This window comes from Cervus canadensis, chromosome 30 (genome assembly GCF_019320065.1).
Source record: "Cervus canadensis isolate Bull #8, Minnesota chromosome 30, ASM1932006v1, whole genome shotgun sequence".
In the NCBI taxonomy this organism is placed as follows: Eukaryota; Metazoa; Chordata; class Mammalia; order Artiodactyla; family Cervidae; genus Cervus; species Cervus canadensis.
In genome coordinates this window covers 31182298-31325537 of record NC_057415.1, presented here as the reverse complement: position 1 = coordinate 31325537, position 143240 = coordinate 31182298, and the positions used below count along the sequence as shown (strand labels likewise).

Genomic DNA, 143240 nt, shown 5'->3' with positions numbered 1-143240 from the left:
AGCAGGGGGAGAATTATTGTTTTGCAAATGTTTATTTATAAACTTTTTTTTAAGATTTTATTGCTGTGAAAGTTGGATATTTGCAGCATCAGGCTTGCTGGTCACCTGGGCTTCTGGGATTTTCCTTAAATGCAAGGCTCCTTCCTTCACCTCCCCTGAAGTTGAACCATTACCCCCACCCTCCCGCCCCCTCCCCACTGCAGGCCAGGTCCTCGACTCCCAAACTATCTGGATCTCTGGGAGGTGAGTGGCCCATATGTCTGGCCTTTTGCCTACAGCACGCATAGAATGTCGCCACATTTTGGCTGGGTTTTCTCTCCCTCTGTACCAGCTGGCTTTCCTGTATGAATTGGAACAGCCTTTAAGACAGGCTAGCTGTCCTCCTGGTTATAGAAACCAGTGTTTCTCAGACCTAATCGTATCTACAAAGCACCTGAAGATCTTGTTAAAATGATTCTGATTCAGTAGGTCTAAGGCAGGGATTGATTCAGCCAACTCCCAGGTGATGCTAATCTTGCAGGTGCTAAGAACCTAAATTAAATTATTTAAATTCCTCAGACCAGACAACAAATAAAGCCCAGGCAGTCCCATCAGAACCTTCTAATTCCAGCTCTGTCTCTGACAGCCTCTGGGGCCTTGGTCTTGTCAAGCTCTCTGAGCCTCAGTTTCCCCAACAGTACGATGAAAGGATGAAACCAGACATTCTCTGAGTCCCTTCTATGGTTTTTGTTTCCATATTGGACTTCTTTAGCCCGTTCATATTATTTTCCCATAGTATTTATTTAACAAATGATTTTTGAACTTGGAGAATGAACATAAGCTACCTTTTTAAACACTAGGAATATAAAGGAATGAACAATTTAGACATAGTCCCTGCTTCGTGACAGCTCAAGTCGAGTGGGAAAGACAAGCAAATTAGAGTGAGAAAACAGCTTGATATGTGTTTGGGTAGAAAAAGCTCAGGGTGCAGGGGGAGCAAATAGAAATTGGATTTCACCCAGACCGACCAATGGGAATCAGGAGAGATTTCCCAAAGAAAACCATTCCTAAGATGACCCTTGAAGGATGAGAGGTGGGATTCATATGCAGTTGGGCAAGGAAAGTGGACTCTGGTTGATGCAGTGGGGAAGGCCTGGCCAAGGCCCAGGGCAAGAAAGAGCATGGGGCTCTCCTGAAGCTGAAGAGATGCATGTAGACAGAGGGTGGAGGAGAAGGGGCGAGAGAGGAGCGGGGGAGATGGCAGGGTCCAGAGGATCGAGGTTAGGGTTAAGGATACCATGGATGTGGACATTTTCTAGGTGATGGCAAGCCCTTAGAACACCTGAAGAAGGGATGAAACTGACCTGGATTTTAGCAAGATCACTTTGCCAGCAGTGGGGTGATTGAACTAAAGGGGATGTGACCAAATGTGAGGAAAGCAATAAAAAGACCTGCAAGAGATAAGAAAAGGCTGGACTAGAGCACAGCGGTGGGGAATGGTAGCATCTAGACAGAGGCAGGAGGCAGAACTGACAGGTCTTGGTTGAATGTGGGGAGCGTGGGGTTGGAAAAATACAGACATCTTACTGGCTTACAATAACAAACATTTATTTCTTTGCACATGGGCCTGTGGGTCAGCTGGGCTCAACCTAACTCAGCTGGGCTCAGCTCCAGGCTCTAGGTCAAGCTCAGGTTTATCTCATGTGTCTGCTATTCGGGCACCCAGGCTCTCCTCGTGACAGATGGCAGGAGCCCCAGGGGAAGCAGAAACACAGGTGACTCCCAGCACAGTGTCACGAGAGCCTCTGTTGGAACGGCCATGCAGTCATCCGTTTGTTCAAAGCAAGACCCATGGACAAGCCCAAAGTCAATGAAGTGCACAAGTACACTCTGCTTCAAAATAGAAAGGAAGGGAGAATGAGGATTTGCTGAACAATAATAGAGTCTACCATGGGGATTAAACCCAGCCCCCAAATAGACAACGGAACCATTCACGGAAATAAGGAACACGTAAGGAGGACCATCTGAGCTATAGGGCTTCCCTGGCAGCTCACACGGTTTTCCTTATGTGTTCCTTATTTCCATGAATGGCTCCACTCTCGTGGGGGCCTCCCTGGTGTCTCAGATGGTAAAGAATCTGCCTGCAATGCAAGAGACCTCGGTTCAATCCCTGGGTCAGGAAGATCCCCTGGAGAAGGGAATGGCAACCCACTCCAGTATTCTTGGACTTCCCTGCTGGCTGATGGTAAAGAATCCACCTGCAATGTGGGAGACCTGGCTTCGATCCTTGGATTGGGAAGATCCCCTGGAGAAGGGCATGGCAACCCATTCCAGTAGTTTCACCTGGAGAAGCCCCATGGACAGAGGAGCCTGGTGGGCTACAGCCCACGAGGTGTCAGAGTCAGACAGAGCTGGGCGACTTTCACTTTCAAGGAGGACTATGGTTTTGGATAGAGGTGCAGAGAGAAATGGACTCCATTCACTTAGCGTGGAGTTCCTGGTGGGATGTTCTAGCAGAGATGTCAGAGAAGCAGTTGGATAAGTTGCCCACAGCTCAGCAGAGGGAGATGGGCTGGAGATATGAATTTGTGAGTCATCAGCACAGGGTTGGCCAGGAGAGGGGATGAGATCATCCAGGGAGAATTTGCAGAGTTAAAAACAGGGCAGGCCTAGCACAGAACCCTTGGGAACATCAAGGAATGTTCTTGGAAGAGAGGCCAGCAAAGGGGATGGAGCTGTAGCCAACACAGAGCAAAAAAGATGGAGTCCTGGAAGCCCAGGGACAGACGTGTTTCAAGGAAGAGGGAGTGGGCCAGAGTGTCCAACACTGATAAAGTCCAACGGGTCTGACCACAGGGCATCAGTTTCCCCAAAACACGGTGCTCTGAAGCTAGACGTTCAAACACACGGAGAGAGCTCTTTGAAAGAAATTCAGTGGCCTGTCTCTACATTTGGAACGAGGCACAAGCAGACACATCCACTCCTCCCTGAAATTATTTACAAAAGTTTTTTTTTTTTTTTTATCAAAGTGCAACATACATACTGAAAGATGCACAAACTTTGAGTGTATGTAAGTGCATGTAAGCTCAATGCATTTTCCCAAGACGAGCACACCTTGCATCCAGCACCCCAGCGGCACCCTGAAAGCCGTCCATTGGTCCTCTTCACGAAACCGCTTCCACACTGATTTTCACAAGATGCCAGTGCACTGTGAGATCAGCGGGGAACCCTGATGAACCTCAGGCTCACTAGTTCCTATCTCAGAGCTTCCTGTTTTCCCTGCTCCTCCCACCCCAACCTCTTCCCACAGGGCTCCCTCTCTCTCTTTCTCCTGATTCATTCCTTCTCTCTGTTCATCATCCATGCAGTAAACTTGATTAGAGGGCCCGTGTGTTATATACTCTCCCAGGGGGCAGAGAGAGACTATAAAGGTGAGGAACCCCAGGTCTTGTGCTTTAAAAGACAAACGTGTCAATAGGCAATGTGGAAACATCTCGATGTGATGCTGTGGAAACAGAGTTGGTACTGTGTGTGGGTATAGAGTGAACGTGCACTTGGGAAAAGGTGTATCAGAAATGGTTGAACTTGTGCGGGAAGGATGAAGAGGACTTCTAAGCCTTTGATGGAGTGGAGCAGGACCAGCTTTTGCTTTATGCCGTGGGCTTCTCCTGTGGCTGCCCTTCACTGCTCACCACTGTTTCAAGCACAGACTGATTTTTCTTCCCATTGAACAACCCACACCACTGACAGTGCTGTACCTGGACAGTGGAGGTGGTGTTCAGTTGCTCATTTGTTTCCGACTCTTTGTGACCCCATGGACTGCAGCATGCCAGGCTTCCCTGTCCTTCACCGTCTCCCGGAGTTTACTCAAATTCATGATCTTTGAGTCGGTAATGCTATCTAACCATCTCATCCTCTGTAGTCCCCTTCCCCTCTTGCCCTCAATCTTTCCCAGCATTAGAGTCTTTTCCAGTGAGTTGGCTCCTCACATTAGGTGGCCAAAGTATCGTAGCTTCAGCTTCAGCATCAGTTCTTCCAATGAATATTCAGGGTTGATTTCCTTTAGGATTGACTGGTTTGATCTCCTTTCTGTCCAAGGGACTCTCAGAGTCATCTCCATAACCACAGTTAGAAAGCATCAGTTCTTCAGCACTCACTCTTCTTTATGGTCCAACTGTCACATCCATACATGACTACTGGAAAAACCGAAGATGCGACCATACCGCCTTTGGTCAGCCAAGCGATGCCTCTGCTTTTTAATATGCTGGACAGTAGAGGGCGCTAAAAGACTGTGCTTGATTCAAACTGCCACGGACTTTGCGATCCAAGAGGAAACACTTCCAGCAAGGCTCTGGAAGACGTGCAAACAGAGAAGACGAGAGAGAGGAAGAGATGTGCCCAGGATCACATGGCTGCTCAATAGCAGAACAAGCCCATTCCACCAGACCCATGCAATTTACTCGGTGATCCAAAACTCACAATTAGTATAATTTAAGGATGCTTCTAGAAGCATTACCAGGGCTTCCCAGGTGGCTCAGTGGTAAAGAATACGCCTGCCAATGCAGGAGAAGCAAGAGGTTCGATCCCTGGGTTGGGAAGATCCCCTGGAGAAGCAAATGGCTACCCACTCCAGTACTCTTGCTTGGATAATCCCATGGACAGAGGAGCCTGGTGGGCTACAGTCCTTGGGGCCACAAATGGTTGGACATGACTGAGTGACTGAGCCCTAGAAACATTATCCTTGTTCTTTTTTGCCATGCTATAGAGGCATATCTCAGCTTACAAACCTATTACAAATATATCTAGACGTTTTCTCTTTCTTCCTAAAGCTGAAGCTAGTGTCATGTTCCCTGGAAAAGTACAATGGTTCAGAGCAAACACAGGCTCTGGAATAAGTCTGGGTTTGACTGTAAGATCTGCCTTCTTCTTAGTATGACTCTGGATGCATTTCTTAACCACCTCCAGTCTCTGGATCCTAATCTATCAAAGCGGGCCATGATCACACACATACCATACGAAGGTGTTGTCGGGGTTAAGTGAGTTGATGCAAACGAAGTTCCTGGCAAGGAATGATTGCTCCGTCAACACAAGCTCTTATTCTCAGTCTCCTGGCTGGGCAGCACTGGACAACCACTCCTGCCGTGTCCATGTGTGTGAGGAGCCCAGCCGTGTATTCTCAAGCCCTTGGAATCAACAGGCTTGTTTGGTTTTGAGTCCCTGTCCTGCCCTGTTTATGGGCTGTGTGATCATGAGCAAGTCCCTCCTCTGCCCTGAGCTAGTTTCCTCATTCCTTAAAGGGCTGATAATATCATTATTAATATTACTCCTCCTGGTGCAGCAAGAATTCCTTTTAGGTCAATTCAGAAAGTATTTTCTGATACCCTACTATGCCCTAGGCCCAGTGTGTGTGTGTGTGTGTGTGTGTGGAAGTGGGGGAGGGGGGCGTCCTAGAAAGAAAGACAAATCAGTCTAAGCCATGTACTTGAGGATCTAGTAGTCAAGTGGGCTAAATATGCTGGTGATCCTACAAATTACCAAAGACTATGATGAATACAAGAGAAGGAGAACTAGTTAGAGGGTTCCAGGAAGTCTTCCTGGAGGAGGTGAAATCTCAGTTGGCTTTTGAAGAATGAATAGGCGTTTGCCAGATTCATTTTCCTTTAAAGTCAATGGAGATAGTTTGTGGAATCAGGAAGGTCTTGTACATGTGTGTACATGTGTGTGTGTTAGTCACTCATTCGTGTCCAACTCTCTGTGACCCCATGGACGGTAGTCTGCCAGGCTCCTCTGGAGTCCATAGACTTCTCCAGGCAAGAATACTGGAGTGGGTAGCCATTCTCTTCTCCAGGGGATCTTCCCAACCCGGGGATTGAACCCAGATCTCCTGCCAGAATCTCAGGCAGATTCTTTACTGTCTGAGCCACCAGGGAAGCTCTTGCAGTACATCCCAGTTAGAGCTTTTCTTTTGTCCAAACCTCATGGACCCCAGGCCCAATACACCATCTCATTTCTCTCCTTTTTCCTAGATACCCCTCCGAAGGAGGCAGGTGAGCCTTGGTTCAGTTCAGTTCAGTTCAGTCACTCAGTCGTGTCCGACTCTTTGTGACCCCATGAATTGCAGCACGCCAGGCCTCCCTGTTCATCACCAACTCCCGGAGTTTACTCAAACTCATGTCCATCGAGTCGGTGATGCCATCCTCTGTCGTCCCCTTCTCCTCCTGCCCCCAATCCCTCCCAGCATCAGGGTCTTTTCAAATGAGTCAACTCCTCGCATGAGGTAGTCAAAGTACTGGAGTTTCAGCTTCAGCATCAGTCCTTCCAATGAACACCCAGAACTGATCTCCTTTAGGATGGACTGGTTGGATCTCCTTGCAGTCCAAGGGACTCTCAAGAGTCTTCTCCAGCACCACAGTCCAAAAGCATCAATTTTTCGGCGCTCAGCTTTCTTCACGGTCCAACTCTCACATCCATACATGACCACTGGAAAAACCATAGCCTTGACCAGGCGGACCTTTGTTGGCAAAGTAATGTCTCTGCTTTTTAATATGCTATCTAGGTTGGTCATAACTTTCCTTCCAAGGAGTAAGCGTCTTTTAGATACCCCTCTGAAGGAGGCAGGTGAGCCTTGGTACGCTGGTGAATTAAACCTGCTTTAAGAGGAAACAGGGCTTCCCCCTAGTGGCTCAGAGGCTAAAGACTCTGCCTGCAATGCAGGAGACCCATGTTCAATCCCTGGGGTGGGAAGATCCCCTGGAGAAGGGAATGGCAATCCACTCCACTATTCAGGCCTGGAGAATCCCATGGAGAGAGGAACCTGGCAGGCTACAGTCCATGGGGTTGCAAAGAGTCAGACACAATTGAGCAAGTAACACTAAGAGGAAACGAGTCCAGGGATATCTCCCTGGTGGTCCACTGGTTAAGACTCCATGCTTCCAATGCAGGGGGGCATGAGTCTGATCCCTGGTTGGGGAACTAAGAACCACTTGCTGCATGGCAAGACCAAAATAAATAAATAATAGAGTCCAGCATGATATGATTTAAAAAATAAAAAAGGAAAGGAGCCCGAATCATGGCAGTTGGGAAGGGAGCCTTCCCCCGCGCCCCCCAGCCCACACAGATCACCTGGAGGTGGGGCATCCCGCCTGGCACCTGTCCCAGGGGAGCAGTCCCCATCTCAAGACTGAGGCATTCCTCTGCCTTCCAGCGGAGTGGGCACAAAGACCCCACCTCTATTCCTCTTGCAGGCAGCCGTCCCAGACATTGCCACTCACGTCTTCACGACTCTGTCTCTGCCTGAATCATTCTTCCTCATCCCTTTCCTGCCCTCCCAAAGTCCTCATGTCACCTCCTCCGGGAAGCTGCTGTTGCCTACCACTCCTGGCACAGCGGTCCCCCCTGCACTTCCGGTGTTACCCCAAGTTCCATCATCATCACCCTGCATTCCGAGGTTCTGCCTCCCCTTAAGCAGGGAGCTCTCAGCAGGCAGGAACCGTGTCTGAGTGAGCTGTGTGTCCTCAGTCCCTGGCACAGAGCCCACTTCAGAGGACCTCGCTTGGTAAATGTTTGCTGAATTGAACTGAACTGAGCTGAACTGGGCCCAGAATTCCCCCCTCTTTCCAGCCAATGTTTTTGTTTTCCTATCTTGGCAGGAAGCACAGGGCACACTCAAAGAGGTGACTGAAGAGTATGTAATGAACAAATTATTTAGAGGTCTGGTTAGGTGAAAAGAAACCAACATGGTGCGCTCTGGGTGCTGGGGAAGTACCACCCGCGAGGCCAGAAGGGGTAACGAAAGGCAGCTGGAGTGAGATTTGGCAAGAGCTGCAGCCAGCAGAGAGGGGCTGCCCAGCAGGAACGGAAGAGGCAGCCACTGCCAAACCACAGCCTGGAGTGGAGGGCGAGTCAGCGCCCACCATGGCTCCTCCCACCCGCCTCCTGCTCTTGCTCCCCATTGGTCGAACCCAAATAGTAGTCAGAGACCAAACAAGCCCAGGTACAGGCCCCAGAAGGCAGCTTCCCTGGGCACAGAACAGAGCGAATGAAGCAGAGAGCAGACCTGGATGGGGAAGTGGCGAAGACCCAGCACAAGTGCTTTTTCCCAAAATATCATCCATATTGCATCAGCCTCAGACGACTTCAGGATCTTGTTTCGCAGGTTCCTAGGCTCCAGCCTCTGATGGTGCGCTTCCCTGGTAGCTCAGAGGGTAAAGAATTCACCTGCAATGCGGGAGACCTGGGTTCGATCCCTGGGTCGGGAAGATCCCCTGGGGGAGGGCATGGCAACCCACTCCACTATTCTTGCCTGGAGAATCCCCACGGACAGAGGATATTGTAGCCCCTGGTGGGCTACAGTCCATGGGCTCACAAAGCGTCGGACACCACTGACCGCAGGCTCCAGCCCAGACCTTCTAAATCAAAATAGCTGTCTATGGGGCCTGGGAATCTGCATTCTCAGGAATTTCCCCCAAGTGATTCTAGAAATCACCTGAGGACCGCTGGAAAGTATGGAATTGTGGGAAATCTGAACTTGGTTAATTCAGAATTTAAACCCACAGAATCATCCCAGGGGTGGGGCCTAATGACGTTGATTCTTCATCTGTGACTTCCAAGGGTCAGGGGAACCTCATTCATCCATTCGTTTACCCAGCACTCCTGACACGTGCTAACCTCTGGGGCCTGGGGAGGCTTCTCCCAGCACAAAGGTGTTCCCCACCTGAACATCCTAGGATAACGTCTTACATGCCACCTGGGGATCCTTCTGGGGCTTCAGAAACCTGCCTACCATGTGGGGATACTCCTCAGTGCTTCCAGCACCAGCTGAAGCACCAGGCCCACGAGCAAGCAAACTCATAATTTCAACCACCCTCACACACAAGAAACCCAAATACATCTCTCTCCCGAGTTCAGATGTATAACTGCCTGTGAACCTTGGAGGTCCCACAGTCCCCCCGATCCACATGGTGAGTCCATCTTCTATCCCCAGCCCCCACCCCAAGGCTCCCAGCAGAAATCTGGGAGTCACCTATGACACCTCCCTCCCCCTACTCCTGCCCCCAGACACCAGGTCCATCCATCAGCCTCCTAACCCTACCGCCCCTCCCCTTCTCTAGGTTTCTGCCTACCCTTCAGGGCATCTACATCTCCCTGCCTTATCACTGCAATGACCTAACAAGCTCCCTTGTCCCTTCCCAAGGCACTGTTGCCCGAGGGATCTTTTAAATATGCAAAATCCAAACATGTCACACCCCTGCTCAACTTTTTCACTGCTCCCCTGTGCCCTCAGGACCTAGTCCAGACTCCTTAGGTAGAATACAAGGCTCTTGCATCTGGCCAGGCCTGATTTTCTACCTCATTCCCACCACTTTGCCCCCCCTCCTCACCCCACACACACCCTCACACTCTCATCATAGATTTTAAGCTCATTCACTTTCATATCTTCTCCCCAGAATCTCCCTGATCTATACCTGTTAATTTCCCCCTTGCCTATCAAAGTCATCTCAAATGTTGTCTTATCCTTGAAGTCTTCTCTGAGCCACGAGACTATACTACCACATAATCTTGCTCTCCTTTCTGAAAGATTTTTATCTCACCCCTGGGAATAGTCCTTTTGTTTCTTCTATGCGTCTGTGATCTCTGTAAGGACAAGGATCAGTCATGCCTAATTTGCCTTTATTTCCCAAAGCTGACAGAATGCCTTCCAGCCCCCACGGGTGGGTGGATGGCAAGGCAGACTGAGAAACTGAATGGATCATAGTCTCTTGCACAAAGATCTTCCAAGAGGAGATCTAGGGAGGACTGCTTCATTAAATCCACTAATTTTAACAGGAGTTCTATCTGATTCTACAACTAGTGGAATGTACCACACACTACACCAGGTTCTGTGCCAGCAGCAGGGCCATCAAGAACAATCTCTCCTCTCCAGGACCTCATGATAGTAGAGGAGACATTGTCTTGGGCATTTTCAGACTGCAAGGAAAGGACATACTCAGGCTTCTTAAATACTGATGAAAGGGCTAGATGAAGACACTTCCTGCATAGAAGCTTTTCTTGTGTGGAAGTAAGGAAGTTTGAGAACCCCTCTAGCAGCCGCCCAGTCCCTCCAAGGCAAGGATGTCAAGTAGATCTCATGGAGGTTAGAATTAAAGTTCCTTGGGTCAGCCAGCTTTTGTCCCAGTAACGCTGTATAATAAGTCATCTCCCCAAAACTCAGTGTCTTAAAACAACAGTTTATTTGCAGTTTGGTTATAGTGTGTGTATGTGTGTGTGTGTGTGTGTGTGTGAGCGCTAAGTCACTTCAGTTGTGTCCACCAGTCATGATGGGATTCTATCCATAGGATTCTCCAGGTGAGAATACTGGAGTGGGTTGCCATGCCCTCCTCTAGGGGATCTGCCCGACCCAGGGATGAAATCCAGATCTCTTAGTCTCCTGCATTGGCAGGCAGGTTCTTTACCACTAGCGCCACCTGGAAAGACCTTGGTTGTAGTACTTCGCATTTTTCTCATTCTTCTGGGACCGGCAGTCTACTTGGGGCAGTCTTTTTACGGCAGGAGCAGAAGTTCAAGAGGGACCAGCTTGACCACACAAACTGCTGCAAGCCTCTGATTGCATCCCATTGGTCAAAGCAAGTCACATGGCTCAGCCCAAAGTTCAGTAGGGACAAGTCCAGCTACTTCTAGTGGAAGGAACTTCCTGGTCATGTGGCAAAAAGCTTGGATGCAGGGAAAAGGGAAGAATTGGGGGCCAAGGCAATCTATACAACCTATCAAACTCCTCATTTTTCAAGATAGAGGTCATCTTAAAAACAGATATTAATGACTTTGTTTTTTGTCTTTACAAATATAAGCTCCATAAACTCAAGGACTTCACTCTTTCCCCAGAACCTAAAACAGACATGGCAGATGGTTGGTGCTAATCTATATTTGTTGAATGAACAATGCCTCTTGCTTACCCTACTCACATTGTCCCTTCCCAAGAGATGGCATCTGATTAGACAGGTTTGTTACCATCCACGATGGTGCAGGTGCCAACTAACGAGTTTGAACTTCATTCAGTGAATAGGCCACGGGAAACCATTGGAAGTTTACCAGCAGAGGAATGACTTGTTCAAACACGTGCTTTAGCAAAATTAACCTGTTACCAGATTTCAAGAAAAAAAATAACTGAGAGAAAGTTGGAGACCAATTAGACAGCTATTTAAAGGAGCTCTGGTGAGAGATAAGGAGGTCCTGGGGTAGAAGGTGGAGTCTGGAGAGGAAGTGAGAACTATTGTGGGGGTAGAATGGAGAGAGAGCATGTCATTTTCTGAGCTGACAAGACAGGGAGGTGTTGAGGCTGGGAGGCCAGGCAGTGGGCAGGCAGTTAATGTATAAGGAGAAGAACTTATGGGATGGAGTTGATCCTACTACTTTGGGAATTGTTGAGTTTGAAGTGCTTTAAATGGCAACCCACTCCAGTATTCTTGTCTGGAGAACCCTATGGACAGAGGAGCATGGTGGGCTACAGTCCATAGCGTCACAAAGAGTTGGATACGACTGAAGCGACTTAGCATGGGACATGGGGATATCCAGCTGGAAGTATCTAGTGGACACCAAAAATTCAGAACTGGTCTTCAGCAGAGATTTCCCATGAGTACCTTAATCTATTCATGTGGCTTTCCTGGTGGCTCAGACAGTAAAGAATCTGCCTGTAATGCAGGAGATCTGCGTTCGATCCCTGAGTCAGGAAGATCCTCTAGAGAAGGGAATGGCAATCCATTTCAGGATTTTTGCCTGGAGAATCCCAAGGACAGAGGAGCCTGACAGGCTACAGTCCATGGGGTCAGGAAGAGTTGGAAATGACTGAGCGACTAACACTTTCACTTTCATATTGAGTATTATATTTATATTTATATATGATACCCAGAACCCAAACTCTTCCAAACCTGCTGGATACCTTCACCAGTTAAAGATCAGGCCAAGCAGCTTGTGGTGAGTTGTCTGGTTTTCATAAGCCTCCACATGAAGGAGAAAAGGACAAAGGACAACAGCAGGAGATGAGAGTCAGAGAGAGACACGTGACCAGTACAGGGCACAAACGCCTTTCTTTCTCTTGAACTTTAAACCCCGCCAAAGACAGCCCTTGACTTTCAAACAATCAACAGATATTTGTATTAATCCTGTCTCTGTGCCAGGGACTGTGCTCAGGGGATTCCCAGAGGCAAGGGGATGAATATGGAAAAGTCACTGCTCTCGGGATGGGGGAAGGGCAGAGACTTCCGGGCTTAGGTAAACCCTACCAAGTAATTTAGGAGTTTGGATAAATATACGGTGGGCATTAAAAACAGGGGCTGGTGGATTCCGTCTATCTAGAGGGTGGAAGATAGTAATAGACACCAAAGGTTCAGCAAAGGTCCAGATGGATGGGGATCGATAATGATAAAGAACATTTCAAATAAGGAGCATAAACTTGAGTTGGGGCTAGTGATAGAGGTGAACAGCAGACTGCATTCATATTTTGGAAGGGCTGACACTTGAGGTCGGGAAGTTGGGAAGGAGAGAGGGGTGGGGAAAGGAGAGTGCAAGGAGATGCTGACTGGCTTTGACCCCTAGGTGAAGGAATTAGAAATGCAGCCAGGGTTTCCAGTCCCTAAAACATTTTACATAGGGGTTCCAAACTTTGGCTTTCCTTTTCCCGTGGAACAAACTGCATGCGTGCTAAGTCGCTTCAGTCGTCTCTGACTCTTTTCAACCCCATGGACTGTAGCCCACCAGGCTCCTCTGTCCATTGGATTCTCCAGGCAAGATACTAAAGTGGATTGCCATGCCCTCCTCCAGGGAATCTTCCTGAACCCAGGGATTGAACCCAAGGCTCTTACATCTCCTGCATTGGCAGGTGGGTTCCTTCCTACTAGCGCCATCTGGGAAGCCCTACAGAATCATAATAAATTCTGATTGATTGATTATCTAAAAATAGGCAAAATATTTGAATCCCCTACAAGACATGTTTACGGTCAAAAGCTTACTAATCACATACATGGTGTTTTCAAAAATGTTATCAAGCTTCTTACCTCATCCAGCCCTCCTGGTATTTGAGACACAGGTGTTTCCAACATCTGATTGACATGTGAGACCATTAGACTTAGCAGGAGTCCCAAACAAATACTTCTCACAGTGCTCATGAACACCTTTCTTCAAAAAGCCTTAAAGATGAGCATGAGAATGTCTATCTAAGAAAGTGGGTCTTCTTTGCTCTGGGGAATGAGAATTGTGTTCAGGCTGCCAAATGACTTTCCCAGAACTGTGTTGGTTGTGGTTTCCAATTCCTCTTCAGACTGCGGACCAAGTTGCATCAGATTCACCCAGAAGTTTTCACTCCCCAGGTGATTCTGATTTAGAGTCAGCTAGACGAGTGGTCATTTGGCCTCTTTCAGTTGCAAGAATAACTTGAGGGCTTGATGGTAAAGTGTGCTTCATTGGCCTCCAGCCTTGGCATCACTACTCAGGTGCTTAATAACCATGCACTTTCCTGGATCCCAGATCCACGAAGTCAGAATCTCCGGAGGTGGGGCCCTGCAATTTATATTTTGAACATGCTCCCTAGATCTGCATGTTCATTTACTTGTGGATATCTCTTACTATGGACTTCCCTGGTGGCCCAATGGTAAAGAATCCACCTGCAATGCAGGAGATGAAAGTTTGATCCCTAGGTCAGGAAGATCCCCTGGGAAAGGAAATGGCAACACATTCCAGTATTTCTTGCCTGGGAAATCCCATGGACAGAGAAGCCTGGCCGGCTACAGAGCATGGGATCACAAAAGAGTCACACATGACTTAGCGACTGAACAATAACACAACAGATCTCTTACTATGTGATGACAGCCTTCCAGGATGGAGGTGTCATGGCAGGCAAGACCCACCACATCCCTCGCTTAAAGATACATTTTGACTCAGCTCTTTGAAGGCTGGGGTTTGACAACTCCTGCCTTATAATGTACGGCAGATAGGGAAGATGGAAATCTCAGAATATCCCAGAACAGACACCCAGCTGGGCCCGGGTGAGCCAGAGAGAGAAGCAGTTTGGGAAAGAAAGGACTCAAGGTGGGGGCCCCAGCAGCAGGAGGTCCCACTTTGGCTGCCTCAGATAGCTCTTGCTGATAACAAACCACTCTCAAGATTTAGTGGCTGAAAATTACGATTTTTTTTTTTTTTAACTTTCTCATGATTCAGTGTGTTGAGAGGGTATTTCTTCTACTGGTCTTCTCTGGGCTCAACTGAGACAAACCCAGCTTAACTGGGTCTCTCTCGATGGAGCCCTTTATCCTGGGTTTCTTAATGGCATGGTGGTCCAGGGTTCCATGAGGGCCAACCCTAGGGGCAAGTGCCTATTAAATATCTACCTGTGACCTGTTCATGATGTCCCATTAGCCAAATCAAGTCACTGTGGATCAGCCTCAGTGTGGGAGGGCACTATAGGATACCAGGAAGTCACTTCTTTGGAGGTCATTAGTATAACGTTTGACCACAACTCCCCTGGCTGTCTCTTGATCCTGGGATCTCTTTGTGTGCCTTCTCACTTCTTTCCTTGCGTTCTCCAGTTTAAACATCTACATGAAGGAATTCAACTGATCTTTCTAAGCACTTACATGGCTCATGGGCTTCCCAACACATGGGGATTCAGGAAGCCAGCTGGGTTGGGGTAAAAGAGATGAGAAAGAAATGATGGGTATCTTGGGTTTCAGAGTTAAACCTCCCGTAGAGGACTCACGAAATTCCTGCGGTCAGCGCTGTAGGTACCCTGATGAAAAAAATATCCTCCTATACAATTACCTAGGAGCAAAGTCGAAGCTTTGTGTTTCCTATTGGTTACCTAGATTTAAAAACAAATTTCCTTCATATTTCAGAGTGCTGTATATGTATGTTATAGAAGCTTTGAAAAATATGAAGAAGAAAATGAAAGTCACCATTGCGCTAGACTGAATATTTGTATCCTCCCCACCCTAAAATGTATATATTGAAACCTAATCCCCCATTGTGAAGGTATTTGGAGGTGAGCCTTGGGGAAGTGATTAGGTCATGAGGGTAAAGCCTCATGAGTGGAATTAATGCCCTTAATTAGAGATTCCAGAGAGCTCCCTCACCCCTTCCTCCATGTGAGGCTGTCTATAACCTGAAAACACATCTTTACCTGACATCCAGTCTGCCAGCACACCTTGACCTTGGACTTCCCAGCCTCCAGAACTGCAAGAAATAAACGTTTGTTGTTTACAGACACCTGTTGCTATTGCTGGTTAGTTACTTAGTCTTGTCCAACTCTTTGTGACCTCGTGGACCTGCAGCCCAACAGGCTCCTCTGTCCGTGAGATTTCCCAGGCAAGAATACTGGAATGGGTTGCCATCTCTTTCTCCAGGGGATCTTCCCAACCCAGGGATCGAACCCATGTCTCTGGAGTCCCCTTCACTGGCAGGTGGATTCCTTACCACTGGGCTACCTGGGAAGCGGGTATGAACAACTAAACCCATTGTTGTTGTTGTTTAGTTACTCAGTTATGTCTGACACTTTTGTGACCCAGTGACTGTAATCGTGCCAGGCTCCTCTGTCCATGGGATTCTCCAGTCAAGAATACTGGAGTGGGTTGCCATTTCCTTCTCCAGGGGATCTTCCCAAACCAGGGGTCAAACCCACATCTCCTGCATTGCAGGGGGATTCCTTACCACTGAGCCACCTGGGAAGCCCTTATAGCCACCTAGTCTATTTCTATTAAAATTTTAAAATCTATTTCTAGATAATTTCTTTACTTTTCAGTGAACTCTCGGGCTTTTTTATGTGCATATATGTTTTTATTTATGATGTTATGCTATGAATAAACCTTTATGCTTTCACCTAAACTGTATCACTCCCATTTTCTCATGTGAAATAATTTTGAGTTCTATAATAATCAATGGGCCACACTATTATATATTCATTCAGTCCCTTATTTCATGTTTTTAGCAGCAGTGCTAAAATAACCTATTTCTATTAATCAGTCTTTATCTGCATTTTGGATTTTTTTTCTCTGAATAGATTAGGTTCATTTTTTTTTTCCTTATAAAGGAACAGCTTTCAAGATTACTTCAGTTTGCTTAATAAGTAGCTAAAGAGATGTTTTTTCTCCTGAATGGAAAGGATACTCTCCTTTGCTCCATACAGCAAGGCTGGCTTTGCAGAATGGGTCCATTTCCTCCCTCTGGACGATCCTTGTCTATTCCCATTTCCGGGTAGGCACAGGACAGCCAGGCTGGGTTGGGTTTTCAGTGACTCCGCCAAAGCTGGAGACAGAGCAGGACATGTTCCCACGGTCACCTCTTTATCCAAAGCGTGGAAAACTGATTTCATAACTGGCACAGGCTGTGTTTGGGTCAGGAACCCAATATTAACTACAAAGACTGACCTCAACCCAGGGAACTCAAGAAGAAGCTAGATAACACTGTTGGGAAATTGTTCCCTCCTGTGAGCTGGCATTTGAAACATGTACTAGCATTAGGCACATTTTTTTATGCCATTGAACGAAATGTAATGGAAAATAATACACTGGCCTTAGGAAGTCAAGGGACTTGGGTTGACTTGAGTATATCAATAAGACACTCCAATCTCCACTGGTTTTTCTCTCACATCACACTCTTGGTAGGTTCCTGCTTCTCTCTAGGCTCAAGGAATAAGGAGAAACGATGTGAGAGTTCCCAGCTAGGGTGGTAGACTTGCTCAATTATCTATAATGTGTTCAGTGTGAATCTAGAGGAATCTCAGTGCAGAAAGGGGCCTCCTTGAGTCTGCCTATGTAGTCAGAGAAAGCCAGTTATCCAGACTGAACAAGACTGAGAGATGAAAGCTGCCCTCAATGCATCCACCCTACACTGGGAGGATGAAATATCGTCACAAGTTGCTGGCAAAATTGGCCAGCTTCCCATACTGGAGACTGCTCATGATTCTAGATCACAATGAAATTGAAACCAGGAGACACTAAGTGGGGTTTAGCTCCCTCTATTCCCTGGTCATTTCTGTGTTGCATTTTATTCACTCGTTTATTCCTGGTCCTGATGTCTCAAGATGGAGCTCATGGAATTAACTGCTTAGCAACCCAGGTAGAAAACAAAGGGGTGGGGCTTGACCTGCAGACCTTCTGCTAGCATGACTAGGTGACTTGCAGGTATGAAGAGGCAGGATGATGTCCTCACTCTGTGAATTGTTCCACACAGAAATTGACAGTCATAGTGATAGCTAAGTGGAGCTTAGTTATACCTTCCCTGGGACACCACTGATTCCATTGGCTCCCTTATCTACCTATCTACATCTATCTGTGTCTCTCTTCTATCTCTCTGTTAGTCAATTAATTATCAAATTCACAAGCAAAGTCCTGGAAGGAACTCTGGAAAGACTTTAGATACAATATAACTTGTCTCACTCACTGCAGAAAGGCAAGTGATTTTTTAGAAGGGACTCATAGCCCTTTGCATCTTGCTCAGAAATTAGAGTCACAGACACATCAGGAATGCCTCTGGCCCCATTCAGGGGATTTTCCAAGAGCCTTCCAAAGGGACATGCACATTTATAACTAAACACAAGTCAAAATGAGCTGACTCCTGGGGTACAGGAGTTAGGGAGCTCATAACCAGTTGGGCTCATCCAGGAAGCGGTAGCTGGTGTGATGGACCATAGAGGATGAGTAGGATTTCAAAACAGGTAGAGGTGGGGGAACGAGTCATTTCAGGAGGTTGAAATGGGTGGCCTTCATTCTTCAAGGGGAACCAAGAAAAAGGTTTGCACTTGGGCTTGAGCGAAGATGATCCAGGCTAGACAACGTGGTGACATCAAAGACAAAACTGAGAGAAGCCTACAGAAGTGATGAAACGGAGACAGAGTGATGTTTTCTCGTCCAGAAGCTGGAGAACTTCACCCTGGTCCAGACGTTTAGGATCGAGAAGAGCAGTATCTGTGTCGGCTCTTGTGGTTGCCACAGGAAGTCAATCCCCGAGAGCTACTCAGGCACCTTGGCAGGAAATCATAGGACTCTCATCCACGCGTACCTCGTACGTGAAGATGATATGCCTCAGGAGCTCTGCTGTCGCTGAACCGAACACAGATCTCCTTAACTTCACATGTGACTCATGTTTACAGAGGCATCTCTGGACAGTCTGTTTGGACTGTGATGCAGTGGCTGTGTGCACCATGGAAAAAATGAGAAAGACTCCCCAGCAGGACGCCAGGGCGCAGTTGAGGAAATCCTGTGATGTGTCATCCATGCAACGCTAGAAGGTCACCAGAGCACGGGGCAGGCTGAACAGCATCCTCCATTCTTGAAATGTCACCAGGGGGTGGGAGCACAGTTCTCTCTCGAGCCTAGATCAAGTTTCCAGCGTCTCAGGGATGAAATGGTCAGCCAAGTTAGGACAGGTTTCAGATGACCGTCTTCCCGTGAATGCCGTTCTCAGTCGAGGCCTGGGTCATTGAAGTGCCCCATCTTCTTTCTCTAGCCATTTTGTTAACCAGTTTTGGCAGGAAAGCATCACTCTTGATCTTGAAAAAGTTACTGAAATGACTTTTTCCTGCATGTTTCTCATCCAAAGCTCTTCTTTTCTGTTGCATTCCCCCAGCCACAAGCATATCCAATGGGATTGAGAGTTCTTGACCCATGGTTGTTTCTTTTGAGCACACTATATACTGTCATGCCCTGGGCATAGTTGCAGCCTTGATTGTCAAGCAACCCAGGCTCTGTGCTTCATTAACAAAATTTAAAGGGAGTCAAGTGTGTAAACCAAGTTTTTCAAAAGTAAAAATGTGCACACATCACTATTTTTGTCCAGAAAGAAATGGTTTATTTTGAAATAGGTTATATGTCCCACAGCAGATAATTCTGAAGATACACAAATGTTTATAGAAAAAAAGTAAACACCCATCGCTCCCCTGCCCCACTTGTCCAATTCCTCTTCAGGAGGTACTGACCTTCCTTGTTTCACTTTTATGTGTACCCTACATACTTCAATGTGTTTATTTTAAGGTCTGCTCCTCCTAGCAAACATGACCACCACCATGACTGCCACCATTACCACCTCCTCTCCAATCACGTGGGTTTCACCAATGGCTCAGAGGTAAAGACTCTGCCTGCAAAGCAGGAGGCGTGAGTTTGATCCCTTGAGTTGGAAAGATCCCCTGGAGGAGGAAATGGCAACCCACTCCAGTATTCTCGTCTGGAAAATCCCATGGACAGAGGCGCCTGGCAGGCTACCATCCACAGGGTAGCAAAGAGCTGGACACAGCTGAGCACATCACAGCAGCAGCTCTGATCATGTGGTTAGCTTGTTAGCATAGCATAGCAGCAGCTCTGACCATGTTTCTGACCCCAGGAGAGCATGGTCAGATGGATGGAGTCAGAGATCCAAGGTCAAGAGCAGGGGCTGAGAGCTCTCTATTCAGTTCAGTTCAGGTCAGTCGCTCAGTCGTGTCTGACTCTTTACGACCCCATGCAACGCAGCACGCCAGGCTTCCCTGTCCATCACCAACTCCCGGAGTTTACTCAAACTCATGTCCATCGAGTCAGTGATGCCATCCAGCCATCTCATCCTCTGTCGTCCCCTTCTCCTCCTGCCCCCAATCCCTGAGCTCTCTATTAGAGGTCCCTATTTACCTGTAGGCACCTCTCTCTACATCTTCACTTTCCCTCCCCTTCTGCACCTTCTTTAAGAGACTGACACTTTGGTCCTTGGTCCCATTCATCAAAGCATTGGTGATACAAAATCTCTCTTGGTAAAATTTCCCATCCTCTTCATTTATTACTCAGACTGCTTCTTGGTGTGCACACAATGGAGACTATAGGATAGAAGTTATAGAGCTTCAGTGTACATAAGCTTCTTACAGTGAATTATAAAATGCAGGTCCCTGGCTCCCACAATCAGAGATTCAGAAAGTCTGACCTGAGACCAGGAGTCTGCTTTTTCACAATGATTCCTTCTCCCAATGTGAACTTGCTATGTGGTTCCTGATCAAACTTTTAAAATGCTGCCTTCAGTATTGTTCCTCAGTCTTTACCCTAGAATCTTTTATTAAGGAAATCCTCAGTGTTTCCTTTATCACTGCTGATTTTTTTAAAGCCATGACCTGTGTGTGGACTGCACTGCCTCGTGCTTTTCTCCCTCTCCTTATGTTCTCAGGCGTATGAATCTTCAAGGTGTGGTTGGGAGACTTGACAAACCCATTCTCCCTGGGTTTTGTTAGAGAACACCACTCCTTTCAAGGAAGGCCATTGCTTGAATACCATCAGCCACAGTTCAGAATGCCAGCTTTCGTTCTCTGCATTTCTCTTCACTTCAGAGTCAGATCTCAAAGTCCCTAGACTAACATTTCCATTTTACAAGTAGCAGCAAATCTATGTGGTGGCTCATGGGGCCATTATGGTCCCTTTGGTCTTCCGGCATATCTATAGCCCATGCACCAGAGGAGTGTTTTTAAAACCCAGGTCTGTGTATCCCTGAGGGTTCACTTGTATGTTCTTGAAGGTCTGAAAACCCTCTGGGATAACTGGTAAATATTATCTTTCCATTTATACTAATGGAATGCTGATACTATTAAAAATGGATGCATAATCTGGATCCTATGGCTGATTCCCTTACAATGGAGGGCTGCTACCTGAACTCAGTTTCCATATTCAAAGGGCCAATTTAAAGGGACCGCATTGAACATCTGACGTGTTGGCAAGCACATCTGACTTCCATCTGGCTACGACTGAAAGGCTGAGTCCTTCCTGCGAGTGACAAGTGGAGGACCGTCAGCTTCCGGCCCCTGGAACCTCTCTGACTTCATCTCCTGCAGCTTTCCATTGGCCCCACTGGCCTCCTTACTCTAGATATGCTCTCTTTAGGGCCTTTCCACTGTCTATTCCCTCTGCCCAGAAGGTTCTCCCCCCAGATATCTGCATGAATCATCCCCTCATCTCCTTCAGGTCTTTGCTTAAGTGGATTAAATTTCTCAGTCTTGTTTCAAATTACAACTTGCCACTCTCTTCCCCTCCATCCATCTCCCTATCACCCTTACCCCTGGTCTCTCCACACACAACAAAACTCACTCACTCAGAGTGTGTCCTGGTCACTCTCTGGCTGGCCCCGTTAGCCTGCACACCCACAAGAACAGAAATTGTTGTTTGTTTAGCTCACTAATGTCTCCCAAGCACTTAGAGCAGTGCCCGACACACAGTAGGTGTTGAATAAATATTTGATGAAGGAATGAATGAATCATCAACAACTTCCTCATCTCTGCTCTTATACTCATGCTCAAGTTGTTCATCAGCTTTTCAGACCAAACTCCTCTCTTGGCAGTAAGGATTTGCAAATGGAAAGGCTTTTTGCAACGGCTGAAATTCTATACTTAAAAACGTGTGTTTCCCCCAGCTCTGGTCACCTGAGAGCCCCAAAGCATATCCTAACACTAAAAGTGTACTAATTCTTCTCCCCTTTCCATTTCCCTGGTAGTTCAGTTGGTAAAGAATCCGCCTGCAATGCAGGAGACCCCAGTTCCATCCCTGAGTCAGGAAGATTGGCTGGAGAAGGGATAGGCTACCCACTCCAGTATTCTTGGGCTTCTCTTGTGGTTCAGCTAATAAAGAATCTGCCTGCAATGCAGGAGACCTGGGTCAGTCCCTGGGTTGAAGAGGTCCCCTGGAGAAGGGAAAGGCTACCCACTCCAGTGTTCTGGCCTGGAGAATTCCGTGGACTGTATAGTTCATGGGATCGCAAAGAGTCGGACGCGACTAAGTGACTTTCACCTCCCTTCACTTCCTTCGCCTTTTCATTAGGCTTCTTTTTTATTATTATTAATACAAGTTGTTCTAAATTTGTTACTTTTTCTTTCTTTAGACTGAGTATTCTCTATAGCTTTCTTCTCTCACACATTTATTTTAACCCCTTTAACTTTAAAAATGATTGTGTGGGTGTGTGTGTTAGTCGCTCAGTCGTGTCTGACTCTTTGGGACCCCATGGACTATAGCCCGCCAGGCTCCTCTGTCTACAGAATTCTCCAGGCAAGAATACTAGAGTGGGTTGCCATTTTCTTCTCCAGGGGATCTTCCCAACCCAGCGATCGAACCCGGGTCTCCCACATTGCAGACAACTTTTTTTACTGTCTGAGCTACTAGGGAAGCCCCTTAAAAATGATTAGGTACGATTAATATTGTTTTAAAATAGAAAATATGTATCTTTTGTATGATAATCAATTGCAGTTATAGTTTTTTGCTTTTAAAAATGAAAATAAACATTTGTGTTTCTTAAAGTGAGATCCACATGGTTCAAGAATTCCAAAAACACAAGCTGAGGGGGTGAGGGGTCCCAAATCAGGCTAACGCATCTCTACAGGCTCCTGACTTGACCACTGACCACTTCCCCTCCCTCCCTCCTGGGCCAAGGGCAGTCATCCTATCACCATCTGCCACCACCGGACAAGCACAGACAGGCCTCTCTGAAAGGAACCTCTCGCTTTTCCATACACTTGCATTTTCCCTCTTTGTCTCACTCTCTTTGGCTTGCCAGCTTTCAAGTTTGTTTCATTTTTCCTAATAATAAATGAAACACACTTACCATAAAGCAAGATTTAGGGAGCTCTAAACACATTCAAAGAAATTAGAGGCCCAAGACTTGAAACTCCCCAATTTAAAAGATACCTTCTGTATCTTGTTTCTTTGCTTATAAATGCAATACTCAGACACAACCACAATTAATCTTTTGGTGCATTTGTCTGTATTAAGTCAAACTACAGAAGTTACCGATGCTCAACCATTGTTTACCTACAAGATGGCGATTTTATATGGGATACCCTAGTCACTCACACAGTTGAAGCCACACTACCCATATAATTTTACATCCTATCCTTTTCACATGTCATTACAACAGCACCACTTGCCCATGTATTTGTGAGCTTACATTAACAGCACAAATAATTGATGAGCGATAGCATCACAGCTGGGAGTCCTCCCTTGTAAATCACTGAAAACGGTCCATGTGGTACCCGGGCTTCCTGAATCTTCATATGAATGACAATCCTCAGTGACTCTTCCCAGAAACCCTTTCTGTAAATGCCCCCACCCAATTGCCTGTGTGCAGTCCTTGGCACCAGATTTCCGGCCCAAATGGCAGCTTCTGGGAATGCTGCTAATGACTGTGTCCAGTTGTTCATCTGGTTCCTCTTAACTTGTATGAATTTGGTCCTTACCTTGGGTTTGCGGTACATCTTCCTCTCCAATGAAATGACTCTCTTTGGCTTTTTGTGTTTACTGCTGTTTGTCTAGTGATTTCTGGGCCAGGTTCAGTCTATCAGCATTATTTAAAGAGAGAGCTGTCTTTTTTTTTTTTCTTTTTTCTTTTTTAGCTCATCAGCAGTAGGAAGGCTGTTTTTAGGGCCCTGGCTTTCTCTCTGCAAGCATCAGCAGACTATCAGGTCTGTACTTTTTCAACACAGAGGAGTCCTGAGGAGTCCATGGACCATGTGGTTTCTTTATGTTGTGATTCTGCCTACAAAATGGTTGCCTAGGGACAGTAATTTATGTGGGCCCTTATTATGCAAGACTTAGGATAGCCCTATTCTTCACTGGGCCACTATGTGTTCCAGATCTGGCTGGGTTCAACCACACAGGCTAAGATTGTGTGTCCACCCCAAAGCCCCATTCGCATAAAGTTTGGGAGTTTATGATATAAAATCAACTGTTATCACTGATAATAACATCATGTTACTCCAGGTGCAATAACTTAAAGGATGGACTTTAACATTTTGGGCCCAAGAATAAAACAGTAACGGGAGACCAGAACATTTAAAGGTAATCTACAGCCTGTAACACATCAAAGGGGTATAGAAAATACGGCAAGAAGACACAAACGAAACACGCCCTCTGTCTTATGGGCAATACCCACCGAGTAGAAAGGCAGTATTATAAGACCTTAAACCCTAGTTTTGAGGTCAGTTCAATTTGCATTCAAATTCTGACCCTGGGGACTTGACTGGTGGTCCAGTGGCTAAGACTCCACATTCCCAGTGCAGGAGGTCTGGGTTTGATCCCTGGTCAGGGAACTAGAGCCCACATGCCAAAACCAAGAGTTCACATGCCTCAAGAAGACAGAAGATCCTGCATGCTGCAACGAAGACCCAACACAGCCAAAAAACACCAAATCCTGACCCTGTCTCTTCCTAGTTGTGAAAGGCTCCTAGATTGCTTCCTTTTCTGTAAAACTGACCTAAATACACCCACTGTGCAGAGTGACTGTACAGAGTAAAGACAGAGCACATGTAAAATGTTGACCACATGTGAGCATGACAACAGTAGTTATTACTGATGTGATTATTAGACACAAAACTTCAAGAATTTTTGATTTGATATTTTTAATGTTTATCATTGCAAACACGACATTGTGACAGTAACAAACTTAAAAAGAAGAACCAACCTCCCTATCAACCCAAATCAAACTATTTACATTTTCCCATATTTTCATTATACAGGATATTTGTATATTCAGATTTTCTTCACTTAAGAAAGTGAAGAAAATTATTGTATTGTAAGTTTCTTCCTGTCATAACGTGGTCTAGTTTAGTGTAAAATAGTTATTTCAACAACTATACCAAAATCTAATTAATCACTCCTCTATTTGTGAACATTTACTTGTTTGGGGAATATTCTTTCCTTTGTTTTTGCTATGGTGAATTTAAATGAACGATTTAAAAAATATTTATGTCTTTTTCCTTAGATGTATATATATATATTTTTAGCTCAAGTTTAAGAACATTGTATAAGTTAACGGCTGCTGACTGTGGACAAAGAAAAGTAGCTTCAGACTGGTTTCTAGTGGAAGGCAAACTGGGAAAACCCCAAGAATTCTCAGGTTTGTTAACCTCGGTTTCCTCATCTCCACACTTGACAAACTGGTATAAGGATGACCGAAAATTGAGGTAGGCAGTCCAGAGATAGATCTTTAACGTGGACTAAACACGGTCACGTTCTTGATTTCATTCATTCCCTACACATCGTTCAAATCGAAGCGATAGGTATTCGTATTATTTGAGGCACAGAGAGGTTAAGCTGTTTATCCCAGGTCACACAGCAGCTGAGAAAGGACAGAGAATATTTCTCGCAGTTTCTCAATTCCCAGCTCTCCCACTGAGCTTTGAAAAAAAACAAACAAAAAGAATGCCCCCAGACCCCACCCTAATTGGGGGCGGGAACCGAGTGGGCTGAAGGTCTGGCTGAACTCTGCATGAGGCCTCGCCCACCCCGCCAGGAGGCTCCTCCTCCCGGGCGCTGGGGCCCTGCCGGGCTCCGAGCATGCCCAGTGCGCTCCCGGCCGTCCCAGTGGTGCCGCAGCTCCAGGTTTTGCTGGAGACCGGGGCGCGGGGCGGGGCGCGGGGCGCGGGGCGGGGCACGGGGCGGGGCGTTGGGCGGGTGCTGTTCCTGGGACTCCCTACCTCTGCTGAAATTCACTGGACGCGCTGCTCCGGGGGCGCCCTCTGCAGGGGCGCTACCCGGGGCTTGCGACTCGGGGATAAGGACCGAAGTGAAGCACCCAGGTTTTGCCAGCTGCCGCGAAAGGCCCTAGGCCGACAGGGCCCCTGGACCTTGGGCATTGGTCGGGACAGGATGATTCCAGCCTTCACTCCCTCTATTCACATATTCATTCAACAAATCGTTTTTGAGCATCTCCTGTGTGCCACGTGCTGTTGTAGGGGCTGGGACAATGTGGTGAAGACAGGCAGGACTACAGTCCCAGAGCTGAAATTCCAGAGGTGAATACACAATAGTGTTAGTCGCTCAGTCGTGTCCGACTCTTTGCGCCCCAATGGACTATAGCCCGCCAGGCTCCTCTGTCCATGGGATTCTCCAGGCAAGAATACTGGAGTGGGTTCCCATTTCCTTCTCCAGGGGAATACACAATAAGAAGCAAATCGGGAAAAGACAGTGACCGACCTCATCTCCTGCTACTTTCCCCGGCTTGCTATTTCCTAAGCAGTCCTGCGTCTTAATGTCTGCACTGGCTGATCCCTCTGTCAGGAATGCTTTTCCCAATTTATCTGCGTGGCTGAAGGGTCTTACCACCTCATCGAAATTGCACTCCCTCCACCCCTTCTCTTTACCCTGTTTTTTTCCCCTCGTAAAACGTTATTACCTTCCACTCTGAGTTCGCTTATTTGCATGTTTATTGCCTGCCGAACTCCAGCAGGGAACAGGATTTTTGTCTCTTCATCACACGTAAACAATCAAAGTAAGTGATCAAAAATTATCTGTTGAATGTACTAATGGATAATGATAAATGTGAGGAAAATAGAGTGAGGACACGGAAAGTCCTATGATCAGGGGACTAATTTAATAAAGTGATCAGGGAAGGCCTTTCGGAGAAGGAGGAAGTAAGGACACTGAGAAGGTTCCAGTCAAGGGTCAAGGTGGGCAGAGACGTCCCACACAGAGGCGAAAAGGTATATGCAAATATTCTGAGGTTGGACAAGTTCTGAGTGTTTGATGGACAGAAAGGTGCTCCTGGAGGTGAAGGAATGCAGGAGCCAGGTCAGGTAAACGGCCCATAAGTCTTCGGAAGAAAGTTTAAGCTGGGAAGTTTTCAGTGGACTGGGATGGGCACTGCACGGGAGTCAGCAGGACCCTGGCTGGGCAAGATTTTTCCTCATTTCAAATATTTGTTTAGCGCTGGGTGCTTGACATTCCTAGGCATAAAATCACTGAGGGCTGGGCACACAGTAGGTGCCCAATAAATGGTTACGGCACGGACGCCTGCGTGCATGCGCGAGGGGACACCGGGCTGCACGGACCTCGGCGGGAGAGCCTGGGTAACCCTGGGAGACGAGTCCGAGCGCACCGGCCCCGGGCGGGGGCGGGGGCGTCCCGCAGGGCGTTCCGGGCGCCCGCCCCTAGCCCGGCGCGCGGGCCCGTCGCGGCCAGCCGGGCCGGCGGGAGCCGCCCGCGGGCGGCACTGGGCATGCTCAGACGGCGGCCAGGTCGCGCCGCGAGCGAGCTTCCGCGCCGCCCGCACGCGCGACCTACCTGGGCGCCCCGCGCCCCCGGATGCTGCAGGTACGGATCGGCGCGACCCCAGCGGGCTCGGGGCGGGGCGCGGAGCCGCCGGTGGCCGGGGTCGCGCTGGGCGCCGCCCCACCCCCACCCGTCCCCGGGCGCGCGGCGAACGCGCGGGCGGACTGGCGGACGCGGCGGCCCCGGAGTCCCGGCGTCTCGTCGGGGCGGGGAGGGGGCGCCCTGGCCGCGCTCACCTGGTGGGGCGCGGGCGGGAGGGAGCAGGCCGGGCCGGGTGGGGCTGGGTCCCGGGCGGGACGCGGCGGCGGCGGCGAGGCGTGGGCGTGCGCTCCGACCCGGGCATGGGCGGACGCGACCGGTAGAGCCGGAGCGGCTGGCAATCCGGGAGGCCCCAGCGCCGCCGCGACCCCCCGCCCCCGACGCCGAGGGGGCGCACAGCCCGCGCGGGGAGCCAGCCAAGCGCGGCGGCCAGACCTTCTCGGCTCCCGGGGCGAATCCGCCTCTCGGCTTTCAAAGATGGCATTTCCTGGGCCTGGCACGAACTCCAGCCCCAATAAATCCTCCCCGTTCCGCGGGTGATATGGAATGATTTATCAGGTACCTGCGGTGAGACAGCTGCAGTGGGGGACTGTATGTGAGAGCGCCCGGTGCCCCGGAAATTCCCATTTTCAGCAACCTGAACTTACTGAGAAGTTGCGGTTGCCTTAAAAAATTCATGGGAAGTTGAGACGACTTGACACCTGGGTTTTCCGAGGTGGTGGAGAGAGCTTGTGACTGGGAAACTGGAGACCTCGGTTCAGGTTAGGCCCCCACCTTAAGCCAGATGATGACCTTGGACGAGTTGGCTAACCTCGCTGATCGTCAGTTTCCTCCCTTGCAAACAGCCGGTAATAATGCCCACCTCACTGGGTTGTTGGGTGGATTAAGTGGGATAAATGATGTGGAGGTGTTTGGCACGGTGCCCAGCACAAAGCAAGCGAGCAGTTGGCGTGATGTGAATTTAATTCGTTTAGAGACCCTCGTGGCTCCCATTTCACCAGGAAATTAGAATTACGAAGGCATCTTCAGGGCCTAGTGGCAGAGTGACAGACCCTGCCTTGTGCCCAGGAGAACTTCTCCTGAAATCTTTGGAAAAACAGTTTAGCTGAATTGTAATCGGAGAGCATCTTCTTTAAAAGCAGTTTTATACATTTAGAAACTCCAAGAGTTGGCAGTTCAGCTTTACTTACAAAAGAGCTGTCTGGCAATCCATCTTGCCAGTGTTTAGGCAGCTCATGCTTGAAAGTAAAGCCTGGTTAGGAAGATTTCTGCTCTAAAAAGCTCCCAAACTCAGTGATTATTTAGATTAGGGTTTTTTCACTCTGGCACTGTTAACATTTGGGGTTCAATAATTCTTTGTGGCTCTTTTTCTCTGCATTGTGGGATGTTAAGCAGTGTCTTTGATCTCTGCCCAGTAGATCCCAATAGCAGTCCCTCTCCCTCAATTGTCTTCCCAACCTCCTTCCCTCTGGGCGAGGGGCACATTTTCCTTTCTCCCCTTTTAGAACCACTGATTTAGATCCACCCTGCTTTTTATCATTAGCCTATCTGAGTTGTTTGAGAAATTCATCTTCTGTTTTCACTATAATAACCAACTTTTTATAGCCTTGTAGAACTGCACGGAGTGCATCCACATGCATCAGCTCATTTAATTTTTACAGCTCCCACCAGTAAGGCTGGTGTTATTCCCATTTTACAGATGAGGAAATTGAGGCTTTGAGCAGCCAATTACACAGTATGTGCTGTAGCCCGGATACAACTCATGTCATCTGGTTCCACAGGCAGGACTTTTTTCTTCTGCATCAGGCTCCCCTTTATTGTTTTCTCAAATAGATGGCTTTCCTGATTAAATCAAGATGGAAAGTAGATTGTAAGCTGGAAACCTTTCTGGCTAGTTGAAAATTAACAGCAGTAAGCTATTATCTGACAGAGAGTAGGTCATTCTAGTTAAATATTCTAGTTCATAGTGAGCTCCCGTAAATTCTACGTACAGTTAATGGAATACCAATTTGCAGAGAATTAGAGTAGGATACAACGTGCCTAATACCCTGTATTGATCCTGCCTTGTCTCTGGTGATTTGCTGGCTCCTCAAAACAACTCCTCTATGCAAATTAGACATTAGAGGAATGTAAAAGGTCAGGTTCCTGAAGGCATCTCAGAGTGGCTGGAGGGTCCTAGACATTCCATTCAGCATTTATTGAGCTGCTGCTGCATGGCAGGTGCAGTGCTGGGTGGGGATGCAGTGTGGGCCAGACTCCAGTAAAGAACTCCAGGAGTCCCTGGGGAACTCCTCAAGGAGAGGGCAGGTCCTGGCCAGGCCAGACACATGGGAGGCCAAAGTCAGGGACAGCTTGGGGCAGAGGAAAGAACCTCAGTTAGCACAGAGTCAAATTCAGGATCCCACACTGCTTCACCATCCTTTCTCTGAGCCCTCCTTTCCACATTTTATCATAGAGAGGGTATTCTTATAGCTTTTAAACATTCCCATTCAAGTGTCAGGAACCTAGTCAGAGACAATCTTATCCCTGAAAGAAGTTGAGGTTCCCAAATGGTCATTGGTCTCAGATGAGTGGGACCAACTCCTCGATTGTTGAGTGTGAACTTAGAAGGTCCCACGTGTGGTGTTTAATTTCAGTGTGGTCCCTCTGCCCTCTTACAGATGCGGTAACTCAGCTAGCAAAGGTGGTGTGGGACCAGGAGCTAGAGGGATGAACTGGGACTGTCTGACCCTCAGGTCCAGGCACACGAGGGATTCCATTTTCTAGGATGGCTATAACCTACCAGAGGGGCTTAGGGAATGGTAGGAAACAGGAAGACATAGCACCTCGCCTTCCCCGCAATCCTCAGGGTTTGTGGCCCGTTGGTGGAGGGGGAACCTGCGATTTGTGGTCCTTCCTTCTCTCCTCAGAGAAGTGCCCATTAACCCTAATTCCCCGTGCTCACCTTCCTTCCACCAGACAATGGGCCTGGAAAGCGGGGCCACCCTCTTCATTTCTCAGCAGGGTCTGGAATGCTGAGGGCAATCCCCTGGCGTTGACAGGCTGGGTGGGCGGGGCAGCGTGGCTAGGGTAGCTTTCCAAGCCCGAGCTCTTCTTCCCGACTCTGAGAGACAAGACCAGAGCAGGTCAGTGTCCACTCTGCCCAAGTCTGGGTCCTGGCCACTGCAGACCCCGCTCTCCTAAGTGTGTCCTTTCCTCTGCCTGAGGGAGAATTAAAAGGGAGTGTTAGGTAGGTCCCTGTCTGAAATCTGATCAGATCGTGCATTCCAAGACTCAGAGATCCTGCATCTCTGTAGCTTCTCCTGATGCGTACACGTGTAAGGGACTTCCGCCTCCAGAGGAAGACTGGCTGTGAGCACAGACATGACAACAAATTCAGACCTTTATTGAGCCACTTCTGTGTGTCACAGAGATGGAAGGTGAGCCTGTCTTGGAAGGATTCATGGGGGAGTTAGCAAGGCTGTGACATCGTGACATTTCTGTGTGTGTATGTGTGTACTCGCATGTGGGCATGTGTGTGCTGTGTCTCATCTGTCTGATTACTGCTTTAAAAGAGGATAAAGCTAGATAGATGCAAGAGATCCCCGTGGAGACAGCCTTTTGTTCTGACGGGCATCAGGGACCCCTCATCGGGAGTCGCTGGCATTCGAATTCAGCCTTGGAGGTAGGAAAAGATGGTTTTCAATAGGCAGAGAGAACAGCAGATGGGACAACTTAGAGGCATGAAGAAACCTCTCATATTTCAGAAGTGGTGACTCTTCCCAGATCCAGCCTTCTGATCTTGGCTAATGCAGGACCCACGTTCTGTAGTTAGGGTAACCCCCCAACCCCCTGTCTCTGTATAGTGGCCTGGCCTCACTCAGTCCGGGGGTAAAGCCTTGTTTTCCCTGCATAGGAGCGATGCCTCTGGGCCGTGTCTAAGGCATGAGCACCTTCTGCCAGAGATACCTCTGGTTTTAGTTATTGAACACTGATATGGCACTTACTGGCTGCCAGACAGTGTTCTGAGTACTTTCCAAATATTAATCAGTCCTTTTAATCTTTGTAGCAACTCTCTGGCTGTGTTGCTTTCCTGAGTACAGGCCACTGGGTCGGTAGATAGGGGCAGAGCTCATGTCCCTAGTCTGTCTCCCTCTGTGGGTGATGCTCTCTTCACGTTACAGCTTCTCCTGGCCTCCAGTTCACATCCATGTGCCAGGAAGCAGCAGAGTCTGAGAGTCCTGATGGAGTGCTGACTGCCCCAGATTTCTCTCCCTGACCCTGTTTCCTTCAGGGGGCCAGCAGGGCTCCACTGACTGCATTTTCGGAACCAAAGATTGGGATCTGTAGTCTGAAAAAGAATGTTTGTGCTGCGTCTTTGTGCAAGAGGAGGTCTGGGAGGTGTTGTTTGGATACTGAGAGAGTGGAATTTTTGAGACATTTCAATGGTTTATGTGGAAAGTTAGGACAGAGGATTTGAAATTGGGATAGTCCTGGAAAATTCAGGTCCCATGATTTACTGTCAGGATACACAAGCTCTTTGTAAATATTTAAGCAATGTGTAGTTTGAATTTTCTGTCCTCAGCCTCTTGGCGCCTCAGAAGGGAATAAATAGTACCTTCTAGCCCCAGAACGTTGCTAATACTTAGCAGCCCCAGTTTACAGAATGGGATGAGAAAACTGAGGCTCAGAGCAGTGAAGTGACTCTTGGAAGGGCACACTGCTCTACAAGGACAGCCAGGATTGGAACTCAAGTCTGTCCCTAGACACATCTTGACTGTAAAACGAGGATAATGATAGAACCTGTTGCCGTTAAATCGACCATTTTAAAGGAGCCAATGAACTGAAAACCCACTCGGGCAGAACTTGGCACAGAAAAGGGTCTCCTCCCTTTGTGGTTGGGCCCCTGACTCACAGACAAGCGTCCTGTTTAGCGTTTGATGCTGAGAGAGGCTGTGGTGAGTGATGGCCGGCTCCCAGGGCTGTGCTGAGGGCCCAATTCCCAGGGCTAGAGGCTTGTTCCAAGGGGCAGGATCCAGGACCAGAAAAGGGTGGTGGCCAGCTGCATGCTGTGTTGACGAAAGGCACTGGTCTGACTTAGAGAGGAGGATGTGAAGACCTGGTCCCTGCCCCTCGCTTCCCTCAGGTGAGTCAGCCTCAGTGTAGACCCCAGGGTCCTGGTGGGAGAAGCAGCAACCGGCTTTGTCAATCACCCCTTGACCCAACCCACTGGTGGGCCTGGAAGAGGTGTGACGACAGCCTGAGCTCAGGTCTTGCCCACTTTGCCTCCCTCTCTACCCTCAACACCCTCCCCCCTCCCAGCTCCTCCCTTGGTCTGGTTACCAAATTCATACATGGTGGTTGTAGAAAATGAAGGTGTCAGGGAGCAGAGGAAAAATCATGCGTGGGGGTCTTCCTGGAGGTGGCTCATCACCACCACCATGGTGGACTCCACATGCCTGCCACGTGCCAGCCCGTTCTCTGCCACCCGCCAGAGGGTCTTTTAAAACCACTTCCTTTTGCTCCTAAAGTAAAAGACAAAACTAACGCTGGCATCTCTTGCAGGCTCCAGTGCACTTGCTTTGGTCCCCATGCTTTCTCTTCTCATGGGGCCAGCCAGAGCTTGGAACCTTCGTCCCCCTGCCACCCCCCATTAACTCATGCTTCGGACCTTGTCTCCATGATTGCTGATGTCTTCCCCTGCCTTCCTGCTGTGGGTAAAACCGCCCGCTGTAAACACTCCCATCACACCACCAGGTCTCTCTCCTTTTACAGCACTTTTCACAGTTGCAATTTTGTGCTTAATTAGTGCCATTATTTGTATTAGTACCTGTCTCCCCAGCTACACTGTGAGTTCTGTGAAATCGGAGTCTGTCTTCCTTTAAACACACACACACACCCCCACACACATACACGATGTCCCTGAGATTTATTTTTTCCTTTAACTTTTCATTTTGACCTAATTCAGACTTAGAGAAAAGTTCTAAGAATAGAACAGAGAACTCCCATATACCCTTCACCCAGATTCCTCAAATATTACCATCTTATTCTTCTATATATACATTTTTTTTTTGCTGAGCCATTTGAGGATCATTTATAGACTCTTCCTACCCCTCCAGATACTTGAGTTTATTTCCTAAAACCAGTGACATCCTCCTATATAACTATGGTACACTTTTTAAAAGCAGGAAGTCAGTCCTGATACAATACTGTTCTCTCATCTACAGGACCTGTGGGCTTTGCCAGTAGTCTCGAGAGTGGCCTTTGTAGCAAAGAAAACCCCAGATCAGGTGTTGCATGTGGTTGTCGTGTCTCTTTAGTCTTCTTTAGATTAAAGCAGTTCCTCAGGCTTTCTTTGTCCCTTATGATCTTGACATTTTTGGAGAACACAGGCCAGTTCTTTGATAGGACGCGCCTCCGTTTGAGTCTGCTTTGGCCCGCCCTTGTATCTTTACTGCCACTGAAACATCACATGCACTCAGTTAACATTTGGTGAATGAAGATGGAAGGAGGTGGGAGGAAAGAAGTCAGCAGGTTGTCTAGTTTGCCCCACTCCCACGCCTTTCCTTGCTGAAGGATGTTATTTAGTTGCGGTCATGCTGTGTACAGATTTGAATCTCGCTACTCTTATTTTCATGCATTTATTTTTTAATTGAAGTGTAGCTGACATACAATATTATGTCAGTTTCAGGTGAGCAACACAGTGATTTGACATGTGCCTGCGTTATAAAATGATCACCAGGATAAGTCTAGAAACCATCTGTCCTCCTGCAGAGTCATTACAGTAGGATGGTCTTTATGCCTTAAAGTGTATCTTACATTCCCCATGGCTTATTTATTTTATAGCTAGAAGTTTGTACTTCTTAATCTCCTTCACCTGCTTCGCACGACGCCCTCACCCTCGCCCCTCCTGCCACCACCTCTTCGTCCTCTCCATCTAGGAATCTGTTTTGCTCTTTTGTGTTTTTAGGTTTCACACGTAAGTGAAGTCATATGGTGTTTGTCTCTCTCTGTTTTGCCTACCTCACTTAGCATAATAGCCTCTAGATCCATCCATGTTGCACACACAGCAAGATTTTATTTCTTATGGCTGAATAATATTCCATTGTGTATACATGCCACATCATCTTTGTTCATTCATCTATCCTGTTTTTGTTTTAATAACACAACTTTCTCCCAAAATGAGAGAGGCTTCCTCTGGGGATTATGAGCCTGCCGTCTCTGCAGGAATACAAGCAGATGCCAGGTGATGGCTTGGCGGGGATGCTAGAGAGGAGATCAGACTATTTGATGAGGGGCAGGACTCAGTCTGACCATCCCTCCAGACACTTACGTGCCTTCGCCAGCTGCAGCTCTGACTTCATAGGCCTAGGGGCTCAAGAATAAGGCAACTAGAATTTCGATCCAAACCAGAACATTTTGAGAATAAACGGGGGGCTGTTAATTGCATCTAACCAAGTAGCCCCAGCTAGGGCTGTCCTGCACAAATCAGGCTGTGTGGTCACTCTGCCCACGTACGACTTTGGATGGGAGATCAGTGCCGGGGGCCAGCCTAGGAAACTCTCTAGCACTAAGAATTTTCTGCCCGGACAAAGCAAAGCTCATTGCCCTGGCATCACCTGCCGAGCCCCATGATCATGGCTTTGGTCGCCTCTGTGGTCTCACCTCCCTTGGCATGCACCTGCCAGCCTGCCTCCTGCTACATGAACCTTGTGGGAACCCTCCCCTCGCCTGCCGCTTCCTGCCATGGGGACTGTGAGAGAGTGGGAGCATCACTTCCAAAGCCAGGAAGAGGGGGACAGGGTCCGTGGTGGGGGCACAGGGGGAAGGGCAAGCCAGCTGCGCTTCCTCCTGACCTGGTCCTCATGGGTTTGAAGAGCCAAGGGGTGTAAGTGAAGTGGGGCTGGAGACCAGAGTTGCCCCGGACCTTTGCTCCGCGCCCCCAGCACCCACAGGGCTCACACTTTGCCTGTCTTTCCTGCGCAGACACCCAGCTTCCTCTCCCAGCCCTAGTTCTGAGATTAGAACCGAGCTGCTGGTCTTTGGCAGAGGCACAGAAGCAGCTGGCGTTGGGGACCCAGGCACAAGAGGATGGGCGTTGAATGACAAGAAGGTGCAGACAAGGACTTGGATGCAGAGAGACCAGGCAGGAAACCAGCATCGAGGGATTCTGGTAACAAGGCCATTACGGGGCCGTTTATCAGGAAGCCTAGACCTGCAGTATTGAGTGCCCAGACACTCATCACAGGGGGCAGGCTCTGGGGTCTGATGAGTCCAGTTCCTTAACTCCTTTTCTGCCTGGCGACAAACACAAACCCTGTCTGCCTGAATTAAAAAGTGTAGGCATGCCTCGTTGTATTGTGCTTTGCAGACATTGCATTTTTTTTTTTTTTTTTGATTACAGGTTGAAGGTTTATGGCAACCTTGCATCACACAAGTCTTTTGGTCCTGTTTTTCCAATAACATTTGCTCACTTTGGGTCTCTCTGTCACTTTTGGTAGCTCTGGCAATATTTCAGACCCTCCACCAGCAAAAGATTGTGAGTCACATGAAGGCCCAAATGATGGTTAGCATATTTTAGCAAAGTATTTTTTAATCAAGGTACATACATTGTTTTCAGATATAATGCTCTTATACATAATAGACTACAGTGTAGTGTAAACATAACTTTTATATGCACTGGGAAACCAAAAAATGTGTGTGATTTGCTTAATTGCGGTATTCACTTTTTTTATGGTGTTCTAGAATGGAACCCACAGTATCTCTGAAGTATACCTGTATTATAGGGTGAAAATGTGAAGGTGTAGGGAGATTTCCTGGGGCATCCTGGTCTTGTGGACTTCAAGAACATGGTGCGGTATGGTATTGTGATTTTACAACTGAAAGTGTTGGTGGCTTTAATGGAAAAGCCAGTTAGTGAAAGAGTTTCTAATTATTGGAATGCAAGATACTAGCACCAGTATCTTGGAAAATTTTCTAGTTAACTGTGATACTATGTTTACTGGTTAAAAATGTCTCCCTCACCCCCTGCGAGGCTGTGTAAAAGTGCTGAGTTTGAGGTCACCTTTTATAAGACAAAGGGTCACACAGTGTCTGAACTGGAAGGGACCTCAGAACCTTTTTCAGCTCCCTCTCTTTACAGATGGGGAGACTGAGGCATGTCCAAGGCACACAGTCAAAGAAGCAGGGACCGGTACCCACATCATACAGGGTCCAGCCCCCAGACTCTGGGTCTGTTTTCTAGGTCTTATCTAAGGAAGTCTGTGAAGTAGATGGTGTATTTCTATCATTTTATTAAACTCCTGTGGCATTTCTCTAACTGTAGAAATAAGCTGTGTTGGCATCAAAACAGTTACTCATTTCTTGCTCTTTATATGTAGAAGTTGCTAGGCTGATCTTTTTTTTGTTTTGTTTTTATGTAAAGATGCTATAAACCCTTCACTGAATTCCTGTATTCTGCACTACTGTTCCTCAGACTTGACATCACAATCATCTTTTAAAACCCAGGCTTCTGGACCCCACCCTCAGAGATTCTGAATCAGTGGGTCTGAATCAGACTCACAGGAGGCCTCAGAATTTGCATCTCTTAACAAGCTCCTCTGTGATGCTACTGGTGGGTCCAGAGACCAGGGACTGTCCTTTGAGGACCGCTGGCCCAGGCTTAGTGATGGTTGCAGATGGTGTGCTCTGGGCTTGACAGCCAGCGGGGCCCTCCCTGCTGCCCAGCCAGGCCTCCGTCCTCCCCTGTTGCTCCAAGGGCAGCCAATCTGACCTTTCCACTCTCTCCAGCTCTCCTCCCAGTTGCCCTTCCCTCTCCAGGGACCCCACCACCTGTGGCGCTGGGATGGTCAAGGCCATCTGGAGGGAGCCTCCTCACGTTCCCCGCTCCCTCTTTCTTTCTTTTTCTCTCTCTCTCTTAGAAAATGAGTGTCTCTGGCTCAGGCTCCCCTCTCCACTTGCAGATGAAGACTGTCATCCTTTTACCTGAGGGGAAAAAAAGCCTTCTCCCAGCCCGGCCTCACCGTTCGATCTCCACCCCGTCACTCATTTCCTTTCACCGGGAAGCCTCCTGGAGGAATAGTCTACAGTCACTGAAAAAGATTCGCTCTCACCTCTCTTGACACAGACACACTATTCAGTTCCAGGAATTCAGGTTTTCTATACCTCTGCTGAAAGGAAGACACATTTTTTTAAGGGTTCCTACAGCTCAGCGGCATCAAGTACAATTCTGTGTTACCTTCACACCATGTAGCCAAGGAACTCTCGTCATCTTGCACAACTGAAACTCTGATCCGTTAAGTACTAACTCCCCATTCTCCCCACCCCCAGCCCTGGCAGCCAGCCTTCTACTTTCTATCTCTATGATTTTGTCTACTCTAGGTACCTCATATAATTGGAATCATGTTATCATGCCAGTACTTGCCCTTTTGTTATTGGCTTATTTCACTTAGCAAAATGTCCTCCAGGTTTATTCATGTCACGTGTCAAAATTTGCTTCCTTTTTAAGGCTGACTAATACTTCAGTGAATGTCCGTACCACATTTTGTTATTCATCTGTCAATGGCCACCTGGGGTTGCTTCCATCGTTTTTGGCTATTGCAAATAATGCTGCTATGAACACGGGTGCACCAGAGGACACAGTCTTGATGAAAGGGGGCTTGCAACCCCAGGTGAGATGTTTAGACATTTATTTATCTAGCAGTCTCAGCTGTATCTGCTGCCTGCAACTGCCAGACCAGTGTCCGCAAGCCTCCCCACCTGACCCTTGAGTAAGACTACGCTTGCCGTGGTGGCCCAGGATCACTCACTTGTCAAGATCAGCGGCATTTGGTCATTCAGTCCATTTGGTCTCTGTGCTGACACCCTCATGCTGGGGCTTCTGTGATGCAGCCCCCGCTCCTGCCTCCCCGCCCATCCTGGCTCATCCTCAGCTTATCTGTTTTCCCTCTGCTCCTAACCATCCTGCATGCCTTCCTGGGTTGCATCATCAGGGTCTGCTCCAGCCTGGTCATCTCTGTGTGTATCACATCTGAGCATTCCCCCCACTCACCCCCCGAGCCCCGAGTGTCCCCAAATCCTGCCTGTCAGCCCACCTCAGCCCCTCCTCCAGCCTGCCCCTCCCCGCTGCAAGGCCTCCCCACCTCCCCACCCCCCGCCCAGCAAAACTGGGTGGGTTCACACGCTTCTCCCATTTGCCCTCCACTTTGCCTCTCTCCCCAGTGGCCTCTTACATCTATACCTGCTTCACATTGCTTCCAGACAGTGTTCCCTGCAGAAACACCAAGATCACTTCTTCTCGGGGGATACCCTATCACCTGGCTCCATAGGCCTTGCTTTCCCTAAGCCCTGCAGACCATGTGCTCTCAGCCAGGGCATTCCAAGCTTGAGTGCTGACGTGCTGGTTCTGATTCGAGGGGTCAGGGGTGGGCCCTGCCTGCTGCATTGCTAACAGGCCCCCCAGGTGGTGTTGAGACTGTGGTCTGGAGACCACACGGGGAGCAGCTGGACTCCAGAGGAGATCTGTGTTTCACAATTTCCAGCCTATAAATGGTGGCGGAATTTAAAAACTCTTGTGTTGTAATTTTAAGGTTTTCTGTTTTATACAAAGTTAATCTTAAATTGTTTCGGTTGTAAGGCAGTTTCCTTGTTGCAGTGATTACCTGCTGCTAAAAGACATTTGCAAAGACTTAAGATTTCAGTCTCTTGAGAGTTCACAGTGGATCCAGGTGCCTGAGTGTATGGGCAAATGAGATTGTTCCCCCACTGAAGGGGCTGCACACTCAGGGTCAGGCTCCCCCTTGTCAGCCTCCCCAGGGCAGAGAGGGTCTCTTTTTTTCAGTTCCATTCCCAGGGCCGAGCTGGTGTCCTCAGGCTGTGGGCCGCAGGAGAAGGAGGCAAGTCTCCGGCCGCCCTCTTGGAGACGATGGTGGAAACTGGTGATTCGATGTGGGAAGACTGGGTTTGGAAGGGAGCCCCATCCTAGGAGGGGAGGGAAAGGGTTCCTGGCAGCTGGGCCTTGTTGAGGGGCACGTAGGCCTCCTGGAGAGGGGAGGGCAGGGCGGGCAATGGAGCAGAGCAAACCCAGGGGAGTTGACTGCATTGGTCACTTCTGGAGGGTTGGAGAAGCCTGAGAGGGGAGGGATCAGCTTCGTGAAGGAGGGAACGGAGTGAATGTCAGGGAAGGTGCAGCCGTTTAGGTCCAGCCAGCTCCAGAAGCATCACTGCTCCTGAGCCCCGAAAGCTGCAGCAGTTGAGTCTGTCGTTGAAGGCTCCGTGGTCTGGCCCCTGCCTGTCTCTCCCGCTTGTTCGGTGACTCTGCCCCTGGTTTCTAGGTCCAGCCAAGTAACTGTTCCCAGTTAAAATGCAGGTGTACCTCCTCCTCCCCGGTCTTCTGCGAGGCTGTGGCGCGCACTCGTATCTCTTAGCGCAGAGCGTGAACTGGGGCTGTCTCTGGGACCCCGTCTCACTAACTCCAGGACCCCAGCAAGCCTCCCAAAGTCTCAATTTCCTGATTGCCATGGTGGGAGTGACAGGCGTCCCGGGGAATGACAGGGCTGAGTGAAGATTCCACGATGACCAGGCTCCTCCCAGTGGGAAGTACTGCTGCTGAGTCCCTCCCTGCCATCCGTCCCTCTCAGCGAGCTCGTCAGGAGGACCGCAGGGTGACAGTTGACCCTGGGTGGGGCCGGGTGTGGGATGGAGGGGGCTGTGGTCCCTGCGTGCTCCCCGGGCAGGATGGGGCTGGGGCGGTGCCGCTGGGGGGTGGACGCACTGCAGCTGGGGTGTCAGCTCTCCGTGTGGATCCCGGAGGCACCAACAGGTGGCAGCTGGCCACGGAGTGGAGAGGAGGAAGCCGGAGACCCGGGGGTGTAGGCCTGGGGCGGAGAGCGGGGCTTCTCAGGCTCTAATGTGCATGTGATCTCGGCCCGTGGTCGGCTGTGAGATTGTGTCTTCCTAATGGCACGTGGTCATGTATGGATGTGAGAGTTGGACTGTAAAGAAAGCTGAGCGCCGAAGAATTGATGCTTTTGAACTGTGGTGTTGGAGAAGACTCTTGAGAGTCCCTTAGATTGCAAGGAGATCTAACCAGTCCATCCTAAAGGAGATCAGTCCTGAGTGTTCATTGGAAGGACTGATGCTGAAGCTGAAACTCCAATACTTTGGCCGCCTGATGGGAAGAGCTGACTCATTTGAAAAGACCCTGATGCTGGGAGGGATTGGGGGCAGGAGGAGAAGGGGATGACAGAGGGTGAGATGGCTGGATGGCATCACCGACTCAATGGACATGGGTTTGGGTGGACTCCAGGAGTTGGTGATGGACAGGGAGGCCTGGCGTGCTGCCGTCCATGGGGCCGCAAAGAGTCAGACATGCCTGAGCGACTGAACAGAACTGAACGGCACGTGGGTAACACTGATGCCGCCAGTCCAGACATCATGCTGTGAGTGGCCCTGCTTAGGAGTGTGGTGCGAGGTGGCCTGGTGAGGACAGGAAGATGTGGAAGACGCAGGACAAGCGCAGTTGTGTGGCTTTCTATCCAACCTCGTGGAGCAAGTGCGCCCAGGTGTCTGGGGTCTGGAGGATGAGATGGGAATCAGGTTGTGAGTGCTGGACAGCAGGCAGCGGGGGTCCCTGCAGACTTTGAGGGAAGTGTTGAGTGATTTGATTTTGCTATTTGATGCTCCATCCTTCAAGGTCTAGTTTTGCCATTAGAACCCCCCTAAAAGCTCTTTGCTTCGGTCCCAAGCTGAACCGTGGTCATGCCCTAGACAAGGCTCACCGGCCCCCACCCCCGCAGCCAGTGGTTCACAGCTGTCTTCACAGACGTACTTCCCACCCTGGAAGGAGATTATTGGATTATTCACGCATCTCTCTCTCTGACTAGCCTATGAGTTCCCGGAGAGCAGGGCCCTGAGACAGCCTCTTCCTCGTCTCTGAGCCCCGGCACCTGCCGTGGAGCCAGGCTGCAGGCGGGCCTCATTAAATGCCTGCGAGGTCATCAGGGGCCGAACGCAGAGTGGTCAGGCGGGAAGAACAAAGCCCCGTGACCCAAAGAACAGGAGAGCCAAGCCCTGTGCTGGGGGGCCCGGGAGATCAAGCGTTGGTGTGGATGGGAGAAGGTGGCATCAGGAGCCAGCAGGACCTCAACTGAAAATGCGGGGACCGCTTCGGCAGCTAAGACAGGGACACCGGAAGGATGAGCGCGGGGGGCGTCGGTTTGGCATCAGCTGTGAGAGTTGGGCTCTTGAGTTTTCTGGAGCGATGGGAATTTCAGCCAAGAAACAGCTGTTTGGTCCGGGATCCCAGAGCAGACCTGCTTTTCTGCTTCCTGCAGGGAAGGGCAAGATTTCTGCAGATTAAGAATTGAGAAATTTCTCCCCGACCACCGGTGTGCCATAAGCAGTGCTTCTCTAGGCTGAGTGAAGCCGGCAGGTGGAAGCCCATCCCGTGGTAGGGGGCTAGAGATGCACCGCCGTTAGCCTGTTGAACCTCTAGCCAGGGAAGAAAGGGCCCCCTGAGGGGGGGGGACGTCTAACGCCCTGAACCTCAGATGCCCTATGAGTTGGGGTTCACCTCATTTTCCTGCGGAGGAATTGGAGTCTCAGAGAGGTTCAGCAACTTGCCCACAGTCACACAGCTGGGAGGCCGAGGAGTTAGGCTCTGACCTGGGTCCGGGGGCCGGGGGAGTGTCGGGCAGGGGCAGCCCCGCCTGGGGGAGGAGAGGAGGGGGTGAAGGAGGGTCAGAGCTGTGGTGGGCTAGGGAGGGCTGCCGGTGCCAGGGGCTGGGGGCCGGCAGGAACACCAGGGAGAAGCAGGGCCAGGTGAAGGCAGGAAGAGGCGAGGAGGTGGCCAAGTGTCACAGGCTGGAGGGGTAAGCAGTTACACACCCTGCGCACCAATGAGGCCTTGGTGATAGCGTTTAAGTGAACTTAAAACGTGTCCGACTCTTTGCGACCCCATGGACTGCAGCACGCCAGGCCTCCCTGTTCATCACCAACTCCTGGAGTTTACCCAAACTCGTGTCCATTGAGTTGGTGATGCCATCCAACCATCTCATCCTCTGCCGTCCCCTTCTCCTCCTGCCTTCAATCTTTCCCAGCATCAGGGTCTTTTCAAATGAGTCAGCTCGATAGCGTTTTAAGTGCTATCAATTTGATTTTTGAACTCATTATTACTCATAGAAGCCTTAGGCAATACAGAAAGGTTGAAAGAATGGACAGGCTAACAATTTTCATGTCCTATGAGTTCCTGTATGCTTTATACAATGGCTGTTAACAGTTGTGCTCACACGGTAGGTACAGTTTTATAACCAGCGTTATTTTTTTTTTTTTTTACTTCTCATATTTTCCATGTCATTATGACGCCTTCATGGACATCCCGTGGCTGTTTTGATTTACTTAACTGGCCCTCTGAGCTTGGAAACCGGCTTTTTGTTTGTCATTTTCAATGTTATGTCTCTGCGAGGAAGATCTTTGCAAATAAAACTTGCATGTCTTGACATATCCTGACAGTAGGGCCCTCGAAATGGACCTACCGGGTCCAAGCACCTCCCAGCGTTGTTGGAACGATGTGCTGCCAGGAGTGCTGACACGAGCCTGCTAGGAGGGCAGGTGTCAGCCTTGTGCACACTCGCCATTCACTGGTGTGTGTGTGTGTGTGTGTTTCACAAGCATTTGTTAAGTGCCTGTGGGAAGAGACTCCATTCTCCGTGGCCAGGTGAGCGCGGCAGCAGCTGCTGGCGCCCTGGGCTTGGCTGGGACAGGTGGGAATTCTGATGGTACATGGTGTCCCCGCCCTGCCTGTGCCATCACAGGCCCAGGAGCGCGGCACGGCCCGAGGGCCCCTGGCCGCAGGGTCCAGGCAGTGCCCACCCATGAGTCTGGAGCCGCCCGCCTTCCCCGCCGTAACACTCAGGACCCGGAAGTAGCTCCGGGGGCGTGTGATGGGGAGTGTGAAGCTCCCAATCTGTCCTTTTGTCCATGTCATCCGCAGGTGCATTACAGGGCACCTCAGGCTTGCTAGGAACGGCTCCGGGTGCTAAGGGCACAGCCGGTAACAGTAAAGCCCCTGCCTCTAAGGAACTTCCATTCTAGTGGGAGGCATGGACGCTGGTATTGGGAGGAAGCAAGCCGTGAACGTATTTAATATGTCTAGGGCTGAGCAAGGAAGAAGGGAGATTGGGAAGGCCTCACTGATCAGACACTTCAAGTGAGGGACGGAGCCAGGTGGAGGATGTCGGCGGGAGAAGAGTTCCGAGCAGGTGGAACAGCAACTGCAAACACCTGCGGTGGGAACAGGCTTGGAACACTGGGGTACAGGGGAGGGGGCAGTGCAGCTGGAGCAGCGAGCGGGGGAGGCGGACAGGGAGCACCCCCCTCCCGCTGCGTGCAGCAGAATGAGGTCCAGGACCCAGGGCTCACTCTTCCATTGGCAGGTTTTGGAGTCAGAGGACCACTCCCACCATCTGAAGCAGTGGAGGCTCGCCTGGTGCCTCGCTGTTTCCCTGGTGGGTGATTGATCACTCAGGCCTGTGTTTGGTGGGGAAGCCGTGGGAGTGAAAGCCCAGACTCTGGGAAGTCACTGGCTCCATCGGCCCTTCAGTCTCCTCCTCTGTGCGATGAAGCACCTGAACTAGAAGGCTGCTAAGAACATGCTGAGCTTTCCAGGGCTGGGACCCTCTGCCCTGTCCTTAGTTAAATGTGCTGGTTAGATCTCGGAGTGTTTTAGTTGAACTAATATTGCTGTTGTTTAGTTGCTAAGTCCTGTCCGACTCTTTAGCAACCCCGTGGACTGCGGCCTGGCAGGCTCCTCTGTCCATGGGATTTCCCAGGCAAGAATAATGGAGTGGGTTGGCGTTTCCTTCTCCAGGGGATCTTCCTGATCCAGGGATCAAACCTGCATCTCTTGCATTGCAGGCGGATTCTTTACCACTGAGCACCCGGGAAGCCGGTTGAAGTAATAGGAGTGTATAAAGTGCAGTGGTCGACACATATTTAGTTCTTAATATGGTTAGCCTGTCAGGTTTACTTTGTTACAGACCAGAGGCTTTCAGCCAGCTGTGGGTGAATTATAGTAGTGATGAGAAGCAGGTGGGAGATAGGGGACACCCCGCGCCATGGTTTATCCACTCAACTCTCCGTTTATCCTACAGTTAAATCTTGAGCACCTGCTGGGTACCAGGTGCTGGAGCATGTTTTTAAAAGACCCTGCTTTCATGAAGTTCACAGTCTAGTGTAGCAGTCTTCTGCCAGAGGATTGTGGTAGGGAGAGATCCTGGTTAGAAAGATCATGGTGCCTCCTACCTCGTGCCATATACGAAAATTGACTCAAAATGGATTAATGCCCTAAGTATAAGAGCTAAAGACTTGGAACTCTAAGGGGAAAAATAGGGATAAATCTTCATTACCTTGGAGTTAAACTTGAATATGACACCAAAAACACAAGCAACAGAAGAAAAGTAAATTGGACTTCATTGAAATTACTTTTGTGCTCAAAAGACATAATCAAAAAAGTGAAAAGACATCCTACAGAATGGGAGAAAATATTTGCAAATCATATCTGATAAAGGCTTAATGTAAGAATATATAAAGAACTCCTATATCTAATCCAAATTAAGATAATCCAATTTAAAAATAGGCAGAGGACTCAAATAGACATTTCTCTGAAGATCGGCAAATAGCCAGTAAGCACAATGAAAAGATGCTTACCATCATTAGTCATTAGGGAAATGTAAATTAAAACCACAGTGAAATATCACTTGACATCTACTAGGATGGCTATTATCAAAAGTATTGGTAAGGATGTGAAGAAATTGGAACCCTCTTATATTGACAGTAGGAATGTTAAATGGTGTGACCTCTGTAGAAAACACTTCAGTGGCCCTTCAAAAGGCCAAGCATGGAATTCCTGCATGACCCAGCAAGTCATGACCTGCTCCTATGTGTACACCCCAAAGCAGATACTGCTATAGAGATGTCATTGCAGCACTATTTCCAATATGATAGCCACATGGTGGAACCAGCCCAAGTGTCAACAAATGAATGGATAAACAAAATGTGGTCTCTCCATACCATGGAATATTATTCAGCCTTGAACAGGAATGGACCTCTTATACATGCCACAGCATGGATGAACTTTACACATTAGGCTAAGTGAAATAAGCCAGTCACAAAGGGACCAATATTATATAATTCCACTTTTATGAAATATCTAGAATAGGCAAATTCATAGAAATTAGCTGGTTGCCAGAGGTGGTGGGAGGGAGCAGGGAGTTATTGCTTCATGGGTACAGAGTTTCTGTTTGGAGGGATGGAAAAGTTTGGGAAATAGATCATGGAGTTGGTTGCACAATGTTGTGAATGTAAGTAATGTCTCTGAATTGTGCATTTAAAAAATGGTTGACATGGCACATGTTCTGTTTAAACACACCCCAGAGCAGGTGGTGTGATGTCTGGGGGGAGTGTGACTTCATCAGGAGCCACTGGGTCTGGGTTCCACTCTCTGCCAGGTGACCTCAGGCATGGTCCTCGCTGTCTTTAACCTGGGTCCTGCTTCTGATATGGGAGCTGGATGAGATGAGAGGTGTATTCTCTGGTGGGTCATGGGAGGTGGTCAGGAGATGCCTTCCCATCCCCCTTCAATTCCGTTCTACCTGGTGAACAACAGAACATTTGGTGGTTTTGTTCCAATTAGCATTAATTACCTGCTCATCTGTTTTTTGCCCTTTTTTCTTGGTCAGGTGGTGGCCTAGCCCTTTCCCGTCACCCTGTGGCCATGAGTCTTTGTGGTTGGATTGTTTCTTCCCCCCTAAAGCAGGGCTCACCTGGGCGCCAATTCATGATGTTTGGTCATCTGCTGCTGCTTCTCCACCTGGTTTATTGTGGTTTCCTTTGGAAGTCTGCTCTTTCGTGCTGGGTTTAGTCACCGTTGTGTCCAACTCTTTGCGACCCCGTGGACTGCAGCCCGCCAGGCTCCTCTGTCCATGGGGACTCTCCAGGCAAGAACACTGGAGTGGGTTGCCATGCCCTGCTCCAGGGGATCTTCCCAACCCAGGGATCTAGCCCAGGTCTCCCGCATTGCAGGTGGATTCTTCACTGTCTGAGCCACCCAGGAAGCCCTGGGAAGTCTGAGCCCTCCTAGTTAGAAGTCATCTGAGCAGCCATGGTTATGGTTCCACTCGGTGGGATACTATAAAACCATAACAAAACTGCCAGTAAAGTGTTTGAAATACCCGGACAAATGTTTCATCCTGCGATGATGGGAAAGAGTAGGCTGTGTGGTTATATAGACGTGAAAGTACAACTTTAAAAAAAACCCTCCGCGAACTGACAGCGCTGTTGGTGGTGTTTGACAGGAGTGCGTGGGAGCCGCAGTTTCCTCCTTCCGGTGGTCAGAGTCAATTTGGTTTTTTTTTCATAGGCGTGGAGGTAGGTAGGTTCTGTGCTGCCCAAGTACCTCCAGTAGGTAGCCAGATGAAAAAACTTCAAGGTTTGGGTGCTGCGAGGCTGTCCTGGATCCTCCTGGAGACCCAGGCCCCTGCCACACTCAGGCTCCACTCTCCCACCCCCACCCCCACACCTGGTGGCTGACCTCGTGAGATCCCGTGGCTTGGAGCCAGCACGTGTGCCCCAGAGGTGAGCTGGCAGGGATCTGGTTGAGCCCAAGGTCACTGAGAAACCCAGGATAATAGGGGCTGCAGCGTACCCAGGCCTGAGTCTTCCCAGTTCCGAGGTCCTTGGAGGCAGGTGCGGTGGGAAGGGACTGGCCAGACGCACTCTCCGGATCTCCCTGGAAGGAGAGCTGTTAGTCACGGGGTAGGAGAGGCCCAGGCCAAACCTAGGGCCTGGCCTCAGGAAATGAGGTGGCCCACCCTGCCCTCCTGCTGTTAATAATTAGCTCAGGGTGGCTGCCTGTGGAGCTGGAAGGGCCTTTAGACGTTCTGGGCACTCGCTCCAGCCCACGCCTTTTGTAAAAGTGAGGCTAAGTCCCTTGCTACATCTCCACAATTCTGAAAGATTCCTGTTCCACACTTTTCTCTAAAATCACGATCCTCACAATCAGAGGGTACTTTGGATGTACTGTCCCTTTAAAAGAACTCTTCTGAAACACCTGTTGTCACTTTAGAACAGAGGGACGATGGTAATAAATACCCAGGCGTTACTCAGGTTTCCGATGTTGCAGAATTAATTAGAGGGAAAAGGGGTTTTTCTGGATCATTTCCTCCCTAAGAGGAAGTTTACCAACCTGCAAGCTGGGGGAGTGCCGATAAAGACGATCTCAAAGGGTGAGAACATACCTGTAGTCGGTCAGTTGCCGAAACAGTCATGATGGGGTGGGGCCTTTTCCCTGCAGCAAAGCACCTGTAATTCACCTTCGTCTGAGGCACACGCCAGGGAACTCAGAGGGGGGGTGTGCGGTGCCCTGCATCCAGCTGGGGCCCTCACGCCGTTTGGCGGCTGACTGTGACTTGGGCAGAGTTCTCCCAGTGTCTCATCTACCGTCTGTAAAATGCGGACAACTGGGCCCCATCAGATAGAGGGGAGTCAGGAGGAACGTGCACGTATTTGGAGAACCCCGAAGCCCTGTAGAGCCCTTGGTTGCTCCTCAGGGAGGAATCCTGGCAGTGGGAACGGCCCGGTGACGAAGAAGGAGGAGGCAGAGAGGGCCGTCGTGAAGGCTCAGTCCTCAGGGTAGCTGGGGCTGACTGTGTGCACAGGGTTAGACGTGAGATCGCTGCTCCTCCGCATTACTTAGAGGTGCGGAAACAGACTTTTGACAGTGAATTCGTCCAAGGTTCCATCAGCCTGGGCGTGGCAGAACAGAGATTGGAACTCCAGTCTGGTGCATTCCGTCAAACCTCCAGTTGGCCCTGGCCACCGGGGGGGCCCCAGACAGCGGTGTCCCTGGTCAAGTGGCTTGAGGACTCCTGGAAATCAGATCATATGTCTGTATTCCCAGCTCCCAGCGCGTGGAAGGTCTCAGTACAAATACATAAATGCAGCTTCAGCAGTAACAAGATGTGTTATTTTCATTTCATTATTCCTGAATACTATTCTGATGAGCATTTTGGCACTCCTTTATAAGTCTTTTTTTTTTTTTCCAAGAGTTTCATTTGTGGTTTGTTTTAATTAGTTTTCTGCTGGCCCCCTCATCTCACCAAGTCAAAGCCCTGAAAATCGAAATAGGCTATGTGAAGACAGATTTTTATCTTGGTTTCTAGACCTGCTGGCAGCCGGCAGAGTTACTGTAGCTAATATAACCAGAGATGGCTCCTCCGATGAAAACGTTACAGGCAGAGGATTTTAAAGCTGAGAGGGGCCTTAGAAGGCTTGGAATTGGAAAACCGAGCTGAAAAGAAATGAAGCAGTAACTTTCCAGGTCACTTGGCTGATAAGTGACAAAGAGGGTGGTGCTTTGGTTAAGAATCTGCCTGCGATGCAGGAGACCTGGGTTCAATCCCTGTGTCGGGAAGGTCCCCTGGAGAAGCAAACGGCAACCCACTCCAGTGTTCTTGCCTGGAGAATTCCATGGACAGAGGAGCCTGGCGGGCTATGGTCCATGGGGTCGCAAAGAGTCGGACACGACTGAACGACTAACACTTTGGTGGCGGGAGGGGAGCCGGTATTTTTTCTGTGTTTCCTTGAGATAAAAGGATGGCGCGGGCTGCTTGTGGCAAGGGCTGCGTTTCTCTGGGCAGGCTGCTGCTGGCCTCAGACTCCTTGGCAAGAACAGAGCTGGCGGGATGGTCCAGTTGTGAGATTCCAGCTTCTTGGCTGGGATGCGCCGCGATTAGCACATCTCAAACCTTGCAAAGTGACTTGAGCTGTTTTCTTTTCTGAAGGCTTCTGCTGCTTCTGGCTGAAAAGGGGTGGGGGCTGGAGCCTAAGATAGAAATATCATGGACTGACACCCAAATGGGCGTGTCTGTGCCCCAAGGGCAAATATTAGCACAGTATTTTTGTAAAGTTTATGCAACTTGATTCATGTCCCTGTAGAGTAAATTTATTCCATCCTGTTTTCCAGCCTGTTTGGGGCCCAGTGGAACTATTCAGAGGGAGAATGAAGAGAGATGGGTAGCTTTATTTTAGGTAGAAACTGCTCAGTATAAGGTCGATTTCATCATCTATATTTCTAGCTTTACATACTGCTTTTTGTCTGTTCATACTATTTTGTCCTCTGTTTCATAGTTTGACGGGCCATTTAGTTTTTTTCCACCCAAGACTGAGGTATCCATTTAGAATGATTTCCCATGAGAAATCCAGCTTTGACCAGTGCTACTTTGAGTGGGTTTTGGCACTGTTGAAACGGAAGTCATAGAATATTGGTCCTGGAAGCTGGAGGAGGTTCACTTCTCCTACCCCTTCCAGTGCTGGCCTGCTCTCTGCAGCTTACCAAGGGCCTTGTCCACCTTCTCTGCTTGATCACCTCTAGCACTGGGGAACTCACTCCCTTACGAGGCTGTCCCTGCCATATTTGTGCAGCCCTGAGTGTTCAAAAGCGCTTCCATTTTTTTTGTTTTCATCTTCTAACTGTTGAACCCTTGGGGTCTGAAACAATCAGTCTCATGATGGTAGTAGTAATAAGTACCATTCATCAGGCCCTGGTCGTGGCAGTTAGTTTGCATCCATATACCTTCAGTGCTTAAAACAACCTAGGAAAACAGAATTTTCCCCTTTCTGAAGATAAGGAATCTGAATCTTGGGCAGGGTGATCTCTTTATGTTCACATAGCTGGTAAGTGGTTAAATAGGGTTTCCAGTCCATATCTCTGCCTGATTCCACTGATGCTGACCTCCTCACAACCTTTAATTGTGTCCTAATTCCTCTTCTATGTGGCACCCTGGATTTTTGAAGAACCTACTCTCCTCTCTCAGATTTCTCTAGGATTTCAGCTATTCCTCAGACACTCCTACTAATAAATCTGTTTTTGTGGGGTTAAAATGCGCATGTGCTTCCCCTCCTGGCCTTTGCACACATGGTGTGCAGTTTCCAGACTGCCGCTGCTTCCACCTGGCCAATTCCCCTGTATCCTGCAGACTTTCCCTTGGAGCCTCTGTGAGCCGGTCATGCCACCTACCCCAGCTTCCCTGGCTCGGATCGGGAGCCTCCCTGCTGTTCCTCTAGCACCCGGAGCTTTCATGCCTCTTAGAACGTGAAACTCCAGGCATCTCTGCCTTCACCCACCCCACTCCCTTGGCCTGGCACCAAGCAGGTGCCCAGCTAGTGAATACTGAGTAAGTAAAAGGTCCAGAACTGCTGCCAAAGTAATAACAAAGGCTGGAAGCAATCATAATCGAGATGGATTGGCCTGGGAAACTCCAATCCCGGTCCTGTGCAGGGGTTTGGCTTGGAGGCTGTGTTGACAGCTTGTCTGGTAGCAGGTCCCATGGGTCATCTCCCCCAGCCTGGTTTGCTTCCGTCCCTCCACGGCTGGCAAGTGTCTCTTTTTTTTTTCCCTGCCAGAAGGCGGGCTTGCTGGCCTCTGAAGTTTCTGGGTTCACTGCGGTGGCACCCTCAAAGCCTCCACATGCAGAGAGAAATGGTTCTAGGACATCTGGATCCCATGAAATGTGTGGCTTAGTACCACACCGTGATAACCTGTCCCTAAACATTGTTTTTAAACTTCAAGATCTCTCATTTTAAACAATCTGTGAAAGTGATGTTAAAATTTGGGAGAACGTTTGCTGTGCTGGGGGGTGGGGGGCATCATGTTTGGAAGGAGCAGGAGGAGACTCACCCCAGCCTCCTTGACAGCGGAACACGTGCACTTGAGATTTGTGTTTTTTTTTCCTCGGTGGTCCTTCAAGATAGAGAAGAAAAAGAAGGTGATGGGTTCACCGAACGTCCTTGCAGGTTGAACGTGTTTTCTGGTCACTGAGGAGCAAGCTGTGTGTTTCAGGTGCTAGCTGGCTTCTCATCACAGCCCTGGACGCCCGGCTCGCGGGACGTCAGAAGTTGGTTTCTCTTTATAGCAACATTACCTCTGTCCCTGAAACTGCCTGCAGCTCCCACGGCATTCTTTGTCTTGCCCTTCAGGCAGCTTAAAACTACTTCTTGTTTCCCTCCCAGTATCAAGTATAACTTTTATTTGGTTAGTTTTGTGAGTGTCATGGTGTCGGGCCTATAAATAAACCGGCCTCCATAATAAGAAAACTATTTGACATTTTGAAGTTGTAGGAGAACAAGGCTGCTAATTACAGGTCTCCATTGGAATACCACTGATCCTACATATGACCCCCACCCTGCTTCCCAGGGGCGCCTGGTTGGAGCTCCACTCCCTGAACAAGTTACAGATCCTGTGGAGTAAAGGAGTTGATTGCAAGATGGTACCTCTGGAGTATTGGGATTAATAATTGCAGAGATGGGGAGGGCTAAATTAGGTTGGGATTAACATATACACACTGCTGTATAAAAAAAAATAGAAAATCAGCAAAGACATATTTTGTAATAGGTCTTTGTATATTTTGTAATAACCTATACAAGAAAAGAACCTGAAAAAGAATATATGCGTGTGTGTAATTGAATCATTGTTCTATACACCTGAAATGAGCACAACATTGTAAATCAACTGCACTCCAATTAAAACATAAAATTTAAAAAAAATTTTAAAAAGGACTAATAATTGCAAGATAATTTGGGTATTCAGCGTGGTATTAAGGCAGCTTGTGTGAGCATTTTCTCCATATGGTGAATAATGTGAAGTCAGAGTTAAAAATTCATAAATGCATTCATGGAAGCATTTTTCTAAATAAAATTTATTAAGTACTTTGATATATGCATACCCAAATTAAAAATAAGTCTTGTGCACCAATACTTCCATTGTCAGCTGTGATTATTGTACTCATTAGCAGACTTAAAGCTTTAAAGATGTTATTTAAAATTTTTTTGGTATGTAGGCCCAGTACAAAATAGTTTATTGGCCTTATCATTGAATTAGCATCATGAAAATGCCTCTCTTAGTGAATGGATTTTTGTAATTTAGTAAGTTTTCAGTAGTAATTATGTTTAAATTCTAAGCTATTTTTTAAAATAAGTATATTTCTCTTTCTGTTGTTATGCAGTGTTGTGCTTTGGAAATTAAAGCCAAGTAAGTGTGGGGGGGGATGGCAGAAGGTAGTGTTGATAAATTTATGAAAATTATAGTCATGAGAATATTAAACTGCATTGTACCAGTTGTATGGTAATGTGGTTATCAGCTTCACATAATCTAAAATAAAGTGAAACAGTTGTTCTAAGATATGGGCATGTCACAAATGAACTAAAATCACTGGTTTTTAATTAGTTGGAGTGAGTTCATTAACATTTGTGAAGCCTAATGAATCATATCATGACAGTCAACCTCTCATTGTCTTAAGAAAAGAGATGCATGTAGGATCATTATATGACAGTGGTAGGTGAGTGTCCCCCATTTCTGAGAGAGTGAATAATACAAGGCACTGTGGTCTGTTTTATCTATATAACTTGGATATTATGAATTGCTAAGAATTGCTGTCTGTGAAAGATGTGAGCTAATTTGACTAAGTCAAGAGGACAGACCATCACGTGACAGAAGCCCTCTGGACTGAGTTGATTGGCATGTTGCTCTCTCGCTCTGCTATGACCACAGCACTGGACCAGGACCAACGTGAGGACTGGAGAGTCGGTTACTTCAGCACCGCCTTAGGAAGTGCCTCCCCAGACTGAGTGGGGGGGGGGGGGCAGCTGAGCTGTAGAAACCCCTTCTGGTTCTGGGAAGCGACTGGCAATACAGACAGGAAAACGGAGACGGAGGGAGTGCTGACCTAACCAAGCCCCTGCCTGTAGGCACAGTCGGTCAGAACCGAAAGGTGATACCTGGTTGAGAGTTTTGCGTGGCCTTGGCGCTCAGGCCCCCTGCATCCGTGTCCTCTTGGGACGCTTATTACAAATGCGACTTCTGCCTGACAGCTACAGCAAGGCAAAGTCCTGGTTAGGAGCTTCCCTGGATAAGGAGGAAAGAAAGAAAGGGGTATCACCACAACAATTTGCAAAATTTTAGTATGGACTATAAATACTTTATTGATGTTAAATATCCTCGATATGATTACTGTGGTTATGAAGTACCCTTGTCCTTGGAAGATACTTACTAAACTATAGAGGTAAAGAGGCATGATATCTATAGCTCCTAAGCATTCAGTATTAATAAGGAGGATGAGGGGCATGTGTATGTGCAGGGGAGAGTGTGAAAGAGTACCTGGTAAAATGTTGCTTTTATAATTCAAGCAGGCGGGGTTTATTAAGCAGGCAGCAGATAGTTCACCTTTCAGATGTGAGAGCTGGCCATCTCCCATAGAAGTGGCTTATATAATGTTTTTTTTTTTCTTTTAATTGAAGGATATTTTCTTTACAGAATGTTGTTGTTTTCTGTCCAACTAATGTTAAGTTTTTGAAAGACACTAATTTGGCTGCGTCAGGGGCACTCAGCATCTTTGTTGCATCACGCGGGGTCTTTCGCTGCGGGGCCCAAACTCTCTAGCTGTGCACGGACTTAGCTGCTCTGTGGCGTAGTGGCATCTTAGTTCCCCAGTCAGGGATTGAACCCCCAGCCCTTGCATTGCAAGGCAAACTCTTAACCATTGGACCACCAGGGAAGTCCTGCAAAATGTTAAGTTGAATCCAGGCCAGTGGGGAATACAGGAGTTCTGTTTTTCTTACAACTTTTCTATTGTTGTTATTTAGTCACTAAGTCATCTGACTCTTTTGTGACCCCATGGACTCTAACCCACCAGGCTCCTCTGTCCATGGGATTTCCCAGGCAAGAATACTGGAGTGGATTGCCATTTCCTTCTCCAGGGGCTCTTCCCCACCCAGGGATCGAACCCAGGTCTCCTGCATTGGCAGGTGGATTCTTTACCACTGAGCCACCAGGGAAGGCCCAACTTTTCTGAAAGTTAAAAAAAAAAAAAAAGTTGCAAGTTTTAAAAAGCAGTTTCCGAAGTCCTTGCAAAACCAGAATTTCTATGGATGGTACCTAGGGGTCTGTTTTTAGCAAGCTCCCCAGATGACTCTTAAGTATACTTAAGTTTTATTTAAGTCTCTGCTTAAAGAGTCTCCTTTTAATCAGTTTTTTTTTTTTTTTTTTTTTAGCAACTTAAGTATACACTCTTGCAGTTTGATCTGAACCTAGTGCTTGATAAATGATAAATCCCCATCCAGATTTTCTAAGTTTTTTCTTTAGGATACCCCACTTACTGCAGAGGAGCGTAAGGGATGCTGAGGCCCAGGCTAAGAACAGATGGAAATTAGAAGCTCCATTACGGGGTGAACTGGTAATGCAACCCAGCTTGTGTGCTTACAGTGGAAAGGAAGAAGCAATGTTGGTATTAGCAGCTAAACAAAACATTTATCTTAAATACATTAAATACTGATATTCGAGAAGCACACAATTTGAGTCATTCGTCGAGCATGGCTGATTGTGTATGAATGTTTATTACTTTTCCTTCTAGAGAGGTCCCTCTTCTGCCTATCAGACATCTGTTGAGACTTGTAAATAATCTGAAAGAAAAAAAAAAAGAGCTCCCCTCAGTTCAGGAGGAAAAGGGAGAGACTTGGGTGACAGAGAAGGCCTTGTATATTCTAGGAGACTTTTACAATGAGCTGAGCCATGGGTGGTAAACCAGAAAGGAGCCTAGCTGTCCATGTTTCCCTTGAGGAAGAGGGAGGCGAGTCATGCTCAGAGGTGAAGTGTATTCCTCTGATGGCCACTAGGGGGTGGCATTGGCCTAGGTCAAGCTTGGGGCTGTCCGGCCAATTCTGTAGGGAGCCAGCCTGGTTAGTCTGTGTGGTTTACTCACAAATTAGGTGTTTACAGATCAGCACTGCTTCCTTTTTTTTCTTAACTGAAACTTTTGCACTCTTTGAGTTAGGGATGTAGTTCTTAAAAACAAGGGTATGAGATAACTTTAACACTCCTTTTAAAATGATCAAAATGGAGTTGAGTTGCTTTCTAACTTAGTGGGAGAAGACTCCTCTCCCTTCTTCCTGTCCGTGATTCCTTGGCTTGTGAAAAGAACAAATCTTCCCCAGATCAGCATGTAGACCCACAGGAAACAAAGCAGACAGCATCACTTCCGTCTCAGGCTCCAGGGCAGGTGATAGAAGCTCTGTTCCCCAGCTCTGACCACCATGCTCGGGGCAATGGACTCCTGCTTCCAGGCCCATTGAGTTGGTAGAGCAGCTGAAAGGTGTATCACATCTACAATCTACAAATAGGATATCTGTATTTGAAATAATGCGTTTGTGTTTGTCCTACAGTCAGCATCTGATGGCATTAGAAGCTTAACATTGCTTTTGTTTGTTTGGGGCCAGTTATCCTCAGAGACTGAGATTTAACCCGGGTTTGCTGTGGGAATTTTGATTTATGATATTTCACAAGCCAATAACATGCAGGATGTCAACTGAAAAAAAAAAAAGCACAACCTAAAAGTTGAGAAATGCGTTTTATTTGGCAGACTTTCTGAGGACTTCATGCCTGAGAGGCAACCTCTCGGATAGCTCTGAGGGTCTGAAGAGGTAAGGGAAGGAGCCAGGATATATAGGGTTTTGTTTTGTTTTGTTTTAGCAGTGACTTTGTTTTAGTAGTTGGGACATCAAAAGATTACTGTTCATTAGAGAAAACCAGATGTCTCAAATTAAGGAATTTTGCTCATTTCTCTGTGGGAGAGGCTGCTAGAGTCTGAGCTTATTGAAATCATTCCTTTGATATGCACCTTAGCTCTCTAGGGCCGGCATCCTGGGCTTTTCCGTCCCCAGCGATGAGGGTGGCTGCAGGGGCCGAGGGCCTGGCAGTGGGCAGGCTGTGTGTTTCCGTCCCGAGTGCCCTCAGGGCTCACCTTCGGAGGAGGCTGTAGCAGCAACGTCCTCTGTTTACTGATGTGGCAGGCAGCATTGTTCATTCACCAGGATCATGTCTCTTAATAAGCCAAGAAAGAAATTACATACACCACACCAATGACAGATTGATTGCATTACTGTTCCAGGCAATGGGGAGATGAAAGAAGTCCAAATTTAGTTGAGATGGACTTTTCTAGGAGGTGGTTCTCATAGAGATCATCTTTTGAACCAAAAGCTGCCAGTTTGGCTCCCTCGCTGCTGGGGCACGTAGCTTATGGGCAGTTGCACCGGCATCACCGGGCTGGGTGAACTGCTCCAAAGGTTATTATTCCAGGAACCATTACTTGCCTGGCACCGCTGCCTACGTACGAGGAGTAGCCTTGCCAAGGCAGGAACAGATGTCCCTTCTTTTCCTGAGACTAGTGCGTGTTTTAACACCTCTGCAACCAAGTGTAGCCTGGGCGTGGCAGGAGCAAGTGTCTCAAGCTCTTTGGAGAGCTGTTTAGATGAGCAAAGAGTAGCCTTGCTCAGGTCGAACACTCTTGAGTTGCTGGTCAACCTCCTGGTATTTGGTCCATCAGGTGATGGCCACCAAGCCGTTACTATGGTGTCAGTGACATGATGGTCCCCGGCACTTCAGGTTTTACGAGTTGGATTTAAAAAGTCCTAATAACCAACTTCCAAGCCATTTCATCAAAACAGGCTCTTCAAACAAGTTTCAACCACAAACAACTTTTGTCTGACGCCGGCTTTCACAGCATAGATTTGAAATGATAAGTCAGAACAAAACAGATTGTTATTAAAATGCCTGCTATTGAGTGTCTGGTATGTGTTACATTGTGTACGCATGGTGATCCCATGGCTCATGGTAGGTATGGAGCCCCCACCATCTCATTGTACTGAGATGTTGCCTCATTCTATAATGTTTTGCAAGTATAATCTTTGTTAAAAACTATAGTCAACAGTTAACCCTGTAGTGTTATTGTGCATGACATTCTTTTTTTTTTTCTTAATGCAAAGAACCAGCTGGGCTTCCATGTTGTAAAATTTATCAGCTGCAGATGTAATCATCTGAGGCCAGTGTGTTCCTGGTTGGGTTGTCGCTTTGTTTAGAATTAAGAGGCTTATAAAGGAAGCCATAGAAACCCTGAGTTCCCCAATTGCCGCGGTTCAGGAAACAGGGCTGTTAGTCAGCGTCCATTGTCCTGACCGGATTGTTTAAGATATAATTTCAAGACAATCGGAAAACACCACGTGGCTCATTTATGTGGTTATCCAACACCAGTCTCGCACTTGTTAAGGTTTGCTTTGGGGATAATTATGGGGAGAGCATTTCTGCAACTTTCATGAAATTTCACCAAATTATGATGACGTTGGGCCCCAAGCTGATTGTAACAGAGATCATGTGAGGAGGAACAAGTTGATCCCTTCTGGGCAGCTGGTCTGCTTGAGTTTGTCCGCAGCTGGCTGCGGGATCTTGCTGGGAGCGCCGCTAACCCTGGTTAAGTTAGTAGGTCCCCGGCATACATACACACGCTGGCCCTGGACACAGAGCCGCCCAGCTGCAGGCGGTGTGAAGATCAGCCCTGCCGTCGCCACCTCAGCCCGTGGGCCTTTCATTGGGAGGCTCCTGTGGGAAATCACGTTCGGTTTTTTCCTGTCCAGGGTGGTAGCAAGCTTTGCTGTCAGCTGTAGCTGAGCTGAGCATGTCCCCGAGTGTTGCACGTGGACCCTCTGAATGGCCCAGATTTTGTGGAACCTGTACACTTGTCCCTTGGTATCCGCAGGGAATTGGTTTCAGACTGGGATATGAAAACCTGAGGACGCTTAAGTCCCTCATATATAGTGGCGTGGTATTTGCATATAGCCTGTGACATGATTTAGTGTACTTTAAATCATCTCTCGATTACTTAGAACAGGGGTCCCCAAGCCCCAGGCGTTGGGAAAGCTGTCTTCCACGAAACTGGTTCCTGGCGCCAGAAAGGTCGGGGACCACTGACTTGCAATACCTAATGCAGTGTAAATGCGTTAATAGTCACAAATATGACATAAATGCTGTGTAAGTAGGTGTGATCTCATGCATGACAAATTCAAGCTTTGCTTTTCCCAACTTTCTGGAATTTTTTGTTTTCCTGAAGATTTTTAATCAGTGGTTGGTTGGATCTGAAGCCAAGGAACCTCGGGTCTGGAGGGTTGACTATATTCTAAATCTGACCGTCTGAAACACACTCTGAGGTTCCCCCCAAAACTCGCTCTTCTAGCCCAGGCGGGCCTGACCCTCTGAGGGCTTCCCGGGAGGAATGTCATTCCGTGCCACACCCCGGGATGCTGAGTCACCATCTGTGGGGCAGGGATGGCATATTTTCTGAAAGCTCCCCAGGTAGTTCTGATGTGCACCTCCCACTAAGAGCAATACTGGAAATGGTTCTATTGTATCTTTAAAAAAAAAAAAAATTTTTTTTAAAACCCACCTGAAATTCTTCGACAAGGACTAAATAATAAATTTGACATTTGAAATTCAAGGCAGTTAAGGCATTATGGAACACGTTTGTTGTCTTTTGATAACTTTTGGTATTACTCAGAAAACGCACCCCTTCTTCTGATGACATTTTCCGTGGAAAGGGCACAGTGGAGGTGGTGGGGTGGGTGGAATTTCGTAAGTGACAACAAGTTCCCATCTATTGTCAGTCCCAGGAATCGTTTTTGATGAATTTTTGAGACTTCCTGTCCCCATCTACAAAAGAATGGAGGTTTTCCTGGAGCTTCTGAAGTAGGATTAGCTTCTGAAATACCCAAGGACACCCTTCTGTCCTGGGTGTTATCTTCTGCAAAGCTTTCATCTCTCCTGTGTCTTTGCTGCCTGCAGCTAAGCTGTGCTTCTGTGACTCCCGAAGCTGGATTCCCCTCAGGTCCCTCGTCAGCTTTGTCCTCATTCCTTCCTTGCTTCCGACTGCCAAATCTTTGCTCTCTGGCCCTGCCCTGATACATGTGTGCGGTATTCTGAGTGTGTGACTGCCCTTCACAGTGTGGGCCCTGAACCAGTAGCTCCGGCATCACCCAGCAGTCTGGCCCCGCCCAGACCTGCTTAAATCCTTGTCTGCATCGTAATAAGATCCCCAGGCGATGTGTGTGCACGTGGCAGTGTGAGGACCCCGGTCAACAGAACCCCAGTTCAGAGTGGACCTGGGGGTCCACCCTGCGTTCTAATCGAAGCCTCCACTCTCACCCCATCCTCTTCTCCTGCCTGTTCCCACCATCCCGTGTTTGTCTATTAGGTTGTACTATTTTTTTTTTTCCCCAGGCTATAATCTTGGCTTCAGTTTTCATTTTGTTCATTGATTCACTCAGATATTTATCAACTGCTCCCAGAGCTAGGTGTTGGGAGATGCAGTGAGCGAAACCAGACTTGGTTCCTGCCCTCATGAAGCTCAGCTTCTAGTGGCAGACGCAGATATTAAATTCATCATCATTTATAAATGCGAAGTTATGATGAGCAGTGTAGAGAGCCTATAACAAATATATGAGTCACTAGGAACGCCAGCGAAGGCTTCCCTGAGGAGGTGATCCTCATGCCGAGCACTGAGGCTCAAGCAGGAGTTAATAAGGTGAAGAGGAGCAGAAAGCGCTTCCCAGGCAGAAGCAGTAGCACATGCGGAGGCCTGGCTCATCAGAGAAAGTCTGCAGAAAAATAATTTTTTTTTTTTTTTTGAGAAAAATAATTTTTAAACGGACGTTAAATTGCTTTTAAGTCCTTCATCTTTATCTGCTTTTCCACCCAGTCTTGTCAGATTTACCCCTGTGTTCCTAAGCCGAGGAGCTGGCCTGGGTGCACGTGCCGCCCGCCTGCACAAAGGGACCGTGTCCTAGGTTGCATACGGCTTTAGCCTTGTTAGACTAACAACATTCACGACGGCGTTCACTGGGAAAGCCACTTTCTTACTGTTCCCTGAGTGCACCGTGCTCAGCTTGCAAACTGCTCTCTAATTCCCTCCATTCATGTTTTTAAAAGGTAAACTCTGTTGAAATATACATAAAAAAAAGCACAAATCATAATGATGTTTGATGCATTTTCACAGAGTACATCAGTGTTACTAGCACCCCAGTCAGGAAGTAGACTATACACACCCCAGAAGACCCCTGTCCACCCCCTCAGTCACTGCACCCAGAGGTAACTGCTGTCCTGTCTTCTATTGATTAGTTTTGCCTGGAGCTGAACTTTGGGTAAATCGAATCATGCTAGGTCATCTATTGAGTCTGGCTGCTTTTGCTCAACACAACACTGGAAGAAATCCTATCGTGTATCACAGTGGTTCATTTATTTTCTTTGCTGTGTAGTCTGTGCATGGTGTGACTCTACTACAGTTTATTCGTTCTAGTAGGTCTTTTCCAGTTTGCAGCTATTATGAAGTCTTATGTGTGCCTTTTAGCAGATAAATGTATCCTTCTCTTTTGGAAATATGCCTAGGAGTGGAATTATTTCACAGAATATGGGTATGTTCAGCTCCAGTAGATACTGCCAGTTTTCAAGATTAGCTGCACTAATTTCCATCCTCACTCGTAGGGCCCAAGAGTTCCAGGTGCTCCTCACTGTGGCCAACCCTTGGTTTTGTCAGATTTCCTGGTAGCCGTTTTGGTGGGTGTGTGGTACTGTTGCTTTGAGGTTTCACTTTGCATTTCTTTGACAACTGATGTTCCCATTTTTTACCTACTTGTTTTTTCTCTTTTTGATTTATAGGAGCTCTTTGTATATCCTTTGTAGTTATTTATTACAGTTATCTTTGTGGGTTGCCTTTTCTTTTGAATAGCCTCTTAATGAATAGACGTTCTTAATGTGGTCTAATTGATCAATAAATGTCTTCATATTTTAAATAATTTCTGTACCACATTTAGTTCTGTGGTGCAAAAAAAATCTTAGGGGTAGAATACACAAATATATAAAGTAGTAAAACATAAAAATTTACATGCATGGAAAATATGAATTAGAAGATTTAGACTAGAGAAATAATAAGACACAAATAAGCCATGTACTTCTCTGAATGTGTTATAGTTGATCGATAAATATTGTCTAAAGCAGCTTAGAAGTCAAAACTCAAAGGGAACGTCGTTTGTCATCCAAGTCACATTTATCTGAGGTCTTCAGACGATTTTGTGAGGATCCAGGCCGACAGGTGAGGGATGGATAGACCGAGAGATACATTCAGATGGAAATGGTAATTTGCATATTAGAGCTAACAGACGTGTCTTCTGTTACAGGTTATTCAGCGATAGTTATGACCTCCCGGTTACGTGCGTTGGGTGGAAGAATTAATAACATACGCACCTCAGAATTACCCAAAGAGAAAACGCGATCAGAAGTCATCTGTAGCGTCCGCTTTTTAGATGGCTTGGTACAGACCTTTAAAGTTAACGTAAGTTCTCCAGATTTAATTTTTTCCTGAATAAATGCCCCAGAGAAATATTTTTCCATCTCTTGGATTATAAAATGAAGAGAATTATTTTAAAATAAAAGCTTGATGTCTCCGATCTTTCATGTTGAGCTTGACCTAGAAATACCCATAAAAACTTTGCCCACATTCTTGTCTCTACCTGACATGTCTTTCCCTCTCTTATTTGTAAACTGTGAGAGTCTTAGATGTTACTGCTTCTGTGACATCTTTGACTTCCTGAGCTGACTGCAGTAATGGTGCCCGTGTCACATCTCATGGATAGTAGTTACAACTATCAGGTTATACGTCACGCTTCAAGCTTTCGAGCTCTGTAGAATAGTAATAGCGTCATTTTCACTGTGCCTGCCACACAGCAGGTGCTCATTAGATGTGCAGACGGTAAATAGAGGGTCTTCTCTGGAGGGTCGTGAGGTGGTTAGCTACCCAGATGGCAGGGCTTGGGGATGGCCTGGCTTCTCCCACCTCAAGCCTGTGGCAGAAGCAGGGCTAGAAATGAGGTCTCCAGTCCTACATCAGCGGTGTGATGCCTAACCAGTAGCCGCCCCTGCCGCCTCACCCCACCCCACTCACCACCTGGGTTTTTGTGACCTTTGCCTGTCTCTCTCATCCTCTGGCCAGTCCTAAAGGGGTCATCTCCAATTCCAGACTGGCTGCCGGCAACTGCCCCAGCCTGGAAAATTCAGTGTACAAGGGAAGGCATCAGAAAGAAAAAAGAGGGTATGGGAGAACCACTGGGGGATGATAGGAGGCCACAAGAATTTAAAGGGTAACAAAAACTGGTCCCGGAATGTCCCCCACCCCACGAGTCTGCTTCCTGCTGACCCCGGGTCACTGTGGACCTGAGCAGGCAAGAGAAGAGGGTGGTGTATATGAAGTCACCACATGGTGGGTGCTCTCTAAAGGCCCCACAGGTCTCTTCCGGTTGCTATAAACTGACAGGTCAGTTTCAACCTGGCCCTTCTGTTAAAATTTACATTGCCCTGGAGCTGTTCCTTAGCTCTTCATTCTTTCATTCTTCATGAATGTTTATTCAGCACATGTTTGCTGAGCACCTGCTATGTGCCAGGCCCTGTTCCGGGTACAGAGAATACAGCAGTGAACAGAACACCTGGGTCCCTTTAAAGCTTACCTCCCAGAGGGAGGAAACGGACCGTGAGCAAATGTGTGTTATGTCAGGTGATACTATGTACTTGGAAGAAAAATCTGGAAAACAAGGGTGGAGAGTTCAGGGCAGGGCAAAGGGTGGAGTGGTCATTTAGGGATTAGGGAAGACCTCACTTGTAAGATGGCATTTCAGAGAGGACCCAAAGGAAGTAAAGGGAAGCACCGAGTGCTTCTCTGGAGGAAGCACATCCCAGGTGGGAGCAGCAGCAGAGCAAAGACCCTGGGGCGGGGTTCCCTTAGTGTGCTTACAGAACGGGCTGGACGCCAGTGAGCGAGGGGGAGGGGAGCCAGAGGTGAGGCCAGAAATAACAGGTGACAGGCTGTTTAGTTTTTCTTCCAATGCATGCGTGCTCAGTTGTGTCTGGCTCTTTGCGACCCCATGGACTGTAGCTTGCCAGGCTCCTCTGTCCGTGGGATTCTCCAGGCAAGAATACTGGAGTAGGTTGCTATTCCCTTCTCCAGGAGATCTTCCCAACCCAGGGATCGAACCCATATCTCCTGCATCTCCTGCATTGGCAGGCGGGCGATTCTGTGCCACTGCGCCACTTTGGAAGCCCTAACAGCCATTTCAAAAGATTTTTTTTTTTAATATCATAAAATGTTTTATGAACAAATGAGCTGGCAAACACACATACACCAGTGTGCCTTTTGACAAAATGTCCCCTACTCCCACATCAAGGTGGACACAGGATCGGAGGAATGAACACAGCAGATGGTACAGATAGAAGAAGAAAAAAATCAGTAAGGATGGAATATGGAATATAATATTGTGCTTGATTATTTTCCTATGTCGCAACAAAACATTTGGGTGCAGATAGTTAATTTTTCCTCTTTCCCACTTAAGTCTGGAGAAGAAAAAACCAACTTTTTCTGTAATAAAATAGATAGGGTTTTGGTGTTTTGTTTTGTTTTTCATTTTTAACATAACTTTTTTCCTCTTGAGGGGACGGGGGGATAGTGAAGAGCCTAGTAGGTCATGCTGAGCACTGGCTGTGTTCTGAATAAGGCAAAGAGTGTTGAAGGGTTAGGGCAGAGACCTGATGTGATCTGACTCAGGTCTTAGGATGCTCTATTGACTGGAGGTGGGGGTGGGACAAGGGCTGAGACTCTCAGCCTGTGGCAGAGACCATGATCATTAGACGAGGTGGTCATTCAGCCAAGAGTAAACCAAGCCTGGAAGTAACTTAGAACATGGAACCAGTGGGATCTGGGATGTGAAAGAAGCCTCAAGGTGATCCCCAAGGTTTTTGGCCTGAGCAGTAGGCAAGATGGAGTTGCAATTTATAGAAATGGGAAAGGTTGAGAGAGAAACAGGTTTGGGGGGCAGAAATAACTGGTTCTGTTTTAGACGTGGTCAGTTTGAGATACTCGTTACTTGTCTTTGTAGACATGGCATTATGTCCACAAATGAGTTGAAGGAAGAGTCTAGGCTCGGATACACGTGTGGATGTAGAGATGTTATTTGAGGATCACTCGAGAATAGACAGAGGAGATGACTGATGTTCGGTGTTTAAAGGCTGGGGAGATGAGGAGCAAGCAGGAAACTGTCCGGGGAGATGAGGGGAGGCTGAGAGGGAATGAGAATCCCAAGTGAGAACGTGTTTTAAGGAGGAAGAGTGATGAGGACGGCATCCACCGAGAGGTTACGTGGAGCCTCAGAGCAGAGCCTGGTGTTCAGCGGGCACCCGGTCATCATCAGTGACGGACGTCATCGTGACTCACTGCTGCCTGGGCTGCTCCCCTGGCTTCCAGCAGCCTGGTCAAGTCTGACCCGTGAATACGAGGGCTGGGTCCCAGCTTAGAATCTCCATCGCTTTGTATGTTTTTGCTCCCGGGGGTCACATTCAGCTTCCTCAGCCCAGACCGTCTCATGACCAGGAGCAGGCATCCTGAGGGAAGCTGGCCTGGACGTCAGCTGTTCTCAGCTCAGCCCAGAGAGCAAGGCTGTCTCGGACAGTGACCTGATGGGCCAGGGTGACCTCTGGTGGGGTGCTGGGCCCGGAGGCCTCTTCTCATCAAAAATGTGCCTTATTTCGGGTCCTTTTGAGAACTGGGTGAGTTGTACAGATACTGGAATGATGGATGATGCATTCCAGAGGGGAGAGAGGAGGTGCAGAGGGCACATGCAGGCTCTGGCATCAGACCCAACCTGAGTCAGGGCGTCAGACCACCCGTCAGCTGACGGCTCAAGGCACGGAGCCCTTGGGACCTCCGTTTGCTTCTCTGCACAGGGAGTGTGGTGACGGCTGTGTGACGTTGCTGCGCAGATTGGAGATCCTGTATAAAATGTGCAGAGGTCCGAGGCTGGCTCCTTGTAGGTGCCCCATAGATTACAGTGATTGATTTTGTTGTCGTTCAGTTGCTCAGTCGTAGCCGACTCTTTGCAACCCCGTGACCTGCAGCACGCCAGGCTTCCCTGTCCTTCACAAGCTCCCAGAGTTTGCTCAGACTCATGTCCATTGAGTCGATGATGTGATCCAACCATCTCATCCTCTGCTGCCCCCTTCTCCTGCCGTCAGTCTTTCTCATCATCAGGGCCTACTCCAACAAGTCAGCTCTTCGCATCAGGTGACCAAAGTACTGGAGCTTCATCTTCAGCGTCAGTCCTTCCAATGAATATCCAGGACTGATTTCTCTTAGGTTTGACTGGTTTGATCTCCTCGCTGTCCAAGGGACTCTCAAGAGTCTTCTCCGGCACCACAGTTCACGTTAAACGTAATATAAAATTGTACAACTAATAACTTCAGCAAGGGGAACAGATAGCTCTTGGCATCGTGAGCATCTTGTAATTTGGGGAGAGGCTATGTCATGATTTGGAGTGTGTGGACTAGGTCATCTTTTCCAAACCATCCTGACTCCCCTGGGATGGGAGGTGACCTGGGAAGCGGAGGCAGCAGCAGGAGCCAGGGCCCGGGGCAGGAAGGGGACGTGTTCAGGGCAGGGGTGTGTCTTCATGTTCCCACGCTGTGGGCCAGATAATGTGAGACTGTCCTGGAGAAGCCGCCGCGGGAGGGGGTGAGTTATCTAACTCTCTCCATCCTGGTCGTGGTGACCTGTTTTCAGGTGCATCATGTGTTCTCAGGCGCCCAAAAAAAGCTGCCTTTGCTGGTCCTCTACGTGGTCTATTTCTGACTCACATTGCCCTTAAGTTAAAGGGTTGGGTTCAAAGGATTCCAGAGAAGTCTGCCTGTTCAAGTAGAATCTGCAATTCCCACCCCTGTGCCTTTGCGCTGGGCCGTCCGCTCGCTGCCTTTGCGGAGTGCCTGCACCCGGAGGGAGGGCGTGGGGCTCAGCCCCGTCACCCTTGCAGACCACGGTCGGGGCTGCCTTGCCCTGCCGGCTGTGTTCACTGTGCCCCGAGTGTTCCATGACATTTACACACCCAGTCACGCCCACTGCTTGCACAGCTGGCCTCTCCGGGAGGGCAGGAAGAGGGCGCGTGTTGTGGCTCTGACCCCGTTCCCCAGCCCCACGCCCGCTCCCTGAGTGCCAAGTGGAGAAGGTGGCTGAGCCCTGCTCTGGACGTGAAGTGGGTTGAATGTCTCCACTGGCTTCTCACTTCAGATGGCGCAGAGTAGGGAGGCAGATAATCCTCCAGCGTCCCCTGCCAGATCCCTTTAAGAGTACTTCCAATGGCATTTGAGTATTCTTAGCTGTCTTCCTTCATGCCGTTTGAGTTTTCCTCCCTGCATACACTTGCCTGGCTTCTGAGGAGCCAACACGGACCGACGTGGATTAGCGTTTTGCTGTGGATAATCCATGAGCAGGTCACGCAGAATTTACTGTCATCAGGACGTCTTAGTTTTCCGATTCAGACATTATCACTTGGGAATCTCAGCTAAGAGGAAGGAAGAAGTCTTAGAAAATTAAATTAATCTCATTCTTCTAAGTCATATTTACCTTAGCCTTATTTTCCATATGTTCAGTGGTGCTTCTTGACTTGGAATTTATTAAAGCATTTCTTAGTGTAGGGTAGCACTTCCCAGGTGGTGCGGTGGTAAAGAATCTGCCTGCCAATGCAAGAGACGCAAGAGACATGGGTTCGATCCCTGGGTGGGGAAGATACCGTGGAGGAGGAAATGGCAACCCACTTCAGTATTCTTGCCAGGAGAATCCCATGGACAGAGGAGCCTGGTGGGCTGCAATCCATAGGTCACAGAGAATTGGACATGATTGAGCATGCCGCACACACACACATATACACATATTGTAGGGTGTGTGTGTGCATGAAATCTCGCCACATGTTTTAATACCTTCTTATCTGCAATAAAGACTCTAGAGACCAGCTCTTAATTTGTTTTAAAATTTCGTCCACTGGACGTTTTCTTTCCTAGAAACAAGATACTGGTCAAGTTCTCCTGGACATGGCTTACAGCTACCTGGGTGTGACTGAGAAGGAGTATTTCGGTTTACAGCACGGTGATGACTCTCTGGACTCTCCCGTGAGTATCCTCCCATGAGAACATACTGGGCTCCTGCAGGGCTTGGTTTTATATCTTATGTTTTCTCACCCAACAGAGATGGCTTGAAGCAAGCAAACCCATCAGGAAGCAGTTAAAAGGTGGGTGTGAGCTTCCCATTTCCCTTGAACACTAGGTGTTAGCATATCACGGCCTGTTTCTCTCCTCCAGTTCTCAGCATACGTGAAACATCTGGAACCTGGATTCCAGGTGGCCCAGGAGACGTGAGTAAGCTGGCTTCCTCCTGCCTGACTTCTGAGCTAGCAGAGAAACTTCCAGATCAGCCCCCAAGGCTCCTGGGCAGCTGTGGGCAAGAGAGGGAAAGGTAAAAGAAGGCAGCTAAGAGGAACCCACACTTCTTTTTATAGGAAAGAAAGGGAAAGGACGATGACCTTTTTCAGCCCAGTGTGAGAGCCAGGATGGGAAAGACACACATACACACACCCACACACACACACACGCTCACACACACACATGCACCCGCCCGCCCACCCCAGTCCATTTCAGCAGCACAGTTTTTCAGCCCAGTGTGAGAGCCAGGATGGGAAAAAAATGATACACACATATCACACTCTCCCCCCCACCCCCCCACCTCCAGTCCTTTTCAGGAGCACAGTTCCATTCCCTGGAAGCAGAGGCATGGATAGATAGTGTCACAGATAAACACACATGAGTATATCCTGTTGCTGTAGGTCACCTTCCAGTTAGGCGGGCTGTCCAGCTACACCTCACCCCACTCCCTGCTGGGTTTCCAATCACGCCGTCTGTTCCTCTATATGCACTTTTTGCCCCAAACCAAACTGACATGCAGGGCCACATACCCGCCCCTGTGCCTTCCCTGGGTCTGTTCCCCTTATCGGGAATGCTCTTCCCTCCCACTTCCCTATATCCCAGTCTTGCCGTTTCTCTTCAATGCCTCTGAGATTCCATTTCCTCTAACAGAAGCCCTGCCTCCCTCTCGCCTCCCTTACATCCATCCCTGCCTGCCTTGTGTCTCAGAACACCCCCTCCTTCACTCTGAGTTACTGGCCTTTATCGTCTTTGCAAAACGTCTTTATCGTGTTTGGCCAGCTCTGAGCTCTGGGAGTGAGAGTTGGACCTTGCCTGCAAGGAGCTTACAGCCAAGTGTAGGGATGGAGACAAGGGTAGAGACAGCTCTGGGGTAGCCCTGAGCTCGTGATAGGATGCTCTGGGTGCACAGAAGAGGATGAGAAAGGCAAGGAGGCATGCTCTGAACACAGAAATGAGAAGTTACAGAGCGGGGAGGCAGGGAGGGGAGCCAGTAGGGCATTCAGACCATTGGGAGGACTTATCCATCCCCTGATTATAGGTCGTCAACCTGCACCCAGAGCTACAGAACCACCCCCTGGACCCAGGTCCCTGCACAGAGGTACATTCACAGGTACACACACATCATTAGAGACTTTGATATAAGCCAGAGATAAAGACAGAAGTTCTACTGAGATGGGAGGGTGGAGCCCAGAATGAACTACCCTAGAGGAGCTCAGTGGAGGAGAGCAGCGTAGAAAAGGCTTGGGTTTCAGAGAGCAAGAAAGTTCTGGAAAGAATCAGTGACTATATACTGAGTAATGGAGAAGAGAAAAATGGACATGAAGAGTGTGGGATCTTTGAGACAAAATCTGATCATCTGTTACCACATCCAGCAAAAGAAATGGACAAAGTCTATCCTTTACAAGCAAATGGACTCTTGGCCCTGATGCATAAAATATCTGAATATGTTAGCTGTGTAATATTTGCTGGTATATGAATCATTTTTAGAATTCACTTTGCATTAAAAGCGTGAAATATTTTCCAGGATCAAAATTAATTTTAAAATGTGGCCACGCAGAATCAAAAGACTCAATGCAATTAACTGTGGTGTTGTCCTCGGCTGTGTGACCTAAGACAAAACTCTGAGTGGCTGAGTGCAAGCCTGGTGGCTAAATTGTTGCATGCGGCAATCGACAGCACCCTAGCCTATTCATAGGTGTTTACATTCAAGAATGTGTCTGAAAATATTTGAAAAGTACAGAGTCATTATATATGTGAGAGATTTTCTTTGTGAGTTCTGTTTAATCTGCTAAATTAAGGATTTTTAAAATTCCTAATACCGATGACGGAGTGCAGTGTTTGAACACCTCCCTAAGTTAAACATGTTGTGGAAAACAGATTATCTCTCATTTTATGCTGATGTTGCAAAAATATTTTACTCCTTATAGGCTTGGAGATTTCTGAACAATTAACTAACTCATGCACTCTTTTTGTGATGCTCGTCCTTTTATTGATGGAAAAAGCTGTGGTCTAGTAAAAAAAAAAAAATGTGTGACTTACGGGAGAGTAGCTGCTTACATACATTGCCTTTTTTAAAGGGAAAATTTAATTTGTTTTTGAAAAATGTTGTAGGAGGTTTCCCCTGTACCCTGCATTTTCGAGTAAGATTTTTTATACCTGATCCCAACACACTACAGCAAGAACAAACCAGGTAATAACCTTTTTTTCTTAAGTTTTCTATTTAGTGTATAAAAATTGAGTAACCACTAAAAAATGTACTCTTCAATTTCTCACTGTGGTCAGATCCTTCATTTGGGTATCACTGCAGCAACAGTCACTTAAGATCCCAGTAAAAACTGGGGGACGTGTATTGAAATTTTAATCAGCAAATTAGTCTTCATCTTGAGCCTCTTTCTGTCACTTTCTGATTTGGTGCGGTCCCCAGCATGCTCCTACCACCACCTCCCACCCTCCCCTTCCATCCAGGATCCTCTTCAACTGAGCACCTGTGGTCTGAGAACCTGGGTATTTTCCGCTCCTGCAGGCAGGGAGTTTGTCAAAGTCCTCTACCCATCAAACAGCGCAGTGTCTCTGAAGGGCTAGGAGTGAGCTCTTTAGGAGAACCAGAGGTCTCTTAACTGAGAACTTTCTATCCGATCGATCCCCAGTTGGTAGGAGAGGAGGCCGGCCAGCATCTTGCCTCTGCCTCCATGAATCTGTGAACCAGATGAGAGAGAGAAGGCTGCAAGAGTTGTTTACCCCTCCAGGCTGGGCTCAGATCCTGGCCCTCCTGTTGTGGGTTTTCTGGGTGGGGACCAAAGTGGGGGCACAGGAGAGTTGTTGCTGTTTAGACACAGGCTCTGGAGTCTCACCTGGCCTCTCCTTCCCCTCCCCCAGGGCATCAGCCAGCCCTTTGGTTATTGAAACATTTGTGTTTCTTAGGGAGGGGAACTCTTCCACCCGACAAAAGCAGTGAATATTCAGGATTCTTAAATCCCGTCTTGTGCCCATGGCGGCCTTGAGACCATCACCAAGGAGGCAGCATTAGCCTGGGCGGAAAGTGCTGTTTCATTTTTTTCCTTTTTTTAAATTACTAATCACACGATCACATTTTAACTTGTAATGTGTGTAAAGGCCAAATATTATTCTATTACTAGTTTGTCTTCTTTGTACACCCCGTCCTTCTACAATAGAAGGCATTGATAATTTGACTTGTGTTTACTATCAAGTTAAATTTTAAGCAGATATAAGGTGTCCCACATGACTCATTGAGTAACCACGGGACATACACGTGGTACCTTGAGTTTTCCCCATAATAGCTCTTCACACAGGTGGACTAAGGGGAGGTGTAGGATGCTCAGCCCAGCAGATTAGCTCCTGCTGGCGGACGCAAAGGGGTGACATGACCTATGAGATTTCCCCAGGCTACCACCAAATACCAAGTTTTTTTCAAGTTTTGTTTTAAAATGTCATGATGGATTATGTGTGTGTGTGTGTTTTTAACCAGTGGGATTTTTTTCTTTTTTTTTTTGATCACAACCCCACATATATATTTTGCTTTGTAATATATTACACAGATACGTGTAAATTACTGAAGCAGACATTTCTTGAAACAATAGTAAGTGCAAAGCACCCTTAGGTTTTCCCTTTCCTTCGCTTAAAATGCCAACTGTGGCTCATTAAATTGATTTTACTACCCACTGAAGGGCTCCCACCCCAAGTGTGAGCTGCGCTTCCTCCACTAGCGGGTTGTCCCCCATAACCCCTTGTCCTCCCTGACATGCTGGTGCCCCAGAGTTGCCCAGGGTACCTGAGTGAAGGGATCACTCCCGCCAGCTTAGCCCAGGTGCCCCTCTCTAGGGCCCCTCGCAGGCGTCGGACTCCACACGCATACCCACCATGAGAGCCTCTGCCTGCTGAGGCCCCCTGGCGTTTGAGGGACACCTGAGGCGGTGTAGGGAGTTGAGGATCGAGAGAAGACTCAGAAGCGAAGGCTGCCTTCAGATCTTCAAAAGGCTGTCATAGGAAAGGGGGAATTAGAGGTGCTTGGTGGTAGAATTATAGTCAGTGAGTGGAAGCTACAGAAAGGCAGATTTTGGCTCAAGACAAGTAATAGACTGAATTTTGTTCTTAACCTAAGTCCCAGGTAAAATTCGGTTGGTCCGTGTCCCTCCTAAAAGTCACCGGTCCCAGACTGACGCCCAGCCCCACCGCCCCACCTCCCATCTTGAGATGGGTGGTCGCCCCAGCGTGGAGAAGATCGCAGCTGTCAGCTCCTGGGACGTGGGCACCGCTTTCCCCTAACACGGCAGGAGCCATGCTAGCCGTGTGCCTCCGGAGAGCTGGGCAAACAGCCAGCACTGCCAGTTCTTCTTCTTAGTCTGGGCCAGGTTTCCACCATTAATTTTTTTAAAAATGGTCTTTTGTCTTGTTTTTACTTAAAGGAAGAATTTTTCCTGTGTTCCTGACCCATACTATCTTTTTTTTAAAATTGAGGTATAATTGATGTACATATTATACACAGTATCTTTTTTTAAGCCCCAGCTCTATAGCTTATCCAAAAGGAAGTTCCCCTTTAAAGAAAATTTAGTCTCAAGGGTCAAAGAAGGAATACAGAGGTGGTGTGTGTTGTCTCCTGTTTGTTTACCAAGGATCTAGGCAGGGAGGCCTTCCTTGCTTTTTTCTGAAATTGAGGTCATGGATGGGGCAGACTCCAGCAATGAGCCTTTACATTTCTGAAGTCAGACACACGGAGCATCTCTTCTAAATGACTTCCTTTATCCTAATCACTGTCTCTTTGATTGTGAGCCTCCACAACGGCTGTTCCTGATAAATTTAGACCATTCTATATAGACTTTCATGTACTGGCAGTCTCAGAATCAGGCTCCTTTAAGATTCCTAGGGAGATCCAAGATTCCTAGGGGCTTGGGCATCGTTCCACTATTCCTGTCTCTTTGTATGATATCCTAGGGTTGACTCAGAGACATTGCTGAATATACAACAAGGTAGCATTTGGTGAACGGGGTCTCCAGGCTCCTGTTCTCCTTTACGTCCCAAGGAAGACCTACTGCCTAGCAGGACTCGTCAGTGAAAGTCCAGATTTACCACTGGATTATCTGTGATTCTCTCCCTCCTCTTTTTTCTCTCAGTAGCATTATAGGAGGAGAGAACACTTAATTCCCTTGAATATCAGCTTGAATAAACATCGGAACAAAGTATAAAGGACCCGATGTGTTCCGCTAGGTGGCAGAGATAGAGACTGCGACACGGAATAAGCATGAATCAGCCTGTGTATGTCACACCGTCCCTCAGTGTTCTGGCGCTGAATGCATTAAGAGTAATTGACAGTTCTTATAATCAAAGTAATGTCAGTTAGGAGATTGATCCTAAGGTTTTTAGTCATTAGACACATAAGAGATTTGTAATATAGTCAGTTTTTTTTTTTTTTCATAACATGAGTGTCCAGGTTAAAATAAGACAGACATCACTGACCCCACGTCACCCATCTGAACAACCATGTTCTCATCAGTAAAAAATGGAGGTAGTGGTACCCACTTCAGAGTCATTCAGTTCAGTTGCTCAGTCTTGTCCGACTCTGCAACCCCATGGACTGCAGCACGCCAAGCCTCCCTGTCCATTACCAACTCCTGGAATTTACCCGAATTCATGTCCATTGAGTCGGCCATGCCATTCAACCATCTCATCCTCTGTCGTCCCCTTCTTCTCCCACCTTCAATCTTTCCCAGCATTGGGGTCTTTTCAAATGAATTAGCTCTTTGCATCATGTGGCCAAAGTATTGGAATTTCAGCTTCAACCTCAGTCCTTCCAATGAACAGTCAGGACTGATCTCCTTTAGGATGGACTGGTTGGATCTCCTTGCAGTCCAAAGAGGTTGAAATGAATCAGTAAGTTGTGAAATACCACACACAGCCCAGAACTGTGCAAATACAGGGTTGTAACACCATGTGAAACATTCACATCTCAAAACACTGGCACCTTGACCTTTAAACATCGAAATTAGAAGGACTATTGAGACTGATTTGTTTAAACTGCCAAAATTCTCTCTCTCTCCTGCCTCCTAAACACTCCTGCCTCTGTATTAGATTTCAAGAAGTTTCCCTTTTCTCACCTTGGCCAGACACTGGAATCTGTATCCCATGTGAATCCGGGCTTTAAAAAAGAGTGGGAACAGCGGCCAAGTGTCACATGTGTGCCGTGTCCCTAAATATAACGCGCTCCAGGGCTCTTCCTGGCCCTCACGGCACTGTCGATGCCCTCTGCTCCCTGCATAGAGGCGCCTGTGACTTACCAAGAGCTTACCAGGTTCTGTCCGCAGATCAAGTCCCAGGTTTCAAAGCAGCAGTGCTGGGAGCTCACAGACATGCGCACAATTCAGCCTGGAGACGGCTGATGTCTGTGCTTTGGCTCAGGCACCCACAGTTCCTAGGACCCAGGAAAAAGCCCAGCTGGGTGTTTGCACCCCAGCCAAGGAGGTGTCTTCGTAGACCCTCCTCCTCTCAGTAACTTCACACAGCAGGAACGTGGGTGTGCAAATAACTGTGTGCACAACAGCAGCCCCTTGGCGTGCGGGGGTGGCCTGTGGGTCCTGGCTCTCTCAGATACCCCAAGTTTGACTAGGAAGGTCCAGGGCGGGGGCGCCCACTGGCGGCTGCACCAGCCAGTCATTGGTGGGCTCCTCACTCTGTCCAGCCCTAAGACAGCATGTGCATGCGGGGCTGGCTGGAAATCACCACTCTGGCCCATTGAAACTGAGGCAGCCACAGGAACCACTGTGACGGAACAGGGGCAGCTTTGCAATGTACGGGAACAGCACCTGATACTTGAGACAAAAATATGTTTTGAAAAAAAAAATATATATATATGTTTTGTATGTTTTGTTTTTCAAATGTGTAGGTCTTAGCCTTGACTCATCTTTTATTATTATTTTTGCATGTTTTCCTTTGTGTATTATGAATTAATGAGATCAATTATTTCATAGGCATTTGTATTTCTTACAACTGAAGATGGATATTTGTGAAGGAAGGTAATGAGAATTTTGCATCTTCTTTTCCCATCAGTTGCCCCAGGCTACTGCAATTCCTGGTTTTAATCTAATGAGTGTGCGTTTCTGGTAACAAGATTAAATGTAAACAGCGATCGGATGTTGAAAGCAGCATCCTGCTTGAGACGTCTGTTTCTGGCTCGGTCTGGACTTAGGAAGCCTCATTTCATGATGCTTCAGTTTTATTCCAGAAGGCAGTTATCTTTCTGGTCAAGACCTGAGAGGCTGTAGAGAGAGGGAGGGAGAGACCCTGAACATGAAATGAGCTTCATCCAGGAAGGCACAGGCCCAATTTAGGTCCCCTCCGAGCCCCTGAGTACCCAGAAGTGACTCGTTTTCTCTCTGGGGATCTTTGCTGGAAGACTGGAGCTTCAGCCCTGCTTCAGCATTTCTTGTGCATGAGGACCGTCTCCCTGGCTGCAGAGTATCTGAGAGGCTCAGGGAGGGGGGAGACTCCAAGTCAGTGGTCCCTGAACCAGCCACCTTCTCCAACATTCAGTTTTTCTTGACTTATCGGAGACACTGCAGCAGGTAAACAGGTGGGAACAGCCCTGTTTGGCTCCTGTCCTTCCCAGTTCTTCTTTCCTTCTACTGAGGAGGGTCTTCGGAAGCCCCCACTGTGCTTCCACGTGGGAGCTTGAGGACTCATTGGAGAAATGAGACAGGAGCCCGTGAAGCAACTGGGACCAGTATGCAGAGTGGAGAGCGCAGCCACAATAGGCATTAGGAGAAGGCGATGCCAGTGTGAGCTTTGTGAAGAGTGTGGACCGCTGTGATGAGCTGGTGGTTGGGGGCTGGTGGAGACGTGAGGAGTCAGATCTCCTTGGGCAGAGAGGACAGCACCCCACGTCCCACAGTCCCAGCTGGAGACCACATACTGGGGGCTTAAGAGAGAAGAGAGAGGGAGGGAGGGAGAGCTCTTCTGTCACACGCAGACATGCGTCTTGGATCCAGCAGGCAGAGCAGCGCTGTCAGGGGTGTTTAAGCAAGAGGGATCTGGCAGGAGCAGCGTCTACAGGGAAGGCTGGAAGAGGCTGAGGAGCTTCCGTCTAGGTGGGAGGGAAGGCACAGCCCTTGAGGGAGCTGTTAACCAGGCCAGACAATCGGGGGCAAGGAGTGTGGGGCAGGAGGGACAGTTAGAAACAGACCTCTCGAAGAAAGGATCGCCAGAACTTGATGGCCTAGTGGCCCTAGACCGTTTCTGTAATTTGGCTCATCTTCCCATTTGAGGGCGGAACAAGTCCCTTCTGTAGCACAATAAGCAGGACATGAGGAGATAAATCACTTCTTGGCCTCTTGGCTAAGATCAAGCGTAGTGTCTGTTCTTACCAGTTTAGTGAGTCTCACTGGGCAGTGAGGACACCCCCCTACCCCCGCAGTCCCAGTTGGAGACCCCCTGCCAGGGGCTTCTGAGAGAACCCAGGGAGAGAGAGAGGACCCCTCCCGAAACCCGGTGCCCACCCTTTCCTGAGGCAGCCTTGTATTTCAGGGGAACTCTCAGCTGAAATGGTCACCCCTGCCCTGGGTCCAGGCAGCCCTCTGTGGCAGCAGAAACGGTTGTCTCTCTCTTTTCTGCACACACCGTGTTTTCCCCACACGTTTTGTGAGCACCTGTTACAAGACGGGCAATGACGGTGCTGGTCAGATGAGGCTGGGCCCCCCACCCCCACCCTCGGGAGCTTCCAGTCTGGCTCTTCAAGTGTTGGAAATTGGTCATCTTCGTTTTCAACAGGAGAAGCCTATTGAGGCTCAGATCCTTGGCACCTTATGAGGCCTTCAGGCGGCCCTCATCTCGGGGGCGAGGGGTGTGGGGTCAGGGTGGCATCTGGCCCTTAGAAACCGTGGATCTCTTGACAGAGCCGGTGGATCTGGTTAGTGTTTCTCCTGGGCTAGGAAGGGCTTGTTCATCCTCTCCTTCCTGCTGAGATAGGCGATCTTGTCTGACAGGTGGAGACCCTGAAACTTACTGAGAAAGAGAAGAATCTGTCGAAGAACACGGTGTTCTTTAGTTTGTTATTTACGCCATTCTTCGGAAATGTTCTTTTCTGACTCACTCATAGGGTTGTTCCTTCCATCTAGACCGAACCCCTTTAGCCACTCTCCTAAGCTGTTCCCCAAATCCCATTCACAGGCTCTTCCTGTAGCAAGGACGCCAGCTTTGACTTCACTGAAGCCCATCTTGGTGGGAGAGTGAATGCTGACCTTTGCTCTCCCCATGGGCTGTCTCCAGATGATTGGATAGATAGCAAGTATCCCTAGATGTATCTGCATTTAGAAGTTCTAGCGGGAACACAGGGTTACTTGAAAGATGGGGGCCCCCTCCGGGCTACCTCCATGTTCATATTCAGCTTCAGGACCAGCGCACAGCACAGCAGACCAGGAGGGGAGCCCTGGTGAGCCAGCCAGATTAGTCAGGGAGGTGGGGGTGACTCATATCTTAGGAACTTCATGGGCTGCCATGGAAACTGCATGTTTTCTCCACTTCCCACGGGGTTGCTGGGCGGAATGCTTTTAAACTCTGTGTCCCCCCACCACCCACCCAGCCCTCCAAGCCCTCACCCTTGCTGCCATTCATGTGTTCCTCTACCTGGCAGTGATCCCCGGCCCAGATCTGCTGAATGAGCTCCTAGGCAGACTGTGAAATCCGAGGTTGAATGGAGAGAAGGGAGCCACCAGATGGTTCAGAATATGACAGAGACAGAGATAGATTCTTTGACCCAGACAGGGTGTTTGGGAGGGCGCTGAGCTCAGGAGGAAATAAGGAAGACACGTCCAACTTGGGTTCGTGGATTTCTGATGGATGCAGGAAGACTGAGGTGCGGCTGACCATTGCCTCTAGATGGGAAGTTTCAGGAAGGTGAATAGATTCAGGAGTTTTACATCATAGTAACTAATCAAATAATTGAGAACTCACAGGAGTTTTAAAATTCAGAATACTTTTCTGTTTTTCCCTTCTAAAAGGCGGTGACCCTTTTGGAAAGCAAGTAATCAAGAATCAGAGTTAACAGAACTCAGGAATTCAGTTAGTCCTAGGAGAGGTCTCACGTCTTTACCAGAAAGAGACAAAGGCTGCCTGCCATTGACCTAAGAGTACACTTTTCCTCTTAGTGATATGAGCCTGACCTTTCTTGACCAGCCAAACCCTGGCGAACATCAGACCTTTAGCCTCATGGTATTTGTATTAATAATGTTTTATTTAAAAAAATGGGAAAATTCTCTCTTAATTTCAAAAGCTCTTCAATGTGTTACATTTATCTTTACTGTTTTGAGTATCCTAAAATTCTTTGTTATCATTTGGGATGTTTTTAAATGATTATTCCAAGAAAAAGGCACGTGCTACCCATGATCAATTGCTGTCTCTGGCTGTGGTGGGTTCTGGTAACTTTCCTAATGTGTTTTTCTCCTGACAGGTTAACCTGCCCTCTTAACTCAGCGGTGGTTCTAGCATCCTATGCAGTACAATGTAAGTCACAAATGAGTGTTTCGTGGATGGACAGCTTGCTCTGACCAGTATATTAAGAAACTCGCTGGCCTCTCCTGTTTGACCGAGTCCCTTCCTCCCTTCCCCAGGAATCCTGTTGGGCAACATCTCTGGCTGTCTGGATGGTCCCACTTTTCATCCTAACTTACATTCTCTTGAGGCTCAGGGATGTTCGTTTAGGGAAAATGAGGTTTTCTCCCAGGGGAGCCCAGAAGACAGAAGAATCCTGTCACACATTACATTTTCCAATGCCTTCAGTCAGTTTCCAATGCCTTCAGTCATAATCAGATTTGACTCTGTAACAAATCCCAGTGGGGCAAATGCTTCCACCACCAAGACCCAGATAGGTTCAGAAATTTGCTGGAGGTCACTCCCAGTACTTGCTGGGTACTGCTCGGAGACACTGCTGGGATCTTAGGAATTTATTTTTAGTTTCAGTAGAGTGATGGGTTATAGGCTGGGAGCTGCACATGTAGTTTTAAGCTTTCCGGTAGCCATATTAAAGCAAAATGAAATGGATCGTATTAATGTACTTAGCTCAGTAGATTCAGAATATTATTTTAATATGTAATCCATGTAAAAACAATTAAGGTATTTTACTTTTTTTTCACAGTAGGTCTTTGAAACCAGTCCAGGTTTTATACTCCCGGCACATCTCAGTTTGGAACAGCCACATGTCAAGTGCTTGGTAGCCACATGTGGTTAGCGGCTGCCATGTGGGATGGAAAGTCCAGAGGGAATTTTCCATCAAGGCCTGTTTAAGCTGAAGGAAGAATCCTCTTATTCAGTCATCTCCCCACATTGCCCGCATCCCCTTCTCCCCAGCGGGAGACATGGAAGAGGTGGCCCGGGGTGATCCTGGGTGCCCGCTCCCTTCAGTACAGCTGACACAGACCTGGCTTTGTCCCATCACGTGGGAAATGACACCAGCCAGCCTGTGTTCTTAGTGGTCACTAGACCCAGTGATCTCCATCTCTGCCAGGCTGGTTGGCTGAGGAGAGGTTTCCTATATCTCAGAGTGAATTTGGTACCCACCGCTAGAGCTTCAGCTGTGAAGGACAGGAACACTCGGAAGGACTTGGCTTTGTATGCAAGCTCCAGTTAAACCTGGCCCTCCATCTGCTTCTAATGTAGTGTTACCTCTCTGAGTCTCACCTGTAAGATGGAGGTGATGATGGTGATTGGGACAGCCTGGAATACGACTGCTCAGTTCATGTATCACCTGGGAAGGTGATAACTGGAAAACTCCTTAGAGTTGGACCATCGCTATTAACTGAGTCAGTGAAGGCACAGGCTGAAGCCACACTACCTGGGCCTCAGGTATTCCGCTTATACCTGCCAGACTTTGAGCCTCAACTTTGTCTGTTGGGTAGGGATGATGACGTATCTAATCATAGGGTCATAGCAAAAATGAAATAGACGTAAAACTCTTAAAATAGTGCCTGGCTGAAGGCAGATATTACAGTGTTTAACTCGTACTGTATTTTTTTTTCTGCCCAGCAGAAAGCTGTCTAAAGAACAGCCTACTGGGGACTTCCCTGGTAGTCCTTTGGTTAAGACTTTGGCCTTAAAAAAAAAAAAAAAAAGACTTTTGCCTTCCCATGGAGAGGGTGTGGGTTTGATCCCTGGTCAAGAGGCTAAGATCCCACATGCCCCATGGCCAAAAACCTAGAACATAACAGAAGCAATATTATAACAAATTCGATAAAGACTTTAAAAAATAGTCCACATCAAAAAAAAAAAAAAGTCTTAAAAGGGAACAGTCTGTTGTAAACAAACTATTTGTTGTTGTTGTTGTTCAGTTGCTAAGTCATGTCTGACTGCGACCTCGTGGACTGCAGCATGCCAAGCTCCTCTGTCCTTCACTATCTCCTAGAGTTTGCTCAAACTCATGTCCATTGAATTGGTGACGCTGTCCAACCATCTCATACTCTTGTCACCCCCTTCTCTTTCTGCCTTCAGTCTTTGCCAGCATCAGGGTCTTTTCCCAGTGAGTCAGCTCTTTGAATCAGGTGGCCAAATTTAGAATCCCAAATAAAATTCCTAAGTTTCAGCAGTCAGGTTTCCCTCTCCAAAGAACCAATAGAATAGGGACTAAAGAAAGTTATGAGCATTTAAAAAGTCAACTAGCTGCAATGCAAATTTGAGCTTGGTTGTCATGCTAATAATATCATAAGTTGTCAGATGAGCAGTTTTAAGTAGAGGTTTCTTATTCCTCCACCCTCAAGTATATATACCTACATACATTTTCTTACACTTCTGTGCATATATATCTGTAAGATTAATTCTTGGATATGAAATTGCTTGATCAAAGGGCAAGTCTAAATTTTATCTGATAACTCTTTGCCAGATTGTCCCAGAGAGACATCTGACATGAAGACAAGCCTACCAGTGGTCAGTGAAGCCAACCAAAAGCACGTGTTCTGACATAGATAAAAAGTAAAGTGATCTGTGGATAAAGAATCTGAAAGGACTTGAGGGTGAAAAATTGCTGGTGGCCTACCAAGGATCAGTGAGGGTCAGAGAACGAAGTTTTTGAAAATAACTTATTCGTTCTATAATGGTCTCTGAGCCTCTGCCATCTGTGGGTTCTGCACCATCCCCAAGTTGCACAGAGAGCATGATTGCTCTCTGCAAGGGGTCTGCAGCCTGGTGGGAGACAGAGATAGACCAGCTGATGCTGGCAGTGAGGATGGACACGGGGGAGGCACCGCTGGGTTCTCTTTGGCTGGGGGGATAGGAGGTACAGGGGGACATAGTGTGGGAAAGCTTCCTACTGATGATCCCTAAGAAGAGCCTCCAAGATCAAGTGGACTAGGATGAATAGCAAGTCAAGGGCTTTCACAGCAGGAAAGCTTGACACACCTGAGACACTCTCTGTCCTGCAGAATATAAAATATCAGCCAGAAGAATGCATGGGACTTAAAAGACAAGGTATTTCCCACATAAGCATTGATTTCCTTTTCTTTTTTCTATAATTAGTTTTCTCATGTGTTGCTTCCCCACAAATAGAAAAGTGTGTTGCTCTGGAGTTCAGGGCGTGTGGTACAGTAAGTAGATAAAGAGGATGGACTGTGGTCAGAGTCTAGGCTCCAAGTTACCAGCCTGGGCAGCCGTGGGCGGGTTCCTTCCTTGAGTCTCAGTTCCTTTATCTGTTTAATGGGGATAAAAGCAATGCCTGTCACTAGGTTATCAAGAGCATCTAGTGAGGTGATGTCATTGGTCCTTAAACTCAATGTGGAGACTGCCCTGTGCTTTGCAGATGGCTTCCAAAGACTGCTTAGCTTTGTCTCCCCCTAGTGGTTAGCACAGGGCATTGCAGAGTAGCCGACTAAGTTCAAGGCTCTGTGAGGGTCAAAGAATGAAGGTTTTGAAAATACGTGTTTTTATATAATGCCCTTTGACCCTTACAGAACCCCTTAGAGGGAGTTCTTTGGTCTTATATTAAGTACAGATATTTGTCAATGACCTGACTAAAGAGAGAAACTTGTTGTGTGTTTGCAGAAAGGCACAGGGGTTGGGACTATTCGTTAACATGATGACCAAATCAAGCTCTAAGATCTTCATGAACTGATGTAACATGCAGCATTCAATTTAATAGGACTCTGCCTTGAGTTGTTTGACCTCAGGAAAGCCATTTGCAGGGTTTGGTTTCCCTCTGGGGACAAGACCACTGTCATCTGCAAATGGCCAGCAGCAACTCGTAGGCCTGGCAGGCAGGCTGGTGGCATGATGGGAGCTCTAGCTGGGTCTGGCCTTGACTGCTGAAAAATGGCTCTGTGATAGGGGTATGTCCTTTCTCATCTCTGGGCCTCAGGTTTCTTTTCCTTCAAGACTCGGAGTTTGGGTGAGCTGATTCTAAGGCTTCCTCAAGCTTTCTTCATTGGGGACCCTGCCTAAGGGCATCTAAGTTGCTTCCTGTAAATGCAGAGTCATGCACTTCACCATGAACAGACTCACCTGTAAGCCACACTTGTGCTTACACAGGACAGCCTTGACACTCCTGTCCACAGCTTAGCCGCATTTGGCTGGCCTTCCTGGCCTGTGGTCCACCCATGACCAAGTCTGCCCTTTTCCCCTTGCAAAGCTGAACTTCGCAGTAGCCTCTTTACAGCTCAGTTCCAAGCACCCAAGTACCTACTGCGTGCCATGCCTTGGTGCACGGCTCAAGAGATGGATGTGAGCTACTCCTAGCCCTCAAGGAACAGTGAAAGGAGAACACAGATCCCTTCATCACAGCCCAGGTCTCAAAGAGCAGTCCTTCTGTGTGATGGCAGTCGAGGGTGAGCCAGACCACGTAAATGTAAAGGAAAAAACCCTTGTATCTGACTTTGCAGATTGGGGGTGAAATTCACTTAAGCAACCACCTCACTCATCTCCTTTCCTTCTGGGGTGGGAGACATTGATATTAATAGAGAGTATTTCCGATGAATTTTTCTTCTTGTGATGTTGTAGATGCTTATAAATACAGACCACGTTGAAAAGGTGCTCTTCCCCTCATTCTGTCTTGACAGCTCATTTTGGAGACTACGATTCTTCCGTTCACGCTCCGGGCTATCTCTCTGACAGTCAGTTCATACCAGATCAGAACGAGGACTTCTTAGCGAAGGTGGAGTCGCTGCATGAGCAGCACAGGTGAGCAGGAGCGGGTGGCCTACTTTGGAAACTCAGGTCGGTGCTTCCAGACCTCGCATCCCCTTGGGTTTGATGTCGTCTTCTCTGGCTTTTGCCCATGAACGCTCTTTCAAGAGGTGGGAGGTTTGTGAATCTTGAGCTCTTATGGTGACAGATATATTTGGCATAACGAGCATTTCTGTAAAGTGTGGAATCCTATGAAAATTTGGGATGACTTGCTATGTTCTTTTTCAGGATGTCATTGAAATCCATTAATTCCTGAAGGAAATGCCGGTTGTAAATTTCGCTTCCCCACATTGACTCTACCAAACAAACCTTTGAACGGGTTCCTACGTTTAATGAAACGGGCCGTTTCCTTAAGTGGTATTGAATAGACAGACAGGCAGACGGACCTAAGCGCCGTCAGGCTGGGTAAACCCCAGCCCTCACTGGTTCAGTTCCTTCCAGCCTTCTGTAGCTGCCTCTGGCCAAGCCTCCATTCCAGCAAATTCACCCAAATCTGACCTCCTCTTCCCTTGCCTGCTTTCTCTTCAAGCTGCAGTGGCTCCATCCAGGCCGGGTCAAATAAGGGCCACCCTGACCCAGAAGGCCCAGTCTCAAGGGACCTCACATTCTCAAGCAGGCTGTAAGAAGCAGAGGCCTAAGCGACTAGTGTCCCTTCAAAGAGGCACTGCCAATCCTCTCCCAGAGTTGCTCCCCGCGCAGGAGCCAGCATCCTAAATAGTACAGTGATGTTTGGAGGTTTGAGGCTGCTGCTGAAAGGGTAGATGAAGGCCGAAAGGCCTAAAGAGCATGTGCTCACTTAGCAACTTGGAAAAAGTGGAGTGGGGATGGCAGAAGGTGACACTCTTTGTCTCTGGATGTTGAGAACCCACTAAATGAGAGGTTTTATTTAATATAGGAACATGAGGGCTAAATGAAGTCATATTCAGTGGACAAGAAAAAAACCTGGTTTAGTAGCTTTGGGGGTTCAGTTGTTTAAGATGAACAGTGTAAGGCATTTAATCACCTTATAGCAACGATACCGATTTTTTTAGATTTTTATTAGCTTTAAAATTGGGGGTTAATGTTCTGTTTGTTGGATAAACACTGTGTATTCCCTCTGCCTCTGTAGTGGGCTAAAGCAATCAGAAGCGGAATCTTGCTTTATCAACATAGCTCGGACCCTCGACTTCTATGGAGTGGAACTGCACAGCGGTAGGGTAGGTATCTTCGGCATGTTGTAATTCAAAAGTTTTTTCAATTTTAATTTCTGAACACCTGAAAGCTGCTTTGAAACTTTTCCAGTTTCAAATAAAAAAAGATCTTTTTTTTTTTTAAGGTATCTGAAAAGTTTTGAAAGTAATATTAAGTTTTTCTGGTTATTTATCCTCTGTCCACTTGGTTTTTTCATGTTTTCCTTTGTACTCGAAGACTTTTTACTGTTGGAGGGTGATATAGGCTAGAAACAAGTAATTTTTATAAGACCATCTCATGGTTAAAGAGGTGAAAAACATATAGATTTCCATTTTCCAAGTGGCTCTTTTACTGTTTAATCTTCGTGCTGCTCAACTTAGAGCCTATTATGTACTCAAATATGATGATTTTCATTATGATGATCAGTTCAATTCAGTCGTGTCTGACTCTATGCGACTGCATAGAGTGCAGCATGCCAGGCCTCCCTGTCCATCACCAACTCTTGGAGTTTAGTCAAACTCATGTCCATTGAGTCAGTGATGCCATCCAACCATCTCATCCTCTGTCGTCCCCTTCTCCTCCTGCCCTCAATCTTTCCCAGCATCAGGGTCTTTTCAAATGACTCAGTTCTTTGCATCAGGTGGCCAAAGTATTGGAGTTTCAGCTTCAGCATCAGTCCTTCCAATGAATATTTAAGACTGATTTCCTTTAGGATGGACTGGTTGGATCTCCTTGCTGTCCAAGGGACTTTAAAGAGTCTTCTCTAACACCACAGTTCAAAAGCATCAATTCTTTGGCACTCAGCTTTCTTTATAGTCCAACTCTCACATCCAAACATGACATTGGAAAAACCATAGCTTTGACTAGACGGACCTTTGTTGGCAAAGTAATGTCTCTGCTTTTTAATATGCTGTGTAGGTTGGTCATAGCTTTTCTTCCAAGGAGCAAGCGTCTTTTAATTTCTTGGCTGCAGTCACCATCTGCAGTGATTTTGGAGTCCAAGAAAATAAAGTCTGTCACTGTTTCCATCATTTCTCCATCTATTTGCCATGAAGTGATGGGACCGGATGCCATGATCTTAGTTTTCTAAATGTTGAAAAGCTAGCTTTTTCACGGTCCTCTTTCGCTTTCATCAGGAGACTCTTTAATTCTTCTTCACTTTCTGCCATAAGTGTGGTATCATCTGCATATCTGAGGTTATTGATATTTCTTGACAGTCTTGATTCCAGTTTGTGCTTCATCCAGCCCAGCCTTTTGCATGATATACTCTGCATATAATAAGTTAAATAAGCCAGGTGACAATATACAGCCTTGACATACTCCTTTTCCTATTTGGAACCAGTCTGTTGTTCCATGTTCAGTTCTAACTGTTGGTTCTTAACCTGCATACAGATTTCTCAGGAGGCAGGTAAGGTGGTCTGGTATTCCCGTCTCTTTCAGAATTTTCCAGTTTGTTGTGATCTACAGTCAGAGGCTTTGGCATAATCAATAAAGCAGAAGTAGATGTTTTTCTGGAGCTCTGTTGCTTTTTCTATGATCCAACGGATGTTGGAACTTGATCTCTGATTCCTCTGCCTTCTCTAAATCCAGTTTGAACATCTGGAAGTTCATGGTTCACATACTATTGAAGCCTGGCTTGGAGAATTTTGAGCATTACTTTGCTCGCGTGTGAGATGAGTGCAATCATTCAGTAGTTTCAACATTCTTTGATATTGCCCTTCTTTGGAATTGGAATGAAAACTGACCTTTTCCAGCCCTATGGCCACTGCTGAGTTTTCCAAATTTGCTGGCATTATTGAGTGCAGCATTTTAACAGCATTATCTTTTAGGATTTGAAATAGCTCAACTGGAATTCCCTCACCTCCACTAGCTTTGTTCATAGTGATGAACAAAGGCCCACTTGACTTGTCATTCCAGGATGTCTGGCTCTAGGTGAGTGATCGCACCATCATGGTTATCTGGGTCATGAAGATATTTTTTGTATTGTTCTTCTGTGTATTCTTGCCACCTCTTCTTAGTATCTTCTGTTTCTGTTAGGTTCATACCATTTCTGTCCTTAATTGTACCCATCTTTGCATGAAATGCTCCCTTGGCATCTCTAATTTTCTTGAAGAGATCTCTGGTCTTTCCCATTCTCTTGTTTTCCTCTGTTTCTTTGCATTGATCACTGAGGAAGACTTTCTTATCCATCCTTGCTGTTCTTTGGAACTCTGCATGCAAATGGGAATATCTTTCCTTTTCTCCTTTGCCTTTAGCTTCTCTTCTTTTCTCAGCTATTTGTTAGGCCTCCTCAGACAACCATTTTGCCGTTTTGCATTTCTTTTTTGGGGGCATGGTCTTGATCCCTGCCTCCTGTACAATGTCACAAACCTCCGTCTACAGTTCTTCAGGCACTCTGTCTATCAGATCTAATCCCTTGAATCTATTTCTCGCTTCCACTGCATAATCGTAAGGGATTTGATTTAGGTCATACCTGAATGGTCTAGTGGTTTTCCCTACTTTCTTCAATTTAAGTCTGAATTTGGCAATAAGGAGTTCATGATCTGAGCCACAGTCAGCTCCTGGTCTTGTTTTTGCTGACTGTATAGAGCTTCTCCATCTTCAGCTGCAAAGAATAGAAACAATCTGATTTTGGTGTTGACCACCTGGTGATGTCCGTGTGTAGAGTTGTCTCTTGTGTTGTTGGAAGAGGGTGTTTGCTGTGACCAGTGTGTTCTCTTGGCAGAACTCTATTAGCCTTTGCCCTGCTTCATTTTAAACTCCAAGGCCAAATTTGCCTGTTACTCCTGCTATCTCTTGACTTCCTACTTCTGCATTCCATTCCCCTATAATGAAAAGGACATCTTTTTTGGATGTTAGTTCTAGAAGGTCTTGTAGGTCTTCATAGAACTGTTCAATTTCAGCTTCTTCAGCATTACTGGTTGGGGCATAGGCTTGGATTACTGTGATAATGAATGGTTTGCCTTGGAAATGAACAGAAATCATTCTTTCATTTTTGAGATTGCACAAAATTACTACATTTCGACTCTTTGGTTGACTATGAGGGCTACTCAATTTCTTCTTAGGTGTTCTTGCCTACAGTAGTAGATATAATGTTCATCTGAGTTAAATTCACCCATTCCAGTCCATTTTAGTTCACTGATTCCTAAAATGTCGATGTTCACTCTTGCCATCTCCTGTTTGACCACTTCCAATTTGCCTTGATTCATGGACCTAACATTTCTGGTTCCTTTGCAATATTGCTGTTTACAGCATCGGACTTTATTTCCATCACCAGTCACATCCACAACTGGGCGTTGTTTTCGCTTTGGCTCTGCCTCTTCATTCTTTCTAGAGATATTTCTCCACTCTTCTCCAGTAGCATATTAGGCATCTACCGACCTGGGGAGTTCGTCTCTCAGTCTAATTGGCAGCTGACCTTTACATTTTCTACCTGTAATTGGGCTACATCATATCCAAAAAAACCAAATAGTAACTAAATACCTAGTCCATAGTAGCCATTGTTCCAGATGCTTTATATGTGACCATAGGTCTCATATAAAGAGACCTCGCATTTATAACAAACTTGGGAGATCAATGTTCTAATAATCCCATTTTATAGGTGAGAAAGCTGAGGCCCAGGGAAGTTAGGTAAATGACCAGACTTTACATTTATGTAATATTTTTGCAATTCATGGAGGTATTTTCATTTGTCTTGCTTCAGTCCCTTAACTGTGAAGTGGACAATATCAGTTCAGTTCAGTCGCTCAGTCATGTCTGACTCTTTGCGACCCCATGAACCGCAGCAGGCCAGGCCTCCCTGTCCATCACCAACTCGCAGGGTCCACCCAAACCCATGTCCATTGAGTTGGTGATGCCATCCAACCATCTCATCCTCTGTCGTCCCCTTCTCCTCCTGCCCTCAATCTTTCCCAGCATCAGGGTCTTTTCCAGTGAGTCAGCTCTTCGCGTCAGGTGGCCAAAGTACTGGAGTTTCAGCTTCAGCATCAGTCCTTCCAATGAATATTTAAGACTGATTTCCTTTAGGATGGACTGGTTGGATCTCCTTGCAGTCCAAGGGACTCTCAAGAGTCTTCTCCAACACCACAGTTCAAAAGCATCAATTCTTCTGCACTCAGCCTTTTTTATAGTCCAACTCTCACACATCCATACATGACCACTGGAGAAAACATAGCCTTTGACATAGATAATAAAGTAGGAAGAGATCCGGATCTTACAAAACATCAACTTTGGGACTTAACTGTTTAATTTTATTCCATTTGCAAATACTGTTTTGTCTGGTAGAATATTATGAAACCCTTCCTTCAGTGGTGAGGTGGGCTTTATGTCTTCTCATGAGGGTCCTGAGGCTAGGTGATGACCTGCCTGCCTGACACCCCCATGGTATCAGAGAGAGTTGGGTTACCCTTGCCTAAGCTGCATGAACCGAAACCCCCTGAAAATCAATAACTTGACGCCACAAAGCGTGTTCCTAAGTAGTTCGAGTCTGCATGGGTCCTGGTGACTCTCCAGGGCAGCCCCCCTCCGAGCAGTGACTAGGCAGCTAGGCTGCTTCCGTCTGGTGGCCTCACTGTCCTCACACATGGCTTCACGCATGTCACAAGGGAAGAGCAAGTTGGAGGGCCGAACACCAGCTCTTAAATGTTGCAGCCTCAAGGGGATGCATCACTTCTGATCATAGCTCATTAGCCAGGACTAGTCACACAGTCCTGCTCCACGAGCTGGGAGGTGTGGAGATGGGCCTAAATTTAGCCGACAGTACCTGTCTTCGCTTCTGTGGGTGTGGTGCGGACAGGAGCACCATGCAACCAGGAGATTTGAGACCCATGTCACTGGCCCACCCGAAGCATTCATTTACTGCTTTATTCTGCACTCAATTTTTATTTTGTTTGCTAATTTTCTCTCCCACCTGCCTCATATTTCCATGTATTCCGATTCCAAGTATCGTGTTTCGATGCCACCCTGGTTTTCAGCTTGCAGTTTGGTTTCGCTTTCTGTGTGTGATTTCAGCTGGGTGCCCAGTCGTGGTTACTCTCTGGGTGGTCCACGTGTCAGCGGCATTTGCTTTGGTCAGTTTCTCCAACTCCCCACATGCACGTCACTGTTCATAAGTGATGCATCCCACTATCTCTTGAGAGGTGAAGGAGATGAATGTTTATTATGCCTACCACATGCCAGGCCCTGTTCTACATTCTTATATTCTCTAAGTTCAACCTGATAAAACTCTTAGAGGTGGATTCGATAATCCTTATTGCACAAAAGGAAAAATTTAGGCTCAGGAGCCCAAACCAACATAGCTCGTAAGTGACAGACCTAAGGTTCACACTCACTGGTAACTCTGCCCCTTCTGGAAAATCAAGAGGGACTTCCCTGGTGGTCCAGTGGCCCACCAGTGTAGGGGATACAGGCTCAATCCCTGGTCCAGAAGCTAAGATCTCACACTTCTTGAGGTCAAAGAACCAAACCTTAAAAACAGAAGCAGTATTTTACCAAATTCAATAAAGACTTTTATTAAATGGTCCACGTCAAAAATAAAATTATGAGTATCCGAGTGGGTAAATAGAATATAGATGACTCGGGGGGGGGACTGTTTTCCTTTGGTTTGTATTGTTCTTTGGCCATGCCGCACAGCATGCAGGATCTCAGTTCCCCAACCAGGGATCAGACCCGGGTTCCCAGCAGTGGAAGCTGAGTCCTAACCACTGGACCGCCAGGGAATTCCCCATGATGGAACTGTTTTATTTTAAAAGTTTCATTACTTGTCCTTTAACAGATTTAAAACAGCTTTTGGCACTGTATCTTTGTCATCTTAATTATCTACAACAATGCCTAGCACATAGGCTCTTAAAAATGTTGAATGTATTGGATCTAAAAGCCATATTTTATTTCTTCATTGGGTTTAGAATCAGCAGTGCTACACTTCAGCTAAAGCCTTTGCAGTGATGGGAGTTGAGATTTGTTTAAAGCAGTGTGGGGGACGAGGCTTTTCTGTTTTTAATACGGTGTCTGATACTAATTATTGAAAGTGTAAAGGCAGATGTCCATTTCTCTGATTCTGTGGAATGAGTGAGCTTGCCTAATAACTTTGTAAACTGGCAGGACCCAGGTGTTGCTGTCAGGCAATATATTTTCACTTTAGGAGAATTTGGTGCCAAGTACTTAGATCTTAAGTTTATCTGTTAAGAGGAGATTTTTGCCTGTTTTCTGTAATTTTCCTTTTGGAGCTGATACTTAGTGCTATTTATAAAAGCGTGGGTGCTTGAGTTACCAGAGGCCATAAGCATGACGGTAACACGCTGTGAATCTGAGGTCTTCCTATTTTACAGGATCTGCACAATTTAGATCTAATGATTGGAATTGCTTCTGCGGGCATTGCTGTGTACCGAAAATACATTTGCACAAGTTTCTATCCTTGGTAAGTGCAAACCAGTTCTAATTATTCTCTGAATCATGCTTTAAAAATATGCTGAACAAAAGTAACGGTACCTCTAATTTTAAACTTTTATTTCTAAAGAAGAGACAGAGACTTTCTCCCAAGTTTTTACCTCTGCTCTACAATTCATCCAGATTCTGTACTTGGGAAAATTCTTCTGGTTATTACTGGCCATCCCATTCCGCCTTGGTCACCCTATGGTTTGAGATACTCTGTGAAACATGGATAAAAACAGCTCAAGGCAGGTTTTGGTGCTAAGGAATCCTTCCTGGGCGGCACGTGAGCCAGAATTCAGAGAACTTCCTCTGAGCAGGAGTTGTATTTCCTGTGCCGTTCCTGAGTTATTAATTGAAGGTTTGTCAAGTGCCTGATTCTGGTCTAAAACCTGAGGAGACCCAAAAGACTCGAATCATCACAAATCTGAGAAAGGCAGTGCTGTCCCCCTTGTTCCAAAGGCTCTCTGCTGGAGGAATTAAGAGTACATGCTCCGATCCTGGCTTCAAGCATCTCTGGATGAATGATCTTGAGCACTTATGGGATATCTCCCAGCCTTAGTTTCCTCATTTGAAAATTGGTTATAACGATATGTAGTTTTCAGGACTGATGCAAGGCTTAGCAGAGGGGCTGCCATAAAGCTTGAAGTAGAGGACCTGGTGCATAAAAAAGGCTCAGTCCGTGGCTCTGATTGTGTTCCTCTGCAGACAAGAGGCTAGGTGACACCTGGCTGTTAAGTGACTTTTAAGTTGCAAAGCAGCTGGGCGGCGGAGCTAGGTCTGTCTGTGCTCCTCCCACCGCTCCACACTGCCCTCAGCTGCCTTGCCCAGGTACACACCAGCTCCCGCAGAGCTGCCGCGTCACAGAACAGCTGACAGCAAAAGGAGCGCCTTGCCCGTGGTCCTCGTTATTTAAGAGCTACATCATAATCCAGTGGCCCTGATGTGATACTCGGCTTCGGTCAGCCACTTGGTGCTTGGCCGGGGCCATGGGGCCGCCATCCTTTCTACGCGGAAGCGAAGTCTAGGAAGCCGAGAGCCCCTGGCCGTCACGCTCATGGACGAGAGGACACACACCGAGAGGCGTCAGCTGCAACCCGGCTGCTCCCTGATGTGCTTTCTTTGTGTCATGTTTTATTTTTTTTTGGCAGGGTGAACATTCTAAAAATTTCTTTCAAAAGGAAAAAATTCTTTATACACCAGCGACAAAAACAGGTGAGTTAAACCTCTGCTCACTTTGGTCCTTTTGCTTTTAGCCACTTCAGCTCTTAGCCCTTCGGTAGGTGAAGGTGGTTGTCGTACATTTAACAGGGAAGAGAGAGATTAGCAAGCGGTGGGAAGAAAGTGGGCACTGGGATCCTGAGGGCCCCGTGGTTCTCTGTGTAATTCACTCTGCTTATCTGGCTGGGAAAGTCGCTTGCTTTGGAGCCACAGACGTTGGGTTCAGGCCCTAGCTCTTCCACTTGCCCAGCTGGGCAGGTTACGTAACCTCCCCTAATCAGAGTTACCTTTTTTGCTGGAACGCAGCAATGCCCACTTCTCAGGGAATCATCTGATTTAGGTAGAAGTGCCACTTGTCAAAGCCCCTGGCCAAGCCCACCGTAGAGATAGCAGTGAAAGTCAGCAAGGTCAGTTTCTGCCCTTGATGTGTTTAAAATGCATGGTGGCCTTGGGTGTATGCCTCATAGGAGGAATCCACAGCCCTCCAGATAACTCAGCTTGCTTTTCCACTTGGAGAAGAGTGACTTAGAGGTATGAGAATCCACAGCTAGCAAGGTGGAAAAGCTGGAATTTGAACCAGTCGTTATAAATCTGAGCTGCCAGCTCTTACCATGACACCACACCCTGTCTTGTTTGTTAGGCTGCATATTTTTCACTCACCGTCACTATGCCACTTCCCAATTTTCCAAAGACAATGTGTGCTTAAAATGGCTCCACACCACAGTGAACTCTTAGGAATGAGAACACTAAAGCTCAGAGCAAATAAGGACTAGAATCTGGGTCTCCCGAGCCCCACATGCAAGATGCAGGGTACCACAAAAATGCACAGGATGGTAATTTAATATGAGAACAGAAAACCTGAATTCAAGTAGGAGGGAAATTGAGCAAATGATCAAAATGATGATTTTTAGTGAGCACTAGATTTAACTCGCTTTGTGGAAAGCGAATAGAGATCCAAAGCGTTATAAGATTCCTGTCATTTGACAGGTGAAAGATTATTTCTTCAGAGGAGAGGTTTTTCCCAGAGCTAAATTTTAAAAAGGATTGTATCAGACAGCCCTTATTCTGTTGCTCCAAATATATCCAACCTAGAAAGGTAGACAGATGTGAAATGAAAGCATCCATGAAAGGCCACAGAGGGTGATGGAGAGTTTGACGCTGGTGACCTTTTTTTTTTTTTTTTTTTTACCACGTTCATAAAGATGGTTAACAACTCCTGCTGTTGAATATTCTTAGAACCCTGTTTTGTGGCCTAAGGAATTTTAAAGCCAGTTTTCCACTGTCTGTTGTTTCTTCCCGGATTACCACTCATATGGGCATAAAGTGTTCGAGACCCTACTTCTACAACTATGCAGCTGAATTCTCTGTGTTTTTTTCTCCCAGACGGAATCCAGGGAGCATATAGTGGCCTTCAACATGTTAAATTACCGATCTTGCAAAAACTTGTGGAAGTCCTGTGTCGAGCACCATACATTCTTTCAGGCAAAGAAGCTGCTACCTCAGGAAAAGAATGTTCTGTCTCAGTACTGGACTCTGGGCTCTAGGAACCCCAAAAAGTGAGTATTCTCTAGAGGTAGTCTCCACAGTAGCCTGAAATGTAAGCCTGTTCTAGTAACCCCCAGGGAACAGACATCCTCCGGGAAAGAGATGTCTTTCCCCGAGGCCCCACGTCCTGGGGCCAGAGGTGCGGGTGGATCTTAGAACCTCAGATGAAAGTCTCTCCAGGGGCAGGCAGCGATGTCTCCTTCCACACACACTCAGGTACTTCTACTCCTGTCGCTTGCTTCTGCCTTCTCAGCTCTGTATTACTCAGAGCTCCAGAGCATCCACAGTTGCAACGACTCCGCCGTGAAGGCACCAGAAAGCACACCGCAGTGACTCATGGCCGTCTTGGTGGCATTAAGACAGGCTCTCCCGCTGAACGTCAACTCCATAAGATGCTCTGTAATAGTGAATAAATGAGCAGAAGTCAAGATTTCCAGAGTCAGGCAACTGACACTCACAGCATACAACAGTCACTTGGTAGGAACAACAGTAATTGCAGCTGACAATTGCTGAGTGCTTATTTTGTTCCTCACACATACTTTTGTTTAATTCTTTTTTAAATATGGCAATTCCATGTATGCTGTTATACATAGGAATGATATTCAAAATACCTAATGATTAGTACAGTAAAATCTATAAATTGAAATTTTTTAGTTTATAGTGTATTGTCTAAACTCACCATGCAGTTTATATTTTTGTATATGTTTTTATCCTGCCTTCTACATAAAAGATGTAGCAAAAATTGCCTGTCAAATTATTCAAATTGTTTGGTTAGAAAATTTATTTTTGTGATTTTTTTTTCTTGATGTGGCTGTTACTAAAAATGATACCCCTGTCTGAGCCATTATCTGATATGTGGGACTGTATCAGACCATTTGACCATTTCAGTGACTTTCCTACTATATTGGTAATCAGTAGCATTCTAGATTGAATAAGTAGTAAATCTCTGTTGATATTATTGATGGTATTTATGGTGCTAAATGCTCTCTCTGTTTCTGATGAACCAAGAACAAATGTATTTTTAAAGGTTTTGGCTTAAGAAACCATTCAGTATTTTTATACCTGCAGTAACTCTATTTCTATCTTCTATTTCTATAAACATAATTTGCTGGAATGTAGCATTTACTTTGGTTGGACTTAATCCTCTCGGTGAGCTGAGAAGTGGCATTGAGAGCAACTGAAAGCCTGGACTCTGTTACTAAGAAACCTGGCTTTGAAATCTGATCTACATCAGTTTTAATTTAATTTGCTTCTTCAATTTCTTCTTCTATAAAGTGTGGCCAACACGGAGGATTTTTTTTTTTTTCGGTTATCCATTGTGACAGATGAAACCACCCCTATTTTGGTGGCTTAGAGCAGTAATCATTCTGTTATATCTCAAGACCTCGTGGGTCATGTTTTCAGGAAGGGCGTGACTGGATGGTTCTTCCACTGCATGCCGTATGTGGATTGAGGTTTCCTAGTGAGATGTGGCTGGGCTGGGCTGGACTAGGCTGAGGGTCCAGGACCACCTCTCCACACCTGGTGCCTTGACAGAATGATGGAAAGACTGTACTCATCTGGACCGCCATCTTCTCTGTGTTTCTCAGGGCCTCTCCCATAGTCGTTGGACTTCTTACACGGAGGCTCAGGACTGCAAGAGTCTAAGGCAGAAGCAGCTGGTCATCTTAAAGGCTGGGCCCAGACCTGGCACGGTTAATCTTGGTTAAAGCAGTCACAGGCCATTCTAGGTGGAAGAGTCAGAGAACTTATCCTCCGCACCCCCCTTCAATCTGCAGCTGAGGGTCACGGGCTATGAAGGGTGACTCGGTGGCCATAGGTCAGCAGTTCTTGACCAAGAATCCCAGCTTCAGCATACTGGCAAATCTCATCCCTCATTATCTCTGTTTCACAGAGAAACTGAGGCTTAGGTTACACGATTTGCCCAACCCCTAGAGATACAATTACACATTCGCATATTGGGCCTCTGAAAGCTTCCACATGAAAGAAGCTTGTTTGGTATTTTCCAAGCTTACGGGACAGTGGAACACTTCTTTTTCCAAAGAGTACCTATTAATAACCTGTGACACATACTTTGGGGAACTGCTACATTCAACCTTTGAATCATCTGGCTTGCTCCCACTGTTGCGATGCTGTGCCCTCAATCAACGATAATTGGGTTTCTGATGTGGATTCTCCTGGTGATGCTGCTGTGAGATTTTGATCAGAGTGACAGCCATATTTCTCATTGAAAATCAGTACATTGATATTCTAGAGGGTGCGCTTCATGTCACCTATTTTCTTCTGAGGTCTTTTGTCATGATTTTTGTTGGCTTGCTGGCTTTAGGCTGCAAGGAAATGTGTCAGATGTTTTAAGGTACTAAAACATTCATTTAAAATTTACAAGTGCCAGGACTGAGTTTTCCGGAAACTAGTTTCCAACTCCATCCTCTCAAATAATTCATACTCTGAGGGGTCTAGAGAGCTGAGATTTAAATTACCTAGGTGTAAATGAAATCCGAAAGTAACCTTTAGGGTGACACATTCAAAGAACGCAGCCCAAAACTCTGCTGTCTAAGCATATTTTCTCAGGTCTGCTCTTAAAGAGTTCTGAGTGATTTACGGTGACAGCCTCTGCCAGCTAGAATGACAGAGAACACCGGGAAGGGTGGTTAATGTTTGTACTCCTGCCCCTGTGAGTAAAAGTGAGAATTCCTTGGAGTTCCTTGAACGGTGTTTCACCGTTAATCCTGAAATTCCTTCTCATCTGGTAAGGCGTGGTTTATATTCTGAAAGCAGTTTTGTTGCTTGCAGTAGTAAGGACAGGAAAATATTTTTTCACCCAGAGAAAAGAAATAACGTCAGGGAAAGCCAGCCCAGAAAGGAATCTCTGACCCAGGTGCCTCCACTCCCGGGAACCTTGGCCGGGGTCACCAAAGCGTTAACTGGCCCTGCGTCAGGGAGGGAGCGTGTGCAGACTGTTTGTCTCATTTATGCTATCACTTCTATCTCGTTGAACATGTCAGTGTAGAAAGTGAACCTGCATCTGGTTTTTCAGGTCTGTAAATAACCAGTATTGCAAAAAGGTGATTGGAGGGATGGTGTGGAACCCAGCCATGCGGAGATCTTTATCGGTGGAACATTTAGAAACCAAGAGTCTACCTTCCCGGTCTCCTCCTATTACTCCCAACTGGTATGTCTTTCTTTTTTTGGTACTATCCACCAGTAAACACTTATTTCTTTGAAAAACTAAGTAAAAATAAAAACCTAACTATAGATGGTCTATAATGAGAGTTTACATTTGCATGTTTGACTATTGCACAAGTAACTATTTTTATGAGATGCACAAGTATAGCTAGATGTTTTTTTTAGTGTATGATGTTTTGATGTTCTTTTTTTTATATGTAATTTTTTAAGTCTTTCAAACTTGTTACAATGTTGCTACTATTTTATGTTTTGGGTTTTTTTGGCCATAAGGCATGTGGGATCTTAGTTCCCCAGCCAGGAATCAAACCTGCACCCCACCACCAGACTGCTCGGGAAGTTCCTGGGATGTTCTTTTTTAAAAAGTTACTTGGTCTAAATAAATTTGAGCACCACAGCCTACTGAAGTGCCCCTCCTGAAATTATAGTATGCATTAGCATATTCAAGTTTCGAGAAGTCCTGTGATAAAGAAGCATGTCTAACTTTTATTTAATCTCATGTTTCCCATTAATACCAAACAAAATAAACTTTGAGAAAACATAGTAAAGGTATGTAATAAAACTGACGGAAAGATGTGTGACCCTCAGCAACAGTAGCAATGCTCATTGGAAAGTAGCCTGCCAACTTCTAAGCTGATGGACGTGGCTTAAAAGGAAGGAATTGGCAGTTTGGTGAAGTGGATAAGGGCACTGGGCATGTAGCTAGAAGACCTGGACTCAGATTTTGGCTCTTCTGTCCAGTAACAAATGTGTTTATCTCTCTGGTCTCAGCCTTTCGATCTGTAAAGGGGTTGAATGAACTAACAATGTACAAGTGCTTTGTTAGCTATACAAAAAGGATCAGGTAGAATTGTTGTTATCGTTAGTTACTTTTATTATTATTATTATTGTTAGTATAATGTTCCTCAGAGACATCAGGCCATTTTTTAAATGCCTCCAAAACAGCCAGGCATTATAGGGGGAGGGGGAAACCAAGCTGGAAACCTTGGCCCAACTCCGCCCTAAGATAGGATTATGGCTTTCTGTTCATTTCCTGTTAGACAGGGTGTACCTATAAATTCTTAAGGAGTGATCTACCAAGACTAAGAAACATTCTGCCAGGCAGGCAGAAGGGGAGTGGTTGTGCAGGGCTGCTGGGAAAGGACTCTCCGCTGGGGCGAGATGCTCTGGGCAGGAATGGTGATGGTGTTTAGTGTTGGAAAGTTATAACATGACCGAGTAGATTGATTCTTGGTTTCTGAAATGTAGGCACTCATCCTATAGTGGTCCATGTGTGCTATAAAGCAGCGGCTTAATTTGTCTGCAAGTCTCTTAGCAGCAGAGGCCAGGACAACATGCAGGAGAACAGTGGGGTTTGGCTCTCACTGCTATTTATAGGTCCTCTCGGGAGGAGTCACGAGCCTTTCTGCTCAGCTTTGGGCACAGTGTATTGATCCTGCAGGCCCAAAGGGACTGCGAAAGTGGAGGCCCTGACAGTCCCAAGGAGAAATGGCTAAAAAGGAAGGGGAAGATGAAAAAGCAAGGAAAATGAAATTTAAGAAAGTTCAGCGGCCTAGAGTTGCCGACTGCAGGAGCCGCTAGTGCCGAGGTGCTACCCCAGGTGTCACCCCAGGCATCCGAGAACATGGCCTCACTTGGCTCATTGTCAGGAGCCAGATGGGTACCACTGAGGCTCAGAGAGGTAGAGTGACTTGCCTCATGGCACACAGCTGCTGCTGCTATTGGAAGGACAGGGCGGTGCTAATACAGCCCTTGGGGTTTGCAAAGAGGTGGACACGGCGGAGCAGCTGGCCCTTTCACTTTCACTACCGCCTAGATCTATTTTGAAAAGCGAACGTTTCTTCTTGGATCAAGTGAAATTGACATTAGGGGATATAGTTGAAATAAGGTTCAAATTTTGCCAAAAAAAAAAACACTTTAGCTTCTAAACCTTCTATTTATACTGCATAAATGAATCAGAAAAATTGTCTGATGAGCAGCCAATTTGACCTCCTTATGCATTGAGACCTTGAGTGCTCTTGGAAGAATAACACCCCCTAAACCGACCCTCAACAGCTTCCCAAAAGGCACAAACCAGTCTCATCTGCCGGTTTATAAAGTTGAGGGGCTGTACCACTGGGCTCAGAGTCTCTGTGACCACGCAGCCCCTGGTGGATTCTGGTGTAGTGAGGGGGTTAACCAGCTCTTAAATTCCAGCAACATCAGCAAAGCCAGCCTTGGGACGGTCAGGGCACAGAGGTTAGGTCACTGATGTCTGATAGAATCCTTAAGTAGAATCTGCTTTCAGCGCTTCGCTCTGCACCTTTCCCCACCAGGCGAAGTCCTCGGCTCCGGCATGAGATCCGAAAGCCACGGCACTCTTCTGCGGACAACCTTGCCAACGAGATGACATACATCACCGAGACCGAAGATGTGTTCTACACCTACAAGGGCTCCCTGTCCCCTAAAGACAGTGATTCCGAGGTCTCTCAGAACCGAAGCCCGCACCGAGAGTAAGAAACCTGTGCTCCTCTCTTTCCTGGGTCTCCTTGTTGGGGCTGTTGAGGAATTTGCTCATGCCCCACGGCCATTTAAAAGGAGGCAGAGGCTAGAGCTGGCAGCCAGCTCCCTGGGGTGCTCTCTGCCAGGCTGAGAACATCAGCCGCACTCTGCCTTCCCCCACAAGCTGTGTGCCTGGGGTCATTAGCTCGCCCTGCTTTTTGTCGATGACAGCAACTTACCATCCACACACCCATTAGCTCTCGTGAATGGTGTTCTCTCCAGATGATGAGCAAAACTCAGTTTAAACCGTTCCGTACACCAGAGGTTGAGGACATATTGACTAGAGCAGTATGTCTCTAGGTTGTCAGTGTTCATCCGCTGCAAGATTCCCCACCCCAGAACGTGTGTTCATTTCTCTCTGTCTGCAGAAAACCTTCTCAGATCCACAGTCTGTCCTCAGGGCATTTGTTCGCTTTTGGTTTTTAATGAATATTTAGTATAAAGAAAAAAAAACATGCAGAGAACATCTCTGATTTTCTTTGCTAAATTTTTGTCAAGGACAGTTTGCATCAAATTCTTTTATGTCCCCATAGTCTTTTTTTTTTTATTGTGACAAACTCCCTTCACAATACATCTCTCCTAAAATACTGCCTTGAGTCCTTTTATTATTCAGTAAGATAATATCTGATTTACTTGTTCCCTGTTCGCTTGACTAGTAAGCAGCTCAGAGCTGCATGTCAGACTCTGTTGCGTTAGCTTCCCAGAGCCCAGATTTCTGACATAGTCCTTACTCTTTCTTCTCTGTCCTATTAATGAGTCTTATTTTTCATCTGGTCTTAATGAATTCACTGTTCTGCCATGTCTGCACATTTTAGAGTAAGCTATCTCAAATCATTTTTTGAAGGGGACAAGACACAGATCATAAATGACAAAATGTGATGGGAATGGATCATTTTTTTTTTTTTTTTTTTTAGGAAGTCAACCATGGTCATTAGTATCCATTCTGTTTAGTCCCATGCTATGCCCAAAATGTAGAAACATACGATGCCTCCCCTGACAGCAGAGGATTAACAAGAAGGCACTTCGGTTAATCTGTAAATTTTTACCACTCCAGCACTCTAGCTCCTAGGATTAAAGCCTTAAATGCATCCTGACCATTCTCTCGGCATCACAGGTGAATCACGGATCTCACTTCACACTTAAGTGTGAGATTGCTCGCGCTCTCTCTGCTCTCCCTGACCACAGCAAACATGGTTTCCAGCTTATCTGTGTTCTTAACACCTCTAGCTGAATAATCCTCTGGTCATTATTTCCTTGTGACCTGCGCTTGGATGATGCTTCTGTTGAAATGATCGCTGTCTCTTGCTCCAACTTACAGTGCTGTTGAGGCTACAGTGGAAGGGTGTGAGTTCCTCTGTGGGGCACAGTGGTTTTTGCATGTTCTACAAGGCAGGAGCCCAGGCGAGCATGACTTGAGCCAGTATGAGCCTGTGAGGGGCTATGTCGCTTTGGTGAAGGGAGAAGGAGGGTTTAGGGACTGTCTGAGGGCTCTGAGATGCCCAGTCACACCTTCCTCCGTGTCAGACCCCCCTGTTGCGGTTTGCAGTCCCATCATGGAGTTGTACTATCCAGTACAGTAGCCTCTAGTCACGTGCGGTTATTCAGATTGAAATTATTGAATGTAAAATAAAATGTTAAGTTCAGTTCCTCAGTCACACAAGCATCATCTCGAGTGCTCTGGACCACATGTAGATAGAGGCTACCAAACGGGACAATACAGATACAGCACATTTCCAGGGTGGCAGGTGGACAAGAGATGGATTCTGTTCATGGGTACGTGAATGGCCTCTGCTCGTTGTGGGTACGTGGATGTCTTAAAGGGCTCCGCTCGTTGCTGAGTCCTGCAGCGTACTTTATATACCCTTGGCTGCTCCTTGAGGGAACGTGAAAGTGAAGTAGACAAGTCTTTGCTTTCAGGGACCTCAGGCCACCTGGGCAAAGAGCACATTATCAGCCTGCATCAGCGCCCTGTGGGGCTCGGTCCGTTTGATGGAAGGAGAAGAGAGTTTAGGAAAACGGCAGCTTCTGAGAAACTGATTACAGGTCCTACCTCAGATCTTCCTAAGTGCGGTCTGTGACCCCACCATGGAATTACAGAGCATCCAGACCTTTACAGGCCAGGACAGCCACACACACACGTGGCTGTTTGAATTTAAGTTTATTAAAACTCCATTGAAAATTGACTTCCTCAAGTCCTGTTTGGTTTAAGTAATTCCTGGCCCTACTCACCCCTGGGCCTTGCCCATCAGTTCTTCCTGAAATGCCTTCATGAGACCTCGGAAGATGTATCATCCTGGGACACTCTTTATTTTGCAGCGAACCATTAAAAGTAGCAAATAATGTTGATTCAGAGGCAGCCTACCTTGCCATGGGTTTGCCAGGTGAGCCTCAGTAGACAGCTCACAGAGTCCAGTTAGCAGCTGTACTTTGCAAGTGGGATGAACAGGTGAAACAAGTTCACGCTGGGGACCCTGTCCCACTGGCAGGAAGCCACCTTCTTCTGAGCTTTCAGAGGCGGCAGGCCTCCGTTGGTCCTCCATTGCCCAAAGCAAGGAGGGAAGGTTGGTCTGTACTTGGTGAAAAAACTGCGGTGGTGTTTTCAGTGAGTACAGTCATCCCAAAGTACCTAAGGGGGATTGATTCTAGGACCCTCAAAGGTACAAAATCCATGGACGCCCAAATCTCTCTTGTAAAATGGTGAAGTACGGTTGGTCCTTCGTGTGTGTGAGTCCCTCAGACATGTCCTACTGTTTGTGACCCCATGGACTGTAGCCCGCCAGGCTCGTCTGTCCATGGAATTCTCCAGGCAAGAATACTGGAGTCAGTAGCCATTCCCCCTTCCAGGGGATCTTCCCGACCTAGGGATAGGATCCAGGTTTCCTGCATTGCAGGCAAATTCTCTCAGGATTCCCTGAGACACCAGGGAAGCCCTGATCCTTCATAACTCTGGATTTAATTTGATTCACGATTAGCTGAATCCACGAACTCCCAGGGTCAGCTACAGTATTTGCAAAGTGTTTAAGAAACATCGGACATGTTTTATATAGCAAATTGGCATGTTAAGAGGCAAGAAGAAATATCCTGTTGGCGATATCAGATGAATACAGACAGCAAGAAGAGTTCCTTTTAGAAAGAAGGATGACATGCAGTGTTCTGTACCCATGTGACCCAGAGGAAAAAGGAGAGAAAGGAAGAAAAGAGTGATTCAACTTTGGCTCTCAACCCAGAGGCATAGCTCCGACTCTCTGAACATTGTCCTCGCGGATGAGTCACCATGGTTTGTCGTGTATTTATAGCAGCGCAGCAGAGTTTATGATTATAGTTACGAGTCCTTGGCAGTTTGCTTTCTGCCCAAGCAGGCGGTCCTCCTGTTAGCCCTCAGCCATTCTGCGTTCCATGCCTTGCTTCAGAGCCAAGGCCAAAATCTGCAGAGAAGGAGGTTTCCAAAAACAAAAACAACCTGCCACCCAGGGAAGAAATTAAAAAAAAAAAAAAAAAAAGGAGGGGGAGTGCCCCAAAGGAGAAAAGGACTTTGAAGAGCAGAAAGCTGGAGGAAAACAACTTTCAGGGCAGATGAGGGTTGTGTTTGAAGAACTTTTTGTTAGAGGGAGTGGGGCCTGGCGCCACCATGATGTCTTGGCCGTTTGCTCATTTCCTTCTCCAGAGCCTGCCTTGTTCTGGGGACACAGGGCAGCTGTCAGCTTTTATTTCCAAACTTCTGTACATACAGCCGTGTGAATACATTTCATGCTACTGAGCTATACACTTGAAAATGGTTAAGATGGTAAATTTCATGTGTATTTCACCACTGTTTTTTAAAATGTTTTAAAATAGCCTCCATGCATTGGAAGGAACTCTAGGTATATCCCCTTCTTCAGCTGCATCACCAGGGGTAGGAATTCCCTCTGCCCTGTCACCTGGTCACCCAGCCGGTGACGGGCAGCTCTCTTGCCATGGGGCAGCCTGCTGTCTTGGACAGCCTGGTTTCCAAACTGTGTCTCCCCGCAGGAGACCAGCCAGCGACAGGGTTTCACAGGAGTTTTGTGTTCATTTTCCCTGCACCTTGCCTGCCCTTCTCTTGGTCTCGGGCCGCTTGCATGTGGACATCTGATGACTACTTTAACCCAGCCTGACGCGGCCTCAGCTCACCATCCACTGTCCAGCCTGCGGCTGCTCCTGTGTCTTGGTGAGTGAGGCCATGTTCAAGAACCACCCTCTTGGCACCTGTTGGGACTTAAGGCATCCTCGACAACTTCTCTTGCACCTGCGTCATCCAGTTCCCGCTGTTTCTCTCCCGCAAACATCTCTTGACATGGACCTCTCCGCCATCCTCCCCCTCGCCTTGCCCATGCATAACTGCCATCATCTCTCAAAGGGATGCTTGCAGCAGTGTTCTAAGTATCCTCCTGTCTTTGGTCTCTCCTCCTCCTTCCAGACCATCCTTAACAAGGGCTCAGTTCAGTTCAGTCGCTCAGTCGTGTCTGACTCTTTGCGACCCCATGGACTGCAGCACGCCAGGCCTCCCTGTCTATCACCAGCTCCTGGAGTTTATCCAAACTCATGTCCATTGAGTCGGTGATGCCATCTAACCATCTCATCCTCTGTCGTCCCCTTCTCCTTTTGCCCTCAATCTTTCCCAGCATCAGGGTCTTTTCAAATGAGTCAGCTGTTTGCATCGGTGGCCAAAGTATTGGAGTTTCAACAAGGGTAACAGGCTTATCTTCCTGAAATTCAATCCCGAGCACATCAATCCCCTACTTAGATGTTTTTTTCTGTGCTTTTTCAAAGTTTCATGCCTTTGCAGATGCTGCAGGTTTGTTTTTTTTTAATTAAGAGTTTTGTCTAAAGTGCTTTCTTCTTCCCTCCTGACTACCTGTTTAAACTGCTGCTAGTTTATCTTTCAGACTCAAGTGCACCCTCTTCTGTGGAGTCCCTCCTGACCTCCCACTGTACCCCAGACATCTGAGCATCTCCCTTAGAGTGTGATGATAATGTCTGATTTATTTCTGTACCTTAAAATAGACAGTGAGCTCTCTGAGGGCAGAAACAGTGCCCTATTCGCCTCTCCTTCCCCCAAACCTGGCATAATGCCTGGCACTTAGATATACAATGACTATGTGGATAGATGGACAGACAGACAGATGCATGGTCACATGAAACCGGATGCAGCCCTTGGGTAATGCCCAGACAAGCTCCCAAGTTTTCATAATGCGTGTCTCCTCTGCCACTTCCATGGCAGGTCCCCGTATCACATGACCACACAGCATCTGATCTGCACACCAAGGACTCAGACAGATTTACTGCGACAAGTTTTGGTTAACTGTCCTCTGTCAGCAGTTCCCTGTGGTAGGTGCCGCTGCAGGGTACATATGGGTGAGAAATTCTCAAACAATTCAAGCACAAATTGACCAAAGTTTACCCAGTGCCTTCTTGCTTTTGAGGTATCACCGCGTCCGAGGGGGCAGCCTGGGGATGATGCATGACCTGTGACTCCATTAGTGATGAGACACAGAGCTCAGAAAGCGGCATTTCTGACCTGTGTTCCCTCCGCCACTTCCGCCACTTCTTGCGTGAAGTTTGGATCTCGGGCCCTTGGCGTGTGTTGCAGAAATAAGTGTCCCCTGGACAATGTTTCCACGTCACCAACACCCACACTCCAGAGATACTTTCTGTTAGTCAGTGCTCCTTCCATCAGGACCCATGTAGATTACCTGGCTACGTGTTCAGTGCCCTCGGGGAGGAAGAGACAGAGGACCAGGGTCTCTCCCAACCTTGAGAAGCTCATAGACTTGAGAGAGAGATGCCATCCAGAGCAGCTCCCATTCTGTCGCCCGCCAGAGCTCTCAGGCGCCCCCAGTGAGAACCGTGAAACCCTTGGTGGGAGCACAGCTTTGCTTGGCTGACAGGTTTGGGGGTGGGTTGGGGGGGTGTCTTTGGAATTTCCTAGAATGTAGGAAAGAGTGGTATAAAAAATATCACATGGTAAATCTTGCCATTTTAACTTTTTCTTTAACCTTGCTTCTCTTCAGAGAAATGAACTCTGTCCTGGCTTTTGTTTCCGATGCCTACTGCGTTTACAGTTCTGAAGCATCGGCTTCTGAGGGCGAGCACCCGCTTGTCTGCCGGTCAGTCCGTCCGTCTGTCTCTGCCCCTTTCTCCTCCGGGAGCTGGGGGTGGCCAGTCCCTCCCCGACTGCTCTGGTTCCCCAACAGCAGTGGCAGTCCCTCCTCCTGCCTCTGGGGCAAACCACTTGCTTCCAGTCTCTCTGCCTACGTTTCCTTGCCCCTTTCACAGTTACCCCGAAGCCTCAGGGGTTGCCCTGGTCCCTCCCTCAGTCATGCCTCACGTCCTGCCCCGAGCGGGGAGGTCTGGCGTCCTCACTCTCGGCATCGCTGTGCTGTGTCCAGCTGCCACGTTCTCGTTGTGTCTTGCATCATTTGATGTCCTCCTCACCATCTGTCTGTCCACCTTCCACACTGAGCCGAACCTTACTGCAGCCTGCAGGGAACGTCTGTACCTGGTGGTTCAGCCAAAAAAATATTGTCATGTTTAATAAATTACCATCTAAAAGTAACCTCTCCGCCCCTACTTAGAAAATAGGATTGGGGACATAATGACTTTGAATAGGTTATTTTTAGTACTGTGGGTTGTTTTGGGTAGACCATTCAGTTTGACACTGATCAAAGAAAAATACTTTAAAACCTTCCAAAATGTCATCTAAATTCTATATAACGTATTTCAAAATTCAGAATTTAGAAGTTAGATACAGTGAATACAAAAATATATTAACACTTGACTGAGAAGTCTGTTTTCCACTGTTTCGCCTTGCTCTTCTGTTTACATATCCTCACCCTTTCCATCACTCTCGTCTTCAGATTCTCCCAAACACTTGAAGTTATGAATGCGGCCGGCAGCTCCATGTTAAAGGTTCAGTTCCACCGCTATCTGGAAATAGCGTTTCCTAAATACTTCGGGCTTTATCTTGTTTAGCAAGTTCAAGTCTGCCTTTCTGCCACTAGGAGGTGCTCTTAGAAACATCAAGAGAGAAACGTTGCCCTACTTGAGAACTTTTTTTTTTAGTTTCCTGTTAACTAAAGTCATTTATTTCCAGCCTGAAAACATCCCACTAGGACACAGCTTTAAGTCCAAAATCTCCTCGCTCTGAAATGCTTTCCCATCCATGATACCCCTTAACTGGCAATTTGAGCACCTTAAGTTCAAACTCTTCTCTTGCAAATAGCTCTATTTCTACACTGTCACCGAAATTTTGTATTCAAATGAATTGAGATTGTGAATCACTTTGTATGAGTAAAACGATACAGATTTTGTATTTAAAGTAAGCTAATTTAAACTTGCTGGGAAACAGAGAGGTACTCCGTTAATGGAAAAATCCCTGGAAAAGGACCTGAAATAAAGGTTTAGTAAGAGGCAGCAGTGACTGTCATCCGTCTGCCTGTCTCACTGTCTTTGTCTGCTCACCTTTCCCATCAACTAACCCGGAGTGAGGTCAGAATGTGGAGGAGTCTGTGCAACGTGAGGATAGCCCCATAGTCTGTAGGCGTGTGAAGGCGTCTTTCGCTCAACCTGCAGCCCTGGAAGGAGTGTAGTGTGGGTGTACATGATGCAGAGGAGTTGCATGCCCTACACAGTGTTCATCCTTGCAGCCCTGAGAGGTTGGAGAGGATGGTCTTAGGAGCAGATCCGGTAGCTGGGAGAGGGGAGAGGTGCTCAGGGACTCATGTTCACCCGACTCCTGGCGGGTGAGGAAAAAGCTGTGTGACCTGGGACAAGTCACTCAGTGCCTCTTGACCAGTTTCTTCATCTGTGAAGTGAGAACAGGACAGATGACCCCAGAGGTTTTTGACACTTCTCAACGACAGCGTCATCCAGTAGAACTTCCTGCAGTGGTGGAAGTGTTCTGTGACTGATCTTGTCCAGTGCAGGAGCTTCTAGTCACGTGTGGCTGTTGGGCATTTTTGAAATGTGACTGGTACAGCTGAGGAATTTTCTAATCCTCACTTCTTTAAATAGCCACTTGTGACTGGTGGCTGCCATATTGGACTGTGCAGCACCAAGGTACCGAAGGACCTATATTAGAGAAAAGAAAACCTATGATCTCAGCGGAGGCAATGAGTGGATGTCGCAGGTGAATGATGTAAACTAGGATTGATATAAGTTGTCCTGAATGTGCAGTGCCAGTCCCATTTCCTCTGGGTAGCAAACTGTCCTGTGAAGCAGAGCTATGAGCGGGAATGAGATGGAAGGAAAAACTTTCAGCAGCGATGGAGACCCACACATCTGAGTGAGCTTCAATAATTAAGCACCAGAATAGCTGGGCACAGCTCCCTATTACCTTTCTAAAGCTGCTGAGTTGTCAGCAGTTCTTGGTACTGCCCTGCCCTCCTTCCCCTTTTCCCCAAAACTAAAAGCTGATGCTGTTGAGGCCAGCTGGGGGCATGGGCAGCCAGTGGACTCTGGGTGTGCACAAGCCCTGGGCTTGACCTTCAGAGCCCCTGTAAGGTTCTAAGGATCAGTGACAGCCGTGAGATGCCAGGCTCCAACAGTCAGTATTGTGTGCTCTGATAAAATATTAATCCAGTTATTAAAATATCTCCTCCTCCCCCACGATGAAGGAGTATATCCGAGAACAGCCCAGCACAAAGCTGCCTGACCCAGAAGTCATCCAGTTCTGTGTCTCCATCTTCAAATGCTCCAGGCTCCTGCTCCCCAGATGGCGTCGATCAGCAGTTCCTAGAGGACTTCCACAGGGTGACCACAGGGGGCATCGCCGAGGACTCCAGCCAGTACTACTGTGACAAGGTGGGGCGCTCAGGTGCTGTGGCTGAAGCGGGGCCAAGCCAGCTGGGCTTCCCGTGTGGGGCCGCCTCTCGGGCAGTTAAGTGGTTTAGGACTCAAAGGAAATAGGTTATCACCAACCACTGGAGAAAGAAGTTACGTAATTGGTGATTTTCTGACATTTTCCAGAACGATGGTGACGGCTACTTAGTCTTGATCCGCATCACGCCAGATGAAGATGGGAAATTTGGATTTAATCTAAAGGTAATGTTGTGTGTAATTTATAAGGACGTGTGATGCTCTGAAGCACTCTTTAGATGATTTTTAAACTTCTATTACAAATGTGCCACAGACCTAAGGCTGTGCAGGAAAATTGGCTTGGCCTTCAGAATTGAGAGCTTTTCACCGGGGCCATAGGAATTGCCTCATACCGAGTGCCTACTCTAGGTACTTGTTTATATCCCCTTATTGAGGACATAAAGGGGATTATTCAATTCCCCTTATTGAGTCCTTTTATTAAGTGGTGAAGTTGGTATTTTTAAACATTTTATAGATGCACTGTAAGGGCCTTCCCAGGTGGCTCAGTGGTAAAGAATCCGCCTGCCAATGCAGGAGATGCAAGAGATGCAGGTTCGATTCCTGGGTCAGGGAGATCCCCTGGAGGAGGAAATGGCAACCCACTCCAGTATTCTTGCCTGGAGAATCCCATGGATAGAGGAGCCTGGCAAGCAACAGTCCAAGGGGTCGCAAAGAGTTGAGACACAACTGACTGAACACAAGTTTCAGAGAGGTGGTAACCCCTCAGCACTGCTAAGAGAGAACGAGAGAACAGGGATTCAGGTGCAGAGCCATAACCTCCTCTGTTTCCCTCTAGGCCGGCTCTGCAAACTATGACCTACGGGCCCAATCCCATCTGTTCTTACAAATAAAGTTTTATTGGAACACAGACACCCCATTCATTTACAAATGGTTTCTGTCTCCTTTGGCATTTCAATGGCAGAGTTGCTAGAGTGCCCTCTGTCCCACAAAGCCACAATAAGTAGTATCTGGCCCTTCATAGAAAAGGTTTACCAGCCTTAGAGCAGAGTGAAGGCAGGTGATCTTTGCTGCCCACCCCGCAACTGCCATCATACACCCCTTTCTCTTAAGCCAGCAGCCCTGCTGACAGCCAGTTCTCAGAGGTCAAAAGCCCTCACAGTCTGGGACCTTTCCACAGCTCCTCTCCTCCACCGTAAACTCCTCTCCCAGCAGCACTTATGGGCTGGGCTTTTAGAGTCTTTTTCCTGAGAATATTTGCATTTTTTGAAAGGAGCTTGCTTTTTCCAAGTGTATCTTTAGTCCATGGATGGTGGGGATGGTAGTGGGAGGCTTCTGAGTGGCCTTCTGGTTGACCCACTAGACCCATAGCCTCTGGAACCTTATCATTCTGAAAGGTACCAACCCTTGGGAGTAGAATATATTTAAGTGAAAGTTGAGCCCTCCTTTTGTGTCAGAGATATCTGCATGTCTTTGGTGCTGTGAACAACTCAAGTGGTTTTTAATCTACATGTTTACAGGGAGGAGTAGATCAAAAGATGCCTCTCGTGGTGTCAAGGATAAACCCAGAGTCACCTGTAAGTAAACATATTCTGTAATTTCCCAAGTCCATTTTCCCGTAAATGTAACAGATTTCTATTTCTGTGTCCTGTTTCTTTTTTACTGGCAGCATAGAGCGTGTGTCAGTGCATGCGTAGAGATAGGAAGAAAGAATTTTCCAGAACCTTGCTGCTCAGTGTGGTCCCCGAGGCTGCAGCACCAGCATCCCTTGGGAAGCTTACTAGAAATGCAGATTCTCGTACCCCACCCCAGACCATCTGGACCAGAATCTGCATTTTTAACCAGATCCCCAGGTGATTGGGAGGCACGTTTAAGTGTAGAAGTCCAGCTCGAAAGAAGGCAACTGGGGCATAGCGTTTGCTGTTCCACAAGCTCTAAGTGGGCTCGTGAGCCTTATGCCTCTTCCCCCACCCCACCCCCCATCCTCAGCCCTCTGCCTGGGCCTCTAGGCATCTAGGGGATGACTTGCTTTTTATTAAGCATTGAGCACCAAAGAGTCCCTGTACCTCCTAAGAAAGGGACCCGTTTGGGGGTTTTACTCTTAAGTACTCTTTAAGCTTGTCGTTTCCTTTTTCTTACTGCTTACGGCCTCTATGAGTTAAGAAGCCTTTCCATCAGTTGCATGGCTTCTTGTCCGTAACGGTTTGTGCCTTGGGGGTTATGCTTGCAAAGGCTTTCTCCATCACAAGATAGCTAGATACTTGCTTTTAGCTGACAAATCATTTTCTAACAATGCACCTGGAAAAACAGAAGGTAGAGGCAGTAGAATCATTCTACATTACCGTAATAAGTGAAGCTTGGCTGCCATAGAGAAATGGCCTCAGCACTTTTTTTCACTTTATTCTGAAATGTTTCATTCGTAATATAGGTTTTTGAGCAACACTTCTTTAAATCCCACCACTAGCTACCATGTCAACATAGCAGTGGCTGAAATAAAAATAAAGGCGGTAATGCCGGGGGGAGAAAGGCAGAACCTGGTCATGGTCTCCAGTGTCCAGGCTCAGAAAGCATCAGGTTCTCCCCTTGAGGATTATGTTATGGTAACGAAAAAAACTCGCTCTTGCCCTGCGTGCAGGCAGACACCTGCATTCCTAAGCTGAACGAAGGGGATCAAATCGTGCTAATCAACGGCCGGGACATCTCAGAACACACCCATGACCAAGTGGTAATGTTCATCAAAGCCAGCCGGGAGTCGCACACGCGGGAGCTGGCCCTGGTGATCAGGAGGAAAGGTAACAGCCCCCGAGGGAGAGGAGCCTTAGCGAAGAGGGCCTTCTCGGGCCCGTTCCTTGGTTTCAAGATGTTGTGCCCATAGCCAACATTGGAAAATCAAGAACTTTCCCCTGATGGGGAGCAACCTGATGGCTGACTTCTCACTTGAAAAATGTGGAGATTTGGCCCCACAGGGCCCCGCCCCTCATGGCCAGTCCTTTGCAGGTAGGCAGCACCCCCCCCACCCCCACCTTTAATACAAGACATGACATTCCTCTCCCCTATTCCTTGCAAGTCCATCTCAGCCCCCTTCATGCAGCCCTCTTAGCTGCCTGCCTCTGCCTGCATTTGCATTTTCAACCCTTTCTCAAAGGATCGGGTTATATTTCATTCATGTGCATTTGATTTCGTTGGAGAGAGGCTTTAGCAGAATGGGGCCGGAGCCTGGCTGCCTCAAGGCTGTTCTAAGTCTGCCTCCTCCTGGGTTCCGGGACTTTGAGCAGATTTCTTACCCAGGCTAAGTTTCAGTTTCCTCTAATGTAAAATGAGGATGACATAGTCGCTACCTCTCGGGGTTCCTGAGAAGATAAAATGAGGCTCATACTGGAAAGTGTCAAAGACGCTGCCCGGTTCTTGGTGGGCGTCGGAAGGGCATCCTCTGTTAATACCGCTACTGTTAGTGTTGTTGTTGTTATAAAGCAGGAAGCCCAGTCCTCGAATCCTCCTTCCCAGCTTTCAGACACTGAAGGTAAATGAAGCACGTGACTCGGGCCCTGGCCCTGCATCTCCATCTGGACTCACAGTCATTGGCACAGCCCACACCCCCGACACACCCCTCTGTTCCCACTAAAACTCCCAGTGCCAGCGCTCATCCCGCCTTCTCTGTGAGGTCCTCCCGAATCTCTCCAGCCCCCTAACCCAGCTCCTCCCACCACCCATCTCACCAAACCCAGCTCCACCCTGGACACATAGTAGGTTCACTGGTGACAGTGGCGGACCTCTGTGCAGCCCCAGTGAAGTGCCTGCGTGGGGTTAATCGCTTTACATAATTATCCTCTTCCATTCTCACAATGATCTCATAAGGTTGGTATTCTTATCCTCGAATGAGGCTAACAGTCACAGAGAGGTTAAGTAAGTTGCTGTGAGTCTGATAAGGCCATGTGATGGTAGAGAAGGAAGGAGGCCAGCAGCTGGAAGCAAGCCTGTCCATCATGTGATGTGCCAGGTGACGTGCTGGCCGATAAAGGGCAGCGTCTTGGGGGAGGGGGAGGGGAAGTGGCATCAGAGCACTCTGGCCAGGCCGCGGTGGGCATCCTCCACTGACCCATGGCAAGGGGCTGGCACCTGTTTGAGGTGAGGAACAGAGATGTTTGTAGACTAGTGGAGTTGCAAGATCAGTGCCACAGGTTTTCTATAACTGTCATGATAAGTTCATTTTTAAAATATTTAAATTAAAGAAAAGAATTGATTGAAAGAAAAATAATAGTAACAGAGAGAGTAGCACATGTGACAGAACCCATGAAAATCAGTAAAAAATCGGAGCTTCTGTTGATCAGTGAAACGAATGTGCCCGTTAGGGTCAGACATGTAGACTGAATTCCCGGGTCCCACCCTGACAGGCTGGGTCACCTTGGACAACTCTTTGGCCTGTGAGCCTGTAAAATGGGAATAAATAAGTAAATAAGGTGGGAATACTGGTTAGCACCGTGAGGATTCAGTTCAACTGTGTGGGAAAATATAAAAGTTGTTCCTTCTCATTTCCTCTCACCTTGAAGGCAGTAGAGAGTCACTGAAGGCTCTGGGGTAAGGGAGTGACTTTTCTTTCTGGGTCAAAAGGGAGCATTCAGAGATGATCCCAAAGTCTGAAGTGATGGTGGACAGAAAGGCATGTGAGGCTGCGGAAGTGGTGTGCGTGGTGGGGGGGAGGAGGTGTTCTGTTGGTTTTCACCCGTATCGAGTCTGACATGAAGGGAGAATTCTGAAGAAGAAGCTCAGAGATGTCTACCCCAGAGCCTCCCAGCTAACAAGAGCCTTGAGTTAGAGGTGAACTGACCAAGCTCTGGGGTGGGGATGTGGACAGCACCAGACCCCATACCAGCTTCCTGGGAAAGTGCCTGTTTGAAGGAAACTAATGCAGGGCACCTGAGAAGGAAAGAATAACAACCAGGTCAGAGGAGGCAAAGGGAGAAGATGTGTTCTCTTCAATGTGTTCCTTCCTCTTACCTCTGACAGAAGCCTCTTGAGTCCTAAACACCATCATTTAAGGCTAACCAGAAAGATTAGTATGTCATTTTGTATAATTAGCACATATTGAATCATTCAACGGGAAGTAGTATCTTTGGTGAAAATGATTACCATGTGCTTAATCATTTAATAAGATGTTTTAAACCGTCTGTATTCAGGTGTCACAAGTGTAATTTGGGGGGAGGAAACCGATCCCCTGTGCATGGCTGGGCAACCCCGACACCCCCTTTCTCGTCCACTGCAGCCGTCCATTCGTTTGCTGATATCAAATCTGAAGATGAACTGAACCAGCTCTTCCCAGAGGCCATCTTCCCCGTGTGTCCGGAGGGGGGCGACACGCTGGAGGGGTCCATGGAGCAGCTAAAGAAGGGCCTCGAAAGCGGGACGGTGCTGATCCAGTTTGAGGTAGGAGACCCCCAGGGCCTCGGTGGGCTGCCCGATGGCTGCAGGGTCCCCCAAGTCGTGACCAGGCGGCCGGACTCATCGAGGGACCCCTGAGGGGCTCAGGGCCTCCGGGAGAAAGCCAGGGCGGGGCGGCTGGGGGCCATGGCCCATGCCTGAACTCTGCCTCCCCTTCCTGTTCTAGTAACAATCAGTAGTCATGGAGAAATGTGTCAGAAACCGAGGAGGTGGGACTCTGAGCATGTTTAGCTGCCAACACAAAAGCTCAGAACACTGGCAGTCGAAGGTGGTGGAGAGGCCGCGTGGGCGAGCGCAGAGGGCTGGCGGAGGAGCCGGGCCCTGACCCCACAAGGCACGCTGTAATTTGGAGCACTTGGTACCATCCCGTGAGGGCGCAGGGGCTGGGCTTCTCAAGTCCCCCGGAACCACGGGGACACGAGGGGAGATCAAAGTCAGACCCCGTCTTCCCTCCCCAGGAGAGACCTCTGCTCGTGGGATTGAGGTTGTTGACCAAAGGCACACGCAGAGACTCTGCAAAATAAAGTAGGACTCGAGGAAACTGGGTTTTCAAGTCAGTTTTACTGACCACTAACAGAATATAAATAGAATGTATTTATCTTCCACATTTTTTAAAAGTGGTAGAAGACAGAGTAGTTCATGCAGTGAAAGATATCAGAAGAGATCAGAGAAAGCATAAAGTAGGCCAATGAAAGACAGTTGATCATGATTAATGACAACATACACAGTCTGGATTCATGAATTAGCAGAGTCTCAGGTCAGATTCAAAAGCCGAAGTCTGCACTGCATTGTTTATTAGAAAGCCATATAAAGGGAAGAGTCACAGAAGCAAAACTAGGGAATTTGTCAAATGTTTATGATTGCATATTGATTTAGGAAAACCTAAGTAATGTGAATATCAAACAAGAAAGCTGCAAAGCAGAGAGTCTTGAGTGAGAGAGAGGTTTATTTTATAATGGGGTAAGAAATAGAATGTAAATAAAATACATTATTAGAGCAATGTGTATTGAACAACAGTAGAAAGTAAAACCCACAAGTGAAAGGTGAATTGACCCCACCCAAAAAATCAATAGGGAATTTTGAACTTAACACCCTTGACAGATAATATAGACAAAAAAATAAGTTGAAATCAGGATAAAAGGGCAGGAAGAGTATGATTACTTAGATAGGATTGATGAACATATACTAAATATATACTAATACAAAGATAACTTTTTTCTAGTGGCCTGCAGGAGGCTAGGAAGGCTTAAGACTTTTAAAAGAAAAAAATTGTAGACTCTTTGCATTGCAGAAACCTCAAAATTGAGACAGACATTTTAAACACTAAAACTCAGGTTTTTGGGCAGGAGGGTGATGTGTCTTGATTTTTTTTTTAACTTTATTTTATATTGAAATTTTAGCCTATTAATAGTTGTAATAGTTTCATGTGCATAGCAAAGCGACTCAGCTTTAAACACTTAAAACAAGGAGCACTTAAAAGCCAGAACATACCAGTTTTATTCTGTTGGCAGGGAATTGGAAGGAAACATCAAAGGGGAATGGCACTTTGGAGTCGTCCGTTCATTCATCCAGCGAGTGTGTATTAGGTATTTATCATGTGCCAAATGCTAGATCAGGAACACAGTCAGGGAAGGAGAAGGGGGATTTCTGGCCCCAAGATGCTTACAGTCTTAATTTTGGCATATTGGTGGGGATGTATCATGAGTCCCAGAAGCAGCTAAAGGCCAAGGTTTCATTCCACAGAACGTATGTTCTGTAGGAACTGGAGGTGAGAGGTTTCCAGGAGGCCCTCTAGGATAAGATGTAGCAATAATAGAGGGTGGATGGGGTGAAGTGTGGAGGGGAGGGTATCCCAGGATGGTCGCAGACGAAGCTCATGGGGTCAGGTAGGCAAACAATCCTCCCTGAGGTGAGCAACACTCCCGGAGTCCTGGGCGATGTCTCCAGGTGACGGAAGCTCTTCGCCCAGGCCGAACCAGGCCTCTTTGATCAGACTGTCCACAAGGAGGCGCTGTGGGCCCTCGGTGAGGAAAAAGATGGCGCCTGGTCTTCAACCGTGCTCCGGAAAATCCCCTCCCCTCTCGTGTTTTCCACGTGAGACTCCCCTAGGAGGTTTTCCTTGAGCAATAATGTTCATTGAAATTCATTAGGAAGATGATAAATGCTTTAGCAGGAAGCACCCACCTGTCTCCCTGTGGTTTTGAGCAGTATTTCTCACAGGGTGACACCCTGACCACCGTGTGGGTCTCGCTGGAGGAGACTGTTAAACAGCCTCAGCCCACAGCTACTCCATCAGCGCTGGGAGGGCGCCTGGGTACCGGTTCTTAACAAGACCACCATGCGGCTCTGATGCACAAGCTGATCCTAAGGGTGGGAGAGTAAGATCGTGCGAGAACCACGGCCCCACCGCTGCCCATCCTAAGTCCTGCCGTTAGAGCCTATAATCGGACTACAGAAGAAATAAGAAATGGAGAACATAGAATTTTTAGAGTTAAATTCTTGTGTGTACACATTTCATTCGTTTAATCAAAACACTTCCTAGAAACTAAGTAGGAAAAGCCTCTTTTTAAATAAATTAACTTTTTCAGCACTCCAAAATGTGGAACAAATAACAGCAGAGCTGCTCTTTGAGGGAGCCAGTGGGATCCATGGAGCCCTGCCTTTCAGTCTCTCCACATTGCCCACTAAGGAATCCTAGGCTGTGAAACGCAATTTAACAGCCACTGCTCTAGGTGGGGGCAGAGGTCTTACACGACTGCTGAAGGGAGGGGAATACCAGAGGAAGCAAAAGGAAACCTTGAATGTGCCTTTACCATATGCCCAGGGCTTTACAGGCATCATCTCCCAGTAGCCCACTGTAGGTGCTGTCATTATCACTGTTGTATAAGTGGTTTAATTTATACAATTTGTATAAATTGAATAATTTATACAGTTTGTATGAATGAAGGATCAGAGTCTTGGAGAGGTTCTCTCACAGTAAATGGCACAGCCTGATTGGAGCCCAGGCAGGTTAAACTCATAGAACTTGTTCTCTTAACAGCTGTAGAACCTTTATGTAGTTACATGTGTGTGTGCTCAATTGCTCAGTCCTGTCTGACTCTGCAACCCCATGGACTATAGCCCTGCCATGCTCCTCTGTCCATGGGATTTCCCAGGCAGGAATACTAGAGTGGGTTGCCATTTCCTCTTCCCGAGAATCTTCCTGACCCAGGGATCAAACCAGTGTTTCTGCATCGGCAGGCAGATTCATGTTACCACTGAGCCACCTGGGAATCCCCTTATATAATTGCTGTCTCCACATGAGAGTTGTTAGAATAGCATGATATCAGAGCTAAGAAAGATCTGAAATGCTGTCTAGCCACATGGAGTTGAGAAGACTTTAAATCCTGACTCTACCACTTGCTTCCTGTGTGACCTCAGGCACGTCCCTTAACCTCTGTGGCCTCTACTTCCCCATCTGTTATGTGGCAGCCTGGATGGGAGGGGAGTTTGGGGGAGAATGGAAACATGTATATATGTGCCTAAGTCCCTTCAGTGTTCACCTGAAACTGTCATGGGCTAGTTGTAAGGGTTAAGATGAGATAAATACTTAATGTGTTGTCTGCCACATGGTCAGGGCGCAATAAAAAGTAACAGCTGTTATCATGTGTAAATAAAGTCTAAAGAACCCGCCCCATCCATACGAGAAGTGGGAACCAGTGCTGTCTGACTCCAGAGCCTTGGCTATTCTGTTTCCCCACCTGCTCCTCTTCCAGTGCTGCCGGCAGGTGGCAGCTTGACTGTTGGATGCTGTGTCTGAGAGCAAGAAGCAGGGCCTGGTTCCTAGCAGGTGCCCTTGCCACCCTCTCCCTGGCATAAAGGACCTGCCCCGGGGGATCTCGGCTGTGTATGGAATCCCTTTTGCAATGATAACAGGCTGGTTTTCAGAACAGCTTGCTTTGAAGCATTTTTCATTAATGGAATTCCCCTGTCCCTCCCTTGGCTTTCAGTAAACAATTACAAATGTGTTCCAGAAAGCGTTTGGTTCCAGCTGTAGTAAAATCACACTTAATAATTAGCGTTTCTATAGCACTTTGGAATCCACCAAGTGTGTCTCACATATGTTGTCCCAGTTGACTCTCTCAGCAGTTCTGTGAGACAGATATGGGCAGAATTATTGGGATCACTCCTTCTGTAAGTGGAGAGAACAGGGCTCTGTGGCTGCAGGACTCTCCCAGTGCCAGCCTGCTGCTCAGAGATAGAGCTGGGGTTAGCATCTGTGTTGAAAGCCCATTGTCAGAACTCACCAGGGGTGACCCAGTTCTCCACCCAGCCTCCATCGGGAGCTCTTGTCTTCAGGAGCCACGCAGTGTGAGCCATTCCTTGTGACCCATTTGCCAGCATTGATCACCAGCCTCAAACTGCCTCAATTCTGTGTGCGGCCGAGTTACAGCATTCCTCTGTCTCTCACGTAAAGGAGCCCAGACTTGGGGTTCACAAGTCCCAAATCTATTACCACCTCTAGGACGCTTTCCTCCTCTAAGGAACTCATTGACTCAGCCCCAGGGTCACTCCTTCCTGAGTAACCTGTGGCTCATTTCATGCTTTTTCCCCTGAGTTGAGCTTTCTGTGTAGGCAAGGGAGAGGGAATGCATTCAGTATAGTCAACCCTGGATAAGAGCTAAGTGATGATGCGAACTGTCCTTTGAGAACCAACTTCCCAGCACACGAAGGCCCCTCATGCCCATCCTCACACAGTGGCCTTGCACCCTCTTTGGAGATTTGTGGGATGCAATTAATAGAAAATGAGAAACATCTGTCCTCCCACCTCCCAGGACTGATGAGTTGGAGGAGTGTCTACAGAGCTCCATCAAAGGTCATGCCAGACTTGGGAGACCCCTGCCTCTCCCACATCAGCATCTTCCCTCTTTACCAAAACCAGATGCCATCTTTTTATCTCTTCTGACCACTGTTTTCCCTGAACCTGCTCCTACATTACCCATTAGAAGAAACATCCATTACTGTCAAAACAGGTGACTTACTACTTACTGGTTGCTGTGATCATTGTAAAGTTGATTTGGAAGAACAAAAACAGCTGAAGACTTAACACATGTAGGTATACCTTCAAGATTGAAACTCACACCAAAAAGCTTTTTTTGATCTTCCAGATTTTTGTTCTAAGAAAGGCAAACATTATCAAGTACAACATCTATGGAATATAAGGAACAGACTGTAGGCTTTGGAGTGAACACATGTGTAGCCTTTACCTTTCAAGTGCCAGGGACCCAGTTAAAGGAGTTGCCATCCCAGCTCATTGCCAAGGATTTCCCTGTGAAAGAATAAGAATCTTGTAAGAATGCTTGTGTCTGCCAGCACTGGGACCTGCATTTGGGACTGGGATCTGAAGTTGCACTCTTGAAAGTCCCCAGATGGCCAGCAACAGCATCAGTTCATTTCGCCAAACCTTTACAGGAAGGTAGGGAGAGACTCTTGAGTCCCCCCCAAGGCGGTGTCCTGGCCCTCTGACCGGGTCAGGTACGGGAACGATGAAAGTCCCCAGTGTGGGTGAGCTGTTGATGAGCGGAGAAGTGTTCTTATGTCTGCAAAGTGGAGAATCACCTCTCAAGGCCTTCATGAAAAGGGGCCACCCTTAGCCTAGTTACCTGCCGCTAAGCCACCTCTCATCATTTTGTTCAGAGCAGCAGACCCCGTCATTCTGCCATGCTACACATTTTTATTGCGCACGCTGGCCTAGGGCATGGAGACCACAGTTTAGCACTTGGTACAGAAAGCACAGTATGTGACTGTCTGGAAAGTCATTGCAGTGCATTGGACCCTGGGTCATTGCCAAGGGCATGAAAGGGAGTCTCTTTCCACCGTTTGCTCTCCTTGCCCATTGTCCCTTCAACTCCCTTCTCTTTTTGGTCTTTTCTTTTTTTCTTCCTCCTCCTCAGGTTGTCAGCCTTCAGGAATTCCAGCGGGAATTCCCTCTTGGTCTGGTGTGGTACGTACAGAGTACAGTTGATGGGGCACTTGCTTCCACTGTGCCCAGCCTTGCCAGCATGTGCTGGTTGGAGCCAAGTGGGGTGTCCAGGGCCTTTATCTGAGGGGTGTGAGCAGGTTTCATATCTTTGGTTGGACCAGAAGTCTGAGGAGCTCAGCGTCATATCGTGATGCTCTTTCTCTCTCTGCTTTTAGATGATCTTTTCAAAGGAGAAATGTTTAAACTGGAAAACTGATATCTTATCCAGCCCACGCAAACCACGCTGGTCTTCTCTAGCCCCCAGTGTTCAGTTTTCTGTCTTTGAAGGCCAGAGCCAGTGATGCGATACTTTAAATACAGCTGTTCCATAGCAAACCCTCTCGGCTGATCTTACAATTCACCCTCAGTTTCACAACTGCTCAGAACTAGATCCTGGTGGCTCAGATGGTAAAGAATCTGTCTGCAATGCAGGGTCCTCAGGCTTGATCCCGGGCTCAGGAAGAGCCCTGGAGAAGGGAATGGCAACCCACCACAGTATTCTTGCCTGGAGAATTCAATTGACAGAGGAGCCTGGCGGGCTACAGTCCATGGGGTTGCAAAGAGTCAGACATGACTGAGCAACTAACACATAGAAGTACGCCCTGATAATGATGAGAACAAAGCACTTGAGGACATGAAAATTAAGATTTTAATAAAATAAGTGGTCTTACATAAGGCCTATGACCTTCCTCAGCCGCCTGACTGCTCTCATTTTAGGGCAGAATTGAAGGGATCTTGACGACTGGCAGTTCTTGCCTGCTTCGCATACCTTTAGCCCAAGAATGAACAAAACAAACTGTCTGTCCAATGAGTAGTTCTTGAAAGAGCCGTGTCTCAAGTTCTGCCTAATAGTCTTCAGCTCATTTTCTCCCATCCCTGATTCTTCCAGAAAGACATACCTGTGTTTCCAACACATCACTGTCCACTCTGGACCACTCTTCCTCTGGGCAGTGTGTTCACACCCAGCCTGCCACACAGCTTGCAAAGTCTGGAGAAGAGTCAGTAAATTAAAAGAACTGGAAAACCAATTGCTAACTCCTTCAGAAACTGTGTGAATAGGACTGAAGCAATCCAGTGGGAAGAGTGTTCAGTATTAGCCTTGGCAAGGCAGGCATAAAAATGAGTGCATCATGGCTGATTCATGTCAATGTATGACAAAACCCACTGCAATGTTGCGAAGTAATTAGCCTCCAACTAATAAAAATAATTGGAAAAAAAAAAAATGAGTGCATCGTCAATCCTTCTAAAGGCCAAAAAAACCCCAAAAACTTAGCTTTGCTCACCCAATTTTTTGTAAAAAAATTTTTTAGTTTTATATGTAAATTTCTTTTGTTGTAGCTCTTATTTCATTTAAATTTTTAAAAATTCACATTGTAATGATTCAAGTAATTCAGAAATCTCCTTTAGCTTCTTTCTGTTATAATTAACAAGTAACAATTTGATGTGTATCCTTCCGTACTTGTTCTATTGCTCATGCAAATATATTTTATACACACACGTATGTAAGTGTACATACATACGTTGTACACACATTGTACATATACTGCTATGTATAGAAATGGGATCATCACTATGTTATTCTGCCACTTCCTTTTTTCACTTAAATAGATGAGTGGATATCCTTTTAAATCTGTACTTTTAGTCCATCTTATTCTATATGCACGTAATTTGTGGTATGACTCTCATAATTTAAGTTGACACTTCTCCCTATTAGGAAATATTCAGGCTGTTTCCAGTTGTCTACTAATAAGAAAATATCCTGATGCAGATAAATTTCTTTGATATGTATCTTTATGCACTTCTGTCAAGTAAAGCCCAGGGTGTGCACATTTAAAGTTTTACAGATAGTTCTATAGTACTTTATTTTTTATTTTGCTTTAATACTCTATGATTTTATCAGCACTTACTTACTGCTGAGATACTTCATAAACTTGTTGCAGTTAAAGCCCTTTGTTAGATCTATGCTTTTCCACTAAACCATCTCAAGTTGATTACATTTACATTTTTGTTATTTGGAAAAGAAAAACTTCCTGCCTCCAGGTTAGTATTACTGATTATATTCACTCAATTAGATTTCACTTCTATGAAGTTAGTTAGAACCAAAATGACATTTAGGGGAATTGACTGACTCAGATATTCTCCTTCTCCCGGAATCAAACCAAAACTTCTAATAAATCACGAATGTATTTCTAGAAGGAGCCTGGAGAGTCCATTAGAGCTCGTAGACATCTAAGAAGTTGCTCAGTGGCTACTTGATTGTTAGGAGCTGAAATTGTAAAGATGATTAATATTTGAGCTTAGGGAAATACCGGAAATTCTGAACATTTGGTAAATGTATGAGACATAATTATCATTACCAAAAATCTCTCTGCTAATTGCCTCTTGTGCAGTTTGTTTAATAAAAGAACTAAATGGAGTAAAAAAATGAAACAGACCAACAAAGCTGGTTTATAAAATATAAAATATGCAAAAATATACAGGGAAAGACATTATTCTGTGTCTCTATTCAGACTGCAAACACATTTTAATTGATGCTGGCTGCAATTTGGCAAACTAACCAATCTCATATTCCCCTGTAGGACAACTCCACTATATATATACATATGTGTGTGTGTGTATATATATCCTCAAAAATATGCTTTAATTCAGTAATTCTGTTCCTGGGAATATTTGATAGTAAAAAATTAAAAACAGTTTAATCAAGAAGTGGAATAAAAGTTAAACTTTGAAAACTTATAGATTGTTGAGCCAGCTGGAATCATGTATATAGAGAATATTTCAAGTATTTAAATGACACAGGAAACTAGACATTATATAATAAGTAGAGAAACAGCCTTCAAAATTATGGTGATAGTTCCCAGAACACTTCTTCTGAGACATGAGATCCTCCATGGCCAAGTTAGCTTGAGAAACGCTCTAATCAGAATTAAATAAGCTTATGCACTGCAGGACTTGCCATGTTAGAGATTCATAGAATATAAGATGACTTATAGTATTACCTAAATTTCCTTGACCTTGAAACTTATTTCAAGCACCACCTAGTATAGTTTTTTCCAGAATAGTTGGGTTCCATAGAACATAATATAGGAAGTGCTAATATATGTTGTCTCATGTTTTGTTTTCAAAAAAGTAATGTATCTGTGTATTATGTGTAGTTGCACATATAATTACATACATTTGTATACATGTGTGCATGAAAAACATAAAATAGATGAAAAGGGACCTCTCAGGGTTGTGAAGTTATTGATAATCTTTTTTGTTTATATTAGTCTGAATTTGTCAAATTTTCTGCAAAAAATCACTTCCAACACTGGGAAAAAAAAAAACTTTTAGAATTCCCACAAAGTTAACTAAAACCACCGGTGAATATTGTTTCACACTCTAGTTTGAAATGGCAGATACAGTTGTATAGAAAAGAGAACTCAAAAGGGCAGGAGGAAACTTTGGGAAGGAATAGATGTGTCTTAGGGCTTCTCTGGTGGCCCAGCTAGTAAAGAGCCCATCTGCTAATGCAGGAGACGAGACTCGGGTTCCATCCCTGGATCAGGAAGATCCCCTGGAGAAGGAAATGGAAAGCTCCAGTATTCTTTCCTGGAAAATCCCATGGACAGAGGAGCCTGGCAGGCTACACTCCATAGGGTTGCAAGAGTCAGACACGACTTAGCGCTATCTTTCTTCCTTTTTCAAAGAGAAAAGCTCAAGCATTAGAGTCAGATCTGAGTTCAGCCTCTCATTTGTAATCTTGAGCCAAGCTTTTCATCTGTGCCTCTTGCTTGCAAAGTAAGAATACTATTAATACCTTTCCTAGAGCTGTTGTTAACATGACGTCAGGTACAGTACAAATGTGTCTAATATGTGCTTCTAGATACACAGTGAGGGTTTTAACTGAATTTTTGCCAGTGATTGCATGTATAGGGACATACCTCCTTAAAGGAATATTTAATTGAAGTTTACTAGGTATTTAAATAAATGTTTTTGCTGTGGAGGTATACTTCTGAAATGATGAATGAAAGTGCTCTTGTTCTTGGCAAAGAACGTGGTTCACTCCATTAAATTGGAGGTAAATGTTTTTAGACTAATGTAAATGATTTCTATTTAATTTTTAGTCAGAACTCTTTTTTTTTCCCTCTACTTGCTTTTAGCTCTTGTCAAATAATTGTCATGAAGGTGAAGTTTTACTTACTGTGATCCATTATCTGTGACTCACACGCCTTCCTATGACTTTTTTCCCCCAAGAGTCTCATGTTAAAAAAAAAAATCCATATATATTGAAGAATTTAGTCAGTTTCTCTTGGGGTTGTAGAATTTCTTACTGGGAAGATTTTTCTCTTAATATATAAAATCACTATTAAATGTTAAGATTTTGCTGCTGTGAATGGTAAACTTTACTGTTAGAGCATGTTTTCACACTCTTCATAGCTGTGTTTTGCAATTTTTTTTTTTCACTTCCCTGTTTGTCATATAGCAACTCTATAGAAAGAAGCCCGGTTTGGCCATCACGTTTGCAAAGCTGCCTCAAAATCTAGACAAAAACCGATATAAAGATGTACTGCCTTGTGAGTATCTGGCATGAATGCCTCCTCCCCCCACACACACTGAGATAATGTTTCCCTTTTTAAAACAGATTGTCTGGTATTCTGGAAAGACTCGCAGTGTGTCTGTAAACACCACCGTCTTTATTGCAGCCATTTCAAACTCGGAACAGTTGGGGAATAGTGTTTATGCTAATGAGGCGAGGGCTGCAGATGGGCTGGGAACTGAACCCTTGTTTACTTGGGGTGGTAAAAATAACACTCTGAATAATCAGTAAATTTCTTCCTCCTCCACAGATGACACCACCCGGGTATTGTTGCAGGGAAACGAAGATTACATTAATGCGAGTTATGTGAATGTAAGTTAGAATTCCGGATCATGAGAAAAAGCACATTAATCGTTGTAACAAGCATGACAATGACATGCGCGGTGCTTTGCAGTTGGCGAACTGCTTTCCTATTCACTGTCTTGTCTCAGCACCACAGCAGCCGTTGAGGGAAGGCAGGATAGTCTCATTATAGAGGATGACACTAAGGTTCAGAGAAATTAAATCATCTGAAAAGTCATAAAGCTAACAGAAGATGAGACCAAAACTCAGTCTTCTGTCCTCAACTGCTGACCTTTAGGTATTTTGTTTGGCCATTGGTACATTTGTAACTTTCTGTGTTTTTCCCTCCCATCTGATTACTATACATCCTGCCTAAAAATAAAAATAAAACCACCTTTGGGCATATAGCCCAAAAACAAAAGGTAAAAAATGTCAACTTGTTGTGAAATTCATTTCACTCTGAAAATGCTTCTTGGGCAACTTGGCCTCTCTGAACCTCAGCCTCTTCATCTAAACCAGGGCTCAGCACACTATTTCTGTAGAGGGCTAGACCATAAATATTTTGGTCTCTGCAAGCCAAGAGACAAAATTGAGGATATTAATTAGGTATTTATATACCATTTCAAATGCAACCATGCAAAAATATCAAAAAAACACTGTTAGCTCGCAGTTCAGCATTTAAATTTGGCCCTCAGCTCACTGTTTATCTGATCTAAATAAACAGAGGACTTCTCAAGTTCTCAGATTATAGCATGATGTCAATAACTACCAGTAAGAATGGGTCTGATCAGTGATTCTGCTCATTCCAAAGCATCTGTGAGATTCATTGACCCTCACTTTCAGCATTTCTGGTGTCCTGTGATTAGAGCACTGAAATGGTGGGGGCGGTAAGACCATGCACTCAGGGGTGGGGAGTGGCTAAGACCAGGGCTGGGAAAGCAATTAACCAAGCCACGAATTAGGCACCTTCGTTTACTATCCCCACCTAAGAATGAGTGAATCACTGTGCTGTTCCAAAGCTCAGCCAGTTCTGAGTGTTCTTTTACAGAAAACACTTAAAAGGACTTCACTGCTGGTTTAGTGGTTGAGAGTCTGGCTTCCAATACAAGGGACACGGGTTCGACCCCTGGTCAGGAAACCAGGATCCCACATGCCAACTAATAAGCCCACACACTCCAGATCCTGCATACCACAACTAAGACCAGACACAGACAAATAAATAATTAAAAAAAGAAAAGACTTAGTTTAGAAGTAAAAGCAGAGCAGGGTAGGAGAGGGATACTGATAACAGTTGTACTTATTTTAACGTTTTAGCATTAATCAACTCCGACAGTAACTATGTGAGGTGGTGATGTGTTCAAGAACTTGACTCTGATCATCATTTCACAGTGTATATGTATATCAAACCATCATGTTGCATACCTTAAATATACACCTTTTTTATTTGTCATTTATACCTCAATGAAGCTGGGGAGAAAAATTCATCAACTGAGTGGCACAAACATTGGCAGCCATGCAGAAAGCCAAGTGTAACAGTAGTTGGTGGCATAAGCCTGTGTGGTTTATGCTTCAGAGAAAATATTTTGATAGAAAACCCTGCATACGAACAGTTATGGGCATGAGGATTGGCATGAGTTGCTGAAAATGCAGATTCCCAATTTTGATTATATTTAGGATACAGCAGAGAAGGTCATTTAAACTCTTTTTCATCTTGTAGGTCCACTTCTGATTATCACCTATTGACTAGCACATAGTTTTATCCTGAGTAGCTAGCATTATTGTCAAACACCTCTGAAGCATTTTCTAAAGTAGCCTGTTCTTTGATTATGCTTATTGGCCAAAACTTGATAGAACTGTTGTGGTGTGCCGACAGTCACCAGCTCGAAGTGGGTGAGCTCCAGGTCCCTGTCCACCTGGCTGCAGTAACAGGTTCTAATGCCTGAACCATCTCTTGCCAGATGGAAATCCCCGCTGCTCACCTTGTGAACAAGTACGTTGCCGCTCAGGGACCCCTGCCACACACCTGTGCACAGTTTTGGCAAGTGGTCTGGGATCAGAAGTTATCACTCATCGTCATGTTGACGACTCTGACCGAGCGAGGCCGGGTAAGTGGCTTGATTTCCAGACAGGTGCGTGTCACTCTGTGCTCTGCCGGAACATGAACCTGAGAGCTGGAAAAGGCCTTACTGAAGTGTCACCCAGTCCAGCCCCCTTTGCGACCCGTGAATCTGTACAGAGCTCCTGATGGACAGCTCCAGGGATGAGAAACTCAGCCCTCCTCCTTCCCACTTGCTGGCCTTTCCGAGTTAAGCAATGATCAGGCAGCCCCTCCCATTCCTGCCTTGGATCTACTACAACAGGCTGGAAGGCGCTTCCCCTTGCCTCACCTGCCCCAGAACTCCTGTGTTAGCTGTGATCTCACCCACCCAGGACATGTGCTGGTCCTCAGAAGAGCAGTGTAAGGGCCAGGTTCACAATGGAATACAAAGTAGGAGAAATTACCTCTGTCAGTCTCTGCTTGTGTTACAGCAAAACCTGATGCCAAAAAAAAAAAAGGCTAAGAAGGGCTTAATTAGGACAGCGATGGCATCATGCTGTGTTCAGCCTGACGTGTGTTTCAGAGGATCGGATCGCTGACCATGTAACTGAGTCAGTGTGCGAGGAGCACTGCGTAGCATGAGTTCTCTAACTTCTGTCTGCGTCTAGACAGCTTCATGATGAAATGTTCATCCAGAAACACATTCAGAACTCAAATATAAGTTAATATTTAAGGGATCTGTGTGCCACTTCTTCCCAGGCCTGTCCTCAGTGTGTAGTTCAGAATGCCAGACAGATCTGTGCCAGAAGTCAGTGTACAGAATCAGAATGGATCGTATGTTTGAGGAGATCAGTCTTCCCTCTCATCCCAAAAATCAGGATTCCTGCTAATTCTGGAGAGCCTTGTGGATTTCACCTAGGCTGTCCCAGACACATGGCTCCCCACCTTGGCTAAAACACTCCCAGGGTCCATCCATGGGTTATTCAGCTCTGATTTAAAAAAAAAAAAATCCCTCTCCATAATGAACTGAAATCCACAGCACTTTGAACCCCACCCCACCAGTTTTTCTTGCCTGGAAGAAACAGTAATAAGCGACCCTTCTCTTCCATGCAATGCACTTTCGGATATCTGAAGATAATCTTGGACCGCCTTTAAGTGGCTGGTCAGCAGAAATTGTCTGGTCTTTGTCTCAGTGTTGCTGTGGGGTCAGTCTCCCCATTTTGTACCCAGGCACTTGACTGCTGAGACCTACACTGCGGCATACTGGGGGGCTCTGGAGCCAGACTCTGTGGGTTCAGAACAGGTTTTCTGGAGCGAGTTACAAATACTTAACCTGTCTGACCCTCAGCTTCCCTGTTCGTAAGCTGCAGTTAGTAGTGCCGTCTCAGAGGGTTTGTGGAGACTGAGACAATATATAGGGAAAGCTTAGAGAGCTGTCTGTTGCAGGTGTCTGGCAAACATTAAGCTGTTGTGTGTGTGTCCATCATTACCATCCCTGGGGGGATTTGCCATCAGATCTGGCTTTTTGTTTCCCCTCACGCTCCTTGGGCTTCCCATCTGTCATTGTTCATGTCAGCCCTCACTCTTGGCTTCTTGTCGCTCATAGTGTTGATCAGAATCACTTCACATAAATCACTGTTTAAAAATATAAAGGCCCTCAAAAGACGATCAGAAGCTCCTTCTGGGACGCTGGGAGTCAGAGGCGTTGCGGACACTCTTTGGGGAGCAGTTGCTGACTCTCCCAGCTCTGCTTCCAGCCCTGGCTGTCTCTGCATCCGGTTTATCTCATTACTGTGAGAATTCTCAGAGGCTTTGCTGAAATCACAAGGCAGCAGGTCTGTGGCATCCCTTAGTCTGGGAGTCTTGTTTTTTGCCTGTTTTTAGTCTTTGTTGCTATTCTGTTTCTGTGGGCCTGTGTGTAATTTTCTGGTCTTGTTTTGGAAAGGCAGTGAAGTCACTGGGACCTTTTTTGAGCTTCAGGAATGCCAGCTGGCTCACAGTCCCATCCTGTGCTCTCGGTGTTTCTGGAGCACCTGCACCTGTCTTGTTCTCGGTGTCCTGAGTAAGGGCAGAGGCCAGGGCCACGCTTCCTGAGTCCCTGTGCCTCCTCTGTTACTCCCTACCTGTGCGGTTTAGGAAACTGGCAGAACCTCTGCGTGAAATGGAATGCTGATAATACCTGCTGTGGATTTGTGAGGCTTCCCAGGTGGCGCTAGTGATAAAGAACCTGCCTGCCAATGCAGGAGATGTAAGAGACACAGGTTCGATCCCTGAGTCAGGAAAATCCCCTGGAGGAGGGCATGGCAACCCACTCCAATATTCTTGCCTGGAGAAGCCCATGGACAGAAGAGTCTGGCGGGCTACAGTCCGTGGGGTTGCAAAGAATCATACAGGACTGAAGCAATTGAGCATGCATGCACACATTGTGCATTTGTGAGGCAATCGAATGAGTTAATACAGTCAGCCTTCTTGGAAAAGTACTTGGAAAAGTACACAATACATATCATACAGATGTTGGTTAGCAGTAACAGTAGTTTGGGTACCACCTTAATTGTTGCCGGGACTACATGTATTTTACTGCAGTATTGTTTATTATTTTTCTTCAAATCGACTCATCTTTCCTTGCTTTAAAAATTTTCTTTGAAAGATACGTCTTAACTGGAAGCTCAGTATCATTTGCCATAAAGGGGGGAGGTATGTGTAAAAATGCAAAAGCCACAAGACAATATTATTAAAGTCTAAATAAATATTCTTGGCTTCCAGGCTCTTAACCCAAGGCCTGCTTACCCACACCTTTGCTTGCTCTTTCCTAAAAAGAGAGTTAAAGTACTAAGGAGATAATGTTAAAGCTATCCTAGGTCCAAATTGAGACACTCTTCATGGCACACATGGAGAAAAACAGTTTCCCACCATGTGGGTCTATGCAGTTTAATACTCCTAGTGAAGTGTGAAGTGAAGTTGCTCAGTCATGTCCTACTCTTTGCAACCCCACGGACTGTAGCCCACCAGGTTCCTCCATCCATGGGATTTTCCAGGCGAGAGTACTGGAGTGGGTTGCCATTGCCTTCTCCAGGGGATCTTCCCAACCCAGGGATCGAAGCTGGGTCTCCCGGATTGTAGGCAGACGCTTTACCGTCTGAGCCAGCAGGGAAGTTCGTTTAATACTTCTGACCTCCTACCAAGCCCACACTCTGCAGGCCTTCATCTGGGCCATTCTGGCATTTTATAGATACAAGGCATCGTGTTTATGGCCTTGCTGTTGCCAGAATCTCCCCATATGAAACTGTGCCGTGTTTGCATATCTGTTCTGTGACTCTGGTGGTGGGGGAGAGGGGGCGCTGCTGAACGCTCCAGGTTTTCTCAGAAACTGCCCGTGGAGGGAACACTGCCCGAGCTCACGAGGTCTTCAGCAACGCTGCACTTCCTCAGAGCCGACACCTGAACCCACAGGGCAACCGGGCGCTTTCTCCTCACCTGCGTCGGCCGCTCTTTCCTCTCCTGTTGTCCCGGCCCTTCCCAGCTGCAAGGCCATTGTTCTGCATGGAGTCGAGGGAGCGCCAGCAGGCGAGGCTGGTGACAGATGATCTGCCCTGATGGCAGCCCCTTCTTCCCTTCCTTCTGCCCGCCCCAGCATGGGAGAAAAGGCCTTTCATCCAGAAGGCCTCACTTCCTCCAGCTGCTCTCGAGAGTCCTGCCCCTCCTGCTCTGTCCTGATTGGAGTCCGCTGGGAACCTGAGCTCCTCCGAGGTCTCCATGTGACCCTGGGGTGTGGGGCGGGGGGTGGGGGGGTGGCGGTGTTTGTTTCCCAGCCCTTTCTTCCTAATCGAACCCCTTCCGGCTGGTTCCTTCAGGTTCCTGCTTTAGAGATCTCCATCTCCCGTGAGTCAGAGCATTCCTTTCGCCATCTCTGGCCTCAGGAACTGACTTCTGTTGTTTATGGGTGGCTGGAAGCCTGTTCTTCTCAAATCCAGGCTACTACGTGTTTCCTCCCTCTCCTGTTACAGACACTCAGCTGACCTGAGCCTTTTGTCCTAAGGTCCCTTATCTGGTCGCCACCACCGTCCCTGAGTTCCTCCAGATTTGGAGTCAGTCCTCCCGGGTCAGCAGCACTGTCCCCTGATTTCCTGAGAGATGAGGTTCTCAGTGTGTCCTGTTTGCTGTCTCCCTGGTTCTGCGTTTAGCAGAGTGGCCTCCCCATGGGCGTGTGGCTGGCGGGATCTTCCTCTCTGCTTGGGACCTTCTCTAACGTCAAGTACACGGAGCCTCCCCCAGAGGCTGGGGGTCTGGGAAGCACTCCCACCGCAGGCTCGCCTTCATTGCCTTCTCTTTTCATTCCCACCCAAAACGTTTTCCATTATGTTCTCCCTTCAGGTCCATTGTTTCCTCCAAGAGGAAACAGAGCTATAGAGAATGGTCTTGCCATTGAAACAGATATCTACATATGCCCCACTTCCTGTATGGAGGGCAGGACGCAAGCAGATTCCGTCTCTGAGCCTCAGTTTACTCTTACGCAAAACAGAGGCAGTGACATTATCTACCTCGTGGTTGTTTTGAGCCCCAGATAAAATAATGTCCGTAAAAAGCACCATTTAGTGCTTAGCATATACCGATCAAAAGAAAATAGGCATTAGAGACTTCCCTGGCGGACCAGTGGTTAGGAATTCATGCTTCCCACTGCAGAAGGCATGGGTTCAATCCCTGGTCAAGGAACTAAGATCCCACAAGCCTCAAGGCACAGCCCCAAAAAAAAGTAGTCATTAACATCATCCCTTCCCATAGCAGCAGCATTCATGGGGAAACCAGGGGTCAAAAAAGTGAAGTATCTTGGCCAGGATGGCACAGTCAGTTTAGTGGAACTTATTAACCAGGAGGGAAATTCAGAATTTCCACAAACTTCTTGCTCTTTCCGCTACACCCTCAAATGCTTTGAGATCCAAATCAACCTAAAATCTAGATTTGATCAAGGGGTAAAGAGAGTCCTGTTCTGGTCAGATTCACTGGGAGTCTCTAGAAATAGAGAGATTTGTAGCTCAGCCCTGAATCAGCTCATCACTTCGGACAGAAGCTTCCCATCAGCTGTCCTGTGGGCAGGACCCCAGGAAGCCTGCAGCAGAGAGCCAAACCCCTTGTGCAGAGGAGGAGGTGGGCGTAGGCCTGGTGGGCATCCCGTCTGCCTCAGGTTCTACAGACAGCCTTCCTTCATGTCTGAGAGGAGTTGGGAAGTGGTCACGAACCAAAACCCCCAGGTTTAACATTTACAAGTAAATTCTTAGCTCCGCCTTCCCGGCAGCATGCTTTAATTCCAAACATTCACTGATGTTTGAAAATAAAAACAGAAAAGCTCTTTCAAGTTTTTGTGCATCTGGGGGTTTATACCCCCTCTTCACTTTTCAGTTCAGTTCAGTTCAGTCACTCAGTCGTGTCCGACTCTGTGCGACCCCATGAACTGCAGCACGCCAGGCCTCCCTGTCCATCACCAACTCCCGGAGTTTACCCAAACTCATATCCATTGAGTCGGTGATGCCATCCAACCATCTCATCCTCTGTTGTCCCCTTCTCTTCCTGCCCTCAATCTTTCCCAGCATCAGGGTCTTTTCAGTGAGTCAGCTCTTCGCATGAGGTGGCCGAAGTATTGAAGTTTCAGCTTCAGCATCAGTCCTTCCAATGAACACCCAGGACTGATTTCCTTTAGGATGGACTGGTTGGTTCTCCTTGCTGTCCAAGGGACTCTCAAGAGTCTTCTCCAACACCACAGTTCAAAAGCATCAATTCTTCGGCACTCAGCTTTCTTTATAGTCCAACTCTCACATCCGTATATGACCACTGGAAAAACCGTAACCTTGACTAGACAGACCTTTGTGGACAAAGTAATGTCTCTGCTTTTTAATATGCTGTCTAGGAGACCTTTGTGGACAAAGTAATGTCTCTGCTTTTTAATATGCTGTCTAGGTTGGTCATAACTTTCCTTCCAAGGGGTAAGCGTCTTTTAATTTCATGGCTGCAATCACCATCTGTGGTGATTTTTTTTTTTTTTTTTGCAGTGATTTTTAAGTAAGCATAATTTTTACCCAAGTCGATGCAAATGTAGGCTTGGAGAGAAAAAAAAAATTTTTTTTTCATGAGTCAGAATTTGACTGATGGGATAGACAACTTGACATTGAACTTTGCTTTGAGGCCAGAGGCAGGAGCAAGACTGCTAGGGAAGAGGGTGCAGGATTTAGAAAGTGAAGTGAAACTGAAAAATCTCTCAGTTGTGTCCAACTCTTTGCGACCCTATGGGCTGTAGCCCACCAGGCTGCACTGTCCATGGAATTCTGGCCAGAATACTGAAGTCCATAGCTGTTCCCTTCTCCAGGGGATCTTCCCAACCTAGGGATCGAACCCAGGTCTCCCACATTGCAGGCAAATTCTTTACTGTCTTAGCCACCAGGGAAGTCTCTAATACCTGGCATGGGTAGCCTATCCCTTCTCCACCGAATCTTCCTGACCCAGGAATCAAACCAGTCTCCTGCATTGCAGGCTGATTGTTTACCAGCCGAGCTACCAGGGAAGCCCTAGGATTTGCAAGGGGGAAGAGGAGACTGGGGAGAGGGGTGGGGGCAGGGGGCAGTCCACCTGTGGGGAGGCACAGCCGCCCTGGACGGGGGCAGCTCACCAAGTCCCACTGAGCCCGGGTTCCTCCTCTGCCGTCTGCCGAGCGTCGGCTCCGTATGCCTCATACGTGAAAGCGCTCATGGAACTGTAGCAACACCAGTGATGACGGCGGCCGCTGGCCTGTCCCCGCCTGCCCCGCCGTGAGCCGGGCACTGCACACCATCCCCGCCAGCCTCTGTCACCATCCGGGAAACAGGTGCCATCCTGTCTTCCAGGTGAAGAATGCGGAAATCGGAGAGGTTAAGTAGTAGCAGGTTTGAGGTCACGGGGCTCACAGAGGAGGACAGAAGGGTCCTAGCGGAGTTCTGTCTGTCTCTCTCAGATGTGCACTTTTAGTGGCCGTGCCTCGAGGCCTTCCTCCTCAAGGGGGTACGGGGTGGCCCGTGAAGGAGGGATGGGGTAGAATAGGGGGTGTTGAGAGCAGGAAAGGGCAGAGGCCCTGCAGTGGGCGAGCGTGAGGAGCAGAGGTCGCTCCTGAGCCAAGGCCTCTCACGTCTGTCTGAGGCTCTCCTGTCCCTCCAGCAGTTGGACCCGGTGATGAGGAAAGAGAGGCGGTGCGTTCCTCATGGAGCTCCAGCCGGGGTGAGGGCCGCGGCCTGGCCCCTGGCAGGCTGACTGCCCCGCTCCTCCTGAACAACACGGCACGGACGCAGGCCAGAGCGGCCTTGCCCACGTTTCCTTCCCTCCCAGCGGCTCTCAGAGCCGCTAGTGCCAGTGAGAGAGTTCTGGCCCAACGTCCGACCCATCTGTCCGGCTAAGCACTCGCGAGCACCCCCACAGCCCAGCCTAACTCCTGCCCGGCGATTCCCTTGCAGACCAAATGTCACCAGTACTGGCCCGACCCCCCCGACGTCATGGAACACGGCAGCTTTCACATCCGCTGTCAGTCAGAGGACTGCACCATCGCCTACGTGTTCCGGGAAATGCTGGTCACCAACACCGAGGTGAGCGGGGCCCGTGTGGCAGGGGCTGTGGGGGACCCGGGAGGGCACAAGTTAAAGGCTGGTGCTGAATTAGCATCCATCGTGGGCTCAGGGAGGCCTCTACTTCTGGGTCAGTCTGGGTTTTCACCCGGAGAGCATTTCAGTAGATGTGCAAGGTTGCCTGGAAAAGAGCCAACATCCATGTTCACGGCAGTGTATTCACAACAGCCTGCGGGGCAAACAGCCCAGGTGTCCACTGACAGATAAACAGGTAGACAGATTGTGGTGTAGTCATACCGTGGAATCCTAGTCCTCTCACAGCGAAGGAGATTCTAACCCATGCTGCAGCATGGTTGAGCCTGGAAGACATTGTACTGAGCGGAAGAGGCCAGACACAAAAGGGCAACTACCATGTGACTTCTCCTGGAGTAGTCAGTTCACAGAGACGGAAGTGGGATGGCGGTTGCCAGGGCTGCAAGCCTGTGGGATGAAGAGGTAGTGTTTAATGGGCACGGTGTTCCAGTTTGGGAAGCTGAAAAGCTTCTAGGAAGAGTGATGAGGGTTGTACAACTTTGCCAATGTACTTAATGCCACTGAACTATACACTTAATAATGTTTAAAATGGTAGACTTCTTGTTATGTATATTTTGCCCATTAAAAAAAAAAAAGCCAGTGTGGGTGGCCTTGACAGCAAGTACCATGGGAGCAACCAGGAAAAGATGGCTGTGGGCAGAAGTGGTGGAGAGCCATCGGGCAGGAGGTGGCCTCTGCAGAGTCCTAGAGGGGGTGGTGGGGGCGGCCTGGGAGCATCGGGGAGGAGGGTGAGTGGGAGTGGGCAGGGCCCATGGCTGGGAGATCCCCAGGGGGCAGAAGAGCGTCCAGAGACAGGAGCTCGCTGGCTGGAGGCTGGGAAGGGGCCGGGGTCCTCCTGCCCACCAGTCCAGATAGATCAGCGAGGCTCCCCTGCCCCTTTGCAGACTGGGGAGGACCACACAGTGACCCATCTCCAGTACGTGGCCTGGCCAGACCACGGCGTCCCCGACGACTCCTCAGACTTTCTGGAATTTGTGAACTACGTGCGATCCCTGAGAGTGGACGGTGAGCCCGTCCTGGTTCACTGCAGGTACTGTGGCTTATTGACCTGGTTTTATCAATGCTGGTACTCCTTGGGCGAGGCCTGGAGACAGTTGGCAGGCATCCAACCCACCTACATCCCACAAGACTCAATATGCGCTTACAAGGCTCTGGTTGCTTTCTGTCTTCACTCTGTCCAAAGATTTGGACAAATTCTGACTGCACCCTAGAACTGGACAGCAGAGTCCCTACCTCGTCTTTCCGTCTGTTCCTGTGGTCGATGTGCAGGAGATGGGGGTGGAGTTTGCACAGAAAGATGGGTTTCTTCCCATTGGTTTCTTAAGCCTCTGGCCTGTTTGGGAGCACGCCCTGAGCGTGTGTTCCGTGTCCTTTGAAGGTCAGGGAGGAAAGCTCCATCTGAGTAAACGTGGGAACGGGCGGGGAGCTGAGCTGGGCTGTGCAGAAATGCTGTCTGAGCAAATTCCGCCCCTGCTTCTCTTCCCCCAGTGCTGGGATAGGTCGAACCGGTGTGTTGGTCACCATGGAAACAGCCATGTGCCTGATCGAGAGGAACCTGCCCGTTTACCCACTGGATATTGTTCGGAAAATGCGAGACCAGCGCGCCATGATGGTGCAGACATCAGTGAGTAGAAATCTAATAATAAAAATCCTAACAATGGCCAGGCATGTACAAAGGGCTTTGCAAGTCAAGAGACCAAGGCCCCAGGGGACTGAGTCACTTGCCCATGGTCACAGAGCTTGTCAAGGGCTGAGCAGTTCCAACGCCCACCCCATCCGGCCTCTGCTGCTTGCTGCCCTCCGCTTCTCCTGCCTCACAGTTTGTTTCCTGCTAGCCGCTTGCTCCCTGCCGACCAGGGAGTAGCCCTGATTGCACTCTGCATTGTCAAGCCGCTGACCCATCATCACCTGTCAGAAGTAAGCAAGGTCACCTGAGGGTTTCACCCCCCCCACCTACATGTTTCACAGGGCCCCACTGTCTCCTACTCTGGGCTGTCTTCCCCTTCATACCCAGAGCTGCTAGTGTCCTCAAGAGGAAGTAATCTGGGGACTTCTCTGGTGGTCCAGTGGTTTACATCTCTGCCTTCCAATGCAGGGGAAGTTCAATCCCTGGCCAGGAAATTAAGATCTAGGTGCCTCATGGTGCAGCCCCAAAAAAAGAGGAAATATTCTGGTTTCCCCTAGATCTACGAGAGGGGCAGGGGGCTCTGGGGAAATGCACGATTCACTCTCCCCCACGTACAGGGCCACCTTTGAAGAGTCCCTTAATCTCTCTCAGCCTCAGTGTCCCCATCTGCAAAATAGGGACCACCCCCTATTCTTTCCTTCATCCCTTCAACAGATAGTGCACCAACAGAAGAGGCCTGAGCTTTTATCTGGTAGGACTGGATCAGTTGACTATAAACCTCAGCAGCAGTGGGAGAAGTCCAAGGGGAGTCTGAGAATTCAGGAAGAGTATCTGAAGCTGACTTGGAAAGGCAGGGCTTTCTGGAGGAAAGGCCTCCAGGACACCCCACACACCCCCACCCCTGATGGATGAGGAGGAGTTAGCAGAGAAGACAGCGGGTCTTGCACACAGCTCTGTATCCTCACAGGCTCACGGCCCACGTTCGTAAGATTTCTCTGATGATTGTGAGCTCTTGTTTTTATTTTATTTTTTTATTATTTTTATTTTTAATTGGAGGATAATTGCTTTACAATGTTGTGTGAGTTTCTACTGTACAATAACATGAATCAGCTATAAGTATACAAATATCCCCTCCCTCCCAGCTACCCATCCATCCCCACCCCACTAGGTCATCACAGGAACTCTTGTTTTAAATTCATGTGCACTCCTGCGTGGCCCTAGTGGTGAAGAACCCATCTGCCAATGCAGGAGATGTAAGAGACGCAGGTTCAGTCCCTGGGTCGGGAAGATCCTCTAGAGAAGGGTGTGGCCACCCACTCCAGTATTCTTGCCTGGAGAATCCCTTCTACTGAGGAGCCTCTCGGGCTACAGTCCATGGGGTTGCGAGGAGTCGGATACGACTGAAGCGACTTAGCATGCAACTCACCCAAGAAATCTGGTTAAGGAAAAAAAAAAGTTGTTAATTTAAGACTGTTCTCTGCCCAGTTTTGTGGTATGGAGGACCTCATTGTTAGTTAAAAAAAATGTTTCAATGTGTCTTCTGGACACATTTTCCTAGCTGGTGCAGCTCAGTCTGAGGCTTTCCTTCACCCTGAACACATCCCTCAAATAAGTCTCAGGTGTTTGTTAATAAAAAGAACCATATCCTGCAGAGCGACTTCCAGTGACTATCATTTCAAAAAGACAAAATCCAGACTCCTGACCCCAGGGCGGGGGTCCCCCACAACGAGGTCCCAGCCCACCTGTGCAGCCTCCCTCTGGTCCCCCCACACCCAGGTGTTCCAGGCCGGGACGGTGATCCCTGACCCTGCTCCTTTGAGTAGGCATCTGCTGGAAGGGCCAGCCTGCAGCGTCCTTTGTGTCTCCCGGACTTCCCCAGACTGCTGGTCCCCCCTCGGCCGAGGTGCCCAGCTTTCCCTGGGAGCTACCCCAGCCCTTGTCTCACAGAACAATGAACTCACAGCTGTGTCCACTCCACTCTGGGCCCCTGGATGTAACCCAGGGCCGGGCCCAACTGGAGCTGGAGCTTAGGGTGTTTATGAATGAGGTGAAAGAATAACTGTCTGGGGTGAGAGGCTGTGTCTGTGGAGCTGCTGGCTTGACGGGCTTTCCTTTCCTCCCCAGAGCCAGTACAAGTTTGTGTGTGAAGCAATTCTTCGCGTTTATGAAGAAGGCTTAGTCCAGATGCTGGATCCCAGTTAAGACTGCTGTGAAGACGTTCATTCCCCTTTCCCCGGGGCATCCTCCTCTCTGGAAGCGGCAAGAGGAACCTGTAGGCTGTGGGAAAGGAGTGAGCACATTTGACCCAGGCACTTTAAATTTCTATTACAAAAAAAAAAAAGGTATCGTGTACATAAGAACTGTGTAGATAACGCATGCGGTTATAGCATCATGCAGCCCGCGCCGCCTCTGGAGAGAACCAAGCAGAAGGGGAGCTCAGTTTGGGGCCTGTCCTAATGCCTTCCTCCCTCTCCATCTCCATATTCCTGTAAACCATCCTTGGGTAGTTAAGAGAGGACACCAGCCATGCTGTGGACCTCCCAGAAGCGAGATGGTGTGGCCGTTCAGAGTTACTTGGATGCGTTGTGTGTCTGTGGGTCTAGGACTAAGAGCTGAGCTTTCCGTGGGTCTGGGCGGAGCTGAAACAGTGTTCCCAGCCTCGGTGATGCTCGGGGGACCCCATGGATGTGCTGAGTGGCAGGGGATGGGGTCTCAGGCAGAGGACAAGCTGTGCCTCTGTGCCCTTGTGCCCTCCCTTCCTTTGTCCAATCTCCCTGCCGCGTCTGCCGTTTGGCGTTTCTGAGAATCGTGTCCACGTGCCCTGCCTCCTCCCTGCATTAGTGACCCTCCTCAGGTTCCCACCAGTGCCTGAACCGGACGAGCAGTGCAGGTTTCAGGTGAGTTCTCAGCCGAGACTCTGAGAGTGAGGACTCCCGGTGTCGCCCCGCGTGTGAGCTTTCGGAGCAGGTGCCTCTTGTGTCTGCCTCCCTCCTGCTGCACGCCCCGCGCCCAGGACTGGAATCATCCACTACTGAATCTAATACATGGATTGCTGCTACTTCGAGCTATTACACTTGAACCATTATGATTTTCCTGAGGGGAGATGGGATGTCATCTAAACATTCAGAATCTTTGGCCCTTCCGAGGAAAGATCTAGACATTGAACCACGGGAAACCCAGCTTCGAGAGGGTTGCCTGTGGATGTGTATCTGTGTGTTGTGTTGTGTGTGTGCGCCCACGGGTGAGTGTCTGTCAGGATTCCTAACTTGATTCAAATTACAGTTGAGTTTATATAAAGAATGAGTCTCTGTATAGAAGAACAAATGTGTGCATTCACTCTTAGTTACAATGGTCTCCATTTCATTTCAAAGGAGAGGATCAGACTATCTGAATACAAACACAATTTGATGTTAATTTATTCTGAGTACACCAAGATTTTGATTGTCCTAAAGAATTCTGCCTTTGTTAATACTGTGTTAATTTTTTTTTTAATTTGTGACAGGATTGTAGCAAATTATTATTTAAGGAAAATAAATTACGTGAAAATTTGAATGTGGTATTTTGAAATAGTGGTTTTATGTACCCAGAAAAAGCAGCTAACTAAGTATCCAATTTCTTGACGGGATTTATAGAAAAAGGATGGTTCCATGTTACAGTACACTGATATGAGGCCGTTTTGATGTTTAGCAAACTCCAGACCAATTGAGCAAAAACGTTTCCTGGTCACAAGATGGATAAAGACCTTTATGTAGGGGCCAGGTTTCTAAAGTTCTTTGTCTCCAGACCTAGCATATTTCCTGCATTCTTTCCATCTTTTCCCCACTGACATTTTACTGTTAAATGACAGGGGTTGGGGGAGCTGTTGTACAGTATCATAACCCACGCTGGGCAACAGGAGATGACAAAGCCCCAACCTTGTCAGCATGATACCAAGCTAGCTGAGTATAGCGGCAAAGGCTTGGAGCTAAGGGCTGGGGGATTTAGTTTCTGATTCCTCTCAATAGCTAGCCCTGGGCCTAGTCACCTGAAAGCGTTATCTCCATTTTCTCATCTGTAAAATAGGCGAACTAAATAATACTGAGGACTCTAGGTCAAATATGAGGGTTGAATGAGATCACGCTATTGAAGTTTTCATCAGCTGGAATCTGACACTGCTCTGGATGCATTACTTGGAAAAATTAATTTTTTAGTGACTAGCCCCTAAACCCATGAAACAGAAGTAGAATCACTGAGGTTTTTGTAAGAGGAAATCGCTTTTATTCTCAAGAGAACCAAGGGCACAAAGGAATATCATGCAAGTACTTCTATTCAATCTGGACTCAGAAAATTCCATCAGCCAGCCACCAAAAAAGAGAGACGGCTGAAGTAAATTGAAATGCCATCAGGATACTGAACAAATCATTGCCATTTGATAAAAGAGGCATCACCACCCTGTGTATAAAAAGCTTGTGAAGTCTAAATGAGTTTGGAGATTTGTGTTTTGTTTTTTTTTTAAAGAAATGCATTTTTTAATATGGTTGCAGAAATGCTGCCATTATTTTACATCGATTACCCAAAAGTTTACCAAAGATTGCCACCAGCCTTTTTCCGCCACTGTGCAGGCCAGTAGTTCAGACTCAGCAGATGTTACCCGGAACAAAATCCATGCAATCCTGGGGAAGAACAAGACAAGAGAATTATCAAAAGGAGTAAAACGTGCAAGTAGATACTATAGATGCTACTGATCATCAAATTGGGGAGTTCAGGATTTCTGCTTCACCACCTTATATACTTATGCAATTGGACCTAAGAAGCCCTTATTAGCTGTAAGTGAAGAACTTCATCAAAATCAGGATAGATAGTTTGCCTGGGAAATTGTGGTATGCATGGAGAAGACATTTACATCCTGCATTCTGGCGCTCTCAGAAGATCTGATTAGACATCAGTGTGCAGACATAAGATGAGAGGTCTCTCTTGGTGTCACTCCTTAGAACCTGCACTTGATGTTGTTTGACTTTCCAGAAGAAAAGATTCAACTCAGTTCAGTTGGGGCAGGAGGGTTAGAGAAGAAACTTGGGCTGGTCTTCAGTTCCTACCACAGTAATTTCATTTTTCACTTTGCTTTGAGACAAGCACAGAGGCTGTTGCTGCAGTTGCTGGTTGACGTTTTTTTGTTTCTCACAGAAGTTATCTTAGAACCAGAGGCATCGAAGAGGCAGCGTCAATGGGGAGAGGCAGTTAGAGGCAGGATGTGGGTCCAGACTAGACTTAGACAAGATACGTCACCCTTGGCCCTCACTTTCCTCATCAGTGAAAGGGAGGTTGGGCTCGACTAGATGAGCCCTCTGGTTCTTTTCACCGTCTACCATTCTGGGAGTCTGTGTTCCAGAGAATCGAGATTAATCCTAAGCCCAAGCCTCCAGTAAGCTACTAGAGAGAGATGTATCATGTTTATAGAATTTGTCTCCAAAAGCTGGTCCCTCAGTTCTTGGCAAAGACTCTGACCTTAGTCTGAGGAACCAAGCAGGGGTGGGGGGTCTGATGGTCGGGCTGTCCAGCATCTCTTATAACTCACGTTCCACCTGGAACAACCAAGGGATTTGTGTTAAGTCTTGTCGTTTTGAAAAGTATCTTAATTGATCAGCGATATTTTGTCTGTAAATTTGGAATGTTTTTCATTCTGGCCTGTTCTTACAGTGACTCTGCTGAAATACAATTTGATCAATATAAAAACCTTCAAGCTATGCAACACTGTTATTGTGTGTTGATACTTTTATTCTGATGTCTTGATTTTCTGGACTTGTTTTCTCATTTTGTTTGCTTTTTTTTTTTTTTTTTTTTTTTTTTTTTAGTAAATGTTAACCCTCTGGGAGGAGAGTGCTCTGGGCCCATCTCTACCTTCCCTCTGGTCAGAAGCCTTGACCTGTGTGGCAGGTTCTAGATTAGAATCAAGTTCAGCTGTCATGACAACAGTAGTTTACACAAAGGAGGAATCTCTTTACCCACTACTGTGCAGGACTTCCAAGTGGGTCCAGGGTCCCTAGGGTCCCAGGTTCCTTCTGACTTGTTGCTCAGCCCTCCCCAGTATGCAGCCATCTACACTGAGGTCCATGATGCGGCTCCAGCCACGGTCACATTCCCACGGACGAATGGAGGAGAGGGGAGGAGAAAAGCAAGACTTGTTCCTTAGGGTGTGTCGTTTGGATGTTGTACATTTCACTGATCTGAACGTCCAGGGAAATACCTACCGCACAGAAGTCTGGGAAAGGTAGTTTTTTATTCCCAGGTGCTATGTGCCTAATTGAAATTCAGGAGTTCTATTTCTGAGGAACAAGGAAAGGATGGGCTTGAGGGACAATTAGTAGTCTCTGCCATAGCTCAGCCCTTTGGTCTCACCTTTCTTAGCTCATGTGGAGCCCATGCCTCGTCTCCCCTAAGGTGAATAACCTAAACCCCTTCCAGATATGGCATGGACCTAAAATGAAAATCATTTGAATGATTTGTGGTCTTCTCCATCAGCTCTGGGTGACTTCTTATGGTCTAATGACCTATAAACTCAAGTTATCTTCTCCCAATGCATCCCATAAACAGGAGTGAAGTAGAAACAGCAAACAGCCATTGAAAACTGAATGAACAGGAAACACTTCTGTGGGTGGTTATCCACTCCCACTGCAGGAATAGTGAAGATGCTTCTGGCAGGCCAGCAAGTCCTTTGGATAGCCACCTGCCATCGCAGTCCCACTCTCCAGGAGGGCCTCCTTGCCCATTGACCTTCGTAGCCATATCCAAGGTGGGAATGTAGAGCTTTTGTAGCCCTGCTTACTCCTGGGGCAGTTTGGAGATGACCAAGGATTATAGTTTCTCTGCCAGTAGAATTCCACCAAGTACCCACAGCCAAAGGTCATGTCTAGCCCAGTGTTCTGTCTTCTTCCTGTGCCTCATCTCAACTTAAAGACAGCGACCTTAGGGCCTCCTGACCAAGAAATTTGAGGGAGGAAGGCAAAACCTTCAGTCTGATCTTTGGAGCTGCTGGTTTGTGTTTTCTGGCAAAGAAGTCTTGACAGTGGCTTGCTGCCGCCAGTCTTGTCTCCTGCCCAGGTTGCCACTTCAAGGCCACTGTTTTTAATAGCTGCAGTTTGGCAAAAGGCAGTTGGCATTTTCTGTGCTTCAAGACTCTAATCAGTTTTGAGCACAGGCTCCAGCCAGTGCCTCCCTTAGTAAAGCAGGATTGTCTTCCATGTCTGCTGCCGTCCTGCTGGCTCTAGCCCTTGTTCATCCCAATTTTATATGACTTTATGAAAAGCAACAAGGAACAGCTTTCACCCTTTGGCATGCTCCCACCATTTCCTCTATGGCCATATCCTCAGTCAGCATGTGGTCCATCCAATTTCATCAAATGTTTAACCATTATATAAAAGATAGTATCTATTCTTGCCATCCACTGCCTCCTAATTCTGCTAAGCTAGTGCTATGTTTTGATGATATTTGCAGCATCCTATCCAAAGTAGCAAAGTTGGAGCAAAGTGGAAGTTTATTTCTTACATAAACATAGGAGTCCAGAGCTGGTACAGTGGCTCCATGGTCATTGGAACCTATGCTCCTCCAATCCTCAACATACACCTCCACCTCATAATCCAAAACGGCTGATCTAGCTCCAGCCATCACATCCATATTCCAGCCAGAAGAGGAAAATAGGGGGAAAAGAATGCCCTTTCCCTTTAAAGATAACTCCTGAAAGTTCCATAGGCTACTCAGAATAACACACAGTTGGCCAGAACTTCATCATGTGGGTACACTTAGCTGCAAAGGGGTTAAGACATGTAGTCTTTACTGTGGATGGCACTCAGTCTGGCTAAAATTCAGGAGTTTTATTATTGAAGAAGGTGAAATGATTATTAGGGAAAAAAATATCAGCCTCTCCTGCAGGTTCCTTGACGTCAGATCTAGTGAAGGGCTGGCTTATGGGGAGCTAATAGTCCTAAGACCCAGCATACAGCAACAAATGCAATTATGTCATTTAAGCAAAACTGACCCACCATCTTGAAGAACAGTACTGACAGCTCCTAACATGATCAGCACCCATACATTACACACATGAATCATTTTGCTAAGAAGAGACTGATAACAAACTTAACCTCTTTTCTAGAAACCCCAGATCGCCACCCATTCCCAAACCGCAAATTATACAGGTCATTCTTCTTCTATGGCCACCCTGTATCCTTTGCTGGTTAGTCCCAAAGCCTCTGGATTCCTCTCGTGGTTAAGAAAGGCCCCAGAATTCCTCCTTAGGCTGCCCCAGGGCTTCCAACATCATTGTCCAA

At 47.2% G+C, this 143240-nt stretch overlaps 1 protein-coding gene and 1 pseudogene across 3 annotated transcripts; both read left to right on the top strand.

Annotated features, from left to right (window-relative positions):
• Positions 1-26802: 26802 nt before the first annotated feature.
• Positions 26803-140676, top strand: PTPN3 (protein tyrosine phosphatase non-receptor type 3). Of its 3 annotated transcripts, XM_043453154.1 has the most exons (27): positions 26803-27038; positions 61116-61270; positions 66808-66915; positions 66992-67034; positions 69337-69415; positions 74205-74249; positions 77678-77730; positions 82263-82383; positions 83498-83585; positions 89886-89974; positions 91137-91200; positions 92590-92762; positions 95789-95923; positions 98250-98426; positions 104505-104600; positions 107109-107295; positions 107461-107535; positions 108828-108884; positions 109943-110099; positions 112568-112728; positions 123210-123300; positions 123574-123635; positions 125564-125710; positions 133113-133241; positions 134198-134343; positions 134802-134937; positions 137065-140676. In XM_043453154.1, the coding sequence occupies exons 2-27, from the start codon at positions 61133-61135 to the stop codon at positions 137140-137142; spliced, it is 2835 nt and encodes a 944-aa protein (XP_043309089.1). In that variant the 5' UTR covers positions 26803-27038; positions 61116-61132; the 3' UTR covers positions 137143-140676. The 3 variants fall into 3 exon arrangements, with proteins under 3 accessions (XP_043309089.1, XP_043309090.1, XP_043309091.1); XM_043453155.1 differs by lacking the exons at positions 26803-27038; positions 104505-104600; XM_043453156.1 differs by lacking the exons at positions 26803-27038; positions 61116-61270 and having other exon boundaries at positions 66889-66915; positions 69402-69415.
• On the top strand, positions 75548-75710 carry LOC122432162 (annotated as a pseudogene).
• Positions 140677-143240: the final 2564 nt, after the last annotated feature.

What these genes read in the sequence shown, in the direction of transcription:
- PTPN3 (XM_043453154.1), top strand. Translation starts at nt 61,133, where the DNA reads ATGACCTCCCGGTTACGTGCGTTGGGTGGAAGAATTAATAACATACGC. An exon ending in TGGAACTGCACAGCGGTAGG is followed by an intron (nt 83,586 to 89,885) that starts GTAGGTATCTTC and finishes CCTATTTTACAG; the next exon opens with GATCTGCACAATTTAGATCT. An exon ending in AATTTGGATTTAATCTAAAG is followed by an intron (nt 107,536 to 108,827) that starts GTAATGTTGTGT and finishes ACATGTTTACAG; the next exon opens with GGAGGAGTAGATCAAAAGAT.